Source organism: Ambystoma mexicanum, chromosome 9 (assembly GCF_040938575.1).
Source record: "Ambystoma mexicanum isolate Mex_15411 chromosome 9, UKY_AmexF1_1, whole genome shotgun sequence".
NCBI classification, from domain to species: Eukaryota; Metazoa; Chordata; class Amphibia; order Caudata; family Ambystomatidae; genus Ambystoma; species Ambystoma mexicanum.
The window spans coordinates 903,818,692-903,962,870 of record NC_090931.1 but is presented as its reverse complement, the minus strand read 5'-3'; positions in this window follow the sequence as shown (position 1 = coordinate 903,962,870).

Genomic DNA, 144,179 nt, shown 5'->3' with positions numbered 1-144,179 from the left:
CAATGCCTCTTTCGGCCGGAGAACGCGATGCACACGCCACGTGATAAGGTCCTTTTCTCCGAGCTTGCGCTCCGACTCAAAGAATGCCTTGCGCCACTCCCGATCGGAAAACACAGTAAACGCTGCCCGAAGTGACTCAACTATTTACATATATTTACAATCTGTTACGCGATACTGCCCGTTCACACATGGGTTAGTGAATTACAAACGCTACGGCTGCTGCTGAAAATCCTGCACTGTGCTCCCTCCGCTGAATCTTGAGTTTCTAGACCTGCATTTTCTTTCACTTTACACTATTAATTACTCTCAATATTTTTCACAATCAGTTGTCCTTAAAACAATATTCACTCTACCTTTTTACTGCTCATATACTAACTCAGTGTGAAGAAGTAAAAGTTCACTTAGCTTTGATCTGATCTTCGGTTGCCCCCAGCTGATCTGCATCCACTTCAATACTGTTTTCAGGTGATTGCTGCTGCTTGATTCTTCTTTTAAATAACTCTGGTTGGGCTTCAAGGTTATATCTCTCAAAATGAATGACTACAAGACTTTCTAGGGAACTTTAAGCTCTTTATTTACTGGAGCCATAAAGGCTGACCTGTTTTGGTGAATACTAAAATGAAAGGCAGTTTAAAACCCCACTGAGGATTCCAAGTTACAACACAATAGGCAGAGCCAATCACTGCTGTAGTGCTGAGCCTCCATCTTGGCCTGGGGAAACGATGGCTTCCTGAGAAAAGAAATTTAAGGTAAACAAACCCTTCAGCTCCAATCAGCCACCCAAGGTAAAACTCGCCCCTAGCACCAACCTAATACTTAGACAGACCTCTCCTTCTACACCTCCAAAGCAAATGCCTGAAATGCCAGCTGTTACATCACCCCCGACAGTGTGATGAACATTACCCCCGACAGTGTGATGAACATAATGTGGAACCCTGAAAGTGTGATGAACAAAGTGTGGGACCCTGACAGGTATCACCCGCCAAAACCGTTAATCTGTAACAGCGTGTGGCAAATCAAAATGTATTCACACAAATTTGTAGCAAGTCAGGGTGCACGAAGTGCAAGAGCAGTTTTCTCAAAGAGCTTACCCTAAAGGAAAAATATTTTCTTTGCCAAGTCTGTAGGTGTCTTCGTAGCGTCCATGGAAGAGACCTCTGGTGTAATGGCCGCTGTGAATAACAGCGTTACTGAGGAGCGTGATGATGTCACGCCGCAGTTGCAGCCGTGATTTCATGAATGTAGACAAATCCGCGTTGTGGTGCGTTTTTAGTGAATGTTATTCAAAGTACAATTTATTATCAAAACTCAAGGGTATAGAAGATGTTCCCAAATTAAGGACCCTATCAACTTTCTTAGTTAAGTGGGAAAGTTGCAAGATGTATCTAAAGTAAGAAAGCATACAAAAGAATGAACAGACCTGCAGTGGCCAAGTGTGGAAATCCCATGTTCAGCAATATCTAAATATCGAACTGAGATTGTTACCTTGTGTACATATTATTAAAAGAGGAGTGTATGAGAAATGTACCCAAATATAGAGCCATATTCACTTTCCTAGTTAAGTGGGATAGTCCCAAGATGTAGAAAAAGAAAACGATAGTAAACGGACCAGCTGTGGCCTGATGTAAAACAGTTTCTAGATAATGAACAGATCAACTAAAAACTCCGGAGTGGAGATGGAAAAGAAATGGATCTCCCAAGAAAAGGCACTAAAATAATTAGGTGTCATAGGATTCTGTATGACAGTCATTAATGGGCATGTTAAGGAGAATGCAACAGGGTAGTAGCTCGATGTAAAAATCAGGAGAAACGAGCCAATTAAATGAAATGGTCTGCCAACAGTCTGTAAAGCACAAACTACAGTTCTACGGAGTGCAGGGCAATTTATAGGTGACCATGGGGTTATAAGCCAGTCCCCTACATTTGTAACCCAATTGAGTGTGACCTCTAGTCTGGCTCGGAAAAGTCAGGTTACCATTTAAACCAAAGTATAGAAGGGAATTAAACTGAACCATTAGTCTTAACACTGCTCCAAGGAGATGTAAATAAATAGTAATCATCTTGACTAAGCACCTGGGAGGTCTTGGCAAACAGTTATCTGTAAAGGGTGGTAATCTGTACAGCAATACATTGATCACTGCCACACAACAGTGCACAGTCTGAGTTATGCTTTACCACCAATGTTATGGGGGGGGGGGAATTAACCCCAGTACAAGAGGAAGTTCTGTTCCAGGATTCATATGTACATTCCACCCAGGAGGTCTAAGTGAGCAGTGATCTGTACTGGGTAATAGTCTGCTAAAGAACACAGTAATCTCTGCTTCAAAAGAGTGGACAGTCTAAGCGATGACTGACATTTTTTACCTGGGCCCATATCTGTAAATGATCTGACTACTTAATTTGGGACTGTACATGATTTGCACTTGGCACTGCTTCATGGCACCTCCACAAGATCATTACTGGTTGTAGAGCAGTGTGGGAGGATCACCTGGATGGGTGATCCTTGTGGAGTGGGTGTGGGACACCTAATGGTGAAACACGGTATCTCCTCCCTTTAAAACCTTTACTTCCTTTTTCCCGATCAAGTTTTGTAACTCCCCCCACCTCCCTTCTTCCCGGCACAAACACATGTACATTCACTTTACACACTGGCGAAAGACACTCGAACAGGTCCCGGTGCCGTGGTCGGGCAGAATCGGGCAATTGCATGGAACAACTCGCACCTGAATCCCCTTTACTGTCAACACCCGGACAAAAGGCAGAGCACGGGAACATACTTCGAGCAAGGCAAGGAACGGGACATAGCACATGAAGGAGCAGCCTATTCCAGACCTCAGCTCAATCGAGGAAACCAGATGGAAAGTCGCGGAACGAAACCAAGGAGATAGAAGCCCTTGGGTGGTTTGACAAGTAATCGCTGGGCTGTTGAAAACTCAGAAGCAAAATGTGAGGTGGCGGATTGAGGTTAGATAATCCTGTAAGGCATGCCCGAGATACCACAGGCCCTCCTACCTGACTAGTAGTCAGGAGAGATGTGGAGCAGTCGTGGTATCACCCTTGACTCCATGATCAAAGCTGCGAGCCGAACCTTGTATACAGCCGGTGAGTTGAAGGCAACTGTGTGAAACCGGACTGCGTATGACCGAAGGTTGCGGGCAGCAACAAAGTGTCCTATGAAGTCGAATGGGAAAGTCATTTGATGAAAGACACGAATGAAAAGGGAAAGCCGATAATTGTTTTCTGAACTTGGGGAAGTGAACGCATGATACTAAGTAGCAGAGTGGTCCGGCACTGCTTGTGTTCCCAATCGAAAAGGTCTCTGCCTGAATGTATCCCACTAACAGAACTTATGAAATGTGAATATGATTTATGAGGAAGAGAATCAGTGGTCCTGCAAGGGTTCGTCAAATCCTTTGCACAATCGAATGTCTTCGGTTTTCAGTGAACTGTGAAAGAAATAGGAGTTTGAGCCCGATGGACGGGGACTCAAAGTGGAAGTAAGACTTTTGTTGCTTGAAAAGTAAACTCCTGAGGAAAGGAACTTTGAACAATCTTTGTTGAACATTTGTCCTTAGAGGTAGAAGCCTTCCTTGATTGAGCAGGAGACTTTGGGTTTCAGAGTGCTGATGTATGAACTGAAACCGTGCCCTTGTGCTTAGCCTAACTGAAGTGTTTTCCAAGCCCAAAGCGTACCGCCTTGTCCCGTGGTGAAAATGTGGGGAAGGGGAACCCACTATCCAGTCATCCTGACAAATTGTTTCACGACACGTTTTGTTATCTACATCATTTCCCACACTGGTTATTGTTTAGAAGTAGGGATTGGCAATAGTTTTTTAAAATGTAGTATAGGCCCTTTTATTTTGACGCAGACACTACTAGGACTGCATTTTCTTTATTTTGATGGTCATAGCTTGCTCCCATCCTTAGATTTAGGTGTTTCCCAACCCCCTTGAAGTTCAAGGAAAACCCTTGAACTGTGAGCACTTTGGTCCGTCTTCACTGTTTGCTACCATGCCTTCCTTACACTTCCATATCCAGGTGGCTCTCCGGCTCCATCATGCACTGTCACATTATGTACTGCTGTGTATTCATATTCATGAGCATGTGAATCCATGCCAGACCCCATGCTGGAGAAGGAACAAGTTACCTGTAACTGTTCTCCAACATGGGTGTGGCATGGATTCACATGCAAACCCTCCTTCCTTACCCACTGTGGCTCTTCTTGGTTTATACCGTCACTTCACGTGCTTTCAAATCTGAAGATGGCCACCTGGGGTAGGGGTTAGGGACACAGTCGTCATTGGATGGGTGCATTATGAGCCAGACTTCAGTGATTGGTTAATCGGAGAAAGGCAGTTTTCAAGCTTTTAAAGCAAGACTGCTTTTCTTTTTTACCGAGGATTCCCATCCTGACTAGGGGAATATTCATGAGCATGTGAATCCATGCCAGACCCATGCTGGAGAACAGTTTACAGGTAAGTAACTTGTTCCTTTCTTGTCTTTTCACAAAGTTCTTTTAATGCTAATTCGACTGATTGATAAGTTTTGTATTTAAAATCACTATTAGTGGGCAGCGGTTGATTACAGAGCATACTGGTCTGGCTAGGCTGCGTTACAGAATTTCTCTCTGCAAAGCGATTGGGTCCCTGCTGGGGGTCCCTGAACTGCCGCTGCACTTGGGGGGGGTTTTGTCGACCCACATGGGAGATGGCCTCTCAAGGCCAGGGACATCTCCCCTGACCATCCTGGCGCACCGGATGGCCTGTGTTGCAGCTTCTTCCTCTGGGAAAGGACTGGACCCTGCCAAGGCTCCCTGGGACTGCTGCTGTGCTTGGTGACGGTACACTCTCATGGGAGACGGATGCCAAAGGCCGGGGACATCACCCCAACCGTCCTGGAGTTCTGGCTGGGCTGTGTTACATCCTTTCCCTCTGGGGGAGGCATTGGCACACTCCCCATCCTCACTGGTGGGCAAAAGCTGTAACAAATGCAAGCCCGAGCTCCAGGATGGTCGTGGTTGATGTCCCTGGCCTTGGACTGCTGTCTTCCATGTGGGTCGAACATCCCCAAGCACAGCGGCAGTCCCAGGGAGCCTCGGCAGGGTACCAGTCCTTTCCTGGAGGGACAAGCTGTAACACACGCCAGAAATGGACAAAAAGATTGAATCTAAAATGCTGAATGCACGTTTAGTGTGCATTCGGCATGGTAGATTAGATCGAAGCCCATAATACTGAACAGGGGAGCGGGGGTTCCAGGGGTGTACCCTGCTCCCCCAGTTCGGGATTATGTGCTGTGGGGGTGTCCAACGACACCCCCCCCACCCCCGACCCCCCCTGCATACACGGACAAACTGGCAAAATCCCAAAAGATCAAATTACAAAATGCGGGTAAGTGGGCTCCGTAATTCGATCTTTTGCGATATGTTCTTTTAACGTACATCTATGCAGGCCAGCCAGAGCTCCAGGATAGTCTGGAGGTAATGTGCCTGGCCTTGGGCAGCTGTCTCCCATGTGAGGCGACCATCCCTAAGTGCAGCGGCAGTCCTAGGGAGCCCCGTCAGGTTCCCCATCCTCTTCCCCCGAGGGAAATTATGCAACGCACCCCAGCCAGCGCTCCAGGATGGTCAGTGGTGATGTCCCTGGACTTGGGTGGCTGTCTCCCCAAGCCCAGCAGCGGTTCCAGGGAGCCCTGGCAGGGTCCCCGTCCTTTGATGGAAAAAGCTGTAACGCATCCCAGCCAGAGCTCCAGGCTGGGCTTGGGTATGGTCGACCAACATGGGTGATGGATGCCCAAGGCCAGGGACATCATCACTGACCATCCTGGAGCACTGGCTGGGCTCCGTTACAGAAGTTCCCTCTGGGAAGGCGGCGGGGTCCCTGATGGGGCTCCCTAGGACTGCCGCTGCACTTGGGAGACAGCCTCCGGAGGCCAGGGACCTCACCCCTGACTATCCTGAAGCAATGATTCAAGGTAGGTGTCGTTGGAAAGGGGAGTCTTCCCCTTTCCAACGACACCTCCCTCGATTAAAACTGCATGAAAATGCCATCGATGGAGGGAGAAATGTACCTTCTCCTTCACTCGCTGCAGCTGAAACAGCTGCGACGAGTGAAATTACAGTCAGTGTCACGTTAGTGAGCATTACGCACGCTTGCGTTAAAGTGAATGAAATTTGACCCCCGGGCTGTGACGAGGAACCCCCTCCTCACATAGCCCGGGGTTGGATTTAGGGTTTGTGTGAAAACGGAAGTGCTAAAAAGGACTCCGTATCTCATCCTCCATACTGCAGATGTAGTGCTGAGGACGAAATACCTTGTCCTTAGCACTTAAAGGTTAAAGGATATTTGGCGGCGCTTTCAATCTTCAAGCACAAAGAGTTATCATACTTTAAGATGCCGTTAGTCATACAATTTCTAAAGGGACTCACTAACGTGCTCCCTCCATCTCCATTTCAAGTTCCGATTTGAGACCTCAATCTTGTTCTAAAATTCCTTATGTGCGCTTCTTTTGAGCCACTTCATTCGATGACGCCGACATCGAGACGGAGGCCCTTGCGGGACATAGTCGACTGCATCAACGCACAACGCCTTCTGCGTAAAATCTTTTTTCCGATGCAGCGGAAACTTGAGACAAATATATCAAAAGATGAGGAATACGTGGGAGGAACATCCAATTGAAAGGAACATCCAATTGAAAGAACATTACCAGCGGTAAGTAACTTGGTCATCTGGAGTACTTTAGTGCTTGCACACCCCGCTTTTCTGGTGGTTTTCTCTTATCGGATTGTGCATGGTTTAGCGTGTTGGATTTTATTTGAGGGTAAATCACTTTGCTCAGTCTTACTTCATGTTGGGTTTTTTAGGTTGGTCCCTGTTTTCAAGGGGGTCCTTTTCGTGTATTTGTTCATTTTGTGGTGCATAGATGCTGTTCATGCGTTTTCATCCCCATTCGGTGCTGATGAGCCAGGTTTTTAGAGGTTTATTCTTTATTTTAGATGGTTCTCCGTAGTTCGTATTTCTTTCGGGAGTGAGTTTGTTTTACGGCTATGCAAGAAAAGGCTGATCCTCCAAATTTATTTCTTGCGTAGAGTTTCGGTTCTAGGAGGATGTCGTTGCTGGATCGAAGTGTTCTTGCTGGTTTGTAGATGGTGTTTTTCTTTTGTATGATTTCCACTCCCTGACTCTGGATTGCTGTGTGTTGTGCACATTGTTTAGAATGTGATTATTTTTTTGAATGTGAGCCAATGAAGCATCCTTAGTGCTGGTGTGATGTGGTCTCTTTGGGAGAGTTTGTGGAGAAGTCTGGCAGCTGCATTATGTAGCCGTTGTAGTTTCCTCAGCAAGTATTCCGGCATTCCAATGTATATGCTGTTGGCGTAATCTTTCCTGGACATGAGGGAGATGATGGCAAGTGTTCTGTGCATGACACAAAAGAAGGGTAGTATCTTTTTGGTAGTGTGCAGATGGAATAAACATTTCTTAATTATTCCGTTGACTCGTGGTTCTAGTGTTGGGTCGATGTCCATTAGGATGCCAAGGTTTTTACTACTTTGGATGATTCCGGTGGAGTTCCCAGTTCTGTTGGCCATGGGATGTTCTGGTTGTTTTGTAGAGAGGCAGATGTACGCTTTATCTCTACTGCCCACCCCCTCACCTCCATCATACTTGAAGAATAACAGGAAGACACTGCATGACACCAGGTATCGTCCCAATACCGCATCAAAGATACGAGAGACGCTAGGCACTCAGACAACCGTATCGAATGTACCCTCACACTGACGTGGTCGAAAGGATAGCTGCATACACCATTGGACATAGAAGAGCTGTAAGTGAAATTCGACTAGAGTAAAGTGACGTCATAAAGAGAACACACATGGACCCACTGAAACGATATGCAAATACTGAAAGAATGAATATGTAACTGAAGTAACAAAGTAAACATTTATGCGGATACGACGAAAATCATGTACACTAAGATAAGTGAGAAGAGATGCAGTTGATGTACATATGCCGAAACGCAAGATGGATGAGAAATATAGAAGCTTGCTACAGTACAAAATAAAATGCAAGTAAAGCGGCCATGATGAAAAGATGGACATTGGTTTCGTATAATAATAAGCAAACCTTGAGGAGAGAGAAACCATCGCTGCAGAGCTGACAGGCGGTGGGAAACAGCTTTTGTGTGAACAACAAACAATATCTGTTTAACCAAGTCTCCAGATGCCATAGGAGTAATAGCATGATATGATATGGCATTTGTAACGCGCCTATACACAAGTTTTTCATTCATGCAGTATAATTGAATGAGATGTCACTAAATAAAAGGTCAAAATGGACAGAATCGTGGTCTCCACACGTGATTCAGCACTGGAAAACAAGGCCTATGAATTAAGCTCCAACTGAAGATGGCCATATACCTACACTCCCTTAAAAGTCCCAAGGAAGAGAACAGTAAGCAAGGCAAACTACAGAGAAGAAGCCTTGGCTTTAGGGCCTAACTGATGAGAAGGTAGGCTAATTGACCAAGTGGGCAGTGGTCTGATGTTATTCCCTGCACCTGGGTTTTGTTTTGCTTTGCTTATGTGCTGCTAACGAGTTGAATGTCCAAGGTTGGGAGAGAATGCCAACCAATCATGAAGGCCTATTTAGCAGTGTACTATATATTGTTGCAGAAGCCAACCAGCTGCAGTTCAGCTATTAATCTGCATTATATGTAGTTGGAGGTAGTTCAAGGCATGCCTACCAGATAAGGGGCAGCCAGTTATGTTACCAACACCTAAATAAGGTAGAGGTATATATGTTCCCTTAACCGATCCCTCCTTTCGATGTGTTTTTACTGTTTGCCATGTAGGATGGCGTCTAGGCTGACGTACATCGAGGTATAAAGCCTTTGTTTAATTGAAATGTAGGTGAGTGAGGGAGATGCAATCTGTTTGTTCACCAGGTTCCCCACTTTATTTGAGCTGATAATAAAGTAGTATTTTGCCATATTCTTTGAGGCAGCCCGGTTATTTGGGTTTGAGATCATGCATTGGTCATTAGCTCCAGGTGCTACTGCAGTTTCCTTGGTTGTTCAGTGAAATCATGATTTGCATTTTGTCCGGATTAGTTTTTAATTTCTTAGCATTCATCCATTGTAGAGTTCATTGAGACAGTCTGTTAGCGTTTTGTTCTCTTCTTCATTGCCATTGATTTTGCAGATTTTGGTATCACTTGCATAATTGTAGCATGTGAGGCTGTCTTTTGATGAGGTTGATTAGGGGTGTCATGTAGATGTTGAACAATAGTGGGGATGGCTAAGAGTCTTGTTGGATTCCACAGTGAAGTCCGGCGGTACGGATTTAAATGGTTTTATCCATAGTGTTTCTGTTCTTCTGGACAGGAAAGATTAAATCCAAAGGAATGCTGTGCTGCGAATTCCTATGTCTTCAAGTCTCTAGATTAGGTTTTTATGGTTGACTGTGTTGAAGGTTGCGGAGAGCTAGAGTAGTATCAGTGCTGATTTTGTTGTGGCGTCAGCAGTGGTCATCAGGTCGGCCCATACAAAGAGTAGTGTTCTCTGTTCCTCTGATGGAATCTCTTCAATAGGAAAGTAATTATCCAATCAATTCAAAGGTTTGCCTCAGCCAGTGGTAGAACAATCGGGCTTCATAACAGAGGCTGAGAAACATTGTCTTTTTGGCTGGGAGCTGAGGAAACGAGTTTTTAGAGAAAGCCGGCGAGCACCAGAGCAGGGGAGCCCCTTTAGCCCAGAGGAGTGTGTGCTCCATTGTGGTGGTGAATTGCCCCCCTGGTGGTGAATTGCCCCCCTGAAATCCCGAAGAGTGGGTGTGCTCCAGTTAGGAAGGGATGTATCCCTGGAACCACAGAAGAGGGATGGGTTCCAGTGAGAAGTAAAGCCACATGAGACGAAAAGAAAGGGATACTGATCAAAGAGAAGGGAGGACTGAGAAGTAGAGACACACTTTGGCCCCAGAATAGAATAGGGAGTACCTTGAGCCCAGAAGAGTGGTGTTAGAGAGTGACTGAGTGACTGAGTGAGTGAGTGAGAGAATGAGAATGAGAATGAGAATGAGAATGAATGAATCCCTAGGAGCGGGCTAGTGAGAAGGGCAACATATCCCGGAGTAAAAGACAGAGCGAAGGGGAGACTTTTGGGGACACTTAACAGGAGAACGCCCAAATGCCAATAGAGAGGCATTGTGGTCCCCAGAAGAGGTGACCAAGATTGAATGCTAGAACAACCCTAAATAAGCGACATTCCTGTCTGGAACTCTCTGAAAGCCTTTTTGTTTGTTGTCCTTCATTTATAATCCAGAGTTTAAGAACTACGCCTTGCAAGGTTATTTGTTACAGCCATCCTGAACCCATTTCCACACAATAGTCGTATGCTTTAATTTTGGTTAATGAATCCATTTAAACTTCTTTTTGTGTTAGTAGTTGTATGTTCTGTAGGCCATTTGACCCAGGAGTCTATTAGTCATGCGTTTTCCAACTGAGCACCCTAGGACATATGATGTTAATCTGTGGGGCACCCAATAGCATGTAGCAAACTTTTCACAGGATTTGATTGATCCCTTTTCCAAGGGAAAAGGTGAGCTTGATGACTTTATTGTAATGTAGGAAGGTGTCTAGTAATGCTAGCGTTAAACTCACCTGGACCACACAGGGGTGTCGATCGGACCCGGACAGCTGCGGTCTCCGTCAACGTGATGCGTAGTGCAGAGATGACTGTCTGGACTGGCCTGCCTAGTCTTGTCTGCCGGACCCGAAGAAGTATTTTCCTGCAAGTGGAGACCGGGATTAGCCACCTGTGGGTTTTAGTGATGGCCTCCCAACTGTTCACTCTCTCCCACTAATCACCTCCGATATCCCCTTAGTAACCTCACCTTATGTTTGTAAAAGATGAGCTCTCCATCCTGCGTGTCTTGCAGGGGCGCGTAGAGACCAGTTACTTCACTGGTTTGAAGGCGTTGGGAGAGTTCTGGTAAGCATTGACTCTGAAGTCCCAGGCGGGATTGGTAAGTATCAAGATCAAAGAGTTCAATGTGCCCGATGTTTACTCTTGTCCCCTTCCTTCCTTAAGTTGCAACTGAGTTCGTGAGAAGAAGGTCTCGTAGCTGCTGCTGGCGTTCAGGTAAGAGTCTGTGTTACCCAACGCTGTCCGGTAACTATTGCATGCGTTAACGTGTTGTTTTTCTCCCTCTTTACAGATGCGGCATATGAAGATATGGAGAATACCGCTGGTGGTAAATCAGGTAAGTCTATGGTGGTAAGAGGTATTTGTCGATTCCCTTGGCTCACCTTGTTGTTCTTGTGCCCCTAGGTGCCGGAGTACGACGAAGAAATGATGGAGACAGTGCCAGATCGAAAGATGCTGTGAGAACTGGTGAGTATGGCGCCGTGCTGGAGCTGGCGAAGCAACGCGTGTAGAACTGATGTACTTTCCAGGTCGGGAGATGAAATGGATCCGGAATCAGGTGAGGAATTTGAAATAAGTTCGTTTTCTAACCTTGTCCTTTTCTTCCTCTTTATTCTCGGAGCTCCGGATTCGAGGCGGGCGTGGCAGAAGACTGGATACTGGCTGCAGGCACAGAGAGAGTCACGCTGCTGGATGCAGAATAACACGAAGCATGTGCTGCTGTTCGGGCGTGGTTGAAATAGCCTCCAAAGTAGTCCCAGGAAAGAAGTTCCCCAGGACCACACCCGAGTATAAAATAGTCCCTGTAGTAAAATAGTCCCATCCAGGCCTCACGTTGGCTTGGATTTATTTGCAGCATGGTCTGCATGAGGTAAGTAATGTCTATGAGCTTGGCGCCTATGGCGCCAGGACTGATTTTTATTATGAGCCTGGTGCCTACGGCGCAAGGACTGAACCCAGACAGCCCCTAGCTGGGGCTGCTCGGGTTTTTGTAAATGTCTGGATGCCTGCTCCCGGGGCTGATGGGCTTGATCCGGATGCCCAGGAGGTAGGCATCATGACAGCTAGTCCCTAGATCTAGGGGCTTGATGACTCTATGCCATAGCTACACATTTCACCTGTCTTTCCCAATCAGGATTACATGTATAGTGGCTGAAGATAATATGGGGGTGCAGATTGTACACCCTTTACATCTTCCATTCCTCACTTTCTAGAAGTCCTAGTCTACAACCTGCTGTCATTCAGTTGTTCTGTCATCAACATATGTCTGTTCCTTTCCTGGATGCCTTGCCTATGCACATAAGTTAGAACTGCTCAAGGGCCCTGGTTTATTATGTATTAACCTACATAATACTAGTTTATCTGTCATTGTGCGTTTGGATTTTCCCCTCAGTAGGCGAGGGGAGAACCTGATGAAGTCATAAGAGGTACTCCTCTCAGTCAGGGATGCTGTTTATATTACCACTCATCTGAAATGGGTATACACCTGCCCCCTCACCCTCTACCTACAGAAAAATGTCAGTTTCCCTAGCCAGTCGGAAGTCTTCCGTTATTGGCTGCAATTCTTGTCTGTCACCCAGCTACTAAGTAACCGCTAATCCCAAACAGTCTTCCTGTGGATACCATACTGTAATCTTCAGCAAAGTCTCCCCTCAACTCAGTTCAGGACCACCCAACAAATAAGCAGTCTGTATAACTTCATACCGAGAACTAGTGAACAGCTGTTTAACCTCTTCACCCGCAGGCATCCTTGATTGTCGATTTCCTGGCCAGTGAGGAAGGGCAAGAAATCTGTTAATATCAGGTGGGGATTGGGACTACTCTGTCAGGGGTGGTAGGCCTACCATTGTTTGTGCCCAAGCCAGTCCCACCTCAGAGGTGGAGTGTGGGTGTTGGGAGGGCCCCAGTTCCTATTCCTTCCATGCTGTGCTTGTTTGCTAGACACACATACCACTGTATATAACCCCATGGGGGCAAAGCACAATTTCTTGTCTCTTAGGATCTCCAGTGTCAGCAGCTTTGACAATGAGGCAGCCAGCAGACCACCAAAGTGAAAGAAAGCTGGGCGAGCAAAAGGATGAGGAAACCACAAAGTAGCCTGAACCTTGAAAACCGGTACGCGACCCACCTCCTCTTCAATATTAGGGTGACTAGAGTGCAGCACGCTTCTGTCAAATCCCTCCGCTCAGAGCGACCTGCACCAAAACAACGCTGTCGCAACTAAAGGCGTGGACTGCCCAGCGGGGCTTGCACCCTCAGAAACAGGCACTCATTTGTTTGGGGGCTGACGGAAGGCACCCTCATCGAGTCAGAACTCTCCACCTATATATGAAAGTCCCAGGGCTTAAGACTCCTTTTGAATGTTTCCCTGATTGTAACACCTCCCCTAGGGAAAGGAAAGGCAGTGGTTGACACAGAGACCCTAGCAGAGACGGGGCCGAATGGAGGATAAAAGCGAGGATATAAGGGAGGACCAAAAGCAGTAACGTGTAGCGTGTTTGGGCGAGGGACAAGGAAGGAGCAGGAGGGCGGAGCAGAAGAGTGTGGGGGAGAATTGCTGAAGGAGTGTACAGCTAGACATTTGGTAGACGTTTTGATAGATAGTAAGGGTTACCAATCTCTAGTGACAATCGCGGGTTGAGGGATGCCTGGGCTAGAAGAGGGACAGCCCATAGAGAGCCCCTTGATTAGTAAAACAATGTCCCTTGACTATTAAACAATTAAAAACATTTCAACTGTCTACACAAGTTGGTGTGATCTTGAGTCCAACCTCTCCCGCCACCCCAGTTTTCCCTACTGACTGGCTGTCCTAACTTGGGACTGTTTGAGACAGCCCTCCAGATAAGGTGCATATTAGGCCTTTTTACACACAGAAATCTTGTCAATATGGCCCTTTTAACCTTGTGTATACCACTTACACAGGCTATTTATGGCAGCACCCCCATAAATCTTGGAACTCATTAGTGACAGCCTGGCCAGCAGCAGCTTGAAAATCCACTCTTTACTTTAGCAATCCACACAGTTCCTTGAAAGAAGCAACTGGGATGAGTCCTGGTCTGTTTACTTTGTTTAATGCTCTTTTCTGTTAATGATTCTATCAAGCTAATACTTTTAGGAATTTGGGTTTTGTTCACTTTAACTGCCTGTATTTTGTAGGTTAGTGTTATTAAAGCATCTTGAATCATGAACATACTTTTCACTTTGCTTTAGGACACATGTATTATTGTGTAAACTGAAAATTGTCTTAAGGGCTGCATTTCTGCTTCATTTTCCTTGTTAAACCACTTTAATAGAGGCAGCGCAGTTGCAGCAGCATGGGCATTTCATTACAGAAGCACATACATTGCATTCAATGGCTTGTGGTTCTTGATCTCTTGAAGTTTTTTGGAGAGCCTCCCAGCAAGCAGTTGTTTGGCTTTTGTGAGAAGGAAAAACCTTTTTGGTGTTCTATATGAAGATTTTTTTAATTTTAGGATTGCATGTGTTCGCGTGCATGAAAGGGACATTTTACTTAGTTTTTCTTGGAGAGCAACAAATAGCTAGGCATGTGGTCTGAACTTTAACTCCCTTTCTGACCACCCACGGAAGCAGGTATAATGGATACAGGTAGAAGCAGTGCTGTATATATTTTCAGTGGCAGGGATTGGACTGGTACCTCTCAACAGGACTGCCATAAATTCAGGCAAAGTAGTCTAATTTATCAACACAGCTGTTATATTCATGTCATGGCACAATGCCAAATATTCACAGCAGGGCTGATTGCATCATGCCAACATTTCCTAGCAGGACTGCTGTGTTTTGGGACAGTACCTGCATTTCTTAACAGAGCTGCTTTTAAGAAAGCAGTAACATTTGTTGGCATTTTCTGCTGTGAGCTGAAGTACTGAGCAAGAACAGTGTCTGAGCTCTTCAACCAACCTCCCGACAGTGTTAGAAGATGGCATTGGAATCAAATACTTCAATCTCTTCTACTCAGTCTTGCCCTTTTCAAAACATCTGCTTATCCCATATCAGATTACTCGGTCCCACTGACAAAAATCTAACACATTTCAAAGCCTCCTTATGAATCTTCTGACAAATGTAGGATAGTCCAAACGGGTTTAGAGCTTTTGACGAGCCATTCATGTCAGGCTAGCCTCACAAGAAACTGCCAGTGCCCTAACCCTATGTGCCTTTCAGTGTCAACAGGCTGTTGGGAAAGGCAGCTCAGTGGGTCAATAACCCTGCTGCAGAGATTGTCTAACCTTTTAGTTCAAATCCTGTTGATAGGTGAGTTAACGAGTCTGCATCAGAGATATGCATTTAAGATGCAGGTATCATTCAATTGTAACAGAGTTGACTTAACTTTCGATTTATCAAAAGGACTACTAAATGTTCAGTGATTCAGAGCACACACATTTCATCCGGGATGCTCTACTTGTAATGGCTCAGAACACACAACTATTCAAGGCTGCTATGCCTGTAATGGCTCAGAAGTAGAACATGCACATCCCATGAGGACCACTATACTTGTAATGGTTCAGAACAGATCCATCTCAGCTGCTATACTTGTAATGGCTCGGAACACACAGCTCATATGGATTCCCTTACACTTGTAATGGCATACAGTGTTGGTAAAGCATCTGCATTCAAGCAAGTGCTACATCTGGTCAGACACACCTCTTACTCTATAATTCCCAGCCTAATGGCCAAAAGAAGTTTTGCACACATCTAAAAAGGAGCACCCAATGGTAAAGATGCACTAGATTTTTAAATGGAAAAGGCATTTTCTGCTTTTTGGATATTTATTCTCTCTCCTCTCCTCTCCTCTCCCCCCCCCGCTCACTACCGGTGCCTCTTTATGGCTTGCTGCCTTTCTGTGTCGCTCTCACTGGCTCCTCATACATTATACCCCATGTGCAACATATGGCATTTATAACGCGCCTATACACAAGTGTTTCAAGGCGTGAAAAGGCCAGGGAGGGGCAACAGAGGGAAGACCAAGATAGCGATCCTACTAGGCCATGTGACATTGAGATCGCGCAAGTGTAGCGGAGGTGGAAAGGGGAAAAGTGCGGAGGGAAGGGTAGAGGATAGTGTAGTACATAGGGTAACAGTGAGATAAATAAGACAATAATGATAAATGGGTAAGTGCGGCCAGCAGGTGGTAGTGCAAGGGTAAGTGCGGCCATCAGGTGTCAAGTGCTAGTTGGGGCTGTAGGGCTACAGAACAGTCCCAGAGTGCATGGGTTTCCAGGGGGGCAGTGCAGGTGTGCAACGGGCGGGGAGGGGACCTGGGCCCGAGATCAAAGGGTAGCCAGGTAAACGTCGCAGTTTCTGATTCAGTCAGGAGATCAGCAGGGGAGAGGAGCGAAAGCAGAAGCAAAGAGGAAGGCCTTTAGGTGCTTCCGGAACCGGAGATGGGTCTCCTCAAGTTTCAGAGGGGCTGGGAGGCTGTTCCAGAGGGAGGCCCCAGCAGAAGAAAGAGATATACCCCCAACTCGCTGCTTGGAGAAGCGACTGACCCTGAGGAAGTTGAAGGTGGTGAGCGAAGAGTTCGAGAGGGAAGATATTTAGGAAGAGCGAGTTGAAGGTATTGAGGTCCCAGACCCCAGAAAGCCTTGTGGACATTGCAGAGGGTTTTGAACTTAATACTTGCCGCTACTGGGAGCCAGTGCAGAGATTTCAGTCCTGGAGAGTACATAACCAGGATCTGCAAATATGAACTCTTCTTAGTTACCATTAGCTACATGCTAAGGGTTATGGGACGCAAGAACGTTGGGTTCAGAGAAGGGGCTGTGTGAAATCGGTTGACTACAGGCACCCTTAATATGGTGGTGGACCGGCTGCAGGATGCCTCAAACTAAATGGCTCAGAGATGCTGTGCTTAATGAATTGCTGGAACCTTTCAATGTTTGTTGCAGTGCAAGACTTTTGTCGGGTAGTCTGAGCAGGTGCCAAAATCCTTGTTAGTTTCTCCCAGTGGTGTACACTGCTGTCTCCCACAAGCACTGGACTCCTCTCACACAGAGTACACAGCCACAGTACCCACAGATCAAAGTGAAATTCTCCCCATCCTGCAATTGCCATGACTCAAGGTTTAAGGCTGTACCAGAACTTCAGTTTGAGTGATGCTGCAACCCTATAGGATGGACGGCCAAATACCACTGCAATTTTGTTTGTAGTGCCTCTGGGCACTTGCTAGGTAGGGATCTCTTCCCGAGTTCCTTACTGAGCTTTGTGCAACAGTTAAATTATGAAGGCAGGGCAAAAGCAAGCATGGAGTATTAATCCAAGTTTTTGTTTCTGTTAGCATTTTCAAGGCAATTAAAAAAACAAATAACAATCCCAGCCCCTCGTCTAAATGTATAACGCTCTCCTGCTCCAGCTCAGACCCTGCATAAACGACAGTGTGTTCCTCTCTTCAGCAGGTCCATTCAACTCGCCATGTGCTATGTGAGCCCATTCCGATGGTTCCCGGAAGTGACCCTAGGCTTGTGTCCCATGGTGCAAGTCCACCTGGGGAGGTTTGCAACTCATTTTGGAGAAAGTTCCATGTCATCTGTGTCATTGTATCCTTCCTTCCTCCCCAGATCTTGAATAACCTGTGTCTCTGCGGCTGTCCATAGCTGTGCATCGGATCACCATTGATTCAGTAAGGGGCCATTTGGAGTCTTCCAAGAGATTGCCACACAACGTCTTGCTAGCAACAGAAAATCAGCCATTTTCTTCCTTTGTCTTAGTCTTACTAGCCTGCAATGTGATGTATAACCTTGAAATGGTGTTTCTCTCGCTAAACCTAGTGAGTATAGTATGAAGGACCGGGGTGGTTGGGGATTCTTCTGGCACAGTACTCCATTTGGAGGTTTTTGTCAGTCGTGCATAGTTTAGAAACTGTCCCTGGGGCAACTGATATTTCCTAGTGTTGGGGAGAAGTCTCAGAAATGTGCTAATTTCTCTCTACCTTAGAGACCCCCAGCTCTTTTGCTGGACTCTAGGACTTTTTCATTTTTACCTGGAGAGTGAGACCTTTTTTTCCCTATTGGCTCATGTATTTTTCTGTGATTTGAACTCTGTTTCTTTTGATTGTGCAGTCTGACAAACTCCATAAGGCATCATCTTTTACATTGTACCACACAGCACCTTCAGTGCAGTGGCACAGGGAAGTCTCAGACTGTTTCCAAGAGCAGTGAAGTGAAATTCTATTTAATTTCATTTATAACTTTCTAGACCCAGCACACACTATCTTACAATAGGGCGCTGGAGGGGTTACTTAAGTATCCCTTTTTTCTAATTTCTCATGTAACATTTGTATGTTACCCTTTCCTCGATGAATGGCTGGTGGCAGTGATTTACTTTTAACTACCGTGGTGTGTCTTTACCGCAGGCTGCATTCGCAGCTGCAGTCAAGCACCCAAGAGTGCCATTTTTGTCAAAATGGCCCGATCTTCTTTTTTCGCCATTTCTTCATGGATAGGTCCTTCTTGAGATTTACTCTGCGCGCCAAACCAGGTTTGGTCCCTTTGTTCATTTTGTCTTTGGCGGGATTCACGAGTGAAGCCTGCCTCTGGCTCCAGGGTGTCTGGTGGGGGCAGGAAGTGAGGGAGGTGCCCGAAACTCCCTGTGCTTAGTCTCCTAGGAGACAAGAATGCACTCTTGAGTGATTTGCCCGCTGGCTGTCCGGAAAGGACAGCCACCCTGTTGTGTGACCGACAGCTAGGCTGGAATGAATGGGAGAAACCTGCATAAAAGGCAAGGTTTTTTGGCTTGGAAGGCAGAGTTGACCACTGGACGAAAGGATCTGAAGAAGACGCCTGCTGCATCTCCAGGACTGTTGGTTTGCCCGGTGAAGCCCTGCTGCTGTGCTGAAACTCCAAATTCGTTTCGACTAGAGAAGCCCTGCAAGGACGACTTCTCCCCTTGAGTTGGTGGGACCAACCCCCTCCAAAGTAAGCCACCTGGGCATCCTCTGAGCTGGTTGATATTCCACTGCAGTTGCTGCTGGAACCGAATAACCAGGGAGAGGAACACGAGATTGTGTGCGTTGCTTTTAAGTTGGCCAAGAGCTCCAGCAAGATCCTCCGGACTCCCAGGAAGCAGGACTGACCGAGCCTGAGCCACCTCAACAGAGTGCTGGACCCCCAGATGCAATTAATAATTGTTTAATCAAGAAACCTTGAGTATGTGTTTATTTGGATACGTGTCACTGTGAATCTCTGTGTAACTCCCATACAGCTCACATTGACCCCTCTTGAGATAAGCCTGGCTGCTCAATCACACTACCAACCTGTGTAGTACAGACTTATACAAAAGGTTGGGTTCCTAATGCCAGGAAGTCAGGGTTGTTGTAGTGCACCCAAAGGGTACTGCATACAATCTTGCCTAACACCTAGCCCATTCTGTTAATGCTAGCATGTCCCTCCCTCAGACATCCCTGACCGTGTTGCAACCAGCCGCCGCCCATTTAGCATCTCGTATATCTTTTATCTCGGCCACCTTGGCATCTGGCCTCAGCAGTATGTCTGGGCTCTAGCTGTCCCCTGTCTTCGCTTAGTGCATACTCTTTTTCATGCCTCTATAACCACCCTACTCAGAAAGGATCCCTCTGCCTCAGTGGTGTCTCTCCACAGTAATTCCATCCTTATGTAATGCCTCCTGTGATTCCACATTAGAGCCCTATCCGTACACACGTCCCACCCACTGGCATGTTGTAGTTGCAATGCTAAATAGTTTTGCTCAATGTCAGGGAGGGCCAGCCCTCCCCTGTGTTATGTTCTGCGTAATGTGTTCAGCGCTGTCCTATGTCATCCCCCTTGCCCATAGTACGTGAGTGATAGCGGTCCAGAAGTCTGGAAAAAAAAGGGACCCTCACCATGTGTGGAATGTTCGCAAACAAGTATAAAAGTCTGGTAAGTATTATCTTTTTACAGATCGCTATCCTGCCTGTAAAGACTGGAGGGGGGAATCTGTACTTCTACAGTATGTATGGTACGGTAAAGGCACAGAACACCCCAGCCAAGACTCTCAATTTGGTAACAATGGACAAGCAGCCAGGCTTAAGCTTTCAGGAGGTGATGCAGGCTGGTTCTTACAGTGAATCCCCAAAGCCCCCACAAAGGAATGCCCATACACTGTTGGGTGATAATACAGCTTCTTTATATAAAATAAGGTTGCGACCCAAAAATATATACATATGCACACTAACACTTTGTACTTGGAATACGTTTTCCAAGAATGGCAAATATATGCACTCTATGTGGTAGCACACAATACTTGAATTCAGTAAGAAATGCACTAACTGCAGACCATTTTAAATGTGCATCTGAATTCTTATGTGAGGTGGTGTATCAGCATAGAATAGGGAAGAAAGGCAGGTTAGTTGTGAACAGTGGCAGAATGCTTTCTTTATACTAGATATACAATTCTGTGTGAAGATCAGAACACCCACCCCCCAACATGGGCAACCTGTAATGGAAAGTTAGTAAGTAACTTATCCAGTCCAATAATGATCAATAACCTTCTGCTTTCTTTTAAAAGTAGAATTTCTCGGTTTCAATCGACGATTCCCTTCGAGGCTGGACCCCCTTAGAAAGGAGCTGCCACTGGGATATTGAGTCTATGAGAAGAATGGAACCAAAGTCTTTCTGAAGTGCAGCAGTTTGGCTCTTTGCGGTGCTCTCCTTTGGTCGACGATTTCCCTGACTGTAGAAGTCCTGTGAAGATGAAACCTCCTGTGGGCTCCTTAACGGCTTGGCAGATAAGTAAGGCGCCTGGGACCCTTTGATGATTTATGGCGGCAACGGGTGCATAGGTCACCTTTGGTGTTGGGTTTTGGATTTACGTGGTTATCAGACTTTCGGTTCTTCAGTGCTGCAGCTGCACCACGGACGTCTGGATGGCTTCTGGCGACCTGGACTCAACCACTGAAGTAGGCCTCGGACCCTCTCCAAGTCTGAACCCTCTGGTCTTCTTTGTTAGCTTCTGGTGGTGGGAAACCCACCGCCGGACCTTCCTCTGCACCCAACGACTCTGGACTCTCTCTGGCTGGAAGAAGTGGTCAGTGATGATGTCAAGGATGTTCTTTGAAATGTTCTTAGGCAGTTTGGAGCTTATGCAACTCTGGGTGTCCAGCAGCACTATGCCAGGGTAAACCCCTCTTCTGGGAGGTAGACTGCAACGACTTCCAGCGGTCATGAAACACACCTCTGGACCCTGGGTGACACCAATGGACTTCTCTGAATCAAGATGTCCGGCCACTCCCCTTCAGGACTTCGAAGACCCCTTCTCCAGATGGCAGACACACAGGGCTGGCTTCCAGGATACTTTGATAAAGAGCAGTAGTTTGCATGATTGGCCCTCGTAGCTTGGGGAGAGGTCTCCTTCGCAGGTCTCTCTGGATTAGTCCTTGGGAGACATGAAAGCTTTTGGATTACATTGAAGAAATTGCAGCAGCAGGCTTCTCCTCCAGCTGGGCTTCAAGGAACAGCTTCTTCTGGCTAAGCTTCGACTTCAACTTCTGAACAAATTGGTAAGCAAGAGGTTCCCAGATATATACATCTGTCCCTCGTTCATTCTGCTGAGCCAGGCTCAGTCAGCCAATCACGCAGAAGGACATTCATGCAGGCAGGCTGCCAATCAAGTTCACAGGAATTCAGACCATTCACTCCACTCATGCACCCATCACAAGGAATGTGGATTGGGGTACACTACACTGCGTTCATGTCAGTTTCAGTCAGAGCGGTCTCATTTATTGTGTCACACACACAGAAACCAGATACCCACAACAGAGAATGTGAGTTCACTTCAGACTCAGTTCATACTGGCCCCAACCCTAGGATGTAGCCACACCACACAGCCCCTGGGAAGGCTCCAGTTAGTCTGACAAGAGGCAGCCTCAGAGCCATATGTGGTGTTAAGACGGATTTCTGAACTCTGACCTGGTGAGCAGAGTTTCAGGAGGCCAGCCTAGTTTCTTGGAAAAGGGTAACCTCTGGACAAGCCAGACCAATCAAGGTAGCTATGGCAGGCGGTCAAGACTAAGTCTCAGGAGGGGTAAGGGTGACTGAAGGACCTCAATGAGCACACAGGGCAAGGACACTTACAAATTACTCCCAGACAGTTGTATATATCAAAAATATAAATACATTTATAACAAGGCCTTTGTAACTCAACACCCAGTAAAATAATCACAGCAATCTTACTAACTCAACACAACACAATCAATACAAGATATATACAAGACCATTGGGGTCTAAAAGATTAAAGGCACGAAATATGTTCACAACCTAGAGGGGTAGGAAAATGAGCAGTGCAGATCGTCTTTAGTCCCCTTCAACATCAAACACACACCTAACTAAGAGGCAGTCCAAACCCTAAGAGGAGGAGCCTTATGCTCGATAGTGCATGTAGTGCAGGCGCACGCGGTTGTTCCAATGGGCAAAACGGGGTCTCTTCAGGGGTCTCTAGCAGCTCAGGAAGGTGCGTGAGGCGATGAATATAGATTCCCCACTACTCGAGGAGGGCCTCCACTTGAAGGCAGAGGTGATTCCAAGGTTCGGGAATGGGTCGCTAGTTTGCACTAGCAGTGGAAACCAGAGGGAGCCCCAGGGGTCACTCGTGCATAAAACAGATGGAGGCTCTAGGGGCCACAGGTTAAGGTTCGGGTTACTCACCGTCCCCAGGCGCACTCCGAACCAAACTTCGCCAGTTGAGTTCACTGCGGCTACAGGTTCAAATGTGACAAAAAGGACGTCTCTGCGGCTTTCAGTTCCGACGATACAGCAATGATTCCCAAACGGGACAGTGGCGATTTTTCTGCTGCTGATGAATGGATTAGGCCAGTTTCACTGCAGCAGGCTTCAGGGGCAAGAGGGTCACAAATGCAGTGCACCTGCAAAGATGGTTGCTGCAGCTGGGCAACACGGTAACCGCGTTTACTCCGGTCCTGGCACACTCGTCTCACTTCAGAACTGGGAATGCCAAGTGTTAGAAATTCGGTGCGAGGGTGCCAGGGACACGGAGCTAGCAGTATACCAAGTTTCGAGGGCCTCCTCGAAACGACGGCAGAGACCGAGCAAAGGTCCTGCGTAAGCTGGTCAGCCCACTGGTTGGCTCAGGGACACTTCCGATAAGGCTTACTTGCAGGTTTTGTTGAAGGTGCCGAGAATATTTGGTCCCACTAGTCTAATGGGTCGAAGTGTCTTCACAGACCTTCTAGGACGACAAGATACAGAGTGGTCCCATGGGACGACAGTGGGCTCAGGGTGCCAAACCTTCCAACGGTTCACCATTGGTTCCTCGACTCGGCTTCTTATTTTCACGATACTTGGATCCTATCCTGCGTTCAATGAAAACTCCAGAGATCGACATGGTATCAGTGTTTTTGGCCTCCTCTTATCCAGAGTTCCCTTCGCGCCAAAACGGAGAGGACCCAATGGGAGATCTGCTCACAAACACACTCCATACGTGGACCAATCATGGACCATGGTGGTCCCAGGCATTCACAGCACTCCAGACTTGCTGGCACCCAGGATGTGTATTGGGGACAGACACCCCAGGCCACATCCTGTAGGCACACACCCAAGCCATGCAGAAGCCCGCGAAAGCTTGATGTTTTGTTGGAAACTGCATGACCAAATAAGGACTGACCCGGGTCGGCTCGACCTGGGGAAGGCAAATGGGCAAGATGGCCAAAGGACAGGACAGAGAACCTTGTTGCATGGCCATTTGGGAGCCAGGCCACCTATTCATGCCAAACACGGTTTAAATGGCAGGAAAGGGTTATTATTATATGAAAAGATAAGCTGCCACCAGCCCTGTCCATGGCACATCTCCCAAAAAGTCCTACGAGAGTATGTAGGGTGTTTGGAAATGACTAAGAGACCCAAGTGCACTGTACTGTAAGGTACATTGTGCACTTGTTACATTTTGCAGAAAAGTTGCAACATTCGAAAAGGACAAAGGGAAACAGTCTCCCAGCACGGACTGTCTTATGGGGCATGTCAGTTTCCCCATAAAAAGTGAGCAAACGCCCAGAGGAGTGTAGCAGAAGGCTGTGCCCCCCTGGCAAATTAAGACCAAGTTGTTTAAACAGCAAAAAAAAGGTTTGGGGGTGTACAACTGAAGGGAAAATTACATATAAATTGAAATCTTTCCTAACATGTGGTATTTACACCCAACAGCCAGTCGGGAGGAAGGGACAGTGTCTGGTTTTCCCAGGACTTTGGGAAACAAGGTAGAAAGCAATAGATACCAAGAGGCCACAGTGGCCATCATCCCTTCGTTTAGGAATCTATTGATTCCTATGGCAAGGCCTGGGTATCCAAAAATGGAGAATACAGAGCCACTGCCTTGTCGGCATGTAGCTGCCATCAGCCCATAACCTGCTCTGTGGGCAACACACAAGTGCCCAAAAACAACACACATAAGGAGTACAAGGGTGTACCCCCACCCACGAGTGCCTGAAGGTTATCCCATGGGTGTTGTTCACCAAAAGATAAAACAAAGAGCTGCACTACCGGAGGTCCAGGCTGTACCTCAGTGGCCGAATCAAAGAGAAAACGCACATTGAAGTGGTAGGACAAGGACTGGTGGACCTGTCCCTCCATAAGGCATTTCCAGCATCACACTGCCTATCGAGGACAGAGGCCTTTTCCTCCAGCACATTATCCTATCTTCTATGCTGGAGAGCACCCTACCCAATTATATTGACACGTGTCAGCCATAGGGTGGTGGACATGTATGCCGAAGTAATGGAAGGAATCGGTTTCCGATCTTATTCCAACCTCCGGGAAGTCCTCTGTTTCCCTCTCCCTTGGTGACTTCAGCGGGAACACTAGCAATTTCCCTGTATTAATCCTCAACCCCCAGAAATCCCCAAGTGTTCCAGTACTTCCAGCTTGTAGGGACTGTGTAATCTAGGGTTATGTAAATGGAGCAAAGCATCGTCGGCTTTCAGAGAAATTACTTGCGGTCGGTTATCCACCACTATCCCTGCCTCGTGGTACTGTTTCCTGAATATATTTGCTAGGAATTAGAGCCAGGGCAAACAGGATAGGGGATAGAGGGCATACCTGGCGGGCACCCCTCTGTAGTCGCCATTTTTGGGAAACCTATTTGCCCGTTTTTACCTTTGCTAAAGGTTCCTCGTATAGCAGTCAGATCTACCTTAACATATTTGGGCCTAGTCCATTCTTCTCCATAAAACGGAAAAGCCAGTCCTATTCCACTGAGTCAAAGGCTTTGACCGCCCCAGTGAGACACTGGCCAGTTCTACTTTTGCATCATGTACCCTTTCTATAATGTATTGGAGTCTTCTGAGGCCCATTGTCGTGTTCCTGCCCCCACAAATCCGCACTGGTCCCGATGGATCAGGTGAGGGGTTTTTTTCAGCAACCTGTTTGCAAGCACTTTACCAAATATTTTAGCATCTATTTTTAGTAGCGAGATTGGCAATATGAGTCACAATACCGTGGCTTCTTCCGTGGTTTCAGTAATACTATAATGATGGCTTTCATCATGGATTCCGGTAGACCGCCCTTGTTGAGGGACAAGTTGTATAGTTGGCGCAGCCTGGGGACAAATATATCAGAGTATGTTTTGTAGAATTTCACCGGGAGGCCTTTACCTCCCGGTGTCTTCCCATTCCCAAGGGTCTCAATTTCTAGTTCAATTTCCTCTTCCGACAGCAGCTCCTCTAACTCTGCTGCGTCCTCTTCGCGCAGAGAACCCTGTTCCAGCAGAGTGTTAATCCACATTTTAAGGTCTCTTGTTCTAGAAATTGGGAGGGGGTTGTCTGGGATTAGACCTAGGTGAGCGCTGTCCCTAGCGGGAGACTCCTGGAGCCAGGAAGAGGTAGTGCCTCATCAACCTACAGCTATTTTCCACTTAACAAGGGATATAGGGGCTTCCTTTCTCACGCAGGGTTGGTTTGACTCATTTTTTCACTATTTTTTATTTCTGGAATGAATTTCAGAATTGTTTGCATAGTTTTGAAGATAGTTCCATAAGCTATGACAAGATGTGTTTTGGGCATGTTGGCTTCCTTCTGTAGCCTGTTCGTTGTCTACCTTTTTTCTTTCGGAGGTACCAGTGAATTATCAGGCAGTTTAATGTATTCACTGTAGTTCACTTTCCCCATACCGTGTTATTGTAGCAAAGAGTCACATTTTTCTTACTTTCTTTCTGAATCTGTCTAGGGATGAACATGGACCTAGATGGACCCAGTATGTTTTAGATGACTTCTTTTGGGAAGCCCTCTGGGCCTGGTTTGTATTTTGCTTTAGCGCTTTGGACTACAGTAGGTCTATCTAGCATTTCAATTTTTAGGTCGCATACGTTTTAGGGATTGTGGGCAACAACTGTTCAACCTGTGTACTAGCATAGTGATTCCTAGATATTTAATGTCTTTACTTGTCTATGTAGAAATCCCCCCCCCCCATAGCATTATAAAGTATAGGGTTTGACAGCACATATACACGTTTCATTTATTCATACGAGTGGTAGGGCTCTGCCCTAAGGCCCTTTAGTGTTTGTATAACTCCACTGTGTGATGTTTAAACAAATGGAACGTATTTGAACTTCTAGTGACTTTTGTCTAACTATGTAATCTGTATTGTTCAATAAAGCTGTGTAGTGTTTTTTCTTTTAGATCATTTGAATAACTGCATCATCCACCATCCTGCCCTCCCTTGAGTGAAGCCAAGATTGTTCTGCCATTGCTACAAGTATAGTAATTTTAGTCTGTCTTGAGCCCTGTCATACTCTTAGGATAGTTTGTTTCACACATCTCATCAGAGGTCTGTGGCAAAAACTCACTAACGCCTCAGTTTGGTGGTTGTGTCTATCTGGTAGGGAGTTCTGAGACAGCCTTCGATTGGACCACTAACTTGATCCTGGGAAAGTCTGGAGTCACACAGGGGACACTGAGGACCATTCCAGAAGCAGTGCTATGGACATCCTGTCTTTGTTGTGAATCCCTCTCTCGCAATACCAGGGTTAACTTTTTGTAGGTGTTTACCTCTTTTGATCTGGCAAGGCACAGTAGGTTCACCATCAACTCTCCTTGACAGATTGCTGCTCATCCTGAGAGGGGGCTCCCCTTGTGCTTGGACACACGCTGGCGTTGTGTGCTTCTCAGCCTAAGTGCTGGCTCCATGTGCGATATCTTGTCTTGTGGCTCGTGTGCTGCTTCTCACCATTGGCCTGAAAAGGCCGACTGTGCTGAGCCTCTCGTCTCCACACAAGACGCTGACCATTTTGAAAAGTTAATGTCTTGACTGCTTTACTGTTGATCCATTGCTTTCACAGTGGGTTAAATGAAGCTCGACCATAGTTGTGGACCCTGATCTTGTGACCTCTGGGGTTTCCATAACTGATGCTTAGCCGAAAGCATGAGCGGCTCCCCTGTGTCTTCTCTGCAGCATTCCTCTACTCGAGCAGTGTTCACCGGGTACTGTGGACTCCATCTCATCATTGGTCTTCTACCAGGGTTGCAGTGAGTCTTTGAGGCTGTCCTTGGTCGTTGCAAAGACCTTCAATGGGCTTCAGGCTGTTATCTGCAGTCATCCCGCAGGCCCAAATAATTTTTGACAGGATCCTCTGTATTCTCCAGCTGGACATCTCAAGATAAACTAGACCGCTCACTTTGTTTCCTCAAAGTGATTTTCTTTGTTCCAGTACTACTTTTCCCCTCTTAAGTGAGATACTTAGGATTCTTGGATATTTAATGTTTGTCAATCGTATCAAAATGGTAACTTGTGCAACAGAGTAAATTAGTTATCCCTAAAAGGGGGTGGGGGAGATTTTGTATTGATGACGGGGTTGGGGTTATCAAGGCAGGGGAATACTGCATTCCCTTAGAAGAATCACACCTAATTTCATAGGGGACTTCCCTCCCCGTGTGATCCTATCTTGGTGCTCCACAACCAGGTGTATTATTGAACTGTGGACGCACCGTCCTGGCCCCATGGGAAGGGTCTCCACCTAGGGGAGAAGGAATGACATTAGTCGCATACCTTTCCCCTTTCCTTCTGACCTCCTGTTAAAGGTTTTTCCCTTGTGTTTTGTGGAAGGGGATTGTTGCCCTGAAATACTTTTTCACCCTGGGTTTCCCTATACCAGATGGGTAGATCCTCAATGAACTCTTCTTCCTCCTAGGTGTCTACAGGTGAATACTCTATAGATGAGTCATCAATTTTTTGGGTTTCAAATGCTTTGCTAGGGTAGGCATTTAAGCCATCTAAACCCACTGGTTTTAATTTGAGTTCTATCTGGGTGATCGGGGATAATCATTTATGAAACTGGGGAACTTTACTCCCAATAAAGAAGTGAACCAGTAACTGATATTCTTAGGTTTACTCTCTCCTTTCTGTCTGGACGTGTTCCCTGGAATCTGTGGATTGTCTGTCTGAAAAGGCCAATTACTGACTTAATCATTGTTTTGCTCCACAGAGGGAGTTACAACAGGGAATGGAGTGATTTGGGAAGTTGTCAGGGATTTTTCCTCTAACGGCTCAGATGTTTCAAAGCTTTCAGGGTTGGGAACAGTGTTCTTATTTCAAAAGGGCACCTCCGCTCTCCTGAGTGCTAAAGTATCATCACCTTGGAAGGATGATGTGGAGACTGTGGTCTCATGGTTTCCTATCCCCACTGGAAAGGTGGTCTCCCTAGATTTTGGGGAATTGGGAGGGTCTGTAGTTTTTAATGAGGACTTGCACTCTACCACTACTTCTGGGGAACACAAACTTTTCCTGGTTTTGTCTCCCCACACGGGAGGTTTCTTTGGGTTATCATCTCTCCTTCTATGGTTTTGGTGGTAAGGAGGTTCCTATGGGGTCTCATATATCCGGTATCCCACCAACTTGCCTGTTTTTTAATCTGAATCGGAGTTCGATTTGGGAGGATAAACTTCATCTCCTGACATTAGGAGGGGTAGTACTTAGTTTTCTCACATGGCCTGTTCCCTCCGGGGGCATAATATAGACAACTGAGTTGTTGGGGATCTCTAGCCTTAGTTCAAAGGATATGACAATTCTATCTCTATTGGAAGCACGATACTTGTGGGGGAAAAAAAGATTACAAGTGTTTCCCTCCACATTCTTCCTAGCAAGTAAATTGGCTTGTGAAGTCAAGGGGAAAAACCTGATTCCCATTAATTGGCCCGGATGGTTATTGGGCTCTGTTCTCTCTGTGGGATCTAGCCCACTGCAAGAAAAGGTAATGTGTGGGGAACTTTTCCCAGATGTATAACTGGAGGGGCTGGAACTAGCCTTGGTCATTGTGTAAAATCGCAGGTCCCCCAGTTTGTGTCAACTAGACCAGATCCCACCCCTGAAACCATATGTAAGGGTGCAAAAGTAGGAGTTGGACACAGTGGTGGTATATTTTTGACCAAAGACCTTTATTAACGCGAAAAGGTTGGCAAAAGGCCTCTCTAGCTCTAAATGCTATGAGGGGTTTCCCTGTCTCAAAGTAAACTAATGAAAATTTCAGGAAGTCTGAAAGTAAAAAGTCTGTCACCGTTGTGTCAAAAACCTACTTCTGTTCTTAACACTGGCAGTAAAGGGTTGAGAAGAAATGTTCAAACGCACAAAGTTCCAAGACTGGGGTGGCACTCCTTTTCCCTAGGATTACTCTTCTATTAAGATGCTGGATCACAGATAAAGTTAAGTCTTATATTTCCAGTCTTTATAGCATATTAACTCAGGATCCCTCGCCAACAAGTATAGGATTCTCATAATTATTCCCATGGTCTTTGTCCCCATGGTTTCCAATCTTCTATGTCGGTCCCAGACTCGCAAAGGTGGTTTGGCGGCATCCCTTGCCAAAACGGGTAATTCTGAAAACATCTTTCACAGGGTCCCAGACCCTCTTGACTTTAGACCTTGTTTTCTGATATGGGTGCGGGTCACTGCACAGCAGCGTTACTCCCCCTTGGTACACTCTCCTGCCAAGTGAGTAACTCTTTCATTCACTTTCGGGTCCCAGACCCTCGTCTTCCATTTCTTAGATTCACTCTCGAGCTTCCCCCAGACCTCCAACACCTACTGGTAAACCTGCATACCGGTCTTCTTGAATAGTACCCCCATCTCCCCAGTGTGTGTTGCTCGCTGAGTCTGCAGCAGCTTTCAGGAGAGCAGATCAGCAGAGTTTGCAGCCCTCCGGGTGGTGTGTCTTCTCCCGGCTGCACGGCCTGCCTGACAAGTGGTTCACTGGAGCCCTTGTAGCCTCGAAGTAAGAACCAGCAACAACCCACTCTGCACTTTCAACTTGGACCTTTGTCAGGCTTTCGTCTACCTTGCTCTGTGGCTTCCTGTTCAGCTTCCCTCTGTCCACCCGGTGCAGGCAATCCATTGTGCCTCCTCGGAGGACTGATCTTCTGAGGCTGGTACTTGGGAGACTATTCTCTCATTTGTCTGTCAGCTGTTCGACATCTGAGTTCCTTTTGAACTCCTGCGTCGACTAGCTGCCTCCATTCCGGTAATTGACATCTCGAGATAAACTAGACTGCTCATTTTGTTTCCTCAAAGTGATCTTCGTCCCAGTACTAGTTTTCCTCTCTGAAGCGAGATACTTGGGCTTCTTGGATATTTCATGTTTGTCAAGTGTATCAAGATGGTAAACCTTGCAACAGAGTATATTAGTTCTCCCTACAAGAGTGTGGGGGAGAGTGGGGGGATTTGGTATTGAAGGGGCTGGGGTTTCCTGTGAATAATTGTCCCCAATTCCATAGGGTGCTTCCCTCCATGTTATCCTCTCTGTGCTCCACGCCCAGGGGGATTATTGTACTGTGGACACGCACCGCCCTGGCCCCATGGGAAAGGTTTCCAGCTAGGGGAGAAGGGACGTCATCCTCCGATTCGTCACATTACACTTGAGGGAGTCATTTTTTTTTTTTTTTGGACCTTTTGATCTAAATTGTAACCATGTGCCTTTTTCTTTTTAAAAGATATACTTTTGGCTTGTAATTGTTTCTCAAATTTAAAACTGCAACTTGAGCTTCACATTTTAACTTAGTTTGCAACTGAACTTCTGTACAGCATTCTGCACACCCTTACTGTTAGTAGTCATTTTTAGTTTGTACTTATATCATATGGGGCTTATTTTCATGCACAACTATTTTCTAATGGGGAGTATATTTGTTTATAGTACCTACTAGGTGGAATAACCTTTCTTTGGTTTTGTTTTCTGCATGATCTGTAATTGATAACAGTCCCCTCCTTTACTTGGAGTAAAGCCAAACTACTGTCAGGTTTGACCACAATTGTGCTTGGTCTGATTTTGTGGACCTCTATAAACTCACACACTCAGAAAAACCTAAACCTATTTTTGTATACTTGCCTTTTTTCAGATGAGGCGAAGCAGAAGTTGGAGCTGGAATTGGTTGGATGCCATAACCAGAATATTCAGGTAAAATGTGCTCATTTTCTGAATCCCCAAGATAGGGTAAAGAGTTGGGATTTGTTCTGAACTACCCAGTTTACTCTAAAGCTAACCTTGTATTCCAGTATGTTGATCTGCAGTGGTTGATTACTGTAAGTTGCACATACCTCGTTAGGAGCTTTTATCTCGACATTTAGCATACAAAAGTGTTATTACTTAAACTGCAATTTTCACCCATCCCCTGTTCCTAGAACAAGTGATTTCACCGTCTGGATTGATTTCATCCATGTTATTGCATATTGTCCTCTCTTCATTCTTTTGAGTGTATCCCTTGTACTTCATAGAAAGTGGCTCCAGGGTGGACTATTACTTTCCCCACCTTTTAAGAACCCATTATCGTAGCCCCTCATAGGTTTAGTATATAGAATGTGGCCATCGGATTGACCTCCTTTTCTGGGCCATAGACCAACCCCACTGCCTCCCCCACCCCAGTGCTGTAAAATGTAGACTTCACAGAATACATGTTGTCTTTCTGGTGTTAAACTTGCAAAAAAGCGAAACCATGAAGTAGGGTTTTTGGTAAACATGAATTGTTAATTTAGACTTTTTTTTCAGGCCTTGAGAAAAGATTGGGAGGAAGAGGCCAACATTCTTTTGAATAAACTGCGTGAAGAGCTGTCTACACATCAAAAGGAAACAGATGGTCCGCATGTAAAACTCCCAGAGCAAGAAACTAGAATGCATTCTCTTTCCCTGGAGAAGGATCAAACTGATAGTAAGTGACTGGACAGCAAATGATTATATTAAAAGGGGAGACATAATCAAAAGCAGAAAAGCACAATCTGGTTTTTAAATAGATGTAGTGTTGGCAGCCGGAAGAATGTGGCAATCATTAAAATGTTCAATAAGCAACAAGTGGACAAGGGTCAACTATTAAGGTTTCAAGGAATCTTGGATGATCTAGGAACAAGCTACTAAGAGTTGAAGAGGCAGGAATGAGCAAATGACAAGAACCCAGTGATTGACTGATGGAAAACTAAAGCGCCTGCAATGCAGTAGGTAAGAAGTTAGCAAGAACCTCTGGATGGTCTCTTGCTCTCTGTTCCGCTTGCTCCCTCTTTCTCTCAATGCAGTCTGTTTTTTTTTTGTGTGTGGACGGAACAGAAAATGAAAGGATAAAATTGCTCTGGATAAGTGTTGTAACCATGTTTATAGGCAAGCTCACAAGGGGACAGTGTCATTGGACAGTCGCTAGCGAAACCTAAAACACAACTGCAAGGAATCCAGTATGGGATAGAGAGAAGAACATGGGCGGCAGTGTGACGAGCACAAAAGGGAAATAATGCTATTGTGAGAGGAGCGTGGTATAAAGTGAGCTGGTGGTAATTGAGACACATTGGTTGTTAAGGATGGAAGGACGTATGGACCAAAGGGGATGATCGTGTAACATGCTTCTTAGAGCATGTGTTAGCAAGACGCGTAGGTGCTTTTGCAATGCACTAATAAATCTTACTTTGTGTTTTTTTGTTTTTTTGTTACTGTTTTAGTGATGTGTGAGAGACAGCAAAACAATCTGTCACATGTGAATGATCTCCAGCCGCAACCGCAGTCAGATTATGAGAAGCACCTTGAAGAACCAAAGCAGAAAAGCAGGGCAACTGAAGATGAGCATGGGCAACAGGTATACCCTTTTACAGCGTTATTGCCTTACTTATTGATATCTGCTCAATTTCCATTGAAGGCCACGAATGATAACTTAAAAGCTTTCATAGAACCTTCCAATTAACCTGTTGTATGGCTTTCTTGGGTTTTTTCCCTGCATCTAATGAGATTTGCTCTTGGGTCAGGAATCACTTTTGTTGCTGACATTTTGGGGTCTTAACTTATTCCTGCTGACTGGCTCAGTAGCCCATATCAATACCAAAGTAGAGTTATTGTTGTAAAGTGCTCTATTTTGTCACTGTGATTTCCTTCACCCAGAAAGGTGGTCTGGGCCATGGGCTGTTGGCAGCTGTGTATATTGGCTGCGCCACTCTGTATGCTTTTTATTGCTTTGGTAGCTGCTTGCTTGCTGAGAAGGAGCAACAGGACTACCATTTCTATATAGGTCCTACGACCAGGCTGTTTCCTGTTTATCCATTCTATGTATTTTTCTATGGCAATCACCATTTTGCCAATGCCTCTGGTCCGAGCTCAGCGTTCTTAGTGTGAATGAGTTCCATTTCTGATTGGGCGAGCTAGTTGTTTCTGAATATCGCTGGTTAGAGGTTCAGAGGGACCAAAGTATATTGTGTTCATAGATGATAGACCAATCAGTATTTTGTTCACAGGTGAACATGATGCAGCTGTCTGGCTTCACTCATAGGAACTGTGGAAGCTGGTATAATGTACAGGTCATTACTACATCAATTGGCGCAGTGAGCCTATTATTTCCAGTGCTTTTAGTATGTTAAACCAGATTTATAGCTTAGTATATTAACAATCCTATACAAATATATCTACATAGTTTGCTTCAATACATACTACTCATTACTCTTACGTCCCTTCCCCTTTCCTCCATACTGTATGGGCCTCCCTCACCAGGGACGCGAGACAGAACCTTTTTCACCAGAAATATCTTCCCCTTTAAATTTAGAGGCACGCGGGGTGCAGCCCTGGGAGCATGTGCTCACCTGACTCTGCCCACCAGTGCCACTCCCGAGTCCCCTTTTCCATGTCGACGGGAACAGGCCGAATTCACCATCGCTCCTGCGTTTGGCTTCGGCCATGTAATACCTCGCGCTCTTCCACGGATATTCTTCTATCTTTGTCTTTTTCTTTTCAATTAGGTACTTGGTCCTCCGACTCCACGCTCCTACCTGGCGCATTTCGATTTTCAGCAGGTGTACAGCCTGCGAGGGGATCTTCCCTATGTCCGATCCCCATGCTCTTTGCCTCCATTGCCTTTTCCCCGACCACCGCTGGGAAGGTTGTTCTGCGTGCAACGCACTGACTCCACATGCACTGAAGAACAGGCTAGCTCGGTGGAGGGAGCTCTTCCAGAGGCCCCCTCCGGAGGACCTAAATGACTTCATCAAACATTGCTCAGGGCCAAAGGCAAGGCCTATATTTACCATTGCGCCCCGTAAGGGCAACTCCTTCCCAAGGAAGCGCCCGACCGGGAGGAACCTCTTGGGTTCTTGCACCAGCACAAGTACCGAGGCTAGTCCAGCTACCGGCCTCTTGGCCGAGGGGTCACTGGATCCTTCCGGTATCAGGGCTGAGGGACTGCAAGGTTCTTTTACCGGGGTTACTCCCGAGGGGCAACGCCCTATTACCAGCATAATGTCCGAGGGGGCGCTTCACGCTGCACTACCAACAGCTTTGCCAAGGGCAATATGCCTTCCATGCCCCGCCCTGAGGTGCGGGATAGGCCTTATGTTCCAACACCTAGCGTCTTGGACAAGGCTGGGTCCAGTCAGCCAGGTACCACGACTTCGCTACGTGGCACGCAGCTCGACAAAATGGCTGCTGTACCAAACAAGATGGCCGCTCGTCCGATGCCTCCTCTAGAAGAGCGAACGAGTTAGAAGATGGGACTGGTGTCAACCAGGTACGTGGTCTAGAGCGTATCCATCAGTAGTGAAGGTTTCCCCTGCACCCAAGGCAGAGAGTGCCCCAGCCTCAGCAGCCGCCAGCCACTCTGTCGATATCACCTGCCACCTCTTCGGCCTCCGAAGACAGGTTCTTCGAAAGGTTCCTAGTGCTGATGCGAAACGCCCCAGATGCGGGCCATCCTTTGGGATACTATCGGGGACATGCATGCTCCTTCCGGTCACCCCACCGCACCCATAGTCATTCCTCCTATGGCCCGGGTGCCACAGGCCCCAGCCCAGCCCACGCCGTCACTGCCGGCTCCTTCGATTCCAGCTCCCCTGTCTCCCACAGTACAGGCGGTTCCACACCAGCCTCCGCAGCAGCCACCGTCTCCGGTCTCCATACCGCAGCCCACAGCGCCCAGTACTACTCCACCTGCTGCGGATCCTCCGGGCCCTCAGGTGGAAACAGATGAGGAGGAGGACCCCGACACGCTGTTTTCAGCCAAGGTCTTCCACGAACGCCTTGCAGGTCTGGCAGAAAATGTGGGCCTTACTCAACCCGAGGTCGAGCAGCCCGAGGAGGGGGCCTTGGCAGAAGTCCTCACCCTAAGACCCCCTACCAAGGCGGGGATCCCGATGCAGAAGGACGTTGTTGCCCTGGCCAAAAAGGGGTGGCTCAAGCCGCACTCTTCCCAACCTGTCAATCGGCACCTCAACGCCAAGTACAGGCAGATGGAGGGGGATACACTCTTGCTTTCGGCGCATCCTCAACCAAACTCTTCAGTGATCGCTGCGGTGTCACTCTACTCTAAGCCTCAGTCGTCCTGGGCTACCTCGTCCTCAAGGCTTCTAGGCAAGGAGGAGAAGATCTTGGAGGTGTATGGGAAAAAGCTGTACTCCAACGCCGTCTCGCACATGCGTCAAGCCAACGCTGATGCCATGCTGGCATCCGTTCACCAAAGCCTCTGGCAGGAGATTGTGGATTTCCTCCCGGAATTTCAAGCACAGAGCCAGGCTTGCTTCAACGCGGGATTGGGAGAAGCCAGACTGGTAGCGCAGGACATCATGGAGTCCACAGTGGCCCACATCGATACCTCTGGCCGGGCCATCTGCTTTGCCACGGACATGAGAAGGAGAAGGACTACCTGTTTAACCCTGAAGTCCAGGAACGCATATTGGGCCTTCCATTCGAGGGTAGTGACCTCTTCCACTCCACCACGATGAGGAATTAGGTAATTAGATAAAAAAAAGAACAGCTAGCAAACTGCAAAGTCTTTATTCTTACAAAGGCCATGCCTGAGGCGTACACCCAGTCACATCAACGCCCTGACAAGGGGCAGGCGACTGGCGGGTTCTGGGGCTTCCAAGAACCGAGGTCCAGACAACCTGACCGTTCTCTGAGTCAGCACCTGAGGAATCAACAAAAGGGGAGGGTTTGGGGGGCTGGGGGGAGACGAGGGCTTTTTCCAGTCGTCCTCCTCCACAACAGCCTCAGAGGGAAAGCAGGCATGACACGCCACTTCGGGTACGCGTGTCTCCGGTGGCGGCAGGCTTGCCTTCCACGTGCAATTTTGGTGCCAGAACTTTTAGGACCCCTGGATCCTCTCTGTAGTCTCCACAGGGTACCGCCTACCAGTCCCTTCCTAGCCTCCCTCCTCGCCTCCCTCCTACCCTCCTCTCCCACAGATTGGGACAGCAACTCTGTTGGCAGAGATCCGGTCGCTCGTCTAGAGCCAGGCAGTGGAAGAAGTCCCAGCCTCCCAGAGAGGTTTGGGCTTCTATTTCAGGATTTTCACCATACAGAAAAAGAACCAGGCTGGCAGGAGAGTTGTGTTGGACCTTTCCACCCTCAACCTTTCCCTTCCTGTGCCAAAAGTCAAGTTGGTTGCGCCAGCACTCATTGCTAAAACACTGGACAGGGAGACTGGATGTGCTCCCTGGATCTGAAGGATTTGGCAGCCGCATCGTTCCTTGCTGCGGTTCAGGATAATGGGCTGCCATTTCCAATAGAAGGTTCTACCCTTCCGGCAGCCTGCTCCTCAGGTCACCGTTACTACAGATTCCTCCCTAGACGGCTTGGGAGCCACGCTGGACTGCTACACCGTCCATGGAGTTTGGACTCAGCAGGAGCAAGAGGCCCACATCAGCTGGCTAGAATTGAAGGCCATATGGTTGACTCTTAAGGCCTTTCTCCCTCTTATAGACAGCAAGACCATTCTTATCCAGACAGACAACTCCTCCAGCACGTACTACGTCAACAAGCAGGTGGGTACCCGATCCCCTCCACTGTGCAACCTAGCCGTCAGCATGTGGGGATGGGTACTGGAGAACAACATCTACCTCACGGCCGTCCACCTCCCGGGGGGAGTCCATCCTGGAGGCAGACAAGCTCAGCAGACTGGGAGTGGACAATTACGAATGGCAATTTGAACAACCTGGTACTGAAGGAGATCTTCCTTAGGTGGGGGCATCCCCAAGTGGGTCTGTTTACCTCCCGGGACAACATGAAATGCCAGCAGTTTGCCTCCTGGCAGGGGCAGGGCTCCGGATCCCTGGGTGACGCATTCCAAGTATGCGGGAACGACATGAAGGCATACACCTTCCCGCCCACACACCTGGTCCACAGGGTGATCTGCAAGATCAAGGAATCCTGTCACCTCAGCATCATTCTGATAGCTCCATGGTGGCCGGCGAGACCGTGGTTCTCAGAGCTGCTCAGCCGATCGACAGGCCACCCATTCACCTGCTGCTGGGCCCAGCTCCTCTTCTGGCCTAGCAGCTTGGTTCCTGAGCAGGTCACGCTGAAACACTTGAGCCTATCTCAGGCTAACCTAGAGATCATCCAGGGTGCTAGAAGCAAGGCTACTAGGAGCCAATATAAAAGCAAATGGTCTAGCTTCTGTCATTGGGCCGACTCCAGGGAGATCAACCCTCTTAAGTGCACCTTGGACAACGTGCTCCCCTTCTTGGCACACCTCGCCGACTTCCAGTATACAGGTGAACACATGCCGCACCTATCTGGCAGCCATAGGAGCCTACAGGAATTCGGAGGAGGGTCTCTTCTCCTCCAACCCGGTGATCAAACGACATCTGGCGGGCCTCCACAGGCTCTACCCGCCTATAAAGAAGCCAAACCTTGTGTGGGACCTCAATGTAGTGTTGGGTGCCTTGGCGCATAAACCGTTTGAGCCTATGACGTCCGCGGACATCAGGCTGGTCACCCTAAAGACAGCTCTGCTCGTGGGCCTCGCCTCCGCTCGCAGTCAGCGAGATCCAGGCCCTGGTGGCATCGGCGCCCTACACTACCTTTCACAAGGACAAGATGGTCCTGCGAACACACCCTGCGTTCCTACCCAAGGTGACCACCTCCTTGCATCTTAACGAGATCGTCTTCTTACCCACTTTCTTTGCAGACCCCAAGGATGAGCCTCGGAGGGTTTTGCACTGTCCGGTTGTCACACGCTTGGAAATACTACCTGGAAAGGACCAAGGACTTCCACAAGTCAGATGCCCTTTTTGTCACTTTTGGTGGGTCAAGGCCCGGTTATCAGGCCTCCATAGCAAGGTGGATGGTTGCGGCCATCAGGGAGGCATATGAGGGGCAGCACAAGTCAGTGCCAGCTAACGTGCATGCCCATGCGGTCAGAGCCAAAGCCACGGCCATCGCGTTACAGCGGCATGTGCCGTGGCAGGTCATCAGCAGGGCGGCTACCTGGGCCTCCCCTTCAGCTTTCTGTGTTTGGACGCCGCCTCTAGGTCAGACGCGGCTTTCGGGCAGGCTGTTCTAAGAAACCTGTTTTCTTAAGGAGTGTCTCCACCCTGGGGCTATATTCAGTTGTAATCGCCCATACATTATAGAGGAAAGGGGACTATGGACTAAGAGTACGTTGGTCACTATGGTGAGTAACTATTAATTTCCTCATTATCTATATTGAGATGGCAATTAATCCTCTTTGTATTCATCCAATATCCACCCTACGTGTACATGTCTGTCCCCTAAATGTTGTAGTTTGCTGTGATGTTCATTAGGGGTAACTTTCATTTATTTGACAATCGACTAGAACTACTATTCAGATTGTCCATCGATTTATTTCACTATCCTTGGTGGTAGAACTCATACAGCTTGTTCATTGTACGTCAAATGTGCTTCTTTTCCTGACACACATTTGTATTGCCTCTTTTGCTTTGCTTGTACATTTCTCCAAGGTCTCTTTAATTTCATAATCCTTCTATATACAAATTAAAACTTGGATTCAACTTGTCCATTACATGTCACTTGTGTTTCAATGTATACGAAGGCTATAAGAATAACAAGACACTGCGTCTGTCCTAGTATTTAAAATGTTTTTTATCAATTTTGCTTAATTCATGATATTTCTGTGTGAATAAATTACTCAAAGTAGCAGGTAAAATTCCCCTACATACCTGTGATTCATGTCTCCTTCATAGTGAGTCAGTGACTCCTGCTCTGATTGTTATTTCTGTACCTATAGATAGAATATAGAGATAGTGAACACATGAAATATATTTGTGGTTATGCTTATATCAGTTCCCTTGATATTTAAAAATGTATAACTTGCCACTTAGTTCTGACTCTAATCCATCCACTTATGAATCTATCATAAGCTCTTTTATTTGCCATTGTATCCCCTTCTGCTTTCATTCGCCCCGCCTCCCATCACTGGCAACGACCCCACCCAAAATCCACAGCATCCACCATAACAAAACCTCAACTCAACAAGACGCCTCTCACTCCGCCCCACCTAGCCTCTCAGAATCAAGACCCCACCCCTGATCAAGCCTCTGTCACCTTACACACTGACCCTCAGCCCTTCCTGACAAGCGCTGTGATCAACTCTCAATCCCTTCCTGCCCATGCACCCGATATCCATGACCTCCTCACCAAAAACAACCTTGACACACTAGCCATCACTGAGCGCTGGCTTCATGAAGCATCTGGCCCTGCCCTAGCCATACCCACAGGATATACTATCCTACGGAATGACGGACACACCTCCAGAGGAGGTGGAGTCGCTATGATTGCAAGAGAATCCATTCCCTTTAGACCAGTTCACACATCCATTGATGGGAATACTGACCATTCCCTACTTGCACTTTCACCATTCCCCTCATCTACCATACTTCATATTCCCCAGGATAACCTCAAAGCATCCTCAAAAATATTCTTGCTAGGAGACCTGAACTTGAGCCTCCATGACCCCTATGATCTACCCTCTAAATCATTATCTGACACACTCAACACACTTGGCTTCATTCAACGCATCCCCAATCCCACACACAAAAAAGGCTGCATACTGGACTAGATCACAGACCACAACTGTCAAATATCCGACACAGAGTAGGATTCCGGTCTTCTCGAGTACATGGAGGCCCTTTTCGAGTTTTTTGACGCCAGTTGCGGGTTTGTCGAGACCTGTAACGTCTACATCAACAACAACAACCTTTTCCCAAGCAGTATCCACTAATTTGGCTCCTTCCTCTCTGCAAATGGGTTTTACCCCTTATCCAAGATCTGATTATTCCAGAGCTTTAGCCTCTATATATGAGGATGGGGAGGACTCTGACAATGAGACCTTTTGAGTTACAAAGAACAACAGTACCCATTCCAGAGGAACTAATTTCGGAAGAGAATAGATTGAAAAATCTGCAAGAATCTTTACAAGATGCCAGTGGCATAGATACCCCTCCAGAGGCAGAATTTGCTAGACCAGAACCTGGAGAACATGCAGAAATGTCTTACAGAACCCTTATGGCTAGAATTATGCAATTTATGGGGTGGACAACACCTGCACCCTCTTTCCAGCAAGATGATCTTACTGTCATCCTAGATAAAGGGCTTCAAGAAGACCCTATAGTCCCTTTTCATGCTGCATTGCAGAGAAAAATGGCTGCAAATTGGGAGACACCTGAAGTTATCCCTGCAGTAAATAAAAAGCTCTTTGCGAAGTACAGAGTATCCGCCTCAGATCCTGAATGGATAAGTAAGCACTCAACTCCAGAGACTTTAGTAGTGCAGGCAGCGACGTTGTCAAATAGTAAGTCGGCATACCTCACTATACCACAAGACATACGACAAAAGATTTGATGCCATGTCTAAAAAAAAAAAAAAAAAAAAGTATTTTCAGCATACAGTATGGCACTTAAGCCTAACGCCACTTGCACGCTAGCTAGATTTAGCCACACCCTTTGGGAGTGCCCTTCATCAGCGGCTGACTGTCTCCCAGAAGGGGAGGAACGAGACGCATTCTTGAACATCATCAAGGATGGGAAGGATGCGATGTGTGAGTCCCCCCAAACAGGTATCGACTCTGCTGACGGCATCAGCAGAGCCATGGCGGCGAGTATCACAATCCGGAGATCTGCGTGGTTGCAGAAGTCTGGTTTTGCTCCTGATGTACAAGCCAGGCTTCTGACTATGCCCTTTGATGGCACCTCTCTATTTTGCAAAAAAGCTGATGACAGCCTCGAGAAATTGCAAACCTCAAAGGCGGCAGCAAAATCACTTGGGGCTGCAATCCGTCAAACTCCAAATCGCCCCACAGGTATGTCCTGGAGAAGGGAAGCTCTTTCGTTTTTACTTCACATTCGGGAAAAGGCAGAGGGCAGCCAGCTCAAAGGGGCCAGAGACGATTCACCCGTGGTGGACAGGTCAGATGTACTAAACCCGCATCAGCAGGTGCCGCTTTACCCTCAGCATCTGCTTCAGCCGCTTCTAAACCCCTCTGAGGTCTCCCCACATAAAGCACCAGTAGGAGGCAGGTTAACTCAACATCTGACAGAATGGCAGGCTATTACATCAGATGCTTGGGCATTGGAAACAGTTGCCCAAGGTTACTGCCTGCCTTTCCTACACACTCCTCAGAGTCATCCACCAGGGAACAACTCGTTGATGCTTGCAGTCGCGCTCCTTATGCAGGAGATTTCAGACCTGCTAGAGAAAGGTGCCATAGAACCGGTACCTGTAGCGGAGTGGAACAAGGGTTGGTATTCTCCCTGATTTCTAATACCGAAGGACGGAGGATTGAGACCCATCTTGGATTTGAGAGAATTAAACAAATTCCTCTGGTAAGACAAGTTCAAGATGGTAACCCTTTCTCAGATCCTTCAGGCCCTCTAGCTTCAGGACTGGTTGGTATCTCTAGACCTCCAGGATGCTTACTTTCATGTGCCAATCCATCACAAGCACAGGAAGTATCTGAGGTTCGTCATTGGCAACTCTCATTATCAATTTCGAGTTCTGCCATTTGGGCTGACCTCCGCCCGAGGGTCTTCACCAAGCTAATGGCGGTTGTGGCTGCAAGTCTAAAGGGGGGGGGATTCATGTCTACCCCTATCTGGACGACTGATCAGAGCAGTGTCCCCAGAACAAGCTCAGATTCATCTAGATTGTTTGCCACTTCCTCCACAAGCTGTGCTTCTCCCTTAATTTAAAGAAGATGATACCATCACAGAGACTCCAGTTCATTGGAGCAGTCCTGGACACATCCTTGGGAAAAGCCTTGCCACCAGAGGTGAGGGCTTAAGATATTCTACAGATGGTCACCAGGTTTCAAAATGCCCAACGTCTACCAGCCTTCGACTTTTTGAGGTTGCTCGGCCTCATGGCATCCTGCATCTTCGTAGTGCCAGAGGCTCGCCTGAGGATGAGATCTCCCCAGTGGGCGCTAAGGACACAGTGTTCACAATTCTCAGGGAAGGTGTCAGATCTCCTACTAATCCCAGACAGAGTGGCTCGAGACCTTCGTTGGTGGGCCTGTCGGGAGAACATCTTGAAAGGAGAAGAGAACAGTTTTGGCAACCATGGCCGGACAGTAGTCACGGATGCCTCACTCAAGGGGTGGGGAGCCCATGCCAATGACTTGACCATCAGCGGTCGTTGGTCTCCATCGGAGTCCAGACTACACATCAACCTATTAGATCTGAGAGCGATCAGACTAGCGCTCAAGGCTTTCATGCCATCAATACAGGGAAAGAATGTCCTGATAATGACGGACAACACAGTGGCCATGCACTAACTCAACAAAAGAGGAGGCGTAGGGTCACTGCCACTGTGCAGAGAGGCAATGCAGCTTTGGTTTTGGACAATTCAAGAAGGAATCATTCTATCGGCAGTTCACCTAGCCGGAGCGAAGAACTTGACGGCGGACTCTCTGAGCAGGCAGAACCGTCTCCCATGAGTGGGAACTAACTCAGGAAGTCCTTCAAGAGATCTTCGTCCTTTGGGGAACCCCTCAAGTGGATCTGTTCGCCACCAGTATCAACCTGGAAGTGCCATCAGTATTGCTCAAGGGAATTTCCCCTGAGAGGAGCTCTAGGGGACGCGCTTGTAGTTCTGTACACGTTTCCTCCAGTTCCCGTTGTTCCTCAAATGATCAGGAGGTTGAGAAGATTCTGGAAACCCATGATCCTAATTGCCCCGGATTGGGCCAGGAGTACGTGGTACCCGGATCTTCTAGACATGTCCATCTTTCCTCCGATTTGGCTTCCGCAAAGAGAGGATATTCTCTCGCAGAAGGGAGGTCGGGTTCTCCATCCGGATATCAGGACCCTCAACCTTCACGCCTGGTTTCTGAATGGCTAAGATATAAGGATTGGGATCTCCCGGATGACGTAATGGAGGTGTTGCTTTCAGCCAGAAGGCCAGCAACAAAATCTTTATACCGCTGCCGTTGCGACAAATTCTGCAGCTGGTATAGAGCAACGAATATTGAACCCTTTTGTAGTACACCAATGGTGTTAACGTTTTTGCTATATTTGGCAAATTCAGGTCTTAAAGTTGGCACAATCAAGGGCTACCTCGCAGTGCTGTCAATCTTCAAGCGCACTGCGGAGGAGCCTTCATACTTCAAATTGCCCATAGTGATTCAATTTCTGAAAGGGTTAACTAATGTTTTTCCCCCCCCAACTCCTTTTCAGGTTCCACTGTGGGACCTAAAGCTAGTCTTGAAATTTCTAATAGGTACCCCTTCATTCCTGTTCATTAAGGTTTCTCACTCTTAAAACAGTCTTTCTAGTGGCTTTAACTTCTGCCAGAAGAGTGAGCGAATTACAAGCTTTGTTTTTTAAACCTCCACATACATTCTTTCACAAAGATAAGGTAGTTCTCCAAGTGAAGCCGAATTTTCTCCCAAACTTTAGAGAACTTTAACCTCGTTTTATCCTCCTCCCCATCCACGGAAGGAGGAAGAGAGATAGCACAGGCTGGATCCAAGGCGTGCCTTGAGTTTTTACATTAGCAGACTTGCGAAGATTAGGCACGCAGACCAATTGTTTGTGGGGTATGCAGGGCACAAATTAGGTTTAACTATTACAAAACAAACCATCTCAAGATGGATTATTTAACTATTATATTATACAGAGAACCTGTTGTTCCCCCCCACAACCATCATTAAAAACATTTGGTGCACTAGCATCCAAGAAGCACTGCTAGGCAAAATTGACACCTTGAATAAGAAGATCCGATCTCAATAAGTGACATTCAATATAGTACCCATGTCTTCTAGGAACAATTGCTCTCCTCCCACCCCTATGTCCTCCACCACTCAGTTCTTCTTCAGAGACCTCTCAGAAACCTTCAAAATGCAAAGGTGACATATGCCCTGCCCCCCTCGTCAAAGACTGTGCCGACATACTTACCCCCGTCATCACAGCCTTCATAAACACCTCCTTTGCTCAAAGTACTGTTCCAGTCGGCCTTGGATAAGCTTGGGTACTCACTCTCCGGAAAAAACATCCCTAGACCCAGCCATCACCTCAAACTACAGGCCGGACACCACTTTCCCATTCCTTCTCAAATATTTGGACCAAGATGCCTACCTAAACGTTTAGCAGTTCCTGGAGGTCAATCCGGTTTCAGCCCAATGCATGGTACAGAATCTGCCATGCTCGACCTAAAAAATCAACTGGATGAGATTAGGGACAAAGGCAAGACTGTCGTGCTCCTCCTCCTAGACTTATCTGTGGCTTTTGAACTGGTCAACCACCAGATCCTCTGCCACCACATCACCACTCAAGCTCATTTCTTACCTTCAGCCACTGCCGGGATAGCATATTTCTTGAATGGAAGAGTCATGAGGGAGTTCTCAGATCGCCAATGCCTCTCCCTCTCCTATCACCTGTGGTGTGGCACAAGGATCCTGTGTTAGGGAGAATTCTCTGTTTAGGCTGAATTTCCTAACCTAGTGAGTCCCCCAGCATCTTTGCTGGATTTTTGGGGTTTATTTTTTGTCTCCTGCCAAGAGTGAGACTCTTTTACCCTCACTATTGGGCATGATGTGAGTGTGTTTCTTTGACTCTAGATGTGTTTAATGGCTATGGGGTCTTTTACTCCATAGGGCTTCATGTGTTTTGTGATGTGTGTGTTACACAGCACCCTCAGTGCAGTAACACAGGGGTGTCATAGTGACTCCCCAGTATAGACTCCATACCCTGGGACTGACTACTGTCTCCCAGGGCCTGTAAAGTCACCATTGACTTTACTTGTCTTAAATTCTGAACAGAACCAGGACAAACCATCATATTGTGGATGTACTGGCTGGGGCAATTTGATTGCCATGGGGTCTGTTAGTCGAGGGGGCACGTCTCCGTCCCCCCTGATCGAGTTTTGGCTGGTGGCAGTGGATACTACTTTTTATATTCAACCGTCATATTTCTCTATGGGATTTTCCCATTGTTCGAGGCTACTATCTTTATTTATTTAATTACGATAGCCTCGAACATACCGCCGGTTTATTTATTTAATATTAATTCTCCGGTTGTTTTTTTTTGCTAAAACTCTGTTCTAAAATGGCATTTGTGTTCTCTTCTGTAACTCCAACCCAAGTCGAGCCCTTTGTTCCACTTTTTGGCTGGCTTCTCCAAAGAAGCCCTCCAAAGTGGTGCCACGAGGGTGGAGGGGGATTTAGGCACCCTGGACTGAGTTGCCTAGGCAACTCAAGTCGCACTCCGTCCTGTTTGGCCCAAGTGGTGAGCCGGCCGGCTCACCACTTAGCATGTTTGAGTGACAGCTAGGCTGAGTGAATGGGGGTTTTCTGCATAAAAGCAGGGCTTTGGGGTCTGGAACTTCAGAAGTCGCCACAGGACCTAAGAATCCGACGAGGGAGAAGCTGAGCCGACCTGCCACGACGACACCACCGGTGGAGCCCTGCTGGACCGTCTCACCACTTTTCCCAACGACAGAGGAGATCTCCTGCCGGAGAGTTTTCTTCCTTTGACTGGTGGGGATAACCAGTTTCACGCGTCGGGAAGGCGAAAAGACGATCTCGTGGCCGCCTTGCCTGTGCCAAGCACCCCGGCAACCGGAATACCACGTTTTACCACAACCACAAAATAAAGGGTAATACCTTTAACCGGAAAACTCCGCGGGTGGTTTCTACCCTGGCAGTGCAGCGACCTTTATCTTTCCTCCAAGTCGAGATCTTCTCTTCTCTTCCCCTGGACAACGACGAGACTTGCACCCGCTGCCAGGAACAACTGCCACCGCTGGAGGATCCTTCCCACTTAAGGTACCGTGTCCTGCCTGGCTTCCCTTGCCACCGACTGTACGGGGTAGATTTAGCCCCCGGCTTTCGAACCTGGGTTAGCCTGGGACACCCTGGCCAAACTTTGCTGAGCCTCTCTTAACTCTTTTCGAACTCCCTGCAAAACTTTCTAAGCCTAGTGTAACTGTGTGATCCTGGGCACATTTGTGCTCTGCTCTCTCTAAGAGTGGTCCCAGCCTATGGACTTTGTCTCACAAGTGACTTTTGCTCTTCTGCCTTGCTAATAGTGTTCCTAAATCTTAGAGTGGTGTATCTTTCCATATTCTGTCTTTTTCCCCTCCCTTCTTCATAAACTTATTGGAGTGCCATCTATAGTTAAGCGCTCACCTCTGTATGGAAATAAGTGGTGTTAACTAAGATTTATGTGATAAGGAATAAGGGTTGTATATATTATAATAGTAACTGTGTTTAGAGTGTTTTACAATAAGAGTGCTGTAGTGTTTCAAACAGTGTGTTTTTAAATAAATAATTATATACTTTGATAGTAAAGCTCTGGTCAGTGTTTGCTTGTATTATTGTGTCTGAGTGCCTATTGTGTATAATTTGCATACTGCCTAACTCTTCTTGAGGGAAGTCTGACTGCTCAGCCACAGCTACCAGGTAAATTTGGGTGGTACAGACTGCTACCAAGTGGATTTACTGCTAACACCTGTAGTCCTAAATCTTTTGCAGTGTTCCCAAAGGGAACTGCACAGGTTTCTGCCTAACATCCTGCATCGCCCTTATGCTTTACAATATTTTCACCAGGCCCCTATTCGACTTTTTAGTTTCACTCGGCATCGCATACACGAACTATGCCGATGACATTCAAATCTTGATCCCCTCTGAGGCAACTACATAGAAAACTCTTCACACAATCTATTCCACAATTCACACCTGGATGGTAGCCAATCTATGTCTCAACAGCGACAAAACAGAACTCCTGATTGTTAATGATATGATATCTTATTTAGATCGCGCCCAAAAACAAGTTTGTTGGCCCACCAGGCGCCCGAAAGACCCTCAACAATCAATATTCTGCATTCATAATCGACAATTGCTCAATTCCTGACTCTAACACCATAAAGGCCCTAGGGGTCTATCTAGACGCATCGCTCACCATGACTAGACAAGTAAGTGCCATTGCGTCCTCCGCAGCCTACGCTACCAAGGTCCTTAATGCAGCCAGACCCTTCCTCTCTTAAAAACAATTGCCTAACCATTGCCCGTGCAATCATTATCTCCAACATAGATTATTGCAACGTCCTATTCAATGGCACTTCTTTCAGAAACATCCTCAAACTTCGTCATCCAGAATAACGCCTCAGAGCAGCCCTGAACATCCCAAAAAGAGAGCACATCTTGAGTGCTAGAAGAGATGCACACTGGCTCCCCATTCAGGAGCGGATCATCTTCAAAACACTCTACATTGCCAAGAAGTGCCTTTCCAACACAGCACCACCATACCTCTCCAAAAGAATTGGCAAAGCCCACTCCTCGAGACCCACTAGGACCCCTTACCCTGACATGCTAATTGTTCCCAAAGTGAAACGCTGCTTAGCCGGAGGCTCCAGCTTCCCATACCTTGCTGTCAAGCTCTGGAACGACTCCCACCCTCCTTGAGGGCAGATAAATCCTACTGGATCTTCTGTAAAGCATTAAAAACTCTGCTTTATTTATGTATTTATTGCATTTGTTGTACGCCCTAACCCTGAGTTGTCACGCGTAGTTACAGACATCCTATTTATCAATTAACAGTAAGAGGTACAGGCATATAGAGACAATAGAACTGTAACTTACAAATATGGTCACATGGAATAAAATTACTTAAAATATACTAGAAGGCATACTTGGGATGCTATCTTTCTTGATTTTCTGAGCTGGAGGGTGCTACTAGTGTTGGGTGGATGTTGGCAAACTAGAATTGGTTACAGAGCCATGTTTCTAATAGCTTTTTGAAGCATAGGAAGGATTCTTCATTTTTGATGTTGGTGGGGAGGGGAGGGTGTTCCAGTGTTTTGGGGCCAGGACTGGGAAGCTTCTCCCTCCTGCTCTAGAGCTGTTATATCGAGGGACCAGGAGGAGTGATTTGTGTTTTTTGGCTATGGAGTTATTGATGTATATTGGTGGTTTCTTGGTCAGGCATTTGTGAGTAACACACAGTGACTTGAAAATGATTCTGGCCTTAATGGGTAGCCAGTGGGTTTGCCTTCTGATATTGGAGATGTGATTGGACTTTTTTCACTCCTCGGGCTGCACGTAGGGCTTTATTTTTCATGAGTTGTAATTTAGCCGAGTTGGCATTAGAGGTGCCTAGTAGGAGTACATTATAGTAGTCCAACTTGGATAATATCAGCACTCTGGCTAATGTGGTGCAGTTTTCAGGCGTGAGGAACTGACGACTTAAGGCAATTTGTTAGTAGGTATAAGATGTGGATGAGGCTAAGGCATTAACCTGTTTTGTCATAGTTAAATTGGCATCTAGGTAAACGCCTAAAGTTTTTATTTGTTTCAATACTGGAATCAAGGTACCATCAATGTTGATTGAGGAATCGTCCGAATGGAGCAAGTTAATTTTGGTTGGGGAACCTACGATGAGAATCTCCTCATTTTGAGACAGAGGCTGTTTAGTGCCATCCAATTTTGGATTATTGCGTAGATTTTATTGATGAGCAGAGTATCTTGGTCATAGTTCCTAGTGATCGGAATGAGGATCTGAGTGTCATCAGCAAAGTTGGTGTAGATGACCCCCCATAGCATCCAGTGCTGCGAATAAGAGCTTGGCGTAAGCGTTGTAGAGGGTGGGCGATAAGCATGATCCTTGGGGTACCCCTATTGGGACTGGAATGGGTTCTGCAGCCTCTTTACCGATGGAAACTCTGGAGGTGCGATCCGCTAGGAAGGATTTCACCCATATGGTGGCATCTTTTGAGAAGCTAAAGTAGTTTGCTCGCGTCACACAGAGTTTGTCATGATCCACTAGGTTGAATGCCACGGATAGGTCTAATAGCAGTAGTATACAGAGTTTGCCTCCGTCCCTGATGGTATCCATTTGGATTTTCAAATCAAAGAATGCCGTTCTGTGCTATGGTTTGGCCGAAAACCAGATTGTCTGGCTCCCAACAGCTGGTTTTGTTCTAAGAGAGCCTGGATTTGGGTGTAAGCTATCCTGTCTATGATCTTAAGCAGGAAAGGGGCCGTTGTTATCGGTCAGTAATTCGTGGGTACCGTTTGGTCCAGAGAGGGTTTTTTCAAATGTGGAGTTACCCACGCTTCTTTTATACTAACTGGGACTGAGTTCGTATTAAACAAGGTATTGACAAAGTTAGTTATGATGGGAGTGAGGCTGGGTGCACAAAGTGTAACTAGATGGGCTGGGAAGTTATCCCCTTTGCAATTGGATGATTTTCATTTGGATATCGTATCTAGCACGAATTCTTGAGTCACAGGAGTAAAGTGGAATAGACAAGTGGTGTTGTTGGGAGTTCTATTAGTGGTCGGGACGGGAGAATTTTTATCGGCTAAGAATTTTCTTTTAGTAGTGATTTTGTTTTGTAGTAGTTCTATTATGGAGGCTAGTGCATTTTTAATAGTAGTGCACCATATTTTACTGAAGTCGACAGGTATGGAGGCTGAGATCGGGTTTTCCAGTTCTCTAAGGATACCGAAGAGCTCCTTAGCATTGGAGGTGGCATTGCTGATGCGAGTATTGAGTGCATTAGCTTTCTGAGTTATGATTGCTGCTTTGTAAATGTTAGCTGCTGTGAAAGCCTATTGTGAGGGTTTTTCTGTGAATATGTTAAAGGGAAGTTAGATCGTTTGTCAGCACGCCTTGTTTTAATTATAGTGGGTGCTACTGCATCAATGGAAGAAGTGAGGCAATTACGGTAGATGTTTGTGAGGTGATTTTGGTTGTCACTTATTACATAGTTGGTTGAAAGAGCATCACTTGGGATGGGAAGAGGGTTTTTGCTGAAAGTTTTCGGGTATTTCTTGTTTCGTATGTGTCCACTGTCTTGGTAGTAGGCAGGCATTGGTTATAGATCCACCATACTTAAGGTTTGCAAAGGACAAGGTGGTGCTTGGTACCAACCTGCACTTCATCCCAAAGATATCTACTGAGTTCCACAAGAACTCAACTATCACACTTCCTACTTTCTTCCAGAACACTACAACTCTGGCAGAGACTACTTGCTCTTGCTGCATGTAAAAAGGGTGCTCGACTATTTGTACCGGACAAAGTCCTTTAGAGCCTCAAAACAACTCTGTGTGGCACACATCCCATCAAGTAAAGGGAAGGCGATTACAAAGCAAGGTATTTCCGTCTGCCATTTTAATTCCAATAAACCGTTTCAGGCAACAGTCCGGGCACACTCCACAAGACATATGCCAAGCAAGCAGCAGTGCCTCACACCTTGACAAGGCATTACTGCTTACAGGGTCAGCATGCAGTGGACGCTCAGATAGGGAAGGTAGTCCGACTGCATCTATTTCGGTAAGGTAAGCTGGCAGCTTAACCTTCACCTGCTTGCAAAAGCTCATACTGCTGTAAAATCTATTCACAGCATGTGAATCTATTAAAGGTCCAATGCTGGAGAAGGCAAAAGTTGCTTACCTGTAACTCCATTCCTCCAGCATTGGGATCTTTCATAGATGCACATGCGCCAGCCAGCCTTCCCCTGTGTTGGTAATGCTTAGCGAACTGGCGACATATTCCAGCAAGCGTTGGTTAAAATCTGAAGGAAGGCTGCGGGGGAGGAGCTACATACTCGATGTCCCCTTGGTGGGGACCATTAGCACCCACAACAAAGTGGATGGACTACAAAAGGTGTTCGTTTTCCTTAAGAGTTTAAACAATATAAGTAACTGTGGATGCCCAGCCTGACGCCAGGGACTACTCACAGCATGTGAATTGATGAAAGATGCCAATGCTGGAGAAATTGAGACAGTTAAGCAACTTTCCCTTTTTCCAATTTGCAGGGAGGGAGGGAGGACATTATTCTTTATAGCAATTATCCATCCCCCAGACAGTCTACCTCCCATTATTGCAGGATGCCATTTGCTGGACCAGGTAGAAGACATCCCAAACAATTGGAGAGTTTGTACATACTTCCCAAATAACTATTATAGTATAAGTGCTTATCAGCACAGTTTTCCATTTTTCAATAATTTTGTGTAATCCCTCACATTTCAAGACACACTGGACATATCCTTCTTACTAAAGAAAATGTCTCCCCCTTAATAACAATTGGTTTTCTTTTGATAGTACAGCTGGGAGCAACCACCAGTCACTATCTACCTGAGCTCTAAATTGTTCTCTGTTAATTGTACCCTTCAGTCCATGTTCTTTTTATCTGTACATACAATCTTTAAATCATTCATTATTTTGTGTGGTTCAACGTTATTTTTCTGTATTTATGCTCCCAATATTTCTCTCGGATTATTACATGGCACTATATCATACCCAATTTGCCTCAGAGCTTCTGATTCCGCCATCAGCATAGCATATACAGCTTTTGATGGAATTGTGAATGCCACTGTATCAGTACGGTTTGGATCGAAGAAATCTACTAGTTCTATGTCCTTGCACGTGATAGGTTTTAGACATGGTATCTCGTTTATTAATGCCAATATGTTCAAACGATTTAGAATGATTTGATCATCATTCCGAAAGACGAATTCCTGGATACGGGGCAACAATCTGCATTTTATTTGTCTCAAAGCTGGTAGAGACCTTTAACTTTTGTTGCATGCTCATTTTAGGCTGTATTTTGCTATGTGGTTTAGTAAAAAAGAATTCACAGTGAATTTTGCTGGTCATGCGTAGCAGTCAGATCTTTTTGGGTAGGAATTATGCAGATTATAATTTGTCCCCTTTATTTCAACTGTGCATTTCCTCCTTCTCTTAGAGTATCATAAACTCGGCTTACCCAACTGGAAGGAGAAACTCTGTTGTAACTATAGGAGCCTTAAGTTTAAGAGTATATAGTTATTGATTTTAAATGCCTTGTTTCACTTTACTGGTTACAGTCTCATTTCATTGATTACTGCTTTGCTGTGTAAGTGTAAGGTGTGGGTATTCTCACTTGAAACTACCAACGGTGTACATATAGCTGCATAGTGTGGTTTGGGGATACATGCTCATCTTGAATTTGATCTGCGTAGCCTGTTAAATTTGGCATATTTGTGTGCTTCTGTGTGGACTCAGATTGCTTTGTGTGCAGTTAACTGTGCATATATCCCTCTGCCAAATCTAGAGTTTGGCTAGACTTGTCAAATACTATGTTTTGTTAGGTTGGCCTCTCGGAACCCTCCCACATGCCTGGTTGGGGACATCTATTTTAACAGCTTCTCATTGGAAGTATTCAAAGTAAACATACACAATCATGGGTTGTCTTCAAAATGCATGTCTGAGTTATTTCAAGTTGGAAGTATTATTCCCCAGATAGTTAAAATGGCAGTATCGGAATGTATGTATGTAGCACGTTCCCATTGATCAAAAGAGGCTTTCTGAAAATAGTTGATCATTGTTGTGCTTGGTCTTAGATAGCTGTTCATTCATAAAGTGGATGCTTTGTTCTTAGAAAAATGTTTCTGTTGAAATGTTCTACAGATTGGGAATTTACAGGCAGATTATGAAGAGTTGCAGAAGGATTACCAAGAGTTGAAGACTCAATCCGAGGAAGAAATTAAAGAACTTTGGTCTCAGCTGGACAGCACACGCACAAGCCGCCAGGAGTTGAGTGGTAGGTTTTCCAGACACATACCACTTTTCAGTTATGCAGCTTGCAAGGGTACAGCCAGTGGGGATCTTGACTCTGCTGGTCTGGGAGATGATGGGGTATGGGAGTTTTGGGGAATGTATACAATGAAAAGAAAGCGACAATTAGGTTGTTCAAATGGCTAATGGCTCTTTAAGAGGGCAGGGAAGTTGGAATGGTGATGGAATGCAACGTGTCACATGCATATCAATCTGGGGTATGGGTGACAGAGGCCAACACCTATCACAATCAGTCACCTACAGAAATGTGATTAATAATCCTTTTAACCGTCATGAGATCTTTTGGGATATTCTACACAGTGGCAGAGGGCACGTAGTAGCCAGTATCTGGAATTGTCCGTTTCTCACCAATCTGTCTTAAAATGAACATGCTTTCAGCTTTGAGAGTTTGCACAATATTTTTTTTTAATTGTTTTATTGGTTAATGTATTTGTAAACCTTTTAACATTATTCCATCTCATACTCAAGAGAGCTTTTCATCATAATACAGAGGTCAGTCCCAACAAAGTCCTGATCTTCTTATTTGGTCATTAATGCCTCTCCAGTAGTTTCATGGCCGCAATTGTTATACCAATTTTCTCTGCTGTCAATATCCCCTCCCACCACATTTCGTCTGTTAATAAGGAGTAGGTCTGGTGGTACTCCCCCCAGCAACTTTCCTCGATTCTCCGTTAGTGCGGGGCATAGTATCAGTAGGTGCTTTATAGTCTCTGGGTAATCATTTAGGCCACAGTGGCAGCATCCTGCATCCTTCAGCTGGATCGGTTTTCTCATAAGTCTGACCTCTCCTGTTGGAAGAATGTTAAGTCTGCATCTTAGGAGAAGGTCTCGGTAGTGGGCCGTAGGTAATTTTTTTTTACATTTCAATGGCACATTTAGTTTATTTCCCAAGTGATATTATTGCATAATTTATATTTGTGCCTTTGCTCTGTAGTATCCTGCCAATCATTCACTTGCAATTGTCCCTTCACTTTCAGAGGGTTAGTCTTTAGAATCTCTTTTTCAATGCTGTTTTCTGTGGGAATATCATTGCATCACTTTTTCCAATTATTTAAATATTTATCATTGCCCATTTGTGAATTATTCATGCTGTTAAAGGGTACAGGTGGAGAGTCCATTATGCTTTTCCAGTACAGGGAGATGGTTTTCCACATAGTTATCGATTGCATTGATTGGAGTCTCAACTCGAACCTGATCATATATACCGGGAGAGAATTTGGCAGTCTCAAGACCTTTCTCCAGAAGTAGCCTTCACAAATAGCCCAGATCTTCCAGGACAGATTTAACAGTGCCTCTGCTCAATAAGACAGGACTGCCACCACTGTTTGCTTATCGAACGTTATGATAGGGGTCATTCAGTAGGTACCATATAGGTTGTGAATTGCTCCTCCTTGGTTAGTCCACTTAACCAACTTCTCTTTGATCAGTTGGTAATGTCCAGAATCATTTAGATTTGTATTGATCCTTACTCCCAGATAAATAATAGAATTTACTATTTGCAGTTTTTGGTTGTTGAGGAACCAGTTACAAGTTTACTCACTTCTCTTGTTGCCTCGCGCCGATTTCAAGATCATAATTTTTGATTTTTTGACATTGGCTTTCATGTAGTTTTCTTCTAGGAAACTTTGAAAGGACTTTAGATGTCTTTGCAGACCAATAGGGGTCTAGTCAATAAAGACCAGGTCATCCGCATACAGTACCCAGGGGATTGTGCCTTAGTTTATTTTCAGAGGAAACGCTCTTGTTTGACTTTGTGACTCTCCCATATCTGTCATATAGAGGACAAATAGCAGTGGTGCAAGGGTACAGCCCTGCTTTATTCCTCCTATGTTTTTATTTTCAGTGTCCTATAGCCGTCTTTTGTTAGTTAGATCTGGATTGAAGTATCCGTATATAAAGCTTGCATTGCTTCAATTAGATCCTTAGGCCAGCCCCATTTTGCCTGTTTTTTCCATAAACGGTCACAGCAAACCGCGTCAAAGGCTTGTTCCAGATCAATAAATCTGAGGTATAGTTGAGTCTTGGTGTCGATTGCCCTCTGTTTCAGCAGGTTTAAAAAGAAAATGTTGAATTCTGTTCCTGCTCCTGTCAGGAATACTGTTTGCCTTGGATCTAAAATACCTGCCAAAATGGCCCATCATTTAAGATCTCTCAATAGCAACGAGGCAAACAATTTGCCTATAGAGTCCAATAAGGCAATTGGGCGGTAATTACGGGGATCTCCTCGGTCGCCTTTTTTAAAAATTGGCATGATTATCCCTTCTGGGATTGACTTAGTTCGCAGTAGCTGTGTGAATAACAGATAAATCATTTCTCCCAAGTTTTCCTTGTTGGCTTTAAGTTCCATGTTGGAGATGCCGTCAGGGCCGGCAGCTCTTGAAGTGCTCAGATTTTGAATCAACATTTCAATATCCAGACAGTCAAAGCTTATATTCCAGGCCTTCTCATCTCTACTTTCATTAACCTCACTAGGGTCCGTGAATTCTTTCCTTCTGAAGAATTCAGTGAAATGGCCAACCCAGTTGGCTTCTGATACCTGGTTTGCAGTAAAGGCCATTTGGAAATAAACCCCTTTATTAATTATTTCCCACAGGCTACGGGCATTACTGGTCGACATCGCTGTCAGCATCTTTTCCGCGTCCGATTGTGCTCGTTTGGCCCTGGTTGCTTTAGTCCAATTTTTATAGATTTGCTTACATTTTTGGATTTTTTTCATAGTTTTGATCTCCGACCCCTTTCTGTAGTCTTCTAATTTCAGATCTGTATTCTTTCCTTTTATTTACCACCTCTTTGTTATCGGCATGTTTCCTTACCACATTTGTCTTTGCTGTTCCTTTATTTGTTTCATATTCTTTTAGTAACCACCTGTATTCTACTCCTGGGGGGTTTTTACTTATATAAGTTGCGTATCGTTTAGACACCTTCGGGATTTCATCATGTTTTATTCTCAGTTTATTTAAGCCACAGGCAACTTCAATTTCCCCAACCAACCCGTTTTTCTTTCTTAAAGAAATGGTTCGCCCAAAAAATGTTATTGCAAAAAAAGATGGCCAATAATAAAAAAAATAGATTGGCACTTTTTTTTTTAAAGTCCCAATGTAAAATTTTGAGCAAATGAAGCTCAAAATGTACAAAAGGAAGCACGTGGGGGCATCCATTTTGTGAAATCGATGCCCGCCTGTGCTTGCTTTTGCGGCACTAATGAAGGAAAAGCCAGCCAGCTGTAGTAAACAAAAGCTACCACTGGGTGGCTTTTCCTTCATTGGTGCCGGGACTCGGAGGACGCAGACCAGAGACTACAGGCAGAAAAGCTGCAGCTGCATCTCGGTAAGTGCTATTTATTTTTTTTAAAATGAGCACTAGCTGCTTTTTTTTTCTAGGTTTTCCTGGTTGAAGGAGCCCGGAAAACTTAGAAATAAAACCACAGCTTTAAAAACGTTGCATTTATGTTTGCGGTAGCTTTTGAAGCTACCGCAAACATAAATACAACATTATTGTGTTTCAAAAACGCTGCAGTTTCTCTTTCTAAGTTTCTCAGGCTCCTCTGTCTCGGTTTTTCTTTCTAAGTTTCTCGGGCTCCTCTGGCTCGGAGGAGCCTGAGGAACTTAGAAAGAAAAAAAGCAGCGTTTTTGAAATACAACCGCGTTGTTTCTGCCTGCCGTGGCTATCACTTTGGGTCTCCGGTGCTCCCCCAGCCTTTTTTCAATTGGGAAAAAAAGTGGCAATCTATTTTTTTATTATTGCCCATCTTTTTTTTGCAATACATTTTTTTGGCCGAACCCTTCCTTTAAGCAGTGGTATAGCTGTTACAATTTCCAGATGATCGTGGTCACTTGATGATTGCTTTCTTATTACAAAGCATTCAACCCAGTCTCTCATTTTCCCTGAGACATAGCAGTAATCGAGGCATGCACAGCTTTTCTCCCTGGCCTAAGTATCCGAGCCGTGGAGGTCACCATTTGTTTGTACATTCAGCGGCCTCATGTCTCGAATTGCCATTTCGGTTGCGCAGTGTTGTGCTTTGCCCTTAAACTGGGATTCCGTAAATGGCTTCCCAGTCTTCGATTGGAGTTTGATATTTAAATCCCCACTGATCAGGATTAGTTGATTTGGTTCCTTTATCATTGATAGATCTATTTCGTTCATTATGCCTTCTAAATAGGTTTCAGATAGCGGCACTTTTTCACTCCAGTAGGTGTTAATACAATTTTGATCATTTGCCCATCATGGTGTTCAGCAATTTTCACAATTTGGACATCTGGATTTAGATTACGGCACTCCATCACTTTTTTAAATCAGTATTCATTTTTATCAGGGTGAGCAGACCTCCAAATGGCCTTCTTCTACTCCCTTTACTTGCTGGATTAACAAAGACTTCATAATTCTCGCATATCGGTTTATTCCTTATCCAGGTTTCTTGTAGGTACAAGATTTCATATTGGTTGAGGAAATTCCCTACCTCTGCGAACAAATGCGTGTAGCCACAGGTATTCCAGGAGGCACAGGTGACTTTCCTCTGTTCTAACTGTGATACAATCTATTGTGTCTTTTTCCATGATAAGGCTTCCGCCACCCAAGACCAATCCTCGGGTCTTCCCGTATCTTTTTGTTTTGTTTTTGTCGGCTTAAATGGCTTTCTCGAGTTCTCAAGAGAATCGCAGGCTTGTCTCCAGATCGATTTCTTCTTTTTCTTGTGACTCTTTTTTCCGGGTTTCGTTATAGGGCCTGCTAGGTCTGTGGTCTGTGGATCGGCTTGGAGCTTTATCGGCCATATTTGATGTTTTTTTCGGATTTCGACGGCTTCCACTGACTGATTTATTATCCCTGGGTTCACGATCATCATCGTAGATCTTTTTTGGTCTCGTTTGCCTTCTTTTTGATGATTTTACTGGATCCTTGCCAGTTTTCCTTTCATTTCCTTTGCTCAGTGAGTACCCTAGAAGGGCCATTTAATCACGTGCCTCCATTAGTGATTCTTTGATCATCTGCGACTTCAGGTGCAGCGTCACGCAGTCGGTTCTGTGTTCATTTACAAATTCCACTATCTGTAGGTCTACCGACAGTATAAATCTAGTTGCTGGAATTTGCTGCAAGACTTACATCATTTGTTCTCTGTTTAGGTTTAATCGGCATTCGCGTTGTTCTTTCCAGGTTTATTTTGAACCTGCTTCTGTCCTTTTCCCGGTTTGTGTATTCTTTGCTTTTTTGTTTTTATTTAGATGAGGCTGCCTTTCTTTCGGTCTTTGAGCCTGGCAATCGTCATCTGAATCATCAATGTCTGTTTGGGAGCTTTGTCTTATCTTTACTTTCTCTAAAGTATTGTTTGATCTTCTTTGAGTCTGCCTTTTCTCCTCCAGGGTTTTAAAGTGGACATTTATTTTGGGCCTTATTATTGAGGCATTTTTTTGTCCCGAATTCTTTGCTATCACCTCCGGTGCTATAGAGCTTTTTCCTCTCTTGTTTTTCAATTGGGGGCAGCAGATCTTCTCTTTAATCACTAACGTTTGCAGAACGTTTCATGTTTTTCATTTTCTTTGTTTCCGTAGATTTGGCCGACCCGGCCTGCCTTAATACTTTTTCCAATGGTTTTCGACTATCCATCTTTCCCGGGCCTTGAAAGATTGAGAAGTTTGTCGGTTGCAAGGTTTCCTCTTCCCTTTGATTCGCTGGGGCCTTATCTTTTGACTCCAGGCTTGTTATTGGCATCTCTATTAGTGATGCTTCCAGATTCGTAGTTGAAGTTGTCTCTTTTTCCTTCCTTGCTTTCAACCCCGGCTGCAAATATTCTTGGGCCATCTTCTCTCGGTGAGAAAGCCGGGGAGCCGGGAGTAAGGGGTGGGTATTCAGTCAGTTTGAATTGCTGTCTCATCCACTTACAGTCTTCTAAGACTGCTTCCATTAGGACAGACCTATTACTCAATTCACTTCTGGCTAGATCCCCTAGGCGATTTTGCCAAGAGTTCGTCAATTTGGCTTCTTTGTCCAGTCATCGTTCTAGCTTCAACATGAAACCTTCCACTTCTTGTAGCTTTCGGGCAGCCATTACATTTCCGGTTTGCGGGTCTTGAAGTGATGAATTTATGTTCTCGTATGGCTTTAGGAAGGGAGCCACTGATATTGTTAGGGCCGCCATCACCATATTGTGAAGGTGGGCAAGATTGATGCATTTGTCCTTATTGGCCACCTCCTCTCTATTTTGTTCCCGCTCATTGTTTTGACTGGCTTCCCTATTCTGTTTATCGGATGCCTTTACCAGAGGCAGCGCCCTATCATTTTAGTAGGCCTTTCTTGGTGGGCCGGCCGATCCGGGCCTTGCGACCGAGGAAATGGGAAAGCTTCCTCAATTTGGCCTTCTCTTTTTTTCACCTCTCAATGGGGATAACGTTATCATTTTCCAGTCAAGAGCAGCAAGTTTGTCCGTTATGAATGAAAGGCTTTGTCTCTTCTCCCTTGCTATTTTACCAGTTAAAGCGGATATGTCCTTAATTCGTTTTTCCACCAAAACAGAATTTTCTTTTTCTTTATTTTATTGGTTTCAGTACAAACCTTTAAAATATTACACAAGACAGACAACATGAACAAACATCCCTCCAATCCCATCATCAATAGTACTGCCACCCAGTGATTAAAACCATCCTCTCTTCTTAAAATGATTCAGTCAGATCGATCGCACAGGTTTAGCCTGGCTTCAATCACAGCTAGCAGGGAAGTCAAAGGCATTAATTTTTTTAATTTATTTATTTTTTTGCATTTAATCAATAAAAGATTTTTACAAAATCGATTTTAGCCTTGCTTTACGAATAGTTCTTATGAGTCTACTTGGGATACCGCTCTCAATTTCGTTCTTGGGAAGGACAAGGTCAGAAGCCGGTTTTTACACTGTCGTCATCAGACTGATCTGTAACCCTTTGACAATTGACATTTCCCAGAGTTGCTTTTTTTTAAGGCAATGTCCAAAAGTCTCGCTGCGGCCCTCGACCATCTTGCAGAATCGCCAGAGATAAGTCGACACCGCCCAGTCTCTTCACTTATTACCGATGGGTAAGATAGTAGCGGTGCCAAGTACGCCTCTCTTTCTGAAGACAGTGCGGGACAGGACGTCAAAAGATGTCTGACAGTTTCCAGTTGGTCGGCTTTTTCACATAGACGGCATGAAGCTATTGTAGATTTTGATCTAATAGCCAAAGTTTCCCTTGTGTGTAGGATGTTTAACCGAGCTCGCATAAACGTTTTTCTCAAGGCTTTTTCAGGGAGTTTTTTGCAATATTTCAGTGGAACTTTCGGTTTATTGTGTCCAGGCGGGAGATCTTTCAGTAGTTGGTATGACAGAATTTTTTCATTTGTCAAAATCCAGTCTTGCTGCACTATTTTTTCATTTACTCAGCCAGGATTTGAAATTAAACGTTCTTCCGAGCAGGCTATCTCTTCCAATTTGTCCTTCTGTTTCTGCACCCAAGCATTTAGAGGTTTGCACCCTCCTCTTTTGATCTCTTGTACTACCACCTGAAAGATGGGGAGTGCATCTCGGGAAACTATTTTCCTAAAAAGTTTGAGAGCACCTTGCTCCACTGATGCAGCAAGGGACGTAAAACCAAGTTCACGACGAATCTCCGCCATAGGTACTGATTTAGGAAGAGTCAGTACCGTCTTCCACACAAAACCTTCTAGTTTTTGCCATAGATCTTCTGAAAGGCTTAGGTTTGCACACATTCCATAGACTAGAGCAGGGACTATTTTCGATTTATAGAAATTTAGAGCTGGTAACCATGAGAACTTTCCAAATTTTCTATCAACGGCTTTCAATTGGGCTGTCAGGTTTCTTGTTTTGTCCCACAGAGTCTCCATAGCGGTGTTTTCTTTCAGGGATTTGTATATCCACACCCCAAGATATTTGTATTCGTTGACCGCTTCTAGTTTCTTGTTTTCCAGAAACCATGCCGATGTAGTTTTGCGGTCAGCTGTCGACTTGGTGAAAAGCAGGATTTTTGTTTTCTGAGTATTGATTTCTAAGTTGTTTTCTTTCATATAGGCAGAGAGATTAGCTAATTGCCGCTGTAGACCTATTTTTGTCTGGTCCATCAGGATCAGGTCGTCCGCGTACCATAGCCTAGGCACTTTTGACAGTCCCACTTTTGGTGGAAATGAACGAATTTTCTCCTCGGTGTACTGGAAATTGCCTATAAAGGCAATGTACAGTGCCGGAGCCAGTGGGCAACCTTGCTTTACCCCATGATTGGTCGAGATTTTGCTAGACAGATGACCTTGCTGGCTCAGTCGAACCCGCATGGAGGTTTGAGTATGTAGGGCCATGATTGGATCCAAGATTGAGGTCGGGCAATTCCAGATTCTCAGTTTCTCAGTTTTTCCCAGAGTTTCTCGCGATCCACCATATCGAATGCCTTTGAAAGGTCGACCAGGGCCAAATGAACTTTCGGGGCACCTGATTTCACCCTTGTTTTGATGATGTTTAATATCAGGATATTAATCATAGTACCTGTACCCTTCTGGAAGCCCGTCAGGAAAATGTCAGTCGCAGGAGAAGCTTTAGCCCACTTCTAAAAATGCGTGCGTAGTAGAGTCGCAAATATTTTTCCCAGGATGTCCAACAGTGCGATGGGTCTGTAGTTGGCTGGGTTATCCCTAGACCCTTTTTTGAAAATTGGGACCAGTATCGCTTCTGTCCAGGATGCCGGAATCTGTTTGACTTTATGGCAATGGGTGAAAATTTCCTTCATGACTGCGGCCCAATCATCTGGATTTTTTTTTATGTCAATGTTGGAAAGACCATCGGGTCCCGGGGATCTAGAGGTTTTTAGTTGTTTTATTACTCTCAAGATATCTTCCACGTCAGTCAGTGGGATCCAGTAATTTTCAGAGTGCTCAATTTTCCCATCCGTGTACGGTGCATGGGCTTCAAAAAGTGCACTGAAATACGCCGTCCAGTTTTGTTCCGATACTGCATTAGCCATAGATGGTGCTCTTTGCCCGTTGGTTGTTTTTAATATATTCCAAAAGTCTCTTGTGTTTTTTGATGCGAGGGACTTCTGCATAATCTCTGTGTCGTTCTGATACAGACTCCCCACGTGATGTTTTATCCACGATTTGTAATGGGTAGCGCCCTTTTGGAATTCAGCCCAAGCCACTACTGTTTGATGCCTTATTGCGAAATTTTCAGATTCCTTACTTCATGTCTCTTTATTCCCACCAACCGGTCATAGGTGTGCTTGTGAGCGGGTTTCTTACCCTTTCTTCTTGGAAAAGGCCACCCTATGGGGCGATAATAGAGGAGTATAGTCTAGTCTTTTAGCAGGAAGGCTGGTAGTTCTGAACTGAGGATCTGTGCTCAGCCTATCCTTTATGGCTTTGATGTTGTCAGCCGTAAGGCGCAATCTGGATTGTTGCTGATTTGAGTCTACTTCTGAAGCATATATTGGCCTTTCCGGTATGTGAGCTCCCCAAGCTAGTTTTAGCAGATTATGATCGCCTTCCAACGTCTTCACAACTTTGAAGGATGCGACAAAGGGGATCAGACCCTCAGTTACAAAAATGTAGTCCAGGGTAGCAGCGGATTTGTCTCTTTCCCATGTTGGAATCTGGGGTTTGTGGTCTTTTAACATGGCTGCGTTGAAAAGGTTTCTTAATTTCATCAGTTTAGACCACGCCAAACCTCGTTTTTTCTGCTAGAGACTGAATCGAATTTGGTTTTTCAGATGTTATCGAAGTTTTGCATTTAGCATTTAGATCACAGGAAACTGAGGTTTTCAATGTCGAAGTCTGCGGTGATGGTGTCAATGGCACCAGCTACTGAGTAGCAGAATTGTTTTGGTGGTGTTCTCTCCGGGTTCCAGTATAAGTTTATTATCGCAAGGTCTGAAGTGATCCATGCAGCCTGCTCAGGGTCATAGCGCTGCCATGATGTCAGGGTGCCGAGCATACCATAGGCTTCAATGATTTTAGTTTTTGGCGTGACCCCTGAGCCAATGCGGATTGCCGTTAGAAGACCCACAGATGGTCTTCCCATTAGTGATCTGCAAGATGGAGAGAATTCTATTGTGAATCCATCAAGTGTCGGGGGGGGGGGGGTCAGATAGCCACGTTTCCTGTAAACATAGGATATCAAAGCTTCCTGGGTTTATATCACTCGGGCGAGTCAGATGGTTGAAGCCTCTAGTGTTCCATGATGCCATGATCAGATCTTTATTTGTCGGTTCCGGGGCCAATTTCACTGTAGACGCCAGGAGCTCTAGAGGACTTCTTGTTCGCTGCTATTTCTTGTTGGATCGGCTAAACGTTTTTCGCTTCTGTTGAAATATGACTTTTCGTGGAATCTTCCAATTTGTCTGTAGAGTTGATTCTATCTCTCGGTATCCGCATATTTTGGTGATTGAATCTGTAATGCGGAGTCCGACCGGTGTTTTCCCATTTTGGTGAAGATCCATATTTTTTGTCTTTTTCTCTCCCATCGACATGTTCATGGTCATCCCTTGGCCACTCTTGCCTTTGATTTTGCCTATAAAGTGCCTCAGTTTTTGAGATGTAATGGACCCTTGTCGGAGAGGCCCTCTTCGGAGTTTCTTTTTCGGGCAACTTTCGAGCCTGTTTATGTACTAGGGTCAAATTGAATCCTAATTTGTGTAGATCTTTGTAGACTTCTGAAGAGATTTCTGCAAGGACTTCATTTCTTATATGGACAAATGCTTTAGCTCTATGGTCTCGATGATATGGTTCAACTAATTTGACATCATTAGTCGTCAGGTGTTTTAGTTTCTTGACTTTTGCTATAGTTTTAAGAACCATTTTTCTGTTTAGGACTATGTATCCTTCTTTTGCTGACACTTGTTCGATTTTTATAAACTGTAATTCCTTCAAGTTTTATGTCAAGTTCCTTGGTTCCTTTTGACGCCCATACATTTTTTTCATACTTCGTGGTCGTTCCGAAGAGCTCCTGTCGTTCCTTTTGTTTTTCTGAGGACATCGCCCTATGTTGTCTTTGCTCTCCAATGCTCATTTTGTGATTCTCTTTGGGTTCTGATTGGTTCTTGACGACCTCCTCTCTCCGGCGACTTTGTTTAGGAGCTTCTTTGGCATCTTCTATTTCTTCAAAGTCGTTAGCTAAGGTGGTTTTTGCTAGATCTTCTGGAGCTAAATTGGATTCCGGTTGATGTAAAATCGCTATGATTTGAGTCTTCTGGATTGTTGTGGGGTTCGGACAGATTCATAAGATCACTATTTTCTTGGAATTCCTCAATCGTTTTTGGAGATGTGGGCAGGTACTGTTGATCTAGTTTAGCAGATGGAATAGTTTGAAAGTGGTCAGTCGTCTATATTTTTGGCTCTTCATGTTTCTTTCCTTTTGTTCCCAAACCCACAACCAACAGTGGCTGGGATGCCTTTTCTTCAATTTTCTTTAATTCCAGTCTAGATGTGTTTTTGGTTTGTTTAGTTTGCATTGATTGAATTTTTTGCAACTCCCACTCAGTTTGCTCAATTTGTGACCTCGATTCAGATGTTTGTTTTGTCTCGGTTCCCAATGACCTTTCACCGCTACTATGGGGGCTTAAGGTAATTGATGGCTGAAGGGGCTGCTCTGTGCCACAGTCCTGGGATTTAATACTTGTCGTTTTTTCACAGTCATTTCCTTTTGGGCTTAGGCCTGGGATTTTGGGTCCTGCCTTGGACAGCTTTGGTCGGTCTTTCTAGCTTTACTTACAGGCAAGAGTTCTTGGACCGCCTCCAATCTCTGCGTCAAAGTTCTGAATCTTGGTCCAGCTTCCTTTTATGTTGATTCAGAAAATATTCCTTAAGAGAGGATGATATTAAAGGAGTTCAAAGGCACTTTGCACTTCCTTGATTTTTGGGTCCCAATTTCCTTTGTTTTTTCGTATATATTTTATTTGGAGTCAATTTTATTTTTATCGATCATTTTGTGTTTCGCTCCATTGTTACATGGCCAATGGGCTCGTTTCCTGTTTGTTTGTAAATTCCTTGGACATTTGGGGCAGCCATTGCCAAGATTGGACTTTTGTCTTTAGGATTAGCCACGTTCATTGCATCTTTTGGGTTTTGAGTCTGATTCACCCGTCGTGGGGGTGTTAGAAGGTGGTCCTGGGATCTTTCTTTTTCTGACGAGCAGGCTTCAGATAGTTCCTCGTCGAAGACCTAACATCATAAGTTATTAGTTGATCATCTTGGTCAGAGAGACGCTTGATGTAGGCCTTAAGGGCTGGTATGAGAAGAAGGGTAATGCTTGATTTCCACTGTGAAGGTTGATGTTTTTGTGAATCAGTGCAGTCGTTTGCGCCTTGGTTTGTGGAGATATCAGGTTTACAGTTTCTCCTATTTTGTTTTCCCTCTCGTTTTCCGCCAGCGGAGGGTTTTGAGAAGGCTGGGATCCGGCGACTTCTAATGCAGGCGACACGATTAGCGACCCCCGCCGTTGAGGTTCCTGTCGAGGCCGTCCCCCGACAGCCTCAGACACGAGACCACTCGTCGATACGGTGGAACGGGAGAAGGTCCGTAGATTAGTTTGTTTGGTCGGTCGCACTTCTTCTGTACTGGTCTGTTGATTTTTTCTTATTCTCTATCCCATATCAACCGTCTGGAAGGACCCCACTGGAGGGGAGCTGGAAATATCACCCTGGTCCAATGGAACCCGTCCATACTCTGGAACTTGTCCCATTTGAGCTTCGGTCCCTGATTTATCACAGAGTAATTTAGGTGATTTAAGACGCTTGGCTGCCGCTGTCGCTAGGGATTTTTGCGCCTATGTGATCTTCGATGAATCAGCCACACTCAGGCTCAGAATCGAGTCATCGGCAGGAGTGATTAGGGGTGCAGACGACATAAAACTTTTGCCCCCAAGTTCGTTTAGGAGGGTGTCGCTGCAAAGCCACTACTTCTCATGGGTTGGCTCAGTCGGAGTGGGCGGTGCCATGTTGACAGTGGTAAATCCGAACAGATACAAAAGGCTGTGTCCAAGATCATAGGGTTTAAGACGCTGTATTTATTTTTCCTTTATTTTCCTTTTCTTTTGTGACGACGGCTTTTGCAGGTTGTATTCGGCTGTGTGGAAGTATGGTGTAGATTGAATGAGTTTTAGCAGTAATGTTTGTCAGCTTACTGCACCAGGGAGCAAGAGGAGGGAGCCGAAGGGGAAGGGGCCCGCTTACCGCTCCTTCCGACTCCAGACACCAGACACACTGCTCGCACACCGCGCAGCGCTCCGCGCATGCGCAGTGTTTTTGTAGAAAGCGGGCTGGAAATAGTTCAGTTGCTATAGAAAGCGGACTGGAAGCGGACTGGAAGCTCCTAACGAAGCAAGAGAGCAAAAGCACAGCGGTCTGTCCACCAAGTCCACCAGACACACTGCTCGCACACCGAGCATTATTAATTTCATATCAGTACCGTTACACATTCTCAACCACCACTCCTCCGCACACAAAGACGGATGTTCTTTGCTCCATTGACTCGAATAAATTGATCTCATGTCTTTCAGTTTAGGGCAGAACACCACCAAATGTTTGAGTGACTCAACTTAATTGTACCAAAGCCGGCAGGAAAGGTTCAAGCCTACATCACATGCCCATGTACTTGTCCGCTTTTTGGTTTTCAAAGCATTTAGGCGAAACAACATGAAAAGTCTTCATGCTTTGGGATTCGAGAACAGATGTATATATTTTTGTAGCACATTGAAGCCTCTTGCCTCAGCGGGTGAGGTTCCCATCACTCTTGCAGCAGATCTCTCAGCACACGTCTCCCAATCTGCCCGCCAGATCTTCAATTTCGCCGCGGTTGGATTGGAATGAAGTTTCCAGCTTGATGTCATACTCTAGTAGAGGCTTTTCGCAGCGTTTCACCCACAGTGAGACAATGTCTGCTCTGTTTGATGGTGCATTATGAAGAATTTGAAATTGAAAGATTTTCTCACTCGCTCGTGATTTACGAAATCGGGCCAACAAATTCCATCTAATACGTGTGTGCAAAGATATTATAGCCAACTCATACCTTATACACGCTGTAGGTATGCCGCTTGGTAAGCTTAAAGCTTTGGACCAAAAGGTATTCTCTAGCGATGCCCAGTGTGTGTACGAGCAACCCAGAGCGTTTTCAGCTCCGTAAATTAGAATTGGCGACACCTTTTGTTCGTAAAAGTTTTGTACCGGTCTCAGTGAGAACTTTCCAAATCTTCTATGTAAAAGTAGAGCCTGACAGGCCAATTGACCGCATTTCCTCTTTGATTCCGTGATCCACGGGCCATCATAGATGCTAGAATTCAACGTCATGCCAAGGTATTTTACACTTTTTGAGATGCGTAAAGAGTCGTAGCCTAGCTCCCATACAAACTGAGTCTTTTGCGGGTTGTGGAACACTTAGGTTTTTGAACATCAGGATTTTGCTTTTAGCTCCATTAATCTTCAGTTTATTCAGGGTCATGTATTCTTGGACTGCCTCGAGTTTTCGTTGTAAACCAATAGGGGTTACGTCTAGAATTACCAAATCATCCGCATAGAGTACCCTGCTGATATGCGACAGATGGAGTTTTGGTGGAAATGCTTTCACCAAGTTTATTGCAACACCAATATCTGAAATGAAAAGACTGAAGATTGCAGCCTCCAAAGGGCACCCCTGTTTCACCCCATTGTCCGTCTTGGTCGGAGCAGATTGGTTACCCACTTGATCTAAGCGGATTCTAATTGAAGTTTCCATGTGCAACTCTTTAATGGGCTCTAACAAACCAACCGGGGAACCCCACAAGCCCAGCTTTTGCCAGACTATCTCCCGTTCAATCATAACGAATGCACACGAAAACAGAATTTGATCCATTGCCCAATGGTTGCTCGCTGGGGGGGGGGGTGGGCGGGGAACTATTATAATTCCTTCTCTTAGGCCGCTTTCAGAGTTCATTTCCAGATCATTTAGCATAAGATTTTTAATTGGGAGTAAAGACGCACTGTTAGCTTCCAATCTTACTATTTCTGAAGTAGAGGAGGGGTCTGTAGGCTCTCGAAAAGGAGCCTTCCTCATGTCAGCTTTATCTTCTTCTGACTCGATTTGGTCTTCCCAGATTAGATTACCTGTATCGCTAAAATCCAACACTGAGGACCACGGATCCGGGCTAATTAGCACACTGGTTAAGTCCCACACATCTTTATTCTGCAGATGTTGGGCGACTTGCATCTCTTTTGGGAGTTTTCCACTTCCGCCTGTTTTAGAGGCCCCTGTCTGATTTGTTTACGACATTCCCCTTGCTTAATTCCAAGATGTTAATTTCACTGGGGATTGTCAAGGGCATGGGGCAAGCGGTGAGAGGACCTTCTTTTCGCACTATTTGCTCTTGTATCGCTGGTCTCCTTTCGTCTACGTTTTCCTTTTGACCAGCTGGCCTTTAGACCTGTTCCATAATTCTTTCAACGGACTGGGCTGAGGAGGTTGAGTGCGATTTGTTATATCCTTTTCACTGTAACTCGAGTCTTTAGTTGTATCGGGGAGGAGGTGTGTTTTAATTGGCAGGATGAGCTTCTAACCCCTCCGTCTCATCCGTAGCAATCAAGAAGGATTTTTCATTAGCCTTTCGTTGGCATTTTCATTTGATGTTCTATTTATTTCCCCCCACTTCTGGTCTTTGTGAAGCTGCAATTTGCAGGGTTTGCACTAGCTCGTTTTCCGTTTGTTCCTAGGCTTGGTTGTGGTTGCCATACGGTGATGATCCTTCACTCACGGGCACCGCAAGTTCAGGTAGGTGGTTTTCGCATCAATATTTGTAGAGCCCCCCCCCCCTGCTTTTCCTCTTGATAATTTACTTATTGCGGCTCTAGCACCACCGTACCCGGGGGTTTCCGCTGGGTTGGCGGGTTACGTTCTCCCAGGAGTGAACAGTTGCAGGTTATGAACAGCCGCCGTGACTGTTTGAACAGTTTATTGGCCGCTAGGAGAGCTGACGGAGTCGGTAAGGAATTAAGTCTCTGCCTTACCTGATTCCTCGTTCGAGTCCCCGACACATCTATCGGCAGCTCTCCTGCTGTCGCACTTGATTCCATCCTCTATTTCTTCTTTGGCGTGCAGCTCCTCTGATAAACAATGCTCCTCTGGTGTGCCGTCTCCCGGGAACACCAGTGAACACGACTGCCGGGGGAAGGTGCTTATAAAGTGGAAGTGACACGGCCCAGCAGTCACACGGTTCAACAGCTTAAAGGGCCAGTAGCTTCCTGCAACAAATTCACCAGCAAAGTCCTGTAGTGCACCAGTGAAAGCCACTTTACCTGATATTGATCTGTTGTATTTGATATCTCCTTTCAGGTCCACTGGCATCTTTCTCTAATACTGGTTTTCAGTCTAGTTGGAAGCTAGTGCATTGTGATTTAAAAAATAAAATAAACCTGAAGAAGCAAATGACCTCTTCTAAAACAAACACATATATTTCCTTTGAAATCACCTCACAGATTTCAAGGTTTGCAATTTCTAGCACTGTCCTGTGGTCTATTGCTAGATATTGCATCAACATCTACGATGCCTGACTTAGTGCAAGTGGACAGTTTCAGATCTATTTTGTTGTTCACAACCGCTGCATTATTAGGGCATAAGTGTTGAAGTCTTGAATGAGACCAATAATATCGAAAGTCATCAAATGTGCCCCGTGGCCCTGCACTTTTATTTTCCTTGTGCTTTTTTTCCCTGTATACATAGGCATCCATGGCCTCATCTAAAAAAGAAAATGTGATATGCCCCCTGTGATGGTCGATTGTGGGTCGCTGTGGCAGCCAGGTGATGCTGTCATGGGGGGTGGCATGGAGAGTCTCCTCTGGCTACTCCACCATGCCACATGCGGAGTGCAGGGACTTGGCACATTGCCACCGTAGAAGCTCCTACGCCTTTAAGGTAATTGAGGGACGAAAGTCTGTGGAACTACCATTGACTGCAGGCTCTGCTACCCTCACAATGGGTGCAGTTATCTCTTTTGAAAATGCAGAGGGAACGATGGGGATCTGAACTAGGATGGCGAACTAAAGACCGTAATTTTCATCTTCCCAATCAAAGTTCATTTAGGCAGAAAGCCATTAAAGTCTGAGTGAAATAGCACAAGTAAATCATGATAACCAGTTCAAAGTCCATTTGTTTATTAAGTCTTATAGCCTCTGAGCGATGCGTTTGTATGTTCTCCAGCATTGGATCTTTCATGGATTCACATCAGGCTGGGAATACTCGGTAACATAGAGCAGTTTAAACTTAAACTGAAAACTTTCAGTCATTTTTATTCTCCATTAGTCATTTTTGGGTCATATTGCCCACATCCAATAGGAACATCTCCCTTATCTCCTCCCCTGTTGGCCATCTTCAGATTTTTTACTGAACGTTAGTGCAGGAAGTCCACAAAAATCATCAGCAACTTTCCTACTATAAAAATATTTTTCGACGTCTACTCGACGACCGGCTTTAGCGGCGACTGCGCAGCTACCGTTGACTGGCGCCGCCAGTATTCTTCGAAGCTTCGCCTACATAGTTTGGCCTATCTCATGGCAGAATCCACTAGGGAAAGCCTGTTCAAGGCCTGTGCCCGCTGTAGACATAGAGGATCACCACAATGACGACCTCTACTGCCTTCATCCTCACCATGTCATCCAGGACTGCGAAATTTGCCAGTCTTTCTCCAACAAAAGACTGAGGGATGGTTCACTGTCGTCTTGTTGCTTGGCTTGAGGCCGCCGGCAGGGCCTCTGATTATGCTTCAGTACGGAGTCATGCTTTGTTAGACCAGGGCAAGATGGCCCAGCGAACCCCCTCTAGCAAGAGTTGTAGGTCGCGCGAAGTTTTTATTGATTGATATTTTATTTCTATTGCGCTTGTACACAAGTGTTTCAGAGTGCGACAAGGTAAGGGAGGGGAACAGGGGAGAACAAAACCGCGATCTTACTAGGCCCAGTGACATTGAGAATGTGCAAGTGCATGGAAGAGGGGAAGGGGAAAAGTGCATGGAAGGGGGGAGAAGTGGAAAGTGTGAAGCAGAGGAGAAACGGATAAATAAATAATAAAGGCAACAAACAGTGGTAATGCAGCCAGCAATTTGCAAGTGCTCATTTTAAGGCAGCAGACAGGGTAGGTCTGATAAATGCGGGAAGAAAAAGGGGGGACTGTATGGGTACAGTACAGACCCCAGTGCAAGGGGTGGCCCGGACGCAGTGCGGGAGGATGGCAGGATGAGCAGGTAACTGGGCCCAAAAGACAGAGGGTGGCCAGGTGCACGGTGCCAAGAGAGAACAGATCAGCAGGGGAGGGGGGAGCGAAGGCAGAAGAAAAGAGGAAGGTCAGAGATGGTTCTCCTCATGTTTTAGAGTGGCAGGGAGGCTGTTCCAGAGGGAGGCCCCAGCCGAAGACAGAGATCTACCCCCAGCTCGTTTCCTAGAAAAATGACTGACCCTGAGTGAGTTGGAGGCAGAGGAGCGAAGAGCTCGTGAGGGGAGGTATTTGCTGAGGGATAGCTGAAGTTATTTTGGACCCAGGCCCCAGAAAGCCTTGTGGACAATGCAGAGGGTTTTGAATTTAATCCTTGCATCCACTGGGAGCCAGTGGAGAGATTTCAGAGCTGGAGAGATACGATCCCAGGGTTTGAGGCCAAGGACAAGTCTTGCAGTCCTGTTCTGGATTAGTTGCAGAGGGCGGAGAGTAGAGGCAGGTAGATTTAAAAAGATGCTGTTACAATAGTCCAAGCTAGAGAGAACCAGAGCTTGAGATACCATGAGCTTCTGGGGGAAGGAGAGAAAAGGCATAGTACCTCTGAGGAGGTGCAGTCGGAAATTTGACTTTTTGGAGACCTCAGATGTGGGCGGAGAAGGAAAGGGTAGAGTCAAAGATGACCCCGAGGATCTTAGCCTCGCAGGTGGGGGTAGGAGGAGAGCCAAGGGAGGCCGGCCAGAGAGTGAGGGGAAAGGATGGTGAAGGTGTGCCGATGAGGAGGATCTCCGTCTTGCTGGCATTCAGACAAAGATCATTGGCGGCACACCAATCTTGAATGGCAATCAGAGATGAGAGAGGGAGAGGAGGTGGTAGAGGGCAGCTTGAAAATGAGTTGTCGTCAGCGTAGCACTGGAAATTTGAGCAGCAAATGGCAATGCAGTGGGCGAGAGTTGCCAGGTATTGGTTGAAAAGCCAGAGCGAGAGGTTAGACCCCTGGGGAACACCACAGGTAGAGAAGAACATAGATGAAAGGAAGGACGCAAGTTGGACCTGGGAGGGTCGATCTGAGAGGAAAGAGGTCAGCCAGGCCTGAGCCTGATCAGTGATACCCAGGTTTCCACGGAGACGGTTGAGCAGGATGTTATGGTTAACCGTGTCAAAGGCAGAAGAGGATTTGAGGATGAGGGCAGATGGAATGTTAGAGTCAAGGTTGGTGGCCAGATCTCCACGGATGTTTAGCAGAGCAGTTTTCGTGCTTCTGGCAGCTCTGAAGCCAGATTGGTGGTCATGGAGACAGCCAACAGAATTGGAATGAAGGTTAAGCTGAGAGATGGCCAACTTTTCCAGGAGTTTGCCAAGAAAGGGAGTAATGGAAGTTCATTCCCCCAAGAAGAGGCACAAGGATTCCTCAGCCGACTAGCTCAGATCCTTGCACAAGGACCGGTCTTCAACAAAGGTCAGTGCCAAAGAGGTATTAACAGGGGGTAAGCCGCTCCTTCCATCGCCCCAAGGACGTAACGTCCCCTAAGTCCACATCCAAATCTGGGGGGGTCACTCTTTATCTTCTGGGTTAAAAACGAGCTCCTTGTCGTCGAAATCGGCGACAAAGAAGTAATTGTTGATGAACAAGCCTCACTCCAGGTCGTCTAGCCCGAGACCGGCAACACCCTCCGCTGCCCCGTTGTCGAAATCTGTGCCTATGACCACAACTAGCTCTGGGGGACTGTCAACGAAACAGTCTATGGCTACGATCACCTGGCATTTCTGACACCAGTACAGTGTCTGCATTGACTGCCTGTCGCATCTTTTCCTAACTTTGGTGCGGCCTTGCTGCCGGGAGGCATCGTTGTGTCAGAGCCAGCTCTCTGTCGGAGGAAGAGGAGGAGACGATCACATCAATGTCATCCTCGCCAGAGCACAGGACATTGCGTCCCAGAAAGAGGGGTGAAGCAAGCCAGATTAGGCTACCACCTTTACCCCCTCTGCATTCTGGTGAAGCCCTCACTCCTCCTACACAAAGAGAAATGTCTTTCTCTTACCCCTCTGGTGGCAACCCTGCAACAACGTCTGCCTGCACCTGCCCCGGTTACAGCACTGGTCAAGCAACTTCGCACGGATAACCCTGGCCCCTCCAGGGAGATGGACGATATCCCCCTCCCCCCCCCCCCCAAGAGTGATAAACACCAAGGGTGTAAGCACCAGTCAGCGCCACAGAGGCTGTCGGATACTGGGACGGACACAGACCCCGGCCACCACACAACCCAGACTGATGCATTTGACAATTTCATCGCAGCGGATGGGGAACCAGATAGATGTTCCACTAAGGGACTCGCTCCCTGATGAGGTAGGGACCTTCCACGCTCACATGTCCAGGGCGACCACAATGTTTGGCCTTGCGCCGGAGGAACAAAAAGAAAGTGTACTGTACCAGCGCAAAGGACAGTGCAGGAAATCTGTCATGTCTATCCCGTTGTTGGAAGATGTCTGGGACAATGGCCTAATCGCCTTAGCACATCTGGCAATTGCCTTGGCTAAAAAAGACTGGTTCGACAAAAAATACAGAGCCCCAGAGAGCGCTCCTCTGTACTCAAGCCACACCAGACTCTGTTGTCTCGGCTGAAGCCAGAAAAAGGTCCGATAATCCATCCTCACCCTACTCTGTCCTCCCAGACAAAGAAGGAAAACGCCTTGACTCCTTTTGCTAAGAAAATGATCACCACTGCAGCCACGACTATAAGGGTGGCAAATACAGTGGCCATACTGTCACGTTAAGATTGCAAGCTGTGGTACAAGTTGGGTCCGTTGCTGGAGTTCCTACCAGACAAGAAGCAAGGGACCTTAGATATCTTCCATGAAGGCGAGTTGACGTCCGACCATTCTATTACGGTCTCTGTAGACCTCGCCAACACTGGTTTTCACCAGCTGGGGAACGGAGTGGTCCTGCGTGGGCAGGGTTAGGGTTGGCTCGAGGCTACAGATTTTCGGCCAGATGTCCAGTTCAGAGTCGTAGATATGCCCTTGGATGGATCTGCCTTCTTTGGTAAAAAGGTGGACGAGGCCCCGAAGTCCATAAAAACGGACAATGACACCACTAGCTCCATGGGCACACTACAGCAAAGGCGCCAGTCCTTTCGTTCAGGAAAAGATCGCTATGGCAGGACTACGTGGGGTAACCGCACCACGTACCAGTCTGCCTCCTCTTACAAGACCCTGTATTTATTCATCAGGAGACTAATACAGGAAAAAAATCCCTGTTTTACAGGGGTACTCGGCGACAACGTGGTGCAGCACAATCAAGGGGCCAGTCCAGCAAGCGGACATGACTAGCCCAGGGTCAGGCCCTCCCACTTCAGCACCCCCAGTGGGAGGATGCAGGCTCTGGAGCAGAAAGGCGCAGTGGAGAAGCTTCCAAGGAATGGGCTAGGCGACACAACAAGTCAGGGGGCTGGCGATCTATCTTACATCTAAGGGTGCTCAACAAGTTCCTAAAATTGCAAACACTCTGCGTGGTCACGCTACAGCAGGTGTTGCAGCTAAAACAAGGAGATTTTTTTGGCGTCCCTCGACCTCGAGATGCACTACCTCAACAGTGCCCGAGTGATGCTAGTCCGCAACTACAAATCCCTGCTGGGGATGTTTTCATGCATTCCCTTAGTCTTCAACACATGAGACCGGTACAGGAGTTCCTCGATGCCTGCTGGGTCCAGTCCTTGGGGTCCTGGTACGACCGCATTACCCTAACACCAGGTTTCAAACAGAACGTTCGCTGGTGGTCCGTAATGGAACACCTGGTTCAAAGCGCCCCTTCACACTGCTGGACAATCAGGCTACCGTCACAACGGATGCTTCAATGGAAGGCTGGGGTGCCCACTGTCAATCGCAAACCACCCGACCGGAGGATCTGTTGCCATATCTACTGTCCCTAGCACAATGGGTTAACGCATTCCTCCATTAAGGTGCACCTAGCAGCGATTTCTAGCTACAACCACGCTGCCAGTCTTTTCCACTGCTCCACCGCCCGGTGCCAGTGTGGGAGCTCAATGTGCTATTCGCAAGACTCATGAGGCCACCCTTCAAGCCCATGCACCAATCATCTATTAAAAACCTTTCCTGTAAAACTCCATTCTTGGTGGCCATAACTTCAGCCAGACGTGTGGGTGAAATCCAGGCGTTTTCTGTAAAACCGCCCTATGTAACGTTTCAGAAGGACAAGGCTGTTCTACGTGCCAACCTAACATTTTTGCCGAAGGTGCCATCTAAACCCGGAGGTGGTTTTGCCAGTATTATTTTGCACATCCACGCTCCAGCGGAACAGACACTGCACACGTTAGATGTGGCATGTACTAAATATTTCCGCACAACGAATCAGATTTGTTTTCTTTTGGGCATTCTGACCCTGGGAAGGCGCTCTGGAAGTCCTCTGTTGCAAGATGGTTTGCTACCTGTATCTCATTCTGCCATCAGCAAGCCGGCAGACTGCATCACATCAGGCCCCAGGCTCATTCTACCAGAGCAGTGGCTGCAACCATAGCTTTTCTCTCGGGAGTTCCACTGCCTGACATCTGCTGTGCAGCCACCACGAGATCGGTGCATACGTTCACCAGGTTCTGCTGGGTCGACAGACATTCTGCAGAAGAATCTAGAGTCGGCCAATCAGTTCTGCTGAATCTTTTTGCATGAGGTGGGTAAGTCTCCAGTGGTAAGTTATGCTGGGAGCTTGCCTCCGCCAATGGGTATTGTTGTAATACTGCTTTGTAATCTATTCACAGCATGTGAATCTATGAAAGATCCAATGCTGGAGAATGAATAAGTTACTTGCATGTAACTCCAGTACTCTTCAGTCCAGTCCCTTTCCTCCATACTGTATGGGCGTCGCTTCCAAGTGACGGGAGACGGAACCTTTTTCACCAGAAAAATCCTTCTTCCCCTTTAAATTTAGAGGCGTGCAGGGGCGCAGCCCAGGGAGCATGTGCTGCCCTGACTTCTCCCTCTGGCGCCACACCCCAGTCCCCTTTTCCGTGTCGACGGGAACGGGCCAAATTCACCAGCGCTCCTGGGTTTGGCTTTGGCCATGTAATTCCACGCACAATACTTCTTTGTCTTTTTTGTCTTATCTATCATTCAGATACTCTGTCCTTGGACGTCACACTCCTCCCCGGCGCATGCCGACTTCTGCAGGGTTCAGCAGGTATCCATCCTGCAACTGGCTCTTCACAACTTCAGAATCCCACGCCCTCTGCCTACGTTGCCTTGGCCCAGACCACGGTTGGCAATCATGTTCGGCGTGTGACTCTGTCCTCGAAGGCGCTGAAGAACCAGACTCCAGAGGTGCATGGCTCATCTGTTGGCTCTTACTGCCACTCATGTGCGCTGCCAAATCTGAAGATGGCCAACGGGGGAGGAGCAAAGGCAGGTTTTTCTATTGGCTGTAGGCAGTATAACCTAAAAATGACTGTAATTGAGCATAAAAGTGACTGAAAGTTTTCAGTTTAAGTTTAAACTGATCTATGTTACTGAGGATTCCCAGCCTGACAGCGGGGAATATTCTCAGCATATGAATCTGTGAAAGATGCCAATGCTGGAGAACTGGAGTTACAGGTAAGTAACTTATTCCTTATGTTAACAGGGTTTTCGTATAGCGCAACTATCATCCGATGGTATCTTGGTGCTCATGGAGACAATACGCTTTCATGATGTTTCGTGTGCGGGTTTAGCTCTTATTAAACAGATAGATTTTCAGGTCTTTCTGTAATTTTAGCAAGTTTGTTTCACCGCGAAGTGCTGGAGCTAATGCATTCCACGTTCTTGCTGCTTGAACTGAGAATGAGCGGCCGCTCTTCCTTCTTTTCTTATATAGTGGAACGGTTATTTTGTTGGCTTGATTCTGAGAGCCCGCTGAGCCGTATGAAATTTGTTTGTTAGAGAATGGAGGTGATTAAGGCCATTGTAAACACCTAAATACAATTCACCTGCTTTTAAAAGCTATCCGCTTTCTTACCGGAAGCCAGTATAAAGATCTCAGAGCAGGCATGATGTGGTCATATTTGTTCACTTTCAAGAGGGTTCTGGCAGCTATATTCTGCACTCTTTGAAGATGTTGAAGCATAGCTTCTGATAAACCCAGATAAGTGCTGTTTCTAAAGTCCAATCTGGAAAGGATCAGTGAGTTTGTGATAAGAGAAATCAGAGTACAGGTCTGATTTTCTTAAGCAAGAAGAAGCATGATTTAATAACTGCGTTGATTTGACCTTTTAGTGTGAGGGCTCTATCCAGGATAACCAGATTCTTGCTCATCTTTTAGGTTTGGGACATGTTCAAAGGTTATATGGTCAAAAGGACACGACATGTATACTGGGAGAATGGTCCATGAGCATAATCTGTTGTTTTTTATTTGTATTAATTTTCAGATAGTTCTTATCCATCCAATCCTTAATTGCCATTAAGGGATTGTTGGCTTGCTGTATTTGAGGATTTGTCACCCGATCAATGTCTATCAGAATCTGTGCATTGTCGACCTAATTGTAGAAGATTAGGCTGTGTCTTTGTAGGAGTTTCCATTAATGGGTGAATGTAGAGATTAAACAGTATAGGTGACGGTGATGAACCCTGTGACACTCAGGTTATAGGTTCAGAATGAGAGCAGAATGGTCCCATATGTACTTGATGTCGGTCAAGGCCAGCCAACCACAATATCTGGTACTAACTTAACTTCGTTCTCTATGTCCTCCATATTTTAACACTAATAGCAAAGTATTCTTACTGATCTTTTAATATTTTGGACAAAACATAAAATGTAAAAGTCTCCTATATTGACACAAAGGATGAAACAGTTAAGTAAAGTTTTCCCTTCCATTGACCCTGGTTTTGACTGATAAAGGAGTTGGAGCAGGGGATTGAGTATTCTGGGAGAGGGTAGAGCTGGAGGTGCTAGAAGTACTTAATGAATAGTGGCGGAAGGAGAGATAAATACTTAGAAATAGTTGAATATTGCATATTGCTAGGGTGGAGAAAAGGGGATATTGCACAAACCTAAACAGGAGAAGCTCAGGACAAATAGAGATCAAGGTTTTGGGTGGGACCCTGCAGAAAAGACTTGTTAATGTGCCAAGGAGTGATGGAGACTGGAGTACCAGTTCCATTAGAAGGTGGGGGAAAGGAGGGAGGTACTGAGGACCACACATGTCCAGACATGTAGGATTTATCCTGTGGTGTCCTAATACCTGCTGGCAGGCATGCAACTCTTAACCTTCCACCTGCAGCATGAAGCATCATGATTCAGTTCCCCCCTCCTCTGAAAGCTAGAATGGAGTAGAAACGCCTAAAGTCTGGGCAGGACCAAGAAGAGGTCCCTAGAAGACCATAGGAGGATGCCGGAACCCCTCAAACCCAGGACTTTAAGGTAACTGGTTGTGTTGATATGATGGGGGGGAAAGAGTCCAGGGAGAATATTTTGTTTAAGAAGTCAGACATAGGAAATGCATCAGCAGGCATGTTTGAACAGGATATTTTATTATATTAAAGAAATCCTCCCGTAAACCAGATTTCTAAGGTGGGTTGCCCATTCTAAAAATTAACAAACTGGTGCTCGTCAGGACCTCCTGAAGAAACTATGTCCTTTGTCAAAACCTACGCTATCCTAACGCCTGCCCCACCACTGTGAAACAGTAGCATGCAGGGCCAGAGGAAGGGAGTTCCAAAGCCCTGGAGCCGAGACGGAGAAAGCTTGTTCACCCATTGTGGATCTGGAAAAACAGGTAACGCACAGCAGACGTTGGTTTGCCGAACTGAGATTCATTGCGGGGGCATGCTTAATGAGCTTTTCATGCATATGGACTCCGGGTCTGTGGAAGGCACGGTGGACCAAGCAGAGAGTCTTGAATTGAATTCTGGCTTCAACAGGAAGCCAATGAATCTTTCGCAGTACCATTGATGTGTGGGCTAACTTGGGGAGACCTACCGCCAGGCGAGCAACAGCATTCTGTAACACTTGAAGGTGTTGCATCAAAAACATAGGTTGGGAAATTAGTGTTGCTTAATGTTAATCAAGAGACAACCAGACACCAGAGATTAGCAGGAACGAATGGGTGAATTTTCTTCAGCAGTCTATGCTTAGCATGGCCTGAACTACATCTAGCATTGACCTGTGTGGAAGCAGAAAGAGATGAGGCTATTTTTATTCCCAAATATTTTAGAATAGAAACCGGAGTTGATAACCGGTCCAGCGAAGAAGACCAGAAATCACTGGTCCAGAGAGATTAGGCGTCTGGAGAGCACTCGAGAACCATTACCTAGTTTTTCTTGGTGTTGAGCTTTAGCCAGTTGGCGTTCATCCAGCTGCCAATGTTAGCCAAGCAGTTTCTGAGACGAGAGGCCATCAGGTCCTGGTCTTGATCAATCCTGAGGATAAGTAGCGTGTCGTCTGCATATGCATAGACCCTACACCCATGAGAGTGGATTAGTTTGGCATGGGGAAGATAATGGACATTTAAGAGTGGGGGGAAATGGCAGAACCCTGGGGGACTCCGCAGGTGAAGGGGGAAGGGTGTCGAAAGAAAAGGAGGAACTGAATGTGTCTGGTCGGCCTCAAAGGACCTAAACCAGTCCAGCAATAAACCCCCAATACCAATCTCCTCAAGACGATGCCATAACATAGAATGGTCTATTGTGTCAAAGGTGGCAGCAAGGTCTAACAATATCAGTAGATCTACTCCGCCATGGTCGAGAATCATGGTCAGGCCGTCGGATGATTTTGGGGGTAGAAGATATTGGATATGTCAACACATGGGTTGCACTGAGAAGAAATTGGGTAGACTAGCAGATCTATTAAATGTGAAGAACTGTGAAGGCGAGCACATGTACTGCCCTTGAAGGAATTGGGAAGGTAGCACATATGATACACATTTAGAAGATCTGTGAAGGTTAGACGGATTTGAAGGTGTGGGCAGTGTGCTACACTTTGATGGACGTGGGAGCGGGGCATTTGTGTTGCACTTTCAAATGTTATTCTATCCATTGCGATCATAGATATGATGATAACCTATTAATTGCACTTCGAAGATCTATACATTAGGCATTGTAACACATAATATATGCAGGTATCCTAGTTACTGCACTAGAAGATGCTTGATGGTAGGCTGTTATGGAACTTAGAAGGTATAGAGTAAGGCTAGAAGGGTAGCCTATCCATTGTGCTAGAAATCCTATGACCCTAGATTTGACTGTAGCCTGTTCTGCCATGCCTAGAAGACGGTATAAGAGTGCTATTTAATTTGCGCTTAGAGGACTTTGATGGTACCCTGTCTATAGTGCCTAGAAGAGCATATGAGGGTAGCTTGTCTTTTTCACACAGGTGATTGGATCACACAGCGAGATCAAAGATAAACGATGAGCTCCATCCGAGGTATGCATAAACTCGCCACTTCTGTGCGCTACTGCAGCAGGCACAGCTAATCCATACACTTTAGAATGTAACTACGACAAATGTGTTCTAGCTGGACACGTAACTGCTTCGCCCCTTACAACAGTCTTGCCTCAACACCTCTGCCATTAGAATACAGCGACAACCTGACAATTTTCGGTTTAGCTGATCACATATCGCGTCTCTTGCACTAGCAGTTGGTCATGACCTCCCTCAGCACCCATCCACATGCCTGACTTCTTGGGTTGTAGTAGTAATAGACTTTATCTCAGCACATAGTCATAAAAGCAGCAATGAAAAAATAAATAAAAAAAAACAACAACAGTAAAACAGTACATACTTAAAAGAAGACAAAAATAACTTGTCTAAAATTAATGTTAAAACAGCCTTAAACCCCTATATATCATAGAAATCGGACCTAACTATCGCACCCAAGTAGGAACATTCTCAATTGTCAATAATAAATAACATCGATAAATTAATTTAAAACAGTATAGCTACAATCAGTCAGCAACCAGGTTGATAGGTGGTATATTTAATTCTCAAGTGCCAGGCCCTTTTTAAGTCTTGTGATTGGACTCAAAGCTCTACTTTGTTTTGATTGTATAAAAAAAAACTTTAGGGCCCACGCACACTTATTTAAACCATACTTCCTATAAAGAGGGACCAGCCATGGCAGCCGTAAACTCCTGAACAGAGGACAGAGAAACAGAAAGTGCTTAATATCGTCAGCCCCGTTCCCAATCATTTTACACACTGACCCATCACCTGTGCCCCAGGAGCTTGTGACCACTGCTAGTGGAAGAATCTTCAATCCTGCTTTCAAAAACAAGGTTCGTGCCCCCTTATCTTCAACGAGGGTCAAATATTTTTCTTGGCCAAAGGATTGTTTCAGCTCGAGATACACCATTTTTATTCCCGCCAAGTCTATCTCCAAGAACCTTAATTTGTAGTACAACTCCCTGTATCTCTGCTTGATGTACTCTTTCATAATCAGTTTCCTGATGCACCATAGCAGAAATAGAGGGAAGTTCTAGTTTTGTACTCAAATCGGTTACGTATCTAACCCATGGAAGCTCCCTTGCAACGCCCTGACCAAGGACGTCAAGGAGAGCTGCTTTATATATAGCAAAGGCCGACGCTGTGCAGTTTATAGAAATATAACCAGGGGCATAAATTAGCATCATACGAAACGTTGTCCAGCCTTAACTCCAATTTATTTGGAGGGATGGGGTAGACTCTGGGAGAGAAAAGAGCTTCTTCATATTCGCCATTTCTTTCTGTTCCATCTTTCTAAAGTTGGAGCAGCCCCATGCACCATACAGCGCAGAGGAATTGACACAAGACCCAAATACCTCTAATCCATGAATAGCTGCCTTACCACCGTACTGTTAAACAAAACACTGCACAGCTGCCCCTTGCCTTGCATAATGAAGTAGGGATTTATCAATGGGTTTCACCCACCCATTTTCCTCAAATCGTATCGCCAGATAATCAAAAAAGCCCACCCACTCAATATTACTAGTACCTAAACAAATGGGTGCAATTAACTCTTCACGCGGCTTAGAAAGAAGGATTGCTTTTGTTTTGGAAATATTTATAGCAAGCCCCAGTTTCAGTGACAGGGTTTCAAACAGATTTAGGGCTTTTGGATACCCACTCGTGTTTTACTGATCAATACCCCGAATAGGGGGGGGCGTCCATATTGCACCTTCCAATTTCTTCAACTATTTTATTTATATATAAACTGAAGAGTGTGGGGGGGATAACACAGCCCTGCCTCACTCCCTTCTGGACCGGAAAGGGCTGTGTCAGGCTTTCTCCATATGGTATTCGCACCTGGGCATAAGTATCCGAAAACAGACCACAAATGGCTGCTAAAAGGTTTAATGGAACCCCCAATTGAAGTAGAGATGGCCATAACTGTGGTCTAGGTATTAAATCAAAAGCTGAATGGAAATCAATGAACACACTATGAAAAGCCTTTGATTTCTCAGTCTCATATATTTATCACAAAGTAAAGACCGCCTTAATACCTTATCCACTGGGGCCTATAGCTGTCCTAAAACCTGCCTGAGAATCGGAGAGCACTTTATTTTGGGAAAGGCATTCCTCCGATCTTCTCACTAATATTTTCCTGTATATTTTAGAGGCCACATCAATTAAAGAAATCAGCCGATCATTTTGGGGATCACCCTTGTCCCCCCCCTTTTTAAAAACGGACTATTATTGCACCTCCCCATGTCTCTGGGACGAGGTGAGGGCTCTTAATACTTGAAAACACTCGCCATAAAACAGGACACCATATCCCCACTTCTGAACTAAAAAGCTCTCCTGGTATTGTATCCAAACCTGGTGCTTTGCACCTTTTTTGCGAGAAGATTGACTCCTCCACCTCTTGTAATGTTATATCCAGTGACCCTATCATCCAATAAGCCCAAAACTAAGCAGTGGGTCTATTCCCAGAGACCGTTAAAATGTACTAAAATGGGTATACCAGGTTTATTTCTGAAATCTTTAGGCGGGGGTTAATACAGATGGGCTTTTAACATGCAAACATATTATTGTCCAAAGGCCTTAGAGTTTTGCTTTCAAATGTTGCCTTAAGCTTATCCCATTGTTATTTCTAGCAAAGGCCTCTTTCTTATGGGCCAGCAATAATTTATATTCATCCCTAAGCAATCTCAATTCCTGGATATTCCTGTACTACTTTACTTTCACTAATAAATGTTTGGACTTTTTTGGGGCGACACTCCATATCATACCACCCAAATTGTTGTGGGTTTCTCTTTCCTCCCTGAGCACCTGATTTGGTCAAAACTGGATTTAACAGACGGGTAACCTGTGCCCAAAAAATACTGGGTGAAAAGCAATCAAAGAGTGGCACTATCATCTTATACAATTGACTAATTTGATTTTTCTCAACCAACAGTTGCCAGGGTACCTTCACCCGCACCCTCTGATCCACACGGTCACACAACTGGCAAACATTTACAGCCGGCGGGACCATTAAGGACAAACAAAGGGGGTCATGATCACTTTCAATGCGTTGGATGACCTAAAAGTCATCTATCAACTTCTAACTTGCTACATTGATTAAAATATAATCAATCCTACAGTTCCCAGAGATATACTTAGGTCTTGGCGGAATATCATAACTAAATCTACCATTGCAAGCCCTATAGCCCTTAATTATAACCTCCCGAATTAATATATCTGAAAAGTATAGTCTGTGGGACACAAGGCAAACTATATGACTGGGGAATTTCCCAAAGGTCATAATTTCTATTTATAAATATGTACTCCTTCACTATATGTAGCTGCATATTAAAATCACACATTAGCAGAATATGACACATTTGTTTTAGTGTGCAGACATGACATCTTCTCTAATTCTCTGGGGCTACTTGTACGTTGACCGCATTGCATGCTGTCCAAAGGTCGCGGGAGCAGTGGCTGAAGTAGGGGTCAGATTTAGGTTTGGCTAAACAGAGGTTCTGATCTAAGGTGCAGATGTTATGGAAGAACTTCAGGACGACTGGCTCGACTGCTATCTTTAACAGCAATTACTGCAACTCCCAGATAGAGGATGGACCCCATAGGATACAGCACGCAAAAATTGAAGCAGTGAAGAAACTGCGTTCTGGGGTCATCGGTCTCAACCCTTGTGGCAGCAGAGAACAAGGTCCTGGCAGGCATCTCTTCCAGGTGAAGAGCCGCAGACAATGATGATCCTGGGCCACAAGCTGAAGATAAGCAAAGTCCTGAGCTCCAACTACAGAGAGGCGTTGTTAGTGGATGGCCACACCCAGGATGGTCCAAGGCCACTTCGAAAGACCATTGCCACCAGGACACTGATGCAGGACACAGGACTGGTTGATCTTACCAGTCCAAGCGGGTTCGGGAGGAGCAGCCCTGACAAAGGTCTTCCCAAACAAAAGTCTTCCCTAGTCGCAGGAAGGGAAGTAGAGATTCCCCAGTGATTTGGGTTTTGGCAATGGTGGATGCTTTTGTTGCAGTCCTCCGGATCTTCCAAAAGGTTTTTGTAGGTTCTTTGTTCCAGTGCGGGACCTACAGAATGGCTCCAGGCCCTCCGCTCTTATCAAAAATCCACTCCAGGCCCTCTTCTCTTAACAGAAATCCAGGTTGGTAGTTAACCTCGCCCTCCACCAGGAAGGATTTGCACCATTTAAACGGGCAGTGGCTGTCCCGTCATGGCAGCAGACTACCCATTATTTGCCAAGCAATTTTCATCCACTGGCGAAATATGGATTAGGACCAGACCATCCCAATCTGTTTCAACTAGTTCTAGTCACACAAAGCACTGACTGGAAGTTCTGAGGAATGTTCAGCCTGGGAGGGCAGCAAGCCTGCCAAAAAGAGCAAGATAGCCAAAGCACAGCCATTATGAGTTTGATACCCGAAATGGCATTGAGAGAAAAAAAGATGGTGCATGGAAGTAACCCGGAAAAACGTGTAGAGCACAATTTGCTGCCACCAGCCTGTCTTAGCGACATCACAAAGGTATGCAAATTATTGCCAGGAAAAAGACACAGGGCCTCATTCCGAGATTGGAGGTAGCCATGGCGCTATTTGCGCCATGGCTGCCTACAATACCGGGTCTGGCAACAGTCTTGTTCAATGGGGACTTACCGGTGCATTCCGACCCTGGAGGGACCGGTAATTCGCCATTGAACAAACTATTCCCCATTCCCATTTGAGCGCCTATAGGGCTCAATGTGAATGGGGAGGGTTCTAATAACGGGCTTGCGTATAGCAGGCCCATTATTAGTGCCCTTGTCCCTTAGCGGGACCCATAAAGGACATGTGGTCTCGACCACACGTCCTTTATGGGTCCCGCTAAGGGACCTCGGAATTGGGTGGTAAGTGATTACTGGCACCGGTCTCCTTAACGGTGCCCGGTATCCCTTACTGCCCAAGTCAGAATGCCCCCACAGTATCCCTTTTACAGCCCATTGAATGTGTGGTGTTAGAAAATAAAAACATGAAAGGTAGAAAATCTCACTCCACCCTCGGCTTTGGGGGACTGACCAGTGCCCCTAAATAATTGAGCAGGTAAGTGTAGCTAAAAAGTTTGTACTTAGCTAAAAAGACAGTCACGATTCCAAAATGGGCACATGTGCTGGCAGTACCATTTGAATTGAATGGTGGGAAAGCGGTCAAAAAAGAAACTTCTCCAACACACCTTCTGGAGAATAACCTTCTTAACTTCAGTTTAGTAGCACTGACAGTGCTAGACTGCTTTGGTCTATTCTGGGACCCCCTCTCAACCGGAGGTGGGAGGCCTACCATGGAGAAATCCAGTGCCAGTTTTACCCCTGAGGTGGACGGTGGCAGTTGAGGACCCTGATTCCTGTTCCTCCCCTTGTGCCAGTCTTTTTCTGAGCAATCCACTTTTTGCCATAACTCCTAAATGAGGTACTCTCTAGTCTGTTCCGATTTTGTAACAACATGCCCAAACAAAGAAATACCAAGGACCAGCAAAGCAAGAACCTGTGTCGAATGCACCATGCCAACCATGAAGAAGCTGCGACCTAACCACGAAGTAGCGTCCCGAGTTCGGGTAACCGGCTGCCAGCAGAAGAGCAACACAGCAACACCATCCATGCACGGCAGTAGTCGGAGATGGAGCGAATCTGTGAGAATGCGACACCCAACGCCACTGACTAACACCCTAGACTACCAGAGATTCTAGAGACGCAATTACTCTTCACATCAGGACTTAACCTGTGGGGCAACAGGAACAAAGCCCCTTAACACAAACTCGAAAATGTATCCTCTTGGGCTACCATGACAGTTCTGTGGTGTCAGCTTGGATGAAGTGGGTGGAGTTTGGTCCTTTACTTATATTTGCTACGTGTACTACGCCCAGGGAACGAAAGAGTGAGCCGTATTGGCCAGGGAAAGAAGCCCAATTGAGAGGTGGAGAGGGATAAAAAACACCACAGGAAGCAAGTTTTGGTTATTCATGTGAGGTCCGAGAAGGAGGCAGAGGTGGATGGCCAAGGGACCAGCAGGGCGAGGAAGGAACAGTGGAGTGGGAAGGTGTTTTCCGGAGTAGGTGTGGCATTAGCTTGTGTGTATAACTGGAACTGCAGTGTGAAAGTGTGTGTTATTGTGGCAAATGTGAGTAAAGGAGTTGGGAGTGACTGTGAAGTGTATGGCATTGAGTGAAATTGATACAGTAGTGTCGAGGAGTGAGTATATATTTGTCTGCTTATGTATTATCCCCAGTGATTGTTCCATTTACTCCCCTCCAGATGTTATCAGAATGTCCCTCAAATTCACTCCATTGTATGAAGCTCACCGCTTCCCTGACAAATCTTATTGCTTATCTGTTATACGTTGTTTTGTGATTTAAAGAGCATTGTTGTGGTGTGTGTGTAGATATTCCTGAGGCTTGTGGATCTGCTTAGATCACATGCTATGCATAGGCCGACATCTAGTCGCAGTCGCAGAGTATTTCATTATTTGTTTTCGAAACCCGAAAAGGGATGTCAACAGGGTGTGTCAGTAATATTATCCCTAGTGTGATGTCCACTGTACCCATGGTTCTTCACGCGTCGAGGTCCCTGAGATTGTTTTTCCCGCCATCATAGTCGGACGCAAGTTGCAGAGTTCCTTCTTTCTGGCTAACGCCATTGATTATACAAGTTTTAAAGGTTACATTTCTTCCTATCTTTTCGACGGCCGTAGCACTGTAAGATTTTTGGTGATTGCTTGCAAGGACAGATTCTTTGACGAATACTTAGAGCGTCCCAACGAACTTTGACTGCGTCCTACTTAGGCCCCGACGTTCCTCAGACCTTTAGAGTTGGGAGAGAGAGGGGAGGTCATAACTTCTTTCCTTTTAAAGAATGTCTATTTCCCTTTCTTCCTTGTCCGTTGCCGAGCTGCCATCTTTCGATACTATGGAAAACAAACCATTTAAATGTTGCCCTTCATGTAAGAGGAAGTTTCCCCTGGAGGGACTCGCACAGGGTGTGTAACCTCTGCCTCCCCATTGACACCCCGAAAAGCATTGCAAGTTCTGCAAACTTTTTCAGCACAAAACACTAAAGGACCGTAACTAAGCGCTGGGCCCATCACGCCATGCAGGCCGAAGCCGCTATGGATGTGGAGGGAGCCTCCAGTGATGGCGATGTCAGCGTCCTAAGTGACGCAGAGGTCAATCGGGACCAGATGGATTCCCGCATGCGAGTACCCGACTCCATCAGGCAGGTCGGCGGTTCTGCTATGGAGACGGCACCCGGTGGCTCAAGCACCCACACTGCAAGCCACAGAAAGCCTACCCCCCATGGCCGACAGTCAACTACTTTGTCGACCGATAAGCGACACGCAGTGTCGAAGGGAAGGTCAGAGAAATCCCTGTCCTCTGGGCCACTGCGATCACCTCATGACAGGCCCCCAAAACAGACACCGAAGTCTGTTGCTGACACTGTGAACAAAACAGACAAACCTTCGGTACCAGAGAACGTGCGTTGAAAGATGCTTAGACAGCCCTTTTCAGTAATTTTTTTTTTTTGTAGCGTTGCGTATACTAGTGCTATATCCTGGTGTGAATCTTTTGGCTCAGGGGTAGCCACTGGTAGTATAAGACTCCACGCGCTACCATTAATAACGAAGTGTAACAGGACACACACTGAAGTGACGCACTACGGTGCGAATATAATAAGTGGCACCTAACGCCTGCTTAGTTAGTGCCTCTCGATTGGATTGTTAATTGCAATTACCAAGCTTAAAGTGTAATGAAGTCCAAACCAGCACTCAGGCGGGGTTTACGTGGTGAAGTGGTTCAAAAAGTGAAACTAACTCGGAGCCCACCACAATCAAGGAACGACTGTCAGACTCCCAGCGACGGATCCATTCTGTCCTTGGAAGGACGCTACAGGCTTCGGCCCAAGCACTAGGGAGAGTGGGGGGTGGTCATTCTAGAATGTACATACCCTTTTACATACACTACAGTCGCCTAACTGCCAATATATTCTGTTATGGAAAGGACCCCCTTTAAATTGTGCACGAAGTTCAATAAAAAGTTTCCTTGGGTCGATAAACATATTGTGTGTAATCTGTGTCTGCCGCGAGACCACGTCGAGGTTTCTTGTCGAGCGTGTACTCTCTTCAAACCCAAGACATTGAAGGGCCGCCTTACTAAACGCTGGGCCCACCACGCCAGGCAGCTCGAAGCCATGGAAGGGGAGGTTGCCTTCAGTGACGGCAGCAACGCTGCGGTATCCTACAGCGAAGGCGATAGGGTTAATCCGGTTATCCAAGCGCAGGCCCCCAACCCCAGAAGACAGGCCGGCGGCCTTGTTTATGGGGACAACACCCGGCGGCAGAAGTGCTATCACTTCATTCTCCACTAAACACACACCCATGGCCGAGACTCGACACAGGTGTCGAGCGGACAGCAGCGCACTACATCTAGGTAGATATCCGTTGAATCTCTGTCCTCTGGGCACTCACTTTCAAGATCGCCACATGACAGGCCCCTGCTGTCAAAAGACGGTACGGACGTCACGCAAAAAACCACTACCGGGGCCGATCATCTGCTGACTAGGCTCCGGTTCAGCCTGCACCCGAAATTCAACACTGAGTCGACTCGGGTACAAAACCCCATACAGGCGGGATTGGCCCACTTAGTCAAGGAACACGCTTCAGGGGACCAGGGTAAATAGAGGGAGTCTAAGAAAAAACCCTGTAAGACCCCTCATAGGGAGACATTTCAGGATTTTAGGCCCACTCACGAGAGTAAAGAACCTGTATATCAGTATTCACTGTCTTCCACCCTGAAAAAGAAGGCTCTTCGTTCTACCTTACTTCCTCCCACAGCTGAAGATTTAGAGCTCCCTTCTCATCCATTGGTCATCCCTAGTTCTGCTCAATGGTCGGCTGAGGATTCAGACCGGGTCATGAGTAGGATGTCCTTCATGGCCAACTTCTATGAAAAGGACCCTGGCTATTTCACAAGCTTCCACTCCACCCCCCGCCCCCACTACAGCACCCTCTGGGTCGCAGATCCCTGCTCAACCCCTTGATAAGAGGACTTGCTCCGGACTCCGATCATGAAGACCTCTCTAGTCAAGAGGCAGCAGACCCTTATTACGGGGATGACGGGGACCCTGAGGTTGACCCCGACACAAATATGTATGTCATGGACTCTCCTGTTAATCAGGACCCCCCAGTCATGGACTCACCCATTGACAATCATACCCTTCATAATGAAGTGCTTGTCAAGGCGGCAGTGAATTTTTAAATAGCTACACAAGAAGAACAACAAGATAAAGATTTTGTAGATGAAATCTTGGGAGATAAGAAAGCTGTTACTCAATTTATCCCTCTCCTGAAGTCAGTTCAGCGAAAGATACAGCCATCACTGGAGACCCCTAATCCTATGCGGGCAGTGAACCCCTGCATAGAGAAACTGTTTCGACCTGCCCCTTCTGACCCGCTAAACATCATAGGGCAACTGAAACCCGATTCATTAGTAGTTACTACAACAAGGAAACGGGCTGGTACTCCCCTAGCTTCCTCTGAGGCCCCGCCTGACAAGGAAAGCAAGACACTTCATACAATGGGCAGAAAGGTGGCCTCCACCGCGGCATTCCAGAGTAGGATTGCTAACAGTTCTTCCCTGTTGGCTAGCTACAAATGCCACAAATGGGATGAGGTCTCGGCCTTACTGTCGAGGAATACGATACTCTCAAGTCTTTGGGCCAACTGACCATTAAACCTACTGGCCAGAGGGAAACAACAATTTTCGTCGCTTATGCAGCCAAAATTCAGAGGGGTTCCAACTATAACCAGAACGAAGGTACTTCCTGGGGAAACAATCAGGGTCAGTCCTCCCAGAATTACTGTAGAGGACCGCGCAGATCCTGCGGTCGTGGTTGTGGCAACTCCTCCTCCCGAGGTGGCACCCCACCTCAGGAGCAGTGACTATCCACTTCAGGTTCCCTCCCATGTATCTCCAGTAGGAGGGCGCATATCCAGCTTTACCCACGCACGGGAGGAAATCACCACAGACAGGTGGGTGCTGTCTACCTTAGCTGGCAGATATTGTATAGAGCTCCTCGAGCAACCCTACAACCACCCTCCACGACAAAAGACCCATTCCAAGGAACACCAGCGCATTCTCCTCAAGGAAATCCCACACTTCTCCTCAAGGACGTCATCGAAGTCGTCCCGGACAACCAGGTAAACACAAGGGTATTCATTCAACTTACTTCCTTGTGCCAAAGAAAGATCTAGCAATGCGCCCAGTATTAGATTTGCACTGTGCCAACAAATATGTCAAGCCACAAAAGTTCTGCATGACTACGCTACAAGAGGTAATCCCTCTACTAAAAAAGTGGGATTACATGGCAACACTGGATATGAAAGATGCTTATTTTCATATTTCAATGTTCCCAGTGCACAGATCATTCTTGCATTTCAAGATAACGAACCAGCACTACCAGTTTTAAGGTGCTACCCTTCGGAATAGCATCTGCTCCAAGGGTATTCACAAAGGTACTGGTGGTGGTGGCAGCACACCTGTGCAGGGAGGCAACCCCAGTGTACCCTTACCTTGACGACTGGCTGATTACAGGTGAGTCTCCCCAAATTTGCACGCAAAACATTCCAAAGACCATCAACTTTCTCTTTCAATTGGGTTTCTCCATGAACGAGAAAAAATCAAGCCTATTGCCAAGCACAACCAAACAGTTCCTATGAGCTGTCATAACACACAAGAAGGGTTGGTCTTTCCGTCGGAGGAAAGAATCCAAAACATGTTACTGCAAATACCACATTATCAGACCGGCCGCCAGATAAGGGTGCGCAAAGCTATGCGTTTGCTAGGCATGATGGCACCTTGCATTTACATGGTACCTCATGCACGCCTGCGCATGCGAACCATGCAGGATGAGTGGTTGGTGAAACAATGGTCTCAGGCAAGTGGTCAGTGGGACGATCCAGTGGTCGTTTCGCGAACACTAGTAAAAAACCCTTCTACGATCCAGAAGTACAAGCGCTTGTCACGACAGATGCCCCTCTCGCTGGGTGGGGGGGGGGCTCATTACCTTCACCACACAGCTCAGGATCTGTGGTTTTATGCGGCGGCACAGAACCACATCAATCTGCCAGAAATACTGGCAGTACTCTAAGCCCTTCAGGCATTCGAATTTCACCCAGCGAACCAATCTGTGCAGGTCGTGACAGACAGCACAACAGCAATGTTTTACATCAACAATCAGGGGGGCACACGTTCTCCAAATATGTCCAGGCTTGCGTAACAAATTTGGAAATGGGCACTCGAACTGAAAATATTCCTTTCGTCAAAGCATATTCCAGGGGAACTCAACTCTCTGACACTCATTGAGCAGAGATTCCCTACCAAGGAGCATGAGTGGCAACTACACGCAGGTGTCGTAGAACACCTTTTTGCAATGGGGTTTCCCCACAATAGACTTGTTCGCTACAAGCGAAAACAGTTTATGCCCAGACTTCGCGTCCAGGTTCCCCCAGCCAGGATCCAAGGGGAATGCCCTATGGATGAAATGGTTAGGGAAGGGAGATTTGCTTACGCTTTTCCCCCAACTCCTCATGAGGAAGGTGGTGAACAAGATCCACAAGGAACAGGTGTCGCTCATCCTAGTTGCTCCTATGTGGGTAAGACAACCCTGGTATCCACATCTGCGCAAACTGGCGATGTGCGATCCCATCAAACTACTGTGTCCGTACAATCGGCTCACTCAGCACGGGGGATTAACAGTGCACCCGCAACCTCACTCAATGAACTTGGCAGCATGGCTCCAGAAGTCAGAGTTCAGACATCTTAATCTGCCACAGAGATGTATGGATATCTTGAAAGAAGCAAGAAACCCTAACACTAGGCACGGTTATTTTGACAAGTGGAGGAGGTTTTTAATTTGGTGCAAGTCTAAACTAATTAACCCCATAGAATGTACTCCTTCACAAATTCTAACCCACATGCTCCACTTGCTAGATATGGGGGTTAGTATTCAACTCCTTAAAGGTTCACCTGGCGTCTTTGTCAGCCTATAGCACCTGCCACAATAAAGTCTCATGGTGGAAGGTACCTGTCATCAAAGCATTCATGGAGGGAGTAAAGAGACTCCACCCTCCAATTTCAAACCCACCGCCAGGATGGGATCTCAATGTTGTACTCGCTAAGCTCAAGGGACCCCCTTTCGAGCCGATGCACAAGTCTACTTTCAAGCACCTCACTTACAAGACTGCCTTGTTAGTGGCTATTGTTTCCATAAGAAGAGTTAGTGAAATACAAGCATTGTCAGTGTAGGATCCTTTCTTTGTCATTCACAAGGACAAGCTTTTTTTAAAGTACTCACCCCAGGATCTCCCCTAAGTTAATCTCTAAATTTCACGTAAACCAGTCTATTGAGCTACCGGCTTTCTTCCAGAATACCACCAGCTCAGCTGAGGTAAAACTCCATCCACTAGATGTGAGGAGGGCGGTCCTTTACTTTGTATACAAGACCAGACCGCTAAGAAGAACAGACCAACTGTTTGTCTCCATAGCACCAGGCAGAGAAGGAGACCGCATTTCAAAGAATGCCATCTCTGTTACGCTCACCTGGTATCCACAGGGACGCCACCCAGCCGGGTTACTCGCTGGTATGCTTCTCAGCTTTGCCCGGATGTGGTCTGCGGGGAAGGTTCTGCCTGAAAATACAGGAGGACTGTGTTCAAGACTGACCGACTGGGGTAAGTATCCTCCCTCCGCCCCCGTATGCTTTCAGTCCCTCTGGCGCCCTCTCCTCACCTTGTGGTAGGATTAGGCGTGCTCTCCTTCCTGCCTTCTTTGCAGGGGCGCGTTGTCTTTCATGGGCGAGTACGGTCCAGTTACTTCACTGACGCTGGCCCGTTTGATATTGTTCAGGTAGGTTTTATTGCTGTTCTTTAGTTTTGTTGCTATCCTGCATGCCTTTCTTTGTTTAAAATGTCTCTTTTTTTCTCCCTTGGGTATGCAGAGCTTCAGCGCGGCGAACTGGCTTATTTGAGCCCCGCTGGTAAATGATGGCGCATTGAGAGCGCTATGATGCGGTAAGTAAGCGCTATGCGCAGCGCTGCTAAGTCTTGCCTTTGCTAACCTGTGTTTTCCTTCCTTGTAGGTCGAAGTGTTCTTCAGCGCGAGTGAAATGTCCGGAGTGGTGGCAGCCGAGAGGTGACCAGCCAGGTACAAATTGAGCAGATCGTAATTTGTAAATGTCTCTACAGCTTTCTTTAATGTTGCCTCCAGCTTCCTCTTTGAGGTCGTTCTGTCCGGGAGGCGTGCAGATTCGAGGAAGCTGTTCTCAGTAGGTGCGAGTGTTAAAGATGAAGACTGCAGGTAAAATGCTGCTGCTAATGATGAACCTTTTGTCTCCTTGCAGGTTCTGCTTCTCCGAGGTTCGAGGGAATAGCTGGACATGGTGAGCGTCACGTTGCAATTTGCAAAGTAACACAAAGCATGTTCTGCAGTCAGCGTGTGGTTTATATAGCCCAGGTAAAGTAGTACCAGGAAAAGTAGTTACATGCCTGCCACACCCAAAACACTAGACTGCATAGCTTGTTTCTTATGGAACCAAGCTACGTGGATGCCTCCATGTTGGCTGACAATACAATAAAGTGGTTCCCAAGCATATTGTTGTTCATGGTGTATGAGCCTGGCGCCATAGGGACCTGGACTGGCCCCATGAGGGCTTTTGAAGAGGATGCCAGGCTCTAGAGGCCCGAGTCCTGACTCCACCTGGCCAATGGGTTTGCCAGAGGGGGTTTTGGGCGAGGGTCGTGACATCTCCAGGTGGATAGTCGGATGTATACAATTGTGCTATTCCCTATCAAACAAGACACAGCCGTTTACGTCCAGAGCTCACTCCACAAGGAGCACAGGAGCCACTCTGGCTTTCATTGCAAATGTCCCTCTAGATAGCATTTGAAAAGCAGCTACATGGAGCTCAGTACATACTTTCACTCAGCATTACTGCATTGACACACATTTCAAGACAGATACACAGGTGGGACAAGCGGTTCTAAGACATCTCTTTGCACATGAACCTTCTCACATCCCACCACCTTCTCCCAACACTGCTTGCTAATATATGCCCAGCATGTGATCTAAGCAGATTCCACAAGCCTCAGAAGGGATACATCACTCACCGTAATCATATTTCTGATGTTTGTAGCTGCTTAGATTCACATGAGCCCACCCTTCCTCCCCTCGGAGAGAAGGCGCATGGGTGCTTATGAGCTTGTCTGATACGTATCTGCTTGGATACAACTGTACTCGCGCTACACTTCATGCTACCTCATGTCAGAAAAATAACAATCTAGGGGACCTCGATGCATGAAGGACCATGGGTACAGTGGACGTCACACTAGGGATAGTATTACTGGCATGCCCTGTCGACGTCCCTTTTCGAGTTTCTAAAACAACAACTGTAATACTCCGCAGCTTCCACTAGACGTCGGCCTATGTACAGCATGTGAATCTAAGCAGATGCAAGCATCAGAAATACGATTACGGTGAGTAATGTATCATATATATATATGTGTGTGTGTGTGTGTGTGTGTGTGTGTGTGTGTGTGTGTATATATATATATATATATATAGTGTAAGGTTAATAACAGATTGGATGTAGTAACATCAAAGGGTGGAGGTTATGGCTAGCTAGGAGTGAGCTCCCCTAGGAAGGACAGTAGAGTGGAGGTAGAAGTGAAGGGCAGTCGGCAGAGCTGGCGAAAGTGTTACAGTAGAGCGGGAGAGTGAATAGTGAGCGTGAAAGATGACAGAATGAAGAGGGTCTGCACAACACAAATCCTATAATCCCGTTAGTCCACAGACTGGTGAGAGTAGGGAGAGTTCAGTTAGTCAAATAGCTTTATTTGGCTTGTGTGACCATCAAAGCACATCCTAGCAAAACATTTCTAACATTACACTTCCATATTTACAATCGAAAATGGAAGAAAAAAGTGCCAGCGTGCCAGTAACTCTCTGGTGACAATAATACAAAGGAAAGGAGCTAATCATAACCCCTGTCACGTGGCATGGGCAATTCTCTGATCTTAGTTCTACAGTCCCAGTACCACAATAATTGCTAAATCACTGGTCACCTTAGGGAATGAAATTTGCGCCAGATAGGACAATGTTGGTAAGAAAGTGATGGGGGGGAGGTGAGGGGGAGGGGCACAGTACCAGGATCAGGGGACAGTCTGCCAACAATACTGCTATCAATTTTGGTCCTGCCAATAGCGCTTGAGTCTTCCCAGTACGTCCCTGGCCATTTGTCCGTCCCTGAAAACAGAGTCCTCAGGGTTATCACTGGTCAGTCTGACACCCCACCATGGTTTCCCGGATCACGAAGGCACAGTCCCCAACTAAATGGAGCCAATGGAGGTACCCCATGGAGAAATACAATGGATCCACTTGTACCCCCCCCCCCCCTGTGCTTGCCGCTTGGGCAAACCCCCCTCCCGAGCGATGATTGCGAGCACCAGTTGCCCTTACCATGGAGCGCTATATACTCGCAATACTAGGGTCACAGTCTGCCAAGGTAAAGGGGTTACCACATGGAGTAAGAGGTCTGGGAGGCTCTACATGTGTTACATTTAAGTGGCTGTTCAGGCTGGGGCTGGCTCATTAGAGTAGAGACATTGGGAGCAATGTTCAGATTGGGGGGGGAGATATAGCCCCACAACAGCAGTGACAATACCTTGAATCTCCCACAGTGGGCCCTCTCTGCCCCCCCTACTCCCCTCCCACCATGTCTATAAGGTCTAAGGTAGGGGGAGCAAGGATAGACACGAGGTGAGCATGCAATGCGGCCCAATGGATCAGGGGCCAAATGAGCAATAGCAGAAGGGGGCGTAGGTGGAAAACAGTTAGGGGCAATGGAAACCAGGGGTGAGGCCATTAAATCGAATCCTTGAGGAATTTGGATAAACCTGTGGGCGCCTACTCAGTTCCCTTGTCCAATAACTCGGGTATCTCAGCAGCTGTCATACAGTTTGGAAGACAAGCTTGTGTTGAGCATAAGAATTTGGTGATTCGAGCAGGTGGAGCCTTCCCCGGGTTTTGCAACATAGGTTGGCCATGTGGCTGGGAGAGTCCCCACCGTAGTCCGCTAAGGCCTCTGGTTCCCCTCCCAAGGCAGTGAAGTTGGAGCATTGCGTGGTCTTGTTTGTTAGAGGGTGGGCTTCCCCCGAAGGGTTTGAGATACTAAACGATTTCTCCTTCAGCAGCTCCCTAGTATCTCCCCCCCGGAGCAGGAATGATGTTGGCAACTGCTGCTGGGACGTGGATCCTGATAGGCTTAATGTCAATGTCGGAAGTATGGTCAATTCCCTTAATCACTCGACAGTCCCCCCTTTTCTTCTCGTTACCTTAATCATGCATTTTTGTTTTTGGGGCCAGTGTCAGTTTGCAAATTGGACAAAACGGCAGAATTGCACAGAAAGAGGGGGGTGGGAAAGGGAGGCAGGTGCATGCTCCACTGTCTCCATTGAAAATCTTCCATCGATTCCAGCAATTCTCCTCACAGCAAGCAAACTCCCCACCCCTAACCGGCATACCATTTTCGGATTGCTCTCACCTCAGAACCGTCTGTGTCAGCGGTCCTTCAAGATTGGTGTGGAGAGCCCAGCAGGCTAACAACAGCCCACACCCTTGTTCCCGCGGCCTTCACCCTGGCGTTTCATGGCTCTGGTCTTTAAAGGTGGGGGAGCGTGTGGCCAACACACTCCACCAATGGGAGCCCTCCTGGGCTGCAACAGAAAGCATTGCGGGATGCCAACAGAATCATTTGCTGTATACTAGTCTACGTCTAAGGACGTTTGGACTAGGGAGGGGCTGCTTGTAAACTAGATGGAGATGATATGGCATTTGTAACGCGCCTATACACAAGTGTTTAAAGAGGGATAACGCTAGGGCCCATCAACTGCTTAATAAAAAGCCTTGAACTGCCTCTGCAATCTGGAGTAATTTTTGAGCCATCTGTGACAGTGTTCAGGCAAGTATGTTCCAAAGTCAATGTAGTGAATTTTTTAAAGGTTGCACATAGGAAATAACGTGACAAATCCAATAGGCAGAGCCACAGTTATTGGTGGTAAAAGCAGTTGAGTTTATGATATAACGCACAGGTGCAGACAAAGATGTAACCAATCCCAGATGACTTTAAAGGAGACTTCCTTAAAGGGATCCAGTTCGGTGTTAAAGCCCAGAAAAAGCATAAGGAAGGAAGCAAAGCATGATTCGGGCTAAATAATTTTTATGGTGATCCATGGTAGTGGGCAGCTGCAGAAACCCAGTATTAACTGTGGCAAGGGGACCCTTGTTAGTCCATACAACAAAGAACCCAGCAGCCCAGGACCCAGCTGAAGTACTCGTGATGTAAGATTCTGAGAATTTTGTGCAGGAAAGGTGAGAAAACCTGGGGAGTGCTAAGCTTCTTTTACAGGGCAAGCACCCAAGTACTTGAATCCAGGCTAGCAACGACCCAAAAGGAGCCTCATTTCAAGGTCCAGAAGGGTGAAATGTAAAGGCAACAAGGACATCCAATCCAGCCAGTCGGAACCAGGACAACTACTAGGAATAGCCGAGGAACGAAGCCCAGCAGCCAAAGGAAGAAACTGGAGAAAAGTAGAAAGTACATAGAGGCTAGCCAGTATGGCTGTTGGGGCTCAATTTAATTGTTGGGGGTTCTGCAGTCTCATATGGGACCTCTACTCTTTCTGCTTTTCCCCCCTTTTTATTTTTTTTTAGATTTTATGATTTATTTATGATATTGAGCCGCCTATGGCGCACAGACCCATGTGCCTTTAAGGCTGTGTGTTTAATTGAACCCTGCTCTCGGCGGCCACGTTTTATTTTAGGGCTTCCTTTGTTCAGTCAACCTCCAGGTAAGCTCTGAGTGGCCCTTCCGACCACTTGAGCGCTTTGTGAGACCACATGGCAGCCTACATATTGCTTCTAACTGGCTTAGACCAGTGCAGATCCCTGGGCTCCCGCTCTCACTTTTTGTGGAGATTGTCTAGGCTGAGTGGCAGTTCAACTGATAAACCAGTATGATTGGTCATCCAAAAATGTGCCCCTTGCAGGTATTCACTTCTTGTAATGTTACACATGGCTCAGGCTCTTCCCTCTTGGCTTCTGTTCTGGATCTTAGAAGAAACCGGTCTACTGACCTGTTGACGGAGCTTCCCTGTTGATTCCTGCTGTTTTCTGTTCTGAACTATCACCTGACCAAACTGGGTAGGTGAAGAAGTTTAGGCATATGCTGGTGTTAGGAAAGATTTTCTTTTGCTGCTTTCCTCCCATAGACCTTTATGTGGCACCCTATCTTTTTGCTTTACTTTGATTTCTGATCTGACTTTTTGGAGCTAAGTAAAGCCTTCCTCTTCACTTCCCCGTTGCTCATTTTCATGGGGAAACGGTTAGTCCATAAGACTATCATTGCTGAGAGACTGCCTCTTTTATAATTTCTTGTATTTTGAAAGCTTGACATGCCACCTTACAGTGAACTGTGGTTGGGATACTTTTTATTCTTGTAACTTTTTTTGTAACAAATGGAAATGCAATGTGTACAGGATGGGCTGGTGGCAACGGATATTTTCTACCTTGTTTTGTACTTTTTACATGTGCACATTAGCAATTACCGCAAATGGCTACTAAGAATGGCTAGCCATCTAAGATGGTTGTGCCACAAGATTTTCGTCTATCCATAGGCCATATATTTATTTGCCCTTCTTCCTGCCCTCTCCTGTCTGGAATTGCCATACATGGATTGCCCTTTCCCCGGGAAAGCTGCATTATTGGGCAAAGTGGTGGTCTGTGTGGCACAATGTGGGGGTTGGGACTGTCTGGTCCTAGTCATCATCCCACACCCAGAGTGTCTGTTGCTAGGCAGATTGTGTGGCCAGTAGCTATCCATAACTGGATAGCCACTGCCTGTTTGAATGGTGCTGATCCTTACCATTGGTGGACCTTGGTGCTCTTCCAGTCAAAATGTTGGTTAAAAGGAGAACTCCTGCAACAATTTGAGGTATTGCTGGAGCCAAGAACCCTATTAAGAAATACAGCCCACTGATGACCTCAAGACATTTGCAGCTGGCCAGCATTTCTTCCAAAAACAGGTGTGACACAGCCTACCCCTCCCTTTGACACTGGTAGGTATTGGTAGTGCACCCCAGAATTGCAGACCTGTTGCTTGATCTCTTATTCAGGTACTTATTTCAGACTGGTAAAAACAATGTTTCTGATGCTTGTTAATCTGCTTAGAATCACATGCTGTGCATATGGTCCGACATCCAGTGGTAACCGCAGAGTATTGCATCTTGTCTTTCGGGGAACCGAAAGGGGACGTCGGCATAGGCGTGTCTGAAACACTATCCCTATCGTGACGTGTGTAGTACCCAAAATCCCTCACGTGCCACGGTCCCTCAGATTGTTTTTTTCCGCCCAGGTAAATGGTCGCTCTATAGCGGAGCTCTTCATGAGACATTGTTTATTTTACCGAATTGTCGGTTTATTCCCCATTAAGTCACTTCGTCTATTAAGAACAGCTTCGACGAAGACTACGGGGGAACTGTCTACCACTGTGGATTCCGGCACCTAAGATCCGGCGGTCGGGCCTCCACGTGGTCGGGCCTTCTGGCCGGCCTACACAGTAGGGAGAGTGGGCTCGGGGTTTGCCATACTGCTATGATGTCTTTCCTCTTTTCCACTTCTTTCCTTTTTGGTCTGGTCACCCTTCCCTTCTGCTATGGAAAGGACTCCAATTAGATTCTGCCCTCTGTGAAGGGTTAGATATCTGTGGAAAGACTAGCACGCTTCGTGTACGCTTGTCTCCCCCTATAGCACTAAAGCAGTGTTCGGCGTATAAACTCCTAAATCTAATCCCTTAAGGAGCGCCGTATGAAGCGGTGGGCCGCATACGGTATGTCACGCGTGGAGCCTCTCTCCCCTGCCGCGACACCAGCCGAGAGTGACGGGGGTACATCGGATGACCAAACGTCCAACGCGGACGTTGTAGACCTTGAGGCGGATGATTCTAGAGCCGCCACGCACGTCCCCGACCCCTCCAGGCTCGACTCCGGTCTTGCTACAGGGACCACACCCGGTGACGGGCATACAATCGCACCACACAAAACACACAACCCAAGCGCCCTCCTCGACGACGTCGAAGAAGGCGCAAGCGCCATCGGATCGATCTGATCCAAAGCCTTCCCCGCATCCGCAGCAGCGCATGACTGGGCTAAATAAACTTAACAAAGGCGCTACTCCCCAAACTACACACGCCGAAGTTTCTGAACAAGAAACTTCGACTTTCAAGGTTTCCAAGGCCTGTGCAGGCCCGAAAACTACGAGTAGGCCTCTAACTAGGCCTCTACCGGGGAAGCCACCATCGGAGGCGTTGTCCCCCGAAGATTCGGTAACTATCAGTAAGAGCATCAACAGGATTGCTACGGTGGTGGGCCTAGTACCGGTTTCGCCCACAGTTATGGGCCAATCCGCCGAAAGGTTTTCCACGGTTTTGGAAGACGATCCTGAGGACTCTTACGAAGAGAGCCAGGTACCCCTCTCAAGCACCCTGAGGAGATCCTCTGAACGCCTTAGGGCGGAGGACCCGGTTCCTGCTCAGCTGGGTCCATTTGGGTCATCCAAGTGGACCACAGAGCAATTTGAGGGGTATATGGATCGGCTGAAGCAGGTTTTCGGTGTTTCTGATCAACCTCCACCGAAAAAAGCTTGGGTAGACCCTAACCCTCATACACAAGTTGCCCAACACCTAGATGTTCAACACTATGTTGATTATCAAGAAGATGTCCAGAAGGACACGTATAGAGACATCTATACAGAAGAAGAGGAGACTTCTTTTCTGGACAATTATGGGGAAGATCAAGGCGCAACGGACAACTGGGAGGACACCCAGCAGGACGATCACAATTCTGATATCGTTTGCCTCGACTCTCCCCCATCCACACTGGTTAGGCAGGCTCCCCCGGTGGATGATCAAATGGCTTTCAACAACAAGTTGAAAAAAGCAGCGGAATTCTTTAAAATTGCCACGATTGAGGCATTGCCTGAACAGGATTTTGCGGAAAACATTATTAATGACAAGCCTCCGGCTAGCCAGTCTATCCCTCTCTTGAGCTCTGTAAAGAGACGGCTGGCCCCTTCTTTACTCACACCCGCTCAGACGAGGGCTGTGAACCCAAGGGTAGAAAAACTCTTCCGGCCCTCCCCCACCGACCCGCTTTACATCAAAGGGCACGCAATCCCAGACTCGCTGGTGGTGACCAACACTCGCAAGAGAGCATGGGTTCCCCTTGCCACGGGAGAGTCACCCCCGGACAAGGAGTTCCAAAGGTTGTATGCCTTAGGCAAACGGATCACGTCGGCGGCTGCTTATACCATCCGGATTGCCAATAACACAACGTTACTAGCAAGTTAAGTCGACGCCCAATTGTACCTACTCCAGGAAGGCCTCCAGGAGGTTCCGGAACCAACCAGAGCCAAGCTTCCCGCCATTGTCTCGGAGGGTAAACTTGCCAATCAAAATGTTGTAAAGAATACCCTGGACTCCGCAGAGACAGCAGGCAGGTCTCTCGCACAGGTTACTCTCCTAAAGAGACACTCGTGGCTGCGCACGTCAGGTTTCAGACCTGAGACCCAGGCATCCATCATCAATAAACCCATAGAAGAGGCCAACCTCTTCGGGAAGGCGGTAGATGATGTGTTGGAGACAGCCAAGAAGGAGCATGAGACTATTAAGTCGCTGCACCAAATTTCCCAAAAACCTTCTTCACAGAGGGGCAGCAATTCTCGGTGGTCCTTTCGAGGACAAGCCCGCGCCGCTCAAAATAATTTCGGCACGGGCAACTTCAACGCAAGTCAACCGGCTGCAAGCCCCACTTACTACCCCCAGAGGGGTCAGAAGCGCGGAAAGAATAGAGGCAGAGGCTCCAATTCCAGAGGTGCGTCAACCTCCGGTCAGAAATGACCACCAGGTTCAGGTCCCCTCCCGTGTCTCCCCGGTCGTGGGGGTGATTAACATCTTTCCTCAAGGCATGGGAGGGGATAACTTCAGACCAGTGGGTATTAAAGACGGTCGCCCACTGTTATTGCGTGGAATTCGCCCGACCCCCACAGTTCAGACCGCCGAAACATCGACGCCTTTCACCGGAACATCTGCAGATCCTGGTCCAAGAGGTGGAGGCGCTGCTGGGAAAGGACGCCATAGAAGCCGTCCCGATTCTTCATGTAAACAAGGGTATTCAATATACTGCCTTGTACCCAAAAAGGATCTCACCATGCGTCCTGTTCTAGACCTGCGCCCAGCGAACAAGTTCATAAAGCCCCAGAAGTTTTGCATGGTAACACTTCAAGAGGTGATCCCATTGCTAAAACAAGGGGACTTCATGACCACATTGGATATGAAAGATGCATACTTTCATATTTCAATGCTGCCAGCGCACATAAAATTCCTAAGGTTCGTGATTCAGGACAAACACTACCAGTTCAAGGTACTCCCCTTCGGCATAGCCTCGGCGCCACGGGTATTTAGAAAGGTCCTGGCAGTGGCAGCAGCACACCTGCGCAGACTTTCAGTTCCAGTTTACCCTTACCTCGACGATTGGCTCATCACGGGGGACTCGTTCGACATTTGTTTTTCAAACACCCAAAAGACAGTAGACCTATTGTTCAGCCTAGGATTTTCTATCAACGAAAAGAAATCCAGCTTAGTCCCCAGCCAAGTAAAACAGTTCCTGGGGGCTCTAATTCGCACGGAAGACGGTCTAGTCTTCCCTTCCAGCTAGAGGGTTCAGAACATGCTCTCTCAAGTTCCTCAGTATGTAGCCAGTCGGAAGGTGACGGTACGCAAAGCTATGCGTTTGCTAGGGATGATGGCGTCGTGCATATACCTGGTAACCAACGCGCGGCTGCGCATGCGTCCCATGCAGGAGTGGCTCAACAGCCAGTGGTATCAGGCCAGCGGACAATGGGAATATCAATTAGTTGTCTCGCCAACCCTCGTTCTCTCTCTGCAGTGGTGGTCGAGAGAGAACCTCTTGAAGGGGAAAACCTTCACCACCCCTGCAGTGGAAGCCACTCTCACGACAGACGCATCTCTCACAGGGTAGGGGGCTCACCTGCTTCAACAGACAGCGCACGGAGTGTGGTCCCCTCAGGTAGCGTCCAACCATATAAACCTACTGGAGCTACTAGCAGTGTTCAAAGCATTGAAGGCCTTTCAGGAGCAACTGCAAGGGTTGACCATGCCGGTCCTAACCGACAGCACAACAGCAATGTATTATCTGAACAAGCAGCAGGGCACTCACTCTCCAGGGCCACCCAAGCTGTCACAAAACATCTGATATGGGCTCTCAAACACAAGATGTTCCTGATATCCCAACATGTTCCAGGGGAACTCAATCTTCTGGCAGACGTACTCAGCAGAGATTTTCCTCTGCCAGAAGAATACGAATGGCGTCTGCACGAAGTCATTGTATCCAACGTCTTCGCAGAATGGGGGTTTCCAGAGATCGACTTGTTCGCTACTCAGGAGCACGCCCAATGCCCAGATTACGCCTCCAGGTACCCCCAGAACCGATCCAAGGGGAATGGTCTATGGATAACTTGGTCGGGGAAATTCTAAATAAGATAGTGCACAAGATGCACCAGGAACCAGTCACCATGATTCTGGTGGCTCCCATGTGGGCCCGCCAACCTTGGTTGGTGCACCTGATGGAAATGTCCCTCTCGCCACCAGTCAAGCTGCCCTGCCCGTACAACATGTTGTCTCAGGACAGGGGGGAGACTCTGCACCCATGCCCACAAACTCTGAATTTAGCAGCCTGGCTCCTGAAGTCATAGTTTGGACATCTGCAACTCCCTCAAAGATGCATTGACATACAGAGGGAGGTAAGAAAGCCTAACACACGTTATTGCTATGCCAGCAAATGGAAACGTTTTTTGTCATTTGGTGCAGTTCCAAAGGCGTCAATCCCACCGATTGTTCGCCTTCACACATTGTGTTATATCTAACCCATCTGTTGTACTCTGGGTTAGCCTTCAATTCCTTAAAGGTTCACCTAGCAGCGTTGTCAGCCTACACCACGTCACAGCAGAAGGTGTCGTGGTGGAAAATACCTGTGATTAAAGCCTTTATGGAAGGGGTTAAAAGAATGTATCCCCTCATCACTCACCCAGCCCCTGGGTGGGATCTAAATGTGGTTTTAACTAGGCTCATGGGGCCCCCTTTTGAGCCTATGCATAAAGCTAATCTGAAAGACCTGACTTACAAGACAGCCTTTCTAGTAGCTATCACTTCTATCAGAAGAGTTGGCGAACTACAGGCCTTCTCTGTCTTGGACCCCTTTGTTACAGTCCACAAAGATAAAGTAGTTCTGCGCACTCATTCCAGATTTGCACCGAAATATATTTCGAAGTTCCATGTGAACCAGTCAATCGAACTACCCACGTTCTTCCAGAGACCTACTAACATGGCCGAAAGAAGCCTTCACACACTAGATGTGCGCAGGGCAGTCATGTTCTACATGGATAGAACTAAACCACTGAGGAAAACTAAACAATTTTTTGTTTCAGTGGCAGCTGGTAGAGAAGGGGACCCTGTCTCTAAATCAGCAATATCAAGGTGGATTGTCAAATGCAATATCAGCAATATCAAGGTGGATTGTCAAATGCACTATGTTACACTCTTGCAAAGAGAGAGCTGCCCTTCAAGCCTAGAGCACATTCTACTCGAGGCACTGGGGCATCCATAGCATTCATTGCAAATGTTCCCCTAGAGTCCATTTGCAAAGCGGCAATCTGGAGTTCTGTACACACTTTAACAAAACACTATTGCATAGACACTCATTCTAGGACTGATTCTCAGGTGGGACAAGTAGTACTAAGACATCTTTTTTCTACTGTTCCTTCTCACAACCCACCTCCAACTCCGGCTACTGCTCGCTAGTCTATGCACAGCATGCGATTCTAAGCAGATTAACAAGCATCAGAAGACATGCATTACTTAGCGTAAAAGCATTTCTGATGATTGTATCTGCTTAGATTCACATGTGCCCTCCCTGCCTCGCCGCTCGGGTTGGAAGGAAGATAGACTTCTTACTACTTTCTCTTTTCATGTACTCACTCACTATAGCCTTAGGCTCCCTCATGGCAGGAAAAAATACAATTGGAGGGACCTCAGCGCGTGAGGGATTTTGGGTACTACACACGTCCCGATAGGGATAGTGTTTCAGACACGCCTATGCCGACGTCCCCTTTCTGTCCTCCGAAAGACAAGATGCAATACTCCGCGGTTACCACTGTATGTCGGACCATATGCACAGCATGTGAATTTAAGCCGATACAATCATCAGAAATGCTTTTACGGTAAGTAATGCATGTCATTCATCATATAGTCAGAATAAAAACAACATCAACACAATATATCAATGATTTTGATGTCTTCAACTCATATAAACACTTTACGGTTGCTCAAACATCCGTTTTGTGCGGTTAGTACAAGTGACTTAAGTTTGTTGTAATACTTGAATACACTAATGTGGATTTCTCCAGTATTGAAGGAGTTCTTAACATAGCCTGCGTCAAATCTAGATAGAAATGTGAATGTTAGCATGTGCCACATTTAGATGGAGTCCTTAACTTTGGCCCACATCGCATCTAGACAAGATTTGAATGATGGCATGCCCCACACCTAGATGCAATCGTGATCACTGGCCTGCCTCAAATCTAGACAGAATATTGAGGATTGGCCAATGCCACTCTCAGATGGAATACTGAATGATAGCAAGCATCACACCGAGACACAATTGCAAGGACAGCAATGCCAACCAACCAATCCACTAACAATTTCATCCCTCTGCATACACCTCTCAAACTCTAACCAAACACAACCTCAAACGCAGCAATCCGCACAAACTTAACTACACTGCAACAACAAAACAAACCACACATTGACTTGCACAACAGCACACGACGACTACCGGCCGTAAAACACCCCAAGCCCAGCAACGGACCCACCGGGCTGAGGCTGCCATCAGCACATCACAGCTCTCCTGCACTTTTCCAGTTTATTCCCACTAACTCACCCCCCCCTTCTCCTTTTTCAGAGTCGCCAGAGCGCCAGGGGACCACTCCGGCGGTGATAGTGTGCGGCACAAATATCCTTTCACATTAACATTAACATAACATAACTTAAGTCATATATGAGTTGGAGACATCAAAATTATTCTTATAGTGTGTTGATTTTGTTTTTATTCTGACTATATGATGAATAGATTGTTTTTTACCAGTCTGAAATAAGTACCTGAATAACAGATCAAGCAATAGGTCTGCAGTTCTGGGGTTCACTACCAATACCTACCAGTGTCAAAGGGAGGGAGAGCCTGTGTCTCACTTGTTTTTGTTCTAATAGATTTGTCCCTCTCGAGCCAGCCCCCCGACAACAAAAAAGAGGGAACCTACCCCCCTTTATTACCCACAGTATTTCTTCCAGCCATGTCCGGGTGATGCTTTGCTCCTCTGTCCTGATCTCAAGAAGGCCCTCGTCAGTGTTTTGACTCCTGGACAGGTGAGAACTACCAGTCTTGTCCCCTGCTTGAGGATCTGTACCTGCTTAGCCTTCATATGTGTCCCAGGACCAACCAGTGGACTGACTAGCTCTCCTGTGCTATCTCGCTGATGCAGTCTCTGCTCTGAGTGTATCTTTAGAACATTTAGGGTCTTCACCTTGTGCTACAAGACACCTGCTCCTGCATTTTCAGCCTTCTAGTCCCAATGGAAATTATGCAGAGCCTGGTCCTTTGTTCACCAACCAAAGATCGCCTGTTGCCGCCTGACTGTGGTGACTCCAACTGCAATCCTTTCTCCTCCTTTGCTTCCTAAAGGTCTCCTGAGGTCACCTGCTCTGTAGAAGTAGACTTCTGTTTGTGGCAAGGGTGGCTAGCTAGTCAGTCTCTGGCAGCGTAATACAGGTACCGCGACCATCCCACCTAAATCCTGGGCCCGAAATGTGACTTCTGCACCATGACCCCTAGGACTCCCTCAACCAGACAAAGCACAGAAGGACGTATCCCCAACGGAATCCAGAACCTCTGAAGTGGTCCCTGGAGAAATCGTAGTAAGGTGGGTAAGTTAAAATAAATGTTCCTTTTCCACCTCACCTTTGTAAGGCTAAATGCTTAAAGTTCTGTACCCACATCTTTTGCCTGATTCGGATCGGTATTGGTCTAGTCTAGGATCCCCTCCTAAGCCTTCCTTAGTTCATTTGTATGCATTTATATAGTGCGGCCAAAACCCTGGGGTATCTGGGCGCTGAAACGTACATGTTACACAGGCATGAATGTACACATAATAGTAATACAAGTTGTACAGGCATTGGTATACAAGGAATATAGAAATAACAATAAGAGGTATGATACAGAAAAGCATGTTACTCAAATATATACAAGCAATGGCAGATATTATACATTTTAGTGACATATACAGCAATGATTAACATTAGTGTAATATAGTGTGTGTTATGAAGTGGGTAGGTTATGGTTCTGTTCCGAGAACCAGGCTTTGACTTTATTGCGGATGAGCGAAAAGGAGGTTTCTTCTCTTATGGAAATAGGTATCACAATCCATTTTTTTTGCAGCAAGGTCTGGGAAGCTGACTCCACCCGAACGTTGTTGGTTAAACCATGCGATGACAACACAGTGCGATTGCGCTGTTCTGCTAGGTCGCGATGCTGTGTGGTGTGAGAAGGTGTCAGAGGTATATGGGTGCCTGTTTATTGAGGCACTTGTGAGTGAGTGAAAGCGATTTGAGGTCTATTCTTTGCTTAATGTTAAGCCAGTTTATATTCTGTCTGATTGCAGTAATATGTTGTTTCCTTGGAATCTTACAAGCCGATCTAACAGCATTATTTTGCATGACTTGCATTTTATCGATATTTTGTTGGGAAGTTCGTAGATAGAGCGCATTACAATAGGCAAGCTTAGATAAGACTAGGGCTTTTGCTACTGAGATGCAGTTTGTTGTAGTCAAACAAGGACGACAGGCTGTAATAAGCTTACATGTATACGCTGTGGATGAAGCTAGGGCATTGGTTTGTCTCGTGTGTGAGAGTGCAGAGTCAATGTAAATAACTAAGGTTTTCACATCATTAACTACTTTACCGTCGATATTGAAAGCTTTGAAGAGGGTTTGTAGTTTATTCAATTTAGTTGGAGAGCTAAGGAGGAGTAGTTCAGTTTTGTCGTCGTTAGGACATAAACCATGCTCATAACACGTCCTATAAGATTTGAACTACAAAGGATGGGGCAGTCACCGGATCAGTGAAATCATATTTGGGATTAAAGCAGGGATGTAACTATGCTGCGACTTTGTTTAATTTATATCTCAGTGAATTAGAAAAGCTATGGCAACATTATGAAATTTTCCCTGCACGTCTATTCTCATTGAGATTGAACTGGATAGCGTTAGCAGACGATATTGTTTTGTTTGACATGACTCCTGCTGGCCTGCAAAGAAAATTGGAAATGTTTTTTGATTATGCATGTCAAAATAATTTAAAACCTAACTCGTCCAAAATAAACATTATTATTTTCAATGCTGGTAAAAATTGCAAGAAGTATTCCAGGAACATAGATGGATATGTGATTAAACAGCCAGTGGAATTTATATATCTTGGATATAGTCGGAGTAATGATTGTTCAACCAAAGCTTGGGTGGACCATCTGCATTCCAAGGCAAGACCACTTTCGAACCAGATGAAAATCATATTTGCAAAGAATTGCAGATTTTCTTTGATTCCATTATTAGACTTTCTTACTTTAAAGGTGGAACCTGTGCTATTGTACTCTTTGGACATGTGTTTGATTCATGTGAAAAGTCAACTCCATTCAATACAGGGGAAAATGATAAAACCAGCACTCCACCTATCTGCTGCCATTCCCAACGGTATCACCCGACATGAATGTGGACCGATTTCCCTTGCATGTGGATGGAACTGAGATGCCTAGTAAATTATAGTACGATTAAAAATCCCCCAAATAATTCATTATACCAGGACCTTGGCCTTATGATTAACGGTTGTAGTTCTAGTTCCCTTATGGCATATGGTGTAAGAATGAAAAAAATTCTTAATTAGGAGTAGATCTAATGGATTTACATATCCGTCCAGGCGATCTAAAAAAAAAATGTTTTCAGAGAGACTGGATTGTCACCATAGAAGATCTGTCAGTTTAAGAAAACGGGAGGGGTGCTGCTTTTATCTTTAAATATTTCCCTGTAGTAGTGCACAAATGATTTATATGAGATTCAAATTGAATCAGATTTACACTCTTGAGAGGATTAAGCACCGGGGTCAGAAGAAACCTGCAATGTTGAGCGTAAAATGTCGATTTCATAACTGTAAAGAATCTGAAGAGACGTTAAAACATCTAGTTTTAGAGTGTCCGTATTTCAAAAGTGCTCGAACCAATCATTTGCTGCGATTTGTAAACATTAATTTTGACGATTGTATGGAGAATTTGTAGGATAGAATGATGCTGGGGCAGGGGAAAGCTCTAATATTTGCCTTGATAGCATTCATAAAGGTTATTGACGAGAAGATACTACTATTGCAAAAATGATAACTAGATGAAAGTGCAGTAAAATACTGAACGTGTGTTAGTATCCATTTGATGTACTAGTCTTGACTAAAGCTGTCTTTTAGCTGTTAGAATGATTTTTAACCCAAATTTTTTTATTTGATCTGCAAAGACTGTTATGACTTTTAATTACCATATTTTGTAAATTTTATTTTGTAAAGGTTTATATTTTTTAACCATAAAAAATAAAAAAATAAAAAATAAACCATGCTTAGCCATCCAAATTGGAATAGTGCTATAGATATCATTCAGCGTTTTACTGTCTGCAACATAGTCACCAGTGATAGGGATATGTATCTGTGTATCATCCGCATAGTTTGTATATGTGACACCCAGATGATAAAATATATCAAATAAAGGCTTGGTGAATACGTTGTAGAGAGTAGGGGACACACAGGAGCCTTGCGGGACTCCACAGGTAACTGGCATAGGCGAGGCTGACATACAAGGTGCAAAGACCCTCTTAGATCTGTTGCTAAGGAAGGATTTAATCCAAGTGTTGGGTTGGTCCGAGAAGTGTGTGGCAGATAACAAATGTTTACATAGAATTTCATGGTTCACTAAATCAAATGCAGCTGATAAGTCAAGTAGTAAGAGTAGGGATAATTTCCCTTTTATCTTTTAATAACTGAATTTGTGTCTTTAAGTCGATGAGTCGTTTCGGTCCCATGTCTAGGTCTAAAGCCTGACTGTCTTAGTCCCAACAGGTTGTTGGTTTCCAGATACTGCTGTATCTGGAGGTATGCTGCACGATCACAAATTCTTAGCAGGAACGGGACGGTAGTAATGGTAGTTAGAGGGGTTGTTGGGGTCCAGAGAAGGTTTTTTTAATAAAGGGAGTACCCATGCGTCTTTCAAATTAGTGGGTACAGTACTGGAGTCAAATGATGCATTAATGAATGAGGTAATGAAGGGAGCAAGTACATTGGCAGCCTCCTTAATAAGCGTGGCCGGGCAGACGTCGCCCTTACAATTGGAAGGTTTGAGTTTGAGTATAATCGTCTCTACTTCTTAGGTTGAGAGAGGTTTGAAGTTGAATTATGGCATATTAGGGGAGGGGAGTGAAGGCAAGTCCTGAGGTATGGGAATTATCGATAACGTTTTTTTTTTAGTAGATATTTTGTTCAGTAGCAGGGTGATTTTATCTTGGAGAGCATTCTGTATGTTGGTACACCATAGGGTGTCCTTCGTACAGGTGTTGGATATAGGAGCAGGAGATTCGGGTTCTTTCAGAATATTGAATAATTCCATAGTACTGGAACTGGCTTTGGCAATACGGTCATTAAAGTTATCTTTTTTTGCCTGAACAATGTCCGTTTTATAATTGAGGCCACAGTGAAAATATCTTTGTTGTATTCTGATGGGGAATATTTCCAAGCAGTTTCTGCTGTACGTTTCTCTTTCCTTAGTCTTTAGATGATGTGTGTACCATTTGTTAACGTTCGCGCAAGGTTTAGATTTCTGCATTTTAAGTGGTGCTATCGTGTTAATAGCCTTGAGGATAGTTTCACTATATAGGTTCACTAGATCGGATGTGTTCGAATACGAGGGGATAGGATGAGTAATTGGATGTAGTAGAGGTAGCAGGTTTTCTAATGTAAGGTTCCGTTTACTTCTTGTCAATATGGCTGGGGCTTGAGTTTGTGTACTGAAGGCTGCTGACTTGTGAATGGGATTAGTTGGTGGTCGGTGCATGCGCATGGAGTATTGCCCAGTACCTTGATACTACAGGTAAGGTCCGCTAGCCAATGAAGCGTTTTGCCTTTGTTATGGGACGGGCTGGTTATGCAATGTGTGAACCCAAGCTCAGAGATGGTATTCTTAAGGGCAGACTCTTTAGAGTCTTTAGGATCATGGAGGCCTAAGTTAACATCTCCTAGAATTATAACTTGTGAATTACTTTTGGTATTAGTGGACAGAAGATGTGATATATCGTTTTCAAAAGTGAAGGTAATACTGGGGGGTCGGTAAATCAGATGCATAGTAATTGTAGATGTGGCTGAGGTAGATCATTTGATGGAGAGTAGTTCAGCGGATGGTGTTGTTTGATCATTCTTAACTCTAACACTGATTTATAGATAAACGCAATACTGCCAACTTTCTGTCCGAGCATCGAATAGTGTGATTGTCTGGTAGGGCTTGTGCTAATGAAGCACCTGAAGTCGGATTTAGCCAAGTTTCAGTGATGGCAATGACATCAAGGTCATGGAGGTCAAGATATCCACTTACTCCTACTTCCCGTCCCCATTCCTCCATACTTGTGGGACATTCCGTCCTGTCGGACGGGACCGGAGCACTTTTGTAAAAAAGCATCAAATTGAGAATGTCTTTTTACGTGGGGTACCGCATGCCGCCGTAAACCCGCCCTCCTTAGCTCTGCCCTGCGCATCGCCCTTCAGTTGTTTTCTCTGTGCGGTTGGGGCTGGACACACTTACATCACCGAGAAGATCTTTTCCTTTCCTGTTGTCCTCTCCTGCTCCGGTTCTGTGGTCGCGTAGTCCTCCGTCTATGCCGCAGCGTCTGGGATTTGCCACTTGTTGTTCTTGCGAGCGTCGCTTCGCTAGGGCGGATCCCCATACTCACTGCTTGGAGTGTCTGGGACCGGATCACCGTTGGGACTTGTGTTTCTTCTGCGACTCACTTTCGGTCCGGGCACTTCAATGTCGTCTTCGCAGGTGGGAGGAGATCTTCCAGAAAGTTCCTCCATCGCATTTCCAACTCTTCATTGACGTAAAGAGACGCCCAGTAAGTTCTTTACTTTTCGGGGCACCTCCGCCGGGGGACTCCTTCCCGGGGTCCTCCAGGCCCAGGAGGGGCTTCAAAAGCTCTGCTAACGGGCTTATCCATGAGGTGCCTCGCAGGCTTAATAGGCGTACCAGGGTTTTCGAGAGGGGCCTGCCTATAACGGATCACGGATCAGGTACTAATAGCCAGCATAGTCGTGCTGAGGCGTTGGGTACCGGATTTCGATCCGAGGTCTCCTTGTCTGGAGCTTCCCACAAAGACACTGGGGTGTGCCCTGAGGCCTCTGTTGAGGCTTTATGTACTGAACCACGGTTCGAGGCCCCTCTCGAGGGAGCTAGTAAGACCGGACCCTCTTCTGAGGTTCCTCTTAACGAGGCTAAGGTGTGTACCAACAGAACTGAGCCGCCGGTAAAGGTCTTGTCTGTGAATTGGACTCCTCAACTTTCCTTCGCGCGCAGAGGTACCGGTTCTGTTGAGGTGGCACAGGGAGAGGTTGTCGACCGTAACTCCTCTGTTACCAGCGTTGTTGAGGTTCCTCCTTTGGAGGCTAATTCAAGGGACAGGATGTCCAGTAAACATACAAGGCCCCATAGTACCGGCTCTGCCGAGGATCCTTGTGTCAAGGCTAAAATTTCAGTCAAGTCCCCTGACCAATCCGTGAAGTCAACTGCCTCATCTAAACATGTGAATCAGTTCTCCTCGGATGTTCACAAAATGGCGGGAGTATGGTGGCCATTTTGGATTCTTCCCTCACACCCACGCGTTCTCTGATGCCACTACTACAGCCCTGCTCTGTCTGAGCATTTCACGACGGGTACAACACAGGTCACTCCTTGACATACCAGTGCCTGAGGCACCCTCTGCAGGAAGGGGTGCTTTTGGGGGCCCTAACCTGGACTCCATAGGAGCGTACCGGCCTGTTCCTTCAGAGGGACGTCCTGGCCGAGTCCCGCAATTCTGGGGAAAAACCCCACACCTCGCTGCATATTAATAAAAGGATTGACTCCCGTTACAGGCTTCACACCTCCGAGGAAGTAGCCTTAGCGTCATGTCCGCTCCCGTCCTCGACGGTGGTAGCGGCCGCCACTCTGCAATCAAAGCCGGCCTCTGCGTCTACCGCAGCTGCGGCTCAAGTTCTGTCCAAGGAGGGCAAGTTGCTTGATTCCTTGGGCAAGAAGATTTTTGCCAATTCGGCGCTGCAATTGCGTCAGGCCAACGCAGAGCTCATCCTGACAGCGGCGAATATGAAACACTGGAGAGATTTGGCTGACTTCCAGGAGTTCATTCCTGTTGACAGGCTAGAAGACTTTAAAGGTGGCTTATCAGACGCCAGGGTGTTGGCACAGGATAATCTAGAGGCTGCTGCGCACCATGTTGACACTTCGGCTCTTGGCCTCATGATGGGGTGGACACCTCATCAAGCTTGGCTTCATGCAACAAAGTTTTCAAAGGAGGTCAAAGATAAAGTTCTGGACTTGCCTTCTGATGACAAAGAGTTAATTCATTCTTCAACGGAGGATGAGATCACCAAGACTAAAGCGAGCATGCAAACTGCCAAGTCTCTGTCGCTGCTTGTGAAGGCCCCAGTCAAAGGTCGGAGATCTGGGTCCCTATCTCGATCCTTGTTAGGGAGAATTCTCATCTATGGCGAATTTCCCTCACCTAGGGAGTCCCCAGCAGCTTTGCAGGACATCTGGAGTTTATTTTTTTCCACTTGGTAAGAGTGAGAGCTCCCCCCCCCTCCTTCTTACCTGTGTTTTGCTATGTGTTTCCACCTATTTTTGTGATTGTGGACTCTGAAGTACACCACTTCAGTAGCCCTCTTCTTTTTGTGTGTCACACAGCACCTTCAGTGCCGTGGCACAGGGTTGTCTTTGAGACTTCCCTCGACTCCATTTTTGAGGCGACTACCGTCCCCCAGAAAAGGGTAAAGTTACCATTAACTTTACTTAGTCAACCTACCACAGATCCACTACACCACATCTTCCATGGAGTACTGGAAAGGGTTAATTCGTATCCCTTTGTATCTGTACCTCCTAGAGCATTGTTTTGCTCTTTTAACATTTAGACTTGGCTGGTGGCAGTGGTACCTACCCTAACTTTTCTACCACAATTATATTAGATAAACATGGTACTGTTCTTGGCTATTATATTAGCCTTGAACATAAACCCGCTTGACCAAATCATCTTTCTTTTGACTCCGGTTGGGTTTATTCACCATTTCTTTTTGTTAAAGTCCTTCTTGTGTTTTACTTTGTGCAGCAAACTAGGTTTGCCTTCTTTGTTCACTGTCTTTTGGCGGGCTTCTGCCCAGAAGCCCTCCTCAAGGCGCCTGGGTGTCTAGGTGGGCTGACTGTGAGGGAGGGGTGTAGTCACCCCCTGCACAGGGTATCCTAGGAAACTCAAGTCGCACTTTGTCATGATTGGCCAAGGTAGTTGTCCAGGCTGGACAAACCCCCCTGCTTGGGTGATTGACAGCCAGGCTGTGTGAATGGTTCTTTTTTGCATAAAAGGCAGGTCTCTTTGGCTAGAAGTCAGAGAGTCACCAATGGAACTACAAGGAACCGAAGAGAAGCGGAGAGAACGGCTGCTGCAACTACCCCGTCCCGGTGAAGCCCTGCTGCAGTCCTGAGCTATCTTCCCTTCAACGACTCAGAGAAGATCCTGTCCGGAGTCGTCTTCCCTTGAGCTTGGTGGGGATAACCAGCTCATCTTCGACAGCCAGAGGATCCTCTTCCTTGGTTGAAATCGCTGCACGCTGCTGTAGTGGTCCGGATAGCCACCTGAAGAGCCTCTCCTGTTTTTAAGGAGCGCACCTTTTATTCCTCGTCGCTGCTGCCAGCTTCATCCCTCTGTGGTGCAGACCCCCTTCAGACGTCCTCCTTCACAACAAAGCTCCAGGAATTGTGGGTCTGCGGGAAACCAACAGGAACAACTGCCAGGGCACCAGCTGCACCATTGGCACAAGGTACTGTGTTCTACTTGAGGAAACTGGGTGAATCCCTTTTCTTCATTTCCAAGGCTTGCCCTTGTCTTCCCTCCTTATAACTTTTGCTTCCGAACATTGACAATATTGAAGTACTTTTGGCTACGTTGAATCGTGAACTGTCTGACTGTGTGATCTTTGGCAACAGGCCCCGGTGTCTTCCGACCCTGGCTCCGGCCCTTTGACTTTTGAACTCCTATCTCTGAGTGTTTCTTGATTCTGCTTGCCTAACCAAAATATTGCCTGTGATTTTTGCCTCCAACTCCCTCTGGGTATCTCGGGTGCGAAGTGTGTTTTTGCCCCGGTAGCATTTCATGTCACAGATACACGTTTATTTAGTAGACCAAACTGTCAAAAAGTGATCGCAATCGTATTCGCGGTAATGTGTTTTGTTCGTAACACCGGTTCATTCAAACACAGGGTACTTACCTTGAGACTTACTGTACAAAGTGAATTGGTTAGTTGTAGTATATTTAACGTGTGGTTTTTATTTGAGTTTAATAGAAGTGTTGCGTTTATAACGAATGGTTTAAAAATAAATACTTATATTTTTTTACCTGAAACCTTGAGTCAGTGTTTGCTTGAGTCACAGTAATTGTGCTCCCTTTGTGTAATCTCTGCTACTGCTCATATACTCTTGATAAGCCTGGCTGCTCCGCCACTGCTACTCCTCTGACATAGTAGTACAGGCTTGTACCAAAGGTAAAACTTGTATTGCCACCTGTAGTCTTAATTGTGTGTAGTGGTCCCTAAGGGCACTGCACAGGATTCTGCCTAACAATCCTCTTCCGGCTTTAGAGGGTTCCACGATCGCAGGTCACGCAGGACTGTTCCTCCGCCGGGTAACTCCCGCTGGAGGCAGCAATGTGGCTCGTTTTTCTCTCGGTCGTCAGCCTCCACTTCAGGGACAGGAAGTCTCTCTGCCGAAAAGTCTACAAAATGATTTTGGCTCTCGCACGTGACTCCGGTGGGAGGACGAATCTAGTCTCATCTGGAGGTGTGGCAAACCATCACTGATGACCGGGGTGTTTTGTCCATCGCTCGGGCGGGCTTCAGCTTGCTCCTACCCCACCCTTCAATCCTCCCTTTCAGCAGTCGGTGTCGAAGCTGATGCTGAAGAATCCTGCAGGAGTGAAGCTGGTCCTCTAAACCCCCTAAGCCTGTCGGCCCAACAATTCTGTAATAATAAAACTACCGGACAGACAAACCCAAGGGGAAAGGGGAAGTGGATTGAGAGAAAAGAGACAACTAGTCTGGAACTCTCTGGAACTCCTACTGCTGGCACTTCTGTCTGTCTTTGCAGGAAAGATCTGGTATTAGTTTTTCAGTAGTGTTCCTAAAATAAAATGCACTTTTAGAACACCTTCTTCTAGTTCAATACTCAAAACTAATCATGTGATTAATAGATTTAAATACCTGTAGCCTAAGCTCTGATTGCTGTTAGGCTATTTAGTTTCTTTCGTGGTAGATGATTAATTTTATGTATCTGCTGTGACTTGACTCTAGACATTGCTTCTTTATATATATTTTCTTCTTATTCACTCTCGAAAATGTCCTTAAGGATAAATATAAAAAATAACTAAATCTCTCTCTCTATATATATATATATATATATATATATATATATATATATATATATATATATATATATATATATATATATATATATATATATATATATATATATATAATCTTTACAACTTAACTTAGGAAATTAAAAACTATTCCTTGTACTATCTTTGTTAAAGATGAGATTATGTGCAAATGATGAATAAAATCGGAAGAAATAAACTTCTTAACTTCTTTAAGTCTGTAATACACCTTCGAAGTTCTCTCGTGTCGATACGCGCTTGTGTTGAAGAAAAAATATTTTCTAAAATGGCCGTGACGCAAAACGACGTCTTTGGGTCCTTTTTTCTAATCGCGCGCTTCCAAATATTCACAGTACGCGCTCGCGAGTACTACGGACTTGAGAATGCTCTCGTAGAAAATAACCGAAAAGGTACGCGAGCAAAACCACGCGACTAACGCTTCAAAAATAAACAAAGAAAAAATGGTATGAGTATTTTAGCTGTTGAATATTAGTAACGCGACGCTAAAACTGCACGCATAATCAAAGATTACAGAACAAACAGTTTTCACCAAAATATTGTTCAATCTTGGTTAAAAAACAAAACATTAAATTTCACTTGCATTCCAATAATGAAACTCCAAAAAATAAAGTCCAAAAGTCACTTAGCTTAGTCTTTTACTGGATAACTGAATACAGCTGCTCAGCATCAATTCATTGGCAACTGGTTCTCCGGATACAATGCTTCAGCTTCAGAGTTCTTTGAATATTAGATACTTTCTTCAACTGCAGACTTACATTACTTGAATACTAAGTTCTATGTAAAACTCAATGTTTTCAATATACTATCACTTAAGATTTTAAAATGTATTATATCTATAGGAGCTAACTAAAACATGACCTACTCTAATAAAGACTTCAATGAAAGGCAGTTTAGGTTTGTAAGCAACATTCTAAATGACATCACAATACTGCCTGCTATTAACTGAACCAATCACTGTTGAGAAAGTGTTCCACCATCTTGGCTTGGGGACATTTCATCTTTCTAATGAAAGTTAGTTAAGGAAAGAAAATGAAATTAACTAAAACAGCAAATGCTCTAGTTTTTAAACTGAATGTATTTAATATTTTAACCCCTAAAATAGTATTTGCAACATCCTATTCTCCTAGGAATCTTGCTAATGTGAGATATAGAATGTGAAAACCTGACAGTCGGGAACGCCCTCCTTCAGAGCCGAGGTCCAGAAACTTCTAGATCTCTGGGCTGTAGAACCTGTTCCCCAAGTGGAACGAGGGGAGGGCTTCTTCTCTTGTCTGTTTATGGGGCCAAAACCCAACCAGGCTGGCCTGCGCACCATTTTAGACCTTTCCCAGTTCAACCTTTCTCTTCCCCAAGAGAAATTCAAGATGATTACGCCCTGCCAAATAAAGTCCTCTCTTCATAAGGGCGACTGGCTTAGGGTTGTGGACCTTCAGGATGCTTATATATATCCTGATCTGGAGCCCGCATCGAAAATATCTGCGGTTCTCCCTGGGAGAGGAGCACTATCAGTTTTGAGTGCTTCCTTTTAGACTCCGCTCTGCGCCGCGTGTGCTCACAAAGATGTCAGTCTTTGCGGCTTTTTTAAGGCTACAGGGTATTCATGTGTATCCATAGTTGGCTCGAGCAACCTTCAGTCTCTCCTTCAGCTCTTGTTCAGTCTTGAGCTGTCGGTGAACTGGCGGAAATCCTCCATGATGATCTCTCAAGACATGATATTCCTGGGTTTCCTTTGGAACAGGATCGACTGCAGGTTGTACTTGACAGTGGACAGAATGGCGGATCTGTTAACCACGTGTCAAGTCTTTATTTAGTTGGAGAGCATGTCCGCTTGGTGGTTCCAGAGGCTTATGGGCCTCATGGCCTCGTGCGTGCTTGCTCTTCCCCTGGCGCTCAAGATGCGACTTACGCAGTTGGCCCTTCGGAGCTCCTGGCTCCAGCCGGTGGACCAGGAAACCAAAATGATTTCGGTTCCACCCTACATGATGTCAGATCTCCTTTGGTGACCTTCTTCCAGCAATCTGTCGGTGGGTGCGCCTTTTCAGCAGCCCTCCCCTCAGGTGACCATTACGACGGACTCCTCCCTTATCGGGTGGGGCGTGACGATGGATCATCTTCAAGTTTTCGACCTGTGGTCGCAGCAGGACAGACAATTTCACATAAATTATTTGGAACTTCTGGCGATTTTCCTGGTGCTCAAAGCTTTGAAGCCAGGGATTGTGAACAAAGTGGGCCGCATCCGCACAGACAATGCGGTATCAATGTTTTGTGTCAACAAGCAGGGGGGGGTACCAGGTCACCTCCCCTTGTAGACCTAGCCATTCAGATTCGGTAATGGGCCATTCAGCACAGTGTTTGGCTGTTGGCGGTACACATTCCGGGCCAGCTGAATGTGACGACAGACTCACTCAGCCGGCGAGCGGTGGCCAGCTACGAGTGGGAACTGAACACAGAGATCCTCTCAGACCTTTTTTGCCATTGGGGCACTCCAGAAGTGGACCTTTGTGCGACGTCATCAAACAGGAAACTTCCTCTTTATGCTTCTAGGAATGGACTCCGAGTTTCTTCCCTCGGGAATTCTCTCGAGATTCCGTGGCACAACATGAGGGCCTATGCCTTCCCGCCCCTTCCTCTGATTCACCGGGCGTTATGCAAGCTCAGGAACACGTTGAATTGCACTCTCCTGTTCATGGCCCCGTGGTGGCCAACCAGATTCTGTGTTTCGGAGCTTCAGCATCTGTCAGTCTGCTCACCAATCAGGCTTCCGCTGATTCCCGACCTGCTTCACCAGAGCGATCGGCCAATGTGGCTCCTCTCCCCACAATCGTTCAGCTTGGCGGCCTGGTGCCTGAGTTCAAATCTCTAGAAAGCTTCAATTTGTCCGCGGATAATATGCGTATCATCCAGGCGGCAAGAAAGCCTTAGACAAGGTCTCCGTAACAGGAGCAAATGGCTCAGTTTCTGTCACTGGTGTTTAGCGGAAAAAGCTGGACCCCAGGGAAGCTGTCATCGATACTGTGCTGGCTTTCATTTCTCATCTGGCTGCTTCGAGCATGAATGTCTTATCTTGTCGGGTATTGCCGCTTACCTGTCCACTGACTCTTGATCTTTTTCTTTGACAAACCATGTCATTAAAAGGCACTTTGCAGGTCTATTGCATCTATATCCACCTGTACGCAACCCACATCCCAAGTGGGATCTTAATGTGGTCCCGACTGCTTTATGCCATAAACTCTTCGAGCCCGTGGCTATGGCAGACTTGGAATTCATTTAATGGAAAATGGCCTTTCTAATTGCGGTAGGTTCGGCAAGGCGTGTAAGTGAACTTCAAGCCTTGTCGGTAGAGCATCCATTTCTCAATTTTCACAAGGATAAGGTTGTCCTCCGGACCAATCCTTCTTTCCTTCCAAAGGTGGTATCCCATTTTCATCTGTACCAGTCTATTTCCTTATCAGTCTTCTTTCCAGAACCTGCTTCAGATGTCGAGATTGTTCTGTATAAGCTGGATGTAAGGCGAGCTCTGAAGTTTTATTTGGACAGAACATCTAATCTTCGGAGCTCTTCCCAACTCTTTGTGACCTCCGGAGACCCGAAAAAAAAACCAGCTTTGAAAGCAACTATCTCCCGATGGATTGCTTCCTGTATTTCTGAAGCTTATGCTGTTCAGGGCCTTCAGTCTCTGAACGGTATTCATGCCCATCTTGTGGGGGGCAAGGCAGCTGCCATTGCCTTCCAAAAATACATTCCCTGGGAAACCATTGCCAAAGCAGTTACGTGGGCTTCCCCGTCAGCTTTTGTGAAACATTACTGCTTAGATCTGAGCTCCAGGGATGATGCTCAGTTTGGGCATGCTGTTCTTAAAAACCTCTTTCAATAAATGAGTTCCATCCACCCGTTATTCTGTAAGAAGTGCTTGGTAATCTCCCACAAGTATGGAGGAAAGGGGACGGGACGTAGGAGTATAATAAAGTTACTCACCGTAGTGAGTACCTTACTCCTAGTCCATAGTCCCCTTTCCTTCATACGCCCGCCCGCCATCCCCTCTAATAAGTATCTTCTATTAATGCTTAAATGTTCTCAGACCTGGCGATAGAAAAGGACTGAAGGGCGATGGGGGGGCGGAGCTAAGGAGGGCGTGGTTACGGCCGTGTGCGGTACCCTGCGTAAAAAGAGGACGACACATTTTCAATTTGATGCTTTTTTACCAAAGTGCTCTGGTCCCGTCCCACAAGTCTGGAGGAAAGGGGACTATGGACTATGAGTAAGGTAGTCACTACGGTGAGTAACTTTATTAATATCCAAGGCGTGTGATTGAAGAGATCTGGCATTGATGAGCCCTACTTTAATAGTATAGGTAGTGTTGCTAGGTGAAGGTGTTTGTAGTTTACAATTATTGACAGGTTTGGTGGGTCTTGCAACAACGTGGTTTTTGTCAGTCGTAGTTGTATTGTTAACGTTGGGCTTTTGCATCTGTTGTTGTAAAGTTCTAGAGCCAAGTCTAGAGTTTCTCAATGGTGTAAGGCATGCGGCTGTTGCAGTATGTGTGGGGGAGCATATGGGTACTAAGTGCCGAGTTGTAGTGACATCAGGAGGCAATGTAGTATGTAGTTTCGACCTTAGTCGTGCAACGCTGTTTTAGAGTGTAGGGAAGAGTGATCCATGTTGAGGATTAGTGGAGGGAGCCTCTGTGGAACGTGGAAGAACACATTAAGGCAAGGTTGTAGGAATTTCGATGGAGGGATATCGTTAGACGATGGCAGGTTAGTTGTCATAGTCAGGTGTACGATAGGTGTATTGTTACACGGATGGGAGTCCATGTTATATAGGTAGTGGATGCTTATTCTGAGAGTTGGATTGGATGAGGTAGAGTAGATAACAACACTAAGGAGGCCTAGGAACAACACATTTTGTGCAGGCATCATGTCTAATAACAGAGTGTGCAGTTTAACCTTAGATTGCACATTTGTAGGTAGATTGTAGAAGGTATGGATTAGGTGCTCGATACTTCTGGAAAGGTTTGACTTTACTTAGCTAATGACAGACTGTCACAGTGCGTATTTAGTAAAGATGGTGGAAATATGATACAATCCATAGACTACCAGATTAAGGAGCAAATTGAGCAGAATAGCAAAGATGCTTGGTTACTGTGACATACTAGTATGCCTCAATAAGCTACCAATTGATACAATTAGGCCAGTGCAGATCACTGTAGGCTAGTTTGAGTTTAGGCAGTCCGCTAGTGAGTGTCATCGAGTATCCTGGAACTGAAAGAGCTACTTAGTGGAACTGAAAGAGCTACTTAGTGGAACTGAAAGAGCTACTTACCTGAATCTTTCCTTACTTTTGGAAGATTGAATAGCAAACCACTGGCATCATCTAAATCCAATAAAATCTGAAAAGTATATCTTTTAGAATTTGACACAAGCGACCATTTCATCTCAGGGCTGGACTTACTAAGTGTTGGGGACTTATTTTAGTGTTGCTACTGTGTTTCTAAATCTGGTTACTTACCAGTACTGTACTGGTTTTGAATTGCATGCTTTTCTAGCTTTTCACAAGTCATTGTACATATGTATTCTATAGTAAGTGTGTGATAATACTTAACTAGAGGTTTAATTGCTTATTGTGTATTTTAAAGGCCTAATAAATCATTGTATATGTTTGTACTTCTCCAACTGGAATTATTGTAGTGCTCTGCGTGTCTCACATTGTAGCCCTAGACCACTCTAACACCCCTTCTGAGTCTAAGCATTGCCAATTTGCTACCTTCTTTGATTGGGTTTGGCTGGACTTCAGTGCCTTTCCTGTTCACCATAATAGGTTGGCCTCCCAAAATCAGACCCGAGGGTTGATTTTGGAAATCCGTCTTAAACGAGTTTCTGCTCCAGTCGGGGTCCATCTTCAAAGGTTCCCTCGTCTTCTATGAGTCTTCCTCAATCGATTCTTCATGCCTGGTTTGGAGGTTGTCATGGGAGGGCCATTTGTTAATCGTTTCTGTCATAGGGGCTCTTTGTCTGCAAATGACATCAAGCTGTGGTTGTAGCTTCAATAAGAAGGTTGTGCTCAATATGGTATGGTATAATAAATTACAGCGTGCACTGCAGTGTGGCTTCTTGGTGCTAAAAAGAAAACCATATGTACAATTGCATTAAAAATGTAGTAATGGCATATCAAATGGTTATGAAAAGATGTTTTAGAAGTTTACAAGAAGCCAGATCTTGCATCATTTTCAGTGACATAGGACGTTTATTTCAGTTGGGTGGCTTGAACTGTGACACTAGGGCAACTGAAACGCTGGGAAGTAAGGCATTTGCTTATCCTGACGGAACCTCAGGCTGAAACCATAGTAGGCCCTTTGTGTAATACACATATGCTTAAAGATGATCTTCTTTCAAACTGGCAACCAATGTATTAGTGCATTTGCTGCCAATGTTGGACTTGTTTGTATAAGCAGGCGGGGTGCAAGGTTTTTGAGCAGTTGTAGTTTTGTAAATAATCGGGCAAACCCATATAGATTCTGTTGGTACAATCAAGCTGAGATGTTACCAAAGCTCATGCAACCTGAATATGCGGGGAGATCCTACGATGGAAGTGGATATGATGGTAGCAAGATTTTAAATAAATTAATTTGTTTTTGCATAGTCTATTTAGGATCCAGAACGATACCCAAGTTGCTGACATATAACTGGATTGGACAGGGGCCTAGCAGCATAGATGGTAAGAAATGACTGCTGCTCTGCCTGAGTATAAGGCTGATGTGAGGTACCAGGAATGATACGTGGACACGGAGGATTCATAGTGATTGCTACAAACATTTATTGAAATAATAAATGGGTTGGAAAATGCCTCACTTTCCCTATTCTAGGAGGTATTTCCCTACGTCACCCAAAACTAAGATGTCGAAAAGCAAAATGTCCTGTGTCCCAAATCCTACCCTAGCCCTTACACTCTAAAAATAACTATGATGTGCGTCAAGGGTATTGTCTCTGTTCTTGAATGTGTGCAAATGTTAATGTTCAAAGGAAAAGGTTAACTCCAACGAAAAGGTTCCAAGTGGATAATGTTCACAGTTCCAGGGGATGACTGCCTTGCCCAGGTTTCTTTCCACAAAACAAACCGTAAAAAAAAAATTAAGAATCTCAAGTCTCTTCCTTGCAATTCAGGGACGTCATTTCACTAAAATGCCAAGGGTAGCAGAAGTGGCATCACACAACCCTTGACCTCTGACATCACATGAAGTAATGTCATTTGACCCCACTGCGAAGTGACAACATGGGAAGTGATGGAACGGGACCATTCACCACGTGACAAAACTAGAAGTGGCATCACATACACTCTCCTGCCAGGATTTTTCTCAAGTGGTTCACTCCACACACTTGCAGACTTGACTTTGCCTCTTATACTCTCCTGCCAGGTCTTTCTCGTGTAATACAACTCTTTCACATTTGGGTGTGGGTTCCAGGTTCTTAAAACTCTTCTCATTATTTCACTCTTCCAATAGGTTTCTCTTTTCCCCAGATATTGGGTCCCTGACCCGTTCTCACATTCATCAGTTCTACACCTTCACCCCAGCGTCTCCAATCCCTGCTGTGGGCTTGCTTTCGCTTGCTTAGTGCTTTGCTCTCCTATGCAATGCTCCGAGCAGAGCGCCCCAGTCTCACAGATCCCTGCTATGGGCTCACCGCCCTTGTTCGGCTGCTCCGGAGCGCCTCACGGTCTTTGCGGCTTCCTCTCTGGTTGTTGCAGCCGGCTGCGTTTCTTTTGCTCTATGGTTCCCGTGGCCTGAGGGGCCTCTCCTCTTCCCTCGCTCCCAGAGGGCTTCTTTCCAGGCAGGATTTTCACGAGCGCCGCCTCCTCGAGCCGCTTCCTACTTCATGATCGTCTGTTTCCTTCAGGCTCCCCGAGCCGGGACTCACTCTCTCCATTCTCCAGGTGTAATACCTTTTAAATGTCCCAGTGCTTGTTACACCTGCAGCCACTAGAGCGCGTCTCCAGCTTCTCTGCATCAGTGATCTGTATCATTTCAGTTATCTTCCTCGTCTTAGTACTCCCATATACGTGGGAATGATGGGCCGTTCTTGGCAGGTCATTAGTAAGTTTTGTGGACGGTTGTTGCGAACGATCACAGTAAGCCATAAAGGCATGAGATATGGAAGGAATATCCCTACAAGGGAATGAGGGATATGTGACTTCCTCTGATGAGGTCATGTCATCCCACCATGTGGTCCTCCCTCATATAGCTGCCGCCAGGATCCGGTAGCTGCTGGCGTCCCCTGACTTCATCAGTATAGGCTACCTCCGGCAAAGAAGTGATGACATCATCAGATTCATCACATTGAGTAGTGGCTGAACAGTCTACTCTGCCCCACACTATCAAACCAGCACTAAACCCAGCTGTAAAATTGAAACGGACACAGCCTACAGATGTAACTCCTTTGGCTTTTGCGATATGCCGGACCATGGGCAAGCTATGCCCTTCAGGAGGGGTAAGATCTGATAATAGTAGAGATCTAAACAACTTGAGTACAATACTCCAAAAATAAAATTGTCTAATCAAGGTTTTATAACAATATATTTTAATCAAACAGTAAAATGCAAATCGCCAATCAGAAATCACTTGGAAATCCCACCATTGTAAATTAACCTAGAGAATGCAGACATTTGTGAACGGGCACTTCAGGTGGATGAGCAAGGGTGTTGAGGCACAAGATTGTCAGTCACTTTTCATAGGGCACGTCTTTAAGAACAAAGGTAGGGAAGGGAGGTCTTAATTTACTATGGTCCCAAAAGTGGAGACTGGGGACAGGGTATCTTCACAGTACACTATGTTCTCGTCTTTCGGGCTCAACGGTGTTGAGCCAGCCGTTTCTGCGTCAAACCGGGAGACTGGATACTTTGGTCCCAGGATGGTGTAAAGTCTGAGTGGTAGTGCCAGGACAAAAGTCAGTGCTGTTCAATGGGGATAGCTTGCTGATCGGTCTCAGTAGTTTAGGATGCAGAGAAGCAAAAAACTGCATTTGGCTGCAAGCTGGCTCAACACAGCATTGGGTTACTGCAGCAGCGTCGGCTTGGTACTTGGCTTGTCAGTGTTAAGTTGGGGGATGTTGAAAGACGCAACCGGCCTGATGCGTAGATGGCAGAGCTTCAGCTTTCAGCAAAACTAACTTGCAGAGGCGGGTCGGCATCCAGGTTTCCATGCAGTAGCTTGGATAGTGTTTAAGGATTTCCAAACCAGTGTCTACGCAGTTCAGAGATGCAGAAGAACCAGGGTTCTTTTCTTTAGCTCTGTGGTTGGTGTGAGTGCCAATGGAAGGGCTCCAGGACAAGGTGAGTACTTCTGCACTCACTTTCTAGCTAGCCTGGCTTACTCCTACAAGGTTGTCTCCACTTCCAGCTAACAGGAGCTTGGTTCCAGTGCAACCAGTGCAGAAGACTTGGCCCAGCAGCAGCCACCTCCACTGTTATCTGGGGATGGTTAGATGATTAGGGGGACAGGGCTCTGCTCTGCCTTGGATGACCCCTGTCTTCATCTTGCTGCCTGAGGGTTTTGGGATAGACTGTATCCTCAATAGAGGTGCAGATGAATTGTTGACTTTGTGCAAGTTTCAGAGATGAATCCAAGAATGAGAAGTCCCTTCATTTTAAAGGCACCATGTTGCAGGTGATTGGTCCAAGGCAGCCCTGTCTTAAGGGGTCCAATCCAGGTTTTTTTTTTTTAAAGAGGGACCTCTATCTTATGATACCACACCCAGAGTACTTGGCCCACAAGAAATGGGGGTGGGGCAGGAAAAGGAAGAGAGCCCTAAAAGAAATCTATATTGGGGGGAACATTCTCCTAGCCACCCTCTCCCTTCTGGTTACTCGGTCACCCCGTACATGCCTGCTGACTCCACTGGTACTCCAGTAGTCCGCACCCTGTTGTGAGAGTGACTTTGCTATGTCTTCGCTGCCTCTGATGCACTGGTTCCCAGTACCCTTCTTGGGGAAGTTAATGCATCCTGGGGAAGGGGTTACCCTTCCTGTAGGAGAATCTAAGATGCATCATCCTGGCCAGTGTTCCCCAAGGCTGTGGAGACAGTCAGAACAGACACCAGTTCACGTAGGGCCTCTTTATAGCTGTACCTTTTTAGAGCCGATCATGTGATATCAAATTGCAGTGGCTGGATAAATGTATGCTGTTATCAGTCATATTGCAATTGTTATTCATGGCTTAAATGTAAAGATGTATGTGCCACCAGAATAAGGCATATACTCACTTAAATTTAGATCATTAGATCAGTGATGCAGAAGATTAAAATCCCCCTTTGCTGCAGGTCCCAGAAGTTGTCTGGGATGCACATGTTTTTTCTTTATTTTTTATTTTTTTAAAATATTTACATTTTGAATAGAAAGTTTTACAGCATTAAATAATGAACAAAATCCAATATTTCTCATTAATCTGCCCCACCCCTAACCCGTTTTAGCATCACCGGAATACATTGGGCCTCATTACAAGTTTGGCAGTAGCCTTGCTGGTAAAACCGGCAGGCTGCCGCCAAACTTGCAAATTTCTCTGGCACCCTCGAATGGGCAATTACCGGGTCATTACGGCCCCCGCCGGACCTGGTATTTTCCCATTCGCTGGCGCTGGAATAAAATGCTCCCCATTCTCATTTGAGCCCCATACGACTCAATGGGAATGGGGAGGTTGGATGTACCGGCACCATTCGTGAATGGTGCCGGTGCATGTGACATGCTCTGTTCGCGGGTGCCGTTCTGCCGGCCAGGTCAGACCTGGCGGGTGAAAAGGTACCAGTGTGCAGAACTCATAGTTTGCCGGTCTGGTAACTACGGTACCGGCAAGCTCACCGGTACCGTAGTTACCAGACCAGCAAACTTGTAATGAGGCCCATTGTCAGTTCACCAAAGAAATTCAAAACAATCATATGTCAAATATAATAACAAGTATAGTAACACCACAAAAGGCCGTTTTAAAAGTATAAACCCCCAAACATGAAAAGAAAAAGACATAAATCCACATACACACATAAACACAAGAAACACATATTTTCCAAACTAAACAATACACCGAGAATTTACACTATTGATTCAACTAATCTCAAAATGAACAAAGACCCTATGTTCCATACAGATTATTAAAGGGCATCCAAATTTCCAAATAAAGCTCTTCCCTATCCCGATACGAAACACATTTTCTCTAAGTCTGATGGAATCTGAAGATCATGTAACAAGTTTTCCACTAACGGTTTTTTCCTCGTCGTCCACAACTTCAGGATTTGTTTTGGTGCCATCATCAAAATGTTGTCAATCCATTGAGCAAACCCTTTAGCAATCCTACATCTTCCTCTGTTTGATAGTAACATTTCTTGAAGAGGTGTCCTCGGAAAGCGTATACCCAATTTCGTGTCCATTCTAACTAATACCTTGTTCCAAAATGACCTTGATCTAGGGCATTTCCATAGCATATGTATTAAAGTACCCCTTTTCCACACTACAGCCCCAGCATCTATCATTATCCATTAAACCTAAATCAGACATACGTACTGGAGTCCAATATAGACGATTCAAAACCTTTTGCTGGATAAGTCTCAATTTTAAATCCAATTTATTCCTAGAGCCCGCCCTCCATGTTTGTTTCCACTGACTATCGGATAAACGACAACCTAAGTCATTCTCCCATGCCCTACGTACCTTACCCCAAGACTCAGTGAACAATGGATCCATTGGCATCAAATTAAGGAATGTGGATACCATTCGTTGTGGTGATGCAGAAAATAGCATATCCGCTTGGCTCAGAACCCAGTGGGACCGCCAGCATTTCCAGTCTCTGCAACAACAGGAATTCCAACTCTCTAAACCTGGTCAACTCTCTGTTCCCAAGACCAAATACTCTTTTGAGTTCTTCAAAGGGTATTATTACCTGTCCCTCTCGCAGTACATCACCTATTTCCTTGATCCCTTTAGAAATGCAACTGCGCCACATAACATTTTATTTGCAAGTTGTAGACTAGGGTTATGCCAAAGAGAGGCTCTATAGTATAACCATCAATTTTGATCAGTATTAGCCATAACTGGGCAAGAAAGTATCGCATGTTACTTTTGAACCTTCCCTGTGCCACTAAAGTGCTTGGGCTAGGGGCACCTGTAAGGTGTCTCAGCAAAGGCATATGTGTGCGCTAATATTTTGGAATGAAGCATATATGAAAGGGGTGGATCTGATTAGCAGACCGCCCTTTCAGCAACAGAATTTCTTGCATAATTGTATGTGAGTATACATTTAAAAACTTTGGGCAACCCTGCTATTGCGGGTGGAATTGGTCACAGTAGACCAGACTTCAGTTGGCAATGGAACCTGAAGAGGGAGGCATTACTGGTCTGATAATGCCCCCCTCTTCGGGTTCTATTGCTTTGAGGGCAACTCTGAAGGAGGGGAAACGGTCCATTATGAGGGTAGTATGCAGAGGCTGTATGCACCTTAAGCACAGGCGCTTTGCCCTTCACGCACTACCCAATTGTGTTGAAGTGATGCCCAAAGGTGCACTCTTCCCCTTAATCTCTAGTCCCAAACGGCCATGTTCTATAGTCCAGAAAGCCGGGAGGAGGTACAGGCACTCCTATCAGGGTGCCCTTTTGTCTGTGGTTCCACTGGAAGCAAGGCCCTGGACCGGGCTGCCTGAGAGTGGTGGCCTGCTAGGAGCTATATGGGTGGTTTGGGAGGTTGGATTCTTCTTTACTTGAAGCTGGTCTCTTCTGGACGTTATTCTGCATAATTCGGTCTTGCCTAACCTTCTCAACCTGGGCTGCAGTTACCATGCCCTGTTAATTGAGGTCAGCAGGCGTAATCTCAGGTTTCAGAAGGGTTTTATAGTTTGGATTAGCAGGTCAACAATGGGCGATGTGGCCATTTTGCTGAACTGGGTGCTGCTAAAATGTATTAATTTGGGGGTTGTGGAGCGTTGCATGTCACCTTCCTGCTGCTTCACACCACCTGTGGGCCTTCTACAAAGTGGCATGACATTGCAATTCAACACATGACAATATAGGGTGACATAACACTATTTATGATAATGCGCTTGATTAACTAAACTGCCATTATGTACAAAAATTGAAGGGGGGATATGGACATCTACATTTACAAGTTTACGAAACAAAAAATAAGTGATAGCCCCTTAAAAAGCAAATATTGACCCTTGGTAATAAACGAAATATGGAAGGATGAATTAGAATAATATACTAGGGTGGAAAGAAGTGCAAGTCTAACAGTTATGCGTATGTATCAAACACACCCTTTTCCATTCTGTTTGAAGAATGCCTATTCTCGGTTGTGTGGTGTTTGTGCTAATGAATGTGGGCTTTCAGAGGTTTTGATGTAATTCAACCAAGGGTTTGGAAAGGTTTGTGAAGGATTTATCAGCCAAGGCACTTCCCAATTTCCCACGTGTGCTGCTGCTTGCAAAGGACTCTGGCCTGGTGTTAGGGAGAATTCTCTGTTTAGGCTGAATTTCCTAACCTAGTGAGTCCCCCAGCAGCTTTGCTGGATTTTTGGGGTTTATTGTTTTCTCCTGCAAAGAGTGAGACTCTCTTACCCTCAATCTTGGGCATGATTTGAGTGTGTTTCTTTGACTCTAGATGTGTTTAATGGGCTATGGGGTCTTTTACTCCATAGGGCTTCATGTGTTTTTGTGATGTGTGTTACAGAGCACCCTCAGTGCAGTAACACAGGGGTGTCGTAGTGACTCCCCAGTATAGACTCCATACCCTGGGACTAACTACTGTCTCCCAGGGCCTGTAAAGTCACCATTGACTTTACTAGTCTTAAATTCTGAACAGAACCAGTACAAACCATCATATTGTGGACGTACTGGCTGGGGCAATTCAATTGCCCCGGGGTCTGTTAGTCGAGGGGGCACGTCTCCGTCTCCCCTGATCGAGTATTGGCTGGTGGCAGTGGATGCTACTTTTTATATTCAACCGCGAATATTTCTCTATGGGATTTTCCCATTGTTCGAGGCTACTATCTTTATTTATTTAATTACGATAGCCTCGAACATACCGCCGGTTTATTTAATATTAGTTCTCCGGTTGGTATTTTTTCCCAAAACTCTGTTCTAAAATGGCGTTTGTGTAACTCCAACCCAAGTCGAGCCCTTTGTTCCACTTTTTGGCGGGCTTCTCCACAGAAGCCCTCCAAAGTGGTGCCACTCTGTCTGGGGTACTTAGGAGGGGTGGAGGGGGATTTAGGCACCCTGGACTGAGTTGCCTAGGCAACTCAAGTCGCACTCCGTCCTGATTGGCCGGCTCACCACTTAGCCTGTTTGAGTGACAGCTAGGCTGAGTGAATAGGGGTTTTCTGCATAAAAGCAGGGCTTTGGGGACTGGAACTTCAGAAGTCGCCACAGGACCTGGGAATCCGTCGAGGAAGAAGCTGAGCCGACCTGCCACGACGACACCACCGGTGGAGCCCTGCTGGACTGTTTCACCACTTTTCCCAACGACCGAGGAGATCTCCCGCCGGAGAGTCTTCTTCCTTTGACTGGTGGAGATAACCAGTTTCACCGTCTTTTCGCCTTCCCGACGTATCTTGTGGCCGCCTTGCCTGTGCCAAGCACCCCGGCAACCGAGATACCACGTTTTACCACGACCGCGAATTAAAGGGACCTTTAACCGGAAAACTCTGCGGCTGGTTTCTTCCCTGGCAGTGCAACGACCTTCATCTTTCCTCCAAGTTGAGATCTTCTCTTCCCCTGGACGACAACGAGACTTGCACCCGCTGCCAGGAACAACTGCCCCCGCTGGAGGATCCTTCCCACGTAAGGTACCGTGTCCACCCGGCTTCCCTTGCCACCGACTGTACGGGGTAGATTTAGCCCCCGGCTTTCGAACCCGGGTTAGCCTGGGACACCCTGGCTAAACTTTTCTGAGCCTCTCAACTCTTTTCGAACTCTCTGCAAGACTTTCTAAGCCTAGTGTAACTGTGATCTTGGGCGCGTTTGTGCTCTGCTCTCTAAGAGTGGGCCCAGCCTATGGACTTTGGCTCACAAGTTACTTTTGCTCTACTGCCTTGCTAATAGTGTTCTTAAACCTTAGAGTGGTGTACCTTCCCATATTCTGTCTTTTTCCCTTTCTTCTTCATAAACTTATTGGAGTGCCATCTATAGTTAAGCGCTTACCTCTGTATGGAAATAAGTGGTGTTAACTAAAACTTCTCTGATAAGGAACAAGTTTTGTATATATTATAATAGTAATTGTGTTTAGAGTGTTTTACCATAAGAGTGCTGGAGTATTTCAAACAGTGTGCTTTTAAATAAATAATTATTTACTTTGATACCAAAGCTCTGATCAGTGTTTGCTTGCATTGTTGCATCTGAGTGCCTATTGTGTATACTTTGCATACTGCCTAACTCTTCTTGAGGGAAGTCTGACTGCTCAGCCACAGCTACCAGGTAAATCTGCGTGGTACAGACTGCTACCAAGTGAGTTTACTGCTAACACCTGTAGTCCTAAATCTTTTGCAGTGTTCCCAAAGGGAACTGCACAGGTTTCTGCCTAACACCTGGGAGTTCATGTTTTTTCTTGTGGCGAACTAATGTACGTTTTCACAGGTTTAAATGCAATCCCACTGGCTGGCAGTCATACATTGAAAAAGAATGAGAACCCTATTACAAATTTCCCAGAATGTACACGAGTCATGATTGTAATAAAGGCTATTGGCAGTAGATAACTTTGTATCTTTTTTCCATATGCCCCCTCACATGTTGCCTTTTTTTGTTTGTTTGACTGTATTTTTTGCTGTTTTTCTGGGTTTGGGATTTTGGTTTTCAGACTGGCCTGCAGTAAACCACTGGCTTTGGATGATGTGCTTTAGCCTTTAGAATCCTTACGACTCCTGTTTAGATTTTCCTTTCCAATTTGGGTATTGTAGGACCACTTTTTAGGGCTCCTTATTCTTTTTCTTTATTCCCTGTGTATATTTGCATCACCAAGCTTTTTCTGGTGGTAAGAGGGACTTCTACTACTTCCCTCATTTTGAGTATATGCTCCTGGGTTGCCCATCAGAGTCCCAGTCCCAGAAGTGCTCCATACACCATTTGTGCACTATGGTGATTCTATCAACCTCCATTGGTTTTTGGGAGAAGGCTCATGGCAGCTGTACTTTAGGTTTGGATGCATCAGCCCAGTCCTGCTCTCAGTAGTTTTGTTCCTAGGGTTTCCGTTGTTCAAGGGAACCAGACGGTAGACCCCAAGTGGTCTACATATATTGTTTTTTACTGGTTTAGACAAGTATGTTTCCTTGTGCTGTTCCTCTTGCAACTGGTGGGGGTGGTGGAATGCAGTGATTTGGTCGAATAGAAAACAACAAATGAAATTGTACTTAATAAAAAAAGACCTAATACCAAAATATCCAGGGGCCAACAAGATTGGTTGGCCACCTGCCTACTTTCTCCACAGCCCCCTATTGTGATTTGTGCACTGTTTAGCTTGCCTCTCTGAGTATTGGTATTTAAGGTACCTAAGCTCCCTTTTGTTGTTGGAATTTCAGAAGAAGCAGGTTTACTTGCCTGCTCGAGGGATGTATTATTTCTGGCCATTGCAGCCATTATGGGACTTCATTTGGCTTAATGACTGAATGCAGCGCCTTGGGCACATCTCCAGTTTGAGTTTTATGCTGGACTTCCATCATCGGCCTCCTGCTGCATCCTGCTAGCACCACTTATGTGCAGATTCCAACTCAAGGCTGTTGTATGGCTGTTTCCCTCAGGTTACCGCCAAGTGCTTCTGCTTTGGCGTTGGTTGCTGTTGTCGCCTGGAAGGGTATTGGAACACCAATTCCTTGCCTGGCCTTCTCCTTGGACCTTTATGGTTTGCCCCCAATTTTGTGTCTGTATTTTGATTGTCGTCTTCTGGATTACTGCCAGCTTTTGCCCACTGAGCTGCCAGAACCACTTTGCTGGGTTCTCCCACCATCCTAGAATCTTCCTCACTAGTGCATTCACTTCTGAAGGGTTTCCATCGTAGGAAGGTGATTTGTTCTTCTTTTCTCTCATGGGGATTGATGTTGGCCCAGGCTTCACTGGGAAACTAGTCCTGGTAGCTAGTCTAGTAAAAACGCCTTTTACTTGCTGGGTTCTTTAGACTTTCTGTAATCTTAAAACCTTGAGTACCCAAGTTTGGGTCCTGGGGAGGTGAATTATTCTTGATACTACCCCTACCCAGAGTCCACCTGATCTGGGGTTGAGAAGGAAGTCTCTACTGCTTTTCACCATCGGATGGCTCTTAGGGGGATATTTCCCCATCTCTGAGGCGATAACAAACTGGTGAAATCTCCCCTTTACCATCAAACAGGAAACACATTGTGTAGTGGCCAGACCAGCCCAGTTCCCGGTGGCTTGCTTTCTCCACGTGAAGCAGAATGAGGTGTCTTGCACACTCGCCACATTGCAAAGTGTACACGGATCAACCTGAGTGCGTTTCCGTGGATGTAACCGCAAATGCAGGTACCCGTAGTTCGGTTGTAGAAAGGGAGGGTTTCAATATTTTATCAGATTGCATCTGTACCCCCTCAGTGGGAAGGCATTTGACACCCTGAATTTCACCTCAAGAATATTATGTATTGTGACAGAGTATGAGTTAATGTTCGATAGGCTGAAATCCGCTTTTGGGGACAAAAAGCAGCCTCCTCAGATTAACACCAAGGCAGCTGAATCTATAAATGCTTGTCTGGTTTGATTGTGGCACCTACATTAAGACCATGGAAAGGTTGCGAGGGACCTTCGGCCATGCCCACTGTATTTTTTTCAGTGCCATTAGTCATGGACTTCAGCCATGCCCACTGTATATTTTAAATCAGTAACGGGCCACTGGCCTTTGGCTGTGCCCACTGTAGTTTTTAAATGACTCCCTAGCCGGAAAGTCAGCATTGCCTACTTTCGATATTTTTAAATTTTGTTTACATTAATAGGCCACTGGCGACGGCCTTGGCTCTGCCCACTGTATATTTTACAACACTACGTGGCCTTCAGCCGCTTAAAACACTACCAAGCCAATTGTCGTGGCCAGTGACGTTTCACTCCCGACCTTGCTGTAGCTGTATAAATATCCTTCTTCTTTATTTAAACTGTTTTCCCCATAACCATGGCTACAATACCAATGTACTACATATAGACGCGATTGTCGGTAGTTTCGGATAGCCGGGGTAATCGTGAAGAACGGTGGAAAAAAACATTTCCTCTGGACCCCCACTCACTCCCCATGTGCCCCTCTCCTCATGGCAAGGCCCCCCCCCACTCCCACAAACTTCCATTTGTCTCCCTAGCTGTCTCCCAGACCCCCTCAAACATTAATTGTTCTGTGTGACACACTTTCATTGCCAGATTTTGTTTTCTCTGGTAGCCACGATTATCGGGCTGAATAACCGAGACTACAGCCGTGCTGCAAACATGTTCCATAGCCACTTCCAAATTTCACATGGCGCCCCCCCTCACCCCCAACCTTTAGAGAACAAAACTGTGTATTGCTACACGATGGCCCTATGGTGCACTTCTAGGGGGACAGCAGTCCCAGTGATTGTCAATATCATTTATTGTGTGGTTCTCTCACCACTGGGGAACGCCAAAATTCAAACTGAATTTTAGCAGTGTATTTTGTTCTAACCGAGACATATATACATTTTATGTAATTAAAGATTAAGTCGATGAGGAATCCTTATTGTAGTTACAAACTCACATTCAATGTTATAAGTCTAAGAAATCAAAAATTCAGATTTAATCAAGGCTTAACCTATTCATCACATCAAAATCAGACACAGTGATATAGCTTATTATCACCCTGTTTTCTCGCACAGGTACGATAATAACTTACAATTCAGTATGGTAAGTATTGTTAGTAATGCAGCAAATCAAATATGAATAGTCAAGTGTTTAGAACATTCACACGTGTCACAAAATATTAAAAACAAATCCATGATAGCTCCTCATAGGTTTATATGTAGCCAACGCGTTTCGGATTCCTAACAATTCATCTTCAGGGCAAGAGCTATCTGTTCCCATTAGGTTAGTGTGCTTCTTCCGTAGGGTCCTAAGGGGGTAATAAAGGATAACCATTCAGTATGGGTAATATTAATGCTAGTTTAAATGACACAATCGATATTTAAGGGAACAGTACTTAACTCCACATTTATACAATGGTAACATAAAAAACGTCATGCCTGTTGGGTAAGAAATTAATTGTAAGTGGCTTATATCCAATGATGAGTAGAATTCTAGATTCAATGGCTATTGCAAGTGAAAACCAGTAAGGACTCACCCAGCCGTATGAACGATAATGGCACCAGCTGGGCAATGGTGGTAGAGAGGTCGAATAGAAGATCTAGTCGCAGGTCAAGAGGGCGAGAGAACGTCGGAATTAATAAAGGCATGTAAGGCAAAGAGCCAGAGTACATGATATAAACTGTAGTTTAATCCTGCAAGTGCTATAGATAGCATGGTTGGAGTTACTAGGACACGTATGGTGTCTGTAACGGAGAATAAATGCATCACTTGTTATAATATAGGGCTCTCCAGATCTAGACGACGTAAATGTGATGTGCCAGATTACAATAAAGTACGGTAACGAAGCTTCAACCGAAACGCATTAATTAGTGGCAAGTGCAACGTCATGATTTCTAAGGCATGTACTAAAAATGTGCATAGTCAGGCAGAACGTATCGGCTACTTTATACACTTTCTAATATCCCGCGTCTTTACAAGATCTGAGGTTCACAAGCGTCATATTCACAGGGTATGCTGAGCGCATTTGCTCAAAAGGAATCTATAAATCTTACTGTGTCCTGCAGATGTTGAACTGAGCCGACTGTCTACCCGCCAGCTGCTCGAGTTTTTCAATGTTTGTAGAGTCGCCATGGCACACCAGCGGATGTGCGCGGGTGCCACGACGACTGTCCGCCATCTTCTTCTTCTTCTAAATTATCAAAAGCGTGGGCGGACCCACGCAGGCGCTTCCCCATCCTAAAGGATGATGCGCACCTAACCCCCCAATCATTATTTAGCTCACATAAACTCAAAGTTCCTCCCACCTCCCCGTCTGTCTCACAAAATCCAACAACACACTGCTCTTCTTCCTGTCACTCACCCCGTCACCTCCCAACAAAGCCTTCCCACTCAACTCAGCCACACCCAGCGCAGACAACCGAACCCTCAATTCTCTCTCTGCAACATGTCTCTCGCATCTAAGTAGAAAATGTCCCAAAGTCTCAGGCACCCCCACACACCGCACAGTCCCTCGACTCTCGCTTCCCCACTCGGAACAGAGTCATTCAGCCCCACATGCCCTATCCTCAATCGGTTCAGCATCACCTCCTCCCCCCTCCTCTATTCCAGACTTCTCGCATCTACCTTCGACACTTTCCCACGAACACCAAACATTCACCTGCCCTTCACCATACTCACCCACCTCCCCTGCCACTCATCCATGACCCATCTCACCATCACAGCCTTCACCTCGTCCACTTTGAAAGGCAACCTCACATCAACCGCTTCCCTTCTCATACCCTCACCTGCCGCCTGATCCACCAACTCATTACCCAAAATGCCACTGTGACTGGGGACCCACGCCAACTCCAGATTCATCCCCCCCCACGCACACACCGATCAATCTTTCTCCTGATATCCAAAATCACATCCTTCCTATCACCATCCCCTGCCACAATCGCCTGCAACCCACTCCATGAATCTGAAAACGCCACTACCTTCTCAAACCTCAACTCGCACACCCTATCAATCGCCAATGCAATAGCCACCAACTCAGCCGTACAAATCGACCCATCATTCGTCAGACGCCCCACTTTAAACTCCCCAGTGCTTTCCAAATGTCCGCCATCTTGGTGTGGGCAGGAGATACTCCTGGTTCCCTGGTGATCGTTACTAGGCACGCTTTGCAACAGTACCACAGAGCATGAGGCGGCTGTCCCCATCTACGTTACTTGCTCACACCGAAGTTACGTATCAATTCCTTGAATGTAAAGCGGAATAGAATTGCATCAAGACTACCGTCCGGTCCAAATCCGATGCAATGCTATGTACAAATCGAGTGGCAAAGAGCGTAAGCGGAAGCGTGCCAGGAAATAGGGTATATTTGACCATAAAAAGTATATGCGAGTACACTCACATGACGACTTACTGCGTGTGTGATTGAACAATTTCACCTAGATTCGCTATGGCAACTCGACTCCAATGCCAATTACTGGGTCACAGCCATGATATCAATAAAGTGTGTGCAGGTACAGGGGCACATCCGCAGAAATAGTTCCACCCACTTTTAACCTGATGCCATTTCAAAGTTGTTCCGCCTCCAAATACCATGTTTCTGTTTTTTGTTTTATGATATTCGCAGGTATACCTGCGGCCATCTCTCGCATCGTAAGGGGGAAAAAGATGCCAGTTTTTTCATTTCTGAAAACCCTTTGCTGCAATGCATCATGGGAATATCACTGCTCTGCCAAATGTAAAATATAAAAACTACTGGACAGGATAACCCCAAACAACAAAGGATTGTGAGTCGACACTTTGTGCCCAATTTGTTTCAGACCTGGTCCAAATCAGTCCATTGGTTTTCGCTGTGCACTGCTGCAAAAACAGCACTTTTTGTTGGTTAAATGAATGTGAAGTAGGCCAAATGTGCTTTTTTTTTGTTGTCTTAATATCTTTCTTATTTTTTAACGTTTTCCCCAAACTTTCCAGTTCTTAGGGGCACCGGCGTCCAAAATTGTCTGCACCTTTACTGCTAAATCATTGCACAAAAGTTATTAGCAATTTTTTCAATTTCCTATGGAATTCACGACCCACCTTAACTATAGGGCGATGACCGCTGCCCTATAATATCTATATTTTTTTTATCTGCACTGTAGTCGAGTATCAAGATGCATAGGAAATCCAATATTTGAATAGTTAACGTTTGACTCGTATGACGGACTTGGCTGACATTTTGCAAACAAAATGGATCACCATGCCCAAAGGGCCCCTGAAGCGTTGACTCGGTTTCCGTAAGAGGTCTTGGGTTATTCCGTTCGTTCAAATATTTTGCGGAGAAGGTGGTGCCCCCTTCTCCAAAGGTAAATCTCGCAGAATGCTTTGCAGGACCGAGGCTTTTCAGAAATGAAAAAGCTATCTTTTTTTTTTTTTTTTTTTTTTGCTCGGTGCTAGAGATAATAACGTTTATAACGGGAATAATTGTGGCTAGCCGAATACGTAAAGTAGAAAAAAATGACGTTTGCTGGGAGGAAAAAAGGATGCAATGGCATCAGGCTAGAGGTGGGGAGGGGGGGAAAGTACATCATGTGAAATAGAGGAGTTGGTTTCTCATATGCGATTATTTGTCAGGATAACTAAAGCTATGAAAGAATTAAAGTGTGTCCCACGAAATTACGAGTGTTGGGGAAATGGGGGTGAATGGGAGAGGGCTGGCGAGGGAAAGAGTAGTTAAGGGTGGGTAGAGAGAGCATGCCAAAAGGAGGGAGGCACTTGGTGAGTGCCTAGGAGGGCAGGGAAGAATAGTTTTGTTTGCTGTTTTCGGGGATAAGGTTGGAAGGCGAGGGGAGGGTTGTTGCACCTACAGATAACGCAGGTATTTGTAGGACATTTCAAGGATAAACGCAGTTAGGAGAAACATTTTTAAAAAGTAAAAACATTGGATTAATACAATAAAAATTGATGTTTACAGCTACAGTGCGGTGGTGGGTGGAAAGTGGACCCGGCCAAAGGCCATAGCCAATGGCCATAGCTAGTGGCCCGGTAGTGTTTTAAAATATACAGTGGGTATGGCCGAAGGCTGTGCTCACTGGCGGGGGCCGAAGGCCCTGGCTAGTATGCCCAGAAGACATGTATAGTGGCCATGCCAAAGTATGTGGCCAACTAGTGGGTTCAAAAGAAACCTATTGGTGCAACATGTGTGCAGTGGACACAAATATTGACTCAGTGTATAAAAACATACAGTGGACATGGCTGAAGTCCATGGCTAGTGGCCCGGTAGTGTTTCAAAATATACGGTGGTCATGGCCAAAGGCCGTGCTCACGGAACTGGCTAGTTGGTGCAAAAGACATGTATATACCTAGTTTGGTATAAAAGAAACCTATTGGGGGAACATATAGAGTGCCCATAAAAAATGATGGTATAACAAACCCCTTGAAATTCATTGAAAAATCTTTAGTTAAAGCGCAGTTAAGTTGACCAGATTTAACGCAACAAAGCCTTTGAAATTCAGCGGTTGTGGGAAGTCATGACCACCTTTACTCTGCACATTCCTGTTCATGTCCCCCCATAATGCCATTTTGTATGTCATTTTGAATCTTTTCTCTTAAATTATGTACGTGGTCATGGGCTTTGCAATGGGAAACGCGCTGAGTTCAGCTGGTCATGACTTCCAACATCCACTGATTTTTAAGAGTTTTGTTGCGTTAAATCTGGTCAATTTAACTGCACTTCAGTTAGTCATTTCAGTGAACATCAAGGTTTTATTTTTACGGGCTGCTAGCCATGGCCTTCGGCCATGTCGACTGTATATGTTGTGATGAATCAGTGATGATTCCTTCCCAGAAACCTGGCCTGGAACCCTTCTCATGTGTCAAGGGAAAGGCAGATACTTCCTGATCCGTACTGCGGGAGGATCACATGGGGTGGGGGACAGGCCAGGAAGACTGGGAAACCCCTTATTTAACTTTCCCTGTAATCCCACACTTTTAATAGCTGTGAAAAACCAGAGGGTGTTTCACTGCCCAGACCACGGGAGATCCCTTGGCAAGGTGGCCAGGACACCGCCATCGCCTTTGGATCCAGACCCTATGGGTGGAAAAGCGCGGGAGGATCACCTGGGTGAGGGGTCCCTGTGGAGCGGGGGAGGGACAGCCGATGGCAAGACGCGGTATCCCCACTTTACAATACCCCTATCCAATCCTATTTTATGGGACATTCCAACTTCTCAGATTCCCCTCTACCCCTTTCCTACACAAAAAGTGAGCTGCAATACATTGGATATGTCCCTCTTACGAGATCAGGCAGGGTCAGGCACTTGACTTAATGCACACCTAATACCTATTAACTCTCCCCACATAGTTAAAAGGAAGAACACTGAGACACACTATGAGTAAGGCAGTGCACGCAAAGGATCAGTCCCTCCATCGCTATGGCGAACCAGGCGAAGGAGAAGCGACAAGCCAAGGGGTTAATCCGAAGGGGCAGAAAGCCAGACCCCTCGACGAGATATTGTTATTTCTGAAAGGCCGCAAGGGTTGCACACGACAGCCCAGCTGGAAGGGAGAAAGTCTTCCGAGTGCTACAAGGTCACCAGCCACCTTCCCGGGTGAACGGCAGAGTTGGGGAGGCGCGGAAGCGGCAGTGATAACAACCTCGACTCCTACATCAAAGGAGCGAAAGACGGGAAGCATCTTAACACTACCGCTGAGTTGAGGGAAGCAAAGGAAGCCTGGTCAGTGTTTAATTGAAATGCTTGCAACAGTATCCCAAGGGATGAAGGTTATGCGAGCGCTGATAAGCTGCGAGAGAAAGTGAATCCATTGTTAAGAACTGTGAATACGAAATACAAAGTAGGTGAGTGGTCCGGCAAAGTGAAATTGTCAAATTGAACGTCTCTGTACAATGTTTTAAAGTTGTAGAGGCAGCGGGAAGCGAGAGATGAGCGTTAAGTGAAAAGCTCACAAACTGTTGAACTTTGTTTTGTCAATTTAGCAAAAGAACAAAAGGAGGGTCCGAGCCCGAAAATCATCCCAGTTTCGAAAGTCTTCGACAGCAAAATCAAAATACGAAAGGAGGTATGAACCCGACTGAGGGGAACCTATAGTGTGGGATGTGAATAAAGTTTTGGGAAGGTAAACCCATCAAGAAGAACGGCTTGAGCCCGATTGAGGGGAAAACTATGGTGAACAGTGATCAAATATTATACTTGGAAACTGTTTTGCTGAAACTGTGTAGAATCTTGAAGGATGACCTGGACCTGGGTCAGAGGAACAAGAGAGGTTAGACCCATGAACTTGTGAATCAGACTCAAATGGCCAAGAAGGCTCTTGAGGGCAGAGCCAACCCCCTAAATGTGTTCGCAAGCCAATGTGGGTTCATCCATCAAATGTTGCACCTAACCCCGTGCTGTGCAACGTAGGGACGAGAATTAATACTGATTTATATTGCCATTCTGAAACTTTGTTTCAGCACTGATTTCTTTTTTTTAAATTTTTTTTTTATTTCCTTCTGGATATGCATATCCCTATATCACAGAGTGAGGGCAGCCATTAGATTTTTGTTAGTATTGGCCTTTGTTTGACTAAGAATTACTAGGACTGTTTATTTATTATTTGATTGGCGAGATTATTCCCTTTTTAGTTATAGGGCCAGACAGGAGTTTCTACAAACCCCTTGAATTTAACAAAGGTTTTGAAACTTGCAACTCTTGTGTCATTGTCTACTTGTGATACCATGCCTACCTTACAGTGCCCAACAACAGAAGCCAAAATGTCTTACTTTGTTGTTGACTACAGGTCCCATAATCCCATAAGTACTGGGACAAGGAAAAGGGCTGAGTCAGGCTTAATTGCGTGACTACTACTAAAGCATAATGGCTCACACCCGAGGGAAACTGAGAGGCTTAAAAGGACCCCCTCAGGTGCAGGCAGTGTGAAGGAGCTTGAACTTTGGCTGGAGTGTATGCAGTAGTAGCAGAAGCAGAAGGAAAAAGCCAGTGTTTGCAATCTAGGCAGAAGCGGGAGAACCAAAGGGACTCTGGTATTCTGATGCAGCAGATTTCACTTGCTTATCCTGTGAAGGTCCTGTTACCCAAACTCTGGTGTGCAGTGTGCGCGCAGCGGAAGGCTACCTTTCCCCATGTGAGCCTAATTGCAGAGATTGCGCAGCAAGAAACGCGCTGGAGACCGAGGCGAGCAAGGAAGAGTGTGGGTCCCAATTGAAGCCAGAAGTCGTAGAAGTTGTGTAACACGTGGAGAAAGAAATGCAGAAGCCGGTCAGTAAAACCTAGCGTTCTGATGCCTTGTGGGCAAGCACTGCCAGCAACAGTATCAGCTTAATAATCACTTGCATAAGAGTAGAAACGAGGTAAAGTTGTTAGTTGAGGCTTTAGCAATGGGAACACTTGAACAGTATCACTTGTGTGTGATCGGGTAATTTCTCTTTCACTCGCGTGAGGCGCAAACACTACCGAAACCAATTGTTCAGTCTTTAAATGTTGTAAAACCTATGAAGAAATGGTTGCGTGTGTCTGATTACGATTCTCAAAGAAAGAGTGACCTCTGAAGTATTATTCATGCAGACATCAATTGCTTACAAAGAGAAGTTAAGTGTTGAAACCTTATTTGAAGTGGAGAGCAA